The sequence below is a fragment of the Fundulus heteroclitus genome, chromosome 10 (genome assembly GCF_011125445.2).
Source record: "Fundulus heteroclitus isolate FHET01 chromosome 10, MU-UCD_Fhet_4.1, whole genome shotgun sequence".
Lineage (NCBI taxonomy): Eukaryota > Metazoa > Chordata > Actinopteri > Cyprinodontiformes > Fundulidae > Fundulus > Fundulus heteroclitus.
The window spans coordinates 3,377,945-3,522,123 of record NC_046370.1 but is presented as its reverse complement, the minus strand read 5'-3'; the positions used below and the strand labels follow the sequence as shown (position 1 = coordinate 3,522,123).

Sequence of the window (144,179 nt, the reverse complement as noted above, 5' to 3'; positions counted from 1 at the left end):
GTATTCTATGAAATGACAGTACTCAACATAACCAGTAAAAATGAAGCAAAAAGAGAAGAAACGGATGACATTACACTTCCATAATGGCCAGTCGCAGTACTGTAAACAATCATGAAGAATAGTTGGTGTGCTTATGGCAGCTAAATAAGGGTTAGAGATGTAGAAGAAGATGGTATGTTTACCTGTTGCATGGAGAAAGACAAGAAGATGTGAAGTTGGTGTAATACAGCCTGTCTGTAAAGCCATTGGGGAACTTTTATTTAAAGGTTTAAAAAAAAACACTTTGCTTTACTAAATAAAATCTGATGGCTTTACATACTCTGGGTTGTTTTAGGCTGGCCAATGAACTCACCCCTGAAAGTAGGCCAGAAATGTGTGTATGCTGTTTCCAGTCACAGAATAAACAGTAACAACATAGAATTTAACAAAGTTTTGCAGATTGAAACTTCTGGACCATTTGATGTCAGTACTTTTGCAAAAAATATTTACCAAAATAACATCATTTTGTGTAAAACCCTTTTAAAAAGTGCATAATAAAAGAAGTTCAAAATGCTTTTTTTCTCTTGCTTGTTTCTGAGTTAGCTTTACAGACAACACCAAAGTCTGCTAGCATTAGCATGAGTTAGCATACAAGAGTTAGGCCTGTTTTCTAAAGCATACTCATCAAGCTTCCTTTTCACATTTAAATTATTCAGTTGTATAAGTAAAAGATAAAGGACACATGGCTTTAATTTTTCTAGAGAAGTAATAGGGCGGCAGGAGTTAGGGAGTCTTTCATGCAGTTGGCAGATTTCCGGTTTGATCCCCCGCTCCAACAGTCTCAGTCGTTGTGTCCTTGGGCAAGACACCTCACCCAATTTGCCTTCTGGCGGTGTTCAGAGGGCCCGCTGGCACCGATGTCTCATAAGGGTGTAAATGGGTGAATGACTGACTGTGTAAAGCGCTTTAGGGTCGTTGGACTAGTTAAAGCGCTATACAAGTACAAGCCATTTATACAGGGTGGTTTTATAGGGTTTTTTATGTGTTGCAGAAATACTTAAGAATCATACAGCACTGAACCAATCCTAAAATATGGGCTTAGATATGTTCTGTACTTATGAAAGTTTTTTTGTGTTAACAAGTTAAAACTGTAGGTAAATCTATTTTAAAGTGGGACATTTGAGCTTACTGCTTAGATTGGAGCATGCAGTACATCACTGTTACAAGCTATAATGCACCTCTAGAAGAATAAAAAGGGGGGAAAAATGGTGGTCTATGTAAAGTGGAATTGCAATGTTTTGGTCTGAATTCCTGATTATTGCTGCCCAAGAGGTCCTCTTTTGCCCCAGTTCTAAGGTTGTCTGGAAGAAACTAAATTTGGTCAGGTCTATAAATGAAAACAAATTAGCTACTTCACACACCCTGCTGCCCTCCAGGTTGCAGAGCGTTCCACTTCACCCCATTCAGCCATTTTGGTAGTGTGCTGGGCGGGTGGTGTACTGATCCACTGAACACATTCACTTATCCACTTGTAGCTTTGGCATCCTTGCGTTCGACTACAAACGTGTAGCAATAAATAAAAATGGTGTATTTGCAAATTTGGTTAGCTGGAATTTAGTTTATGACTTTGCTTAGTAGCCCGACAGCAAATACTGTTGCATATTTGTTCAACAAACATAATATGAAAAAGAGAAAACTACACAAATTGAAAAATATGAATACAGATGCAGATGTGTACACAGTACCTGGAGAGAATTAATTTAAATTGTCTGCACTACTGGATCCTCCAAGTACACAACAAAATGTATTTGAGGACTAAAAAAGTGGATTTCATGATATGTCATATGTGCACATAGTCATCTGCCAACCAAATAGTCAGTTCAATGCTTGAAAGTCTAACAATATGCATTAAAAGGCACATTTACTAACCTGTGGCACAGAGCAGACCAGACACACACGTTTTCATCACTGTTTGCAATATAAACTGATAAATAAACATATTCCACCTTGTTGACAAAAAGGGCCCACTGCTAATTTAACGTACATCATGAAACATGCAAAATCTCAGAAGTCAATCCAAACATTGAAAATCCTGACAATGTGTGAGCAATAATAAGATTTAAAGGTATGTTTGATTTTCTGTGAGGGAGGTTCTCAGAAGGTATCATTGGTAATTGCACTCACCTGTAGTAAAAAGATATATCAATGTGAGCCTGTTGGAAAAGCAAATAAGTACACAATAAGATCTAAAAGGGAAGTCTTTGATTGAAGGATTGTTTTATTTACCTTTGTCCACTTGTGCATTTTTATTTACTGACTTTCAGGTTCTCAAAGAACTCACCAGCAAACTGTTAGCCCGTCTTTAGACAGTAGACACTAACACTGTACTGTAACGTTTCTGGAAAATAACAACTTTTAGTGATCACTTAAAACTTTTAGACAAAGGATTTATAGTTTGTTTTTATAACTGAACTCATGAAACAATGACAGAGAATACTGCACGCGCGTCTCTAAATCTATTTATAAGGAAACTCAAATTTGATACTTCAAATGTATTTGTGGAATTTGTCTTGACTTTATTTGTGACATGATTGCATGAAATTGCATACTTCTTTCTTTTTTTTTGTTTCTTTGCTAAGAAACTACAGCACAAAAAGAGCTTACTGATTAGTTTAATCAAGTGTTAGTTTACTCACATTGCAATTAGACAAATGGTTGATTTAGTAAATCAACTCCATCAGCTGCCTCTGCACATTTCAGTCCAAGCCCAGATTTGTTTTTTTTGTTTTTTTTTTTGCAACACATTACACAGAGAGAGATTTTTCTCAGATGTGATCATTAAACTAAAATTAAGAATATGTAAAATCCTTTTCTTCAGGCTGCTTAAACAGTTTGAATATATTGTAGTAAAAGTCCTTGAGAGAATCATTTTATGTACTTTACCCACATTTTTAAGCAACATGTCTTCTCCCTCTTATAGTTTTTTTTTTTTCGTTTTTTTTTGTCAATGACTCTGAAGGTGCGATAAGACTGAAAATCCTTTGAAATGGCTTCTGTTGAATCTCTGTCCACAACTGGTGGTCATCAGCTTCCTCTGCACGTCTCATCTGAAGATGGATGTTAATTATACCATCTGTATCTGGTGAGGGATCAAGAGCCACAGGGGGAAACATCAAGAGCAAACAGTGAGAAGGGATGAATCATTAAATATCTCTAGTTATGATATTAAAGAAGCATAAAATAAAATAAAAAAAATCACAATTAACATTTTTTTTAAACTTTTCTTAACATTTTTCTTTAATAATTTAGATGATAAATGAATTAAGTACTATACTGGTATGCTAAATGTTTCTCTGATCTTTACATTCTATCAATGTTTCCGAGTTATCTGAAGTTTCTCTCCCCATTTTGGTTCCTTTTAAATTCGCTCAGCTCCCTCTTGTGCTGTTCAATCTATGTACTGATTATTCTACACTTTTTTTTGGATATACCTTTTCAAACTTTCTGCCTGATGATTGTTGAACACAAACTCATAAGCAAACCAGAGGCAGGTTTGGTCTGTGTATAGAAATGCAACGACTACACACCCGTAACTAGAAACTTGAGGGTGTACAGGCGTACGTTCAGAACCACACACGCATGCAGCCGTCATGTCATCTGTAAAAGATTGCCCTGTGGGATTTCCTCTGTTGGTAAAAAGGATTGAATTGCCTTTGCAGGCTTGATCACAAATCGATAACCCATCCTCACAGCTGCCATTTTAAACTTTGTGTGGGGTCTGTGTGTATTTGTTATCTAGCTAGATGGTTTTCTGCTGCTGTAGGTCTGTTTTATTGCTCATGCCTTTCATTTTGTTCCCTTCAGACTTTTCTACAACCATGTTCATAATTACTTAGGGTATTCACATTATTCTAGTAAATTAACAGAAATGATTTGCCATATTTAGTTTTGTTGCTTTGCCGCTGTCTATCTACTTAATAATCTAATGCACATTTTAGGCCAATGTCACATGTGCAAGTTTTGCATGAAATTCTGTGCGATTCACAGTATTGAGCTAAATTGTCATGTTAAAAGTATAAACTATAGTGTATTCTTCTGGGTTTATTGTGATAGATCAACTCAAAGCTGAGAAATGAGAGGAAAAATATGCCTAAACTCTTTATATAGATAAAAGCATCCCCACAGCATGATGGTGCCACCACCCTATTTCTGTGTGAGGAGAGTTTATTCAGGATGATGTTCAGCATAATTTGTTTAACAGTATTTTTGCTTTCTTTTAACAATGGCATTGCTGTTCCAGTTATTCAACTAACCAGACATGTGGAGGGCATATGTAAGAAAGTTAGAATCAAGGCAGGATTTTGCTACCACTTGCCAATTTTACGCTACTTTGTGTTGGTCTATCTCATAAAATCCTAAAAAAAAAAAAAAGAAGACATTGAGATTTATGAGTATAAGGTGAACAAATGTGAACAAGTTAAAGAAGAGCGATTTTTTTATTTTACCAAGCATTGTATCTAGGATAAATAATACTCAATTTAAGGATTTCAAAAGATACTAAGCACATAAGGATTTTATATTGAAGGACTAATACTCCCTAAGAATGTTGCATTCCACACAGCATTGTTTGACTACCGATGTGTCCTCCTGTGAACTTAATATAAGATTTAATCTAAGGATTTCAGATGATTAGTCATGATATGTTCGAACGTTCACAGGGACATGGTTTAATGTTATAAATCTGACTGTAAAAGTGCCTTTTAAATTATTTTATTTTTTTACATAAATATGTGCTCTTTAATGTTTTATACTCTGAAACACTGCACAAATAAAGAGTTTAACTTTAGAATTGTCTTTGATCAAGGCCACACACGACTCCTGAAACCCCTGACTAAGATCACGCTCACACTGAGCTGCAGAATGGCTATAAACGGCATCATTTCCCTCGAGAGGTTGATATTCTCTTATAACATGACATTTACTGAAGCTTAAACGATATCCAGAATAGTCCTGGTGCCAAACTGTTCTTTATGTACACAGTGCCCAACAAAAAAAAAGGCACGGAATCCATGTCAAGAATAGATTTGTTAGTGCCGCGAGCTGCAGTGCAGGATTCCTCTACGATCTTGTGCAGCTTTTTGAAAAACTCCTGACGGATGGTGGTTCCTTCAGCACCTCTTCCCCTCGTCTGAGACTTGATTGCACTCACAGGCAGCTGCAACACCAGCTACATTTCTGATCTCAGTGGTCTCTTGGCTGCGTTTAATGTTGGCAGGATGTCCAGACCTCAGCCCACTACTTGATCATCAGCACTAAAAATGATTGATGCTGCCTATATCCCCAGGGATTAAGCCTCTTTGACCCGTCTCAGACTGTTATATTTGGGAAAATGGTCTCGTCTTTCACGGCACTTAAAAAAATCTAATCTGACAAGCACTTATCTTTATGTACTTCAGATGAATGATATAGGGTAACTTCTGCGAAAGTTAAGTCTTCAAAAAAATGTGAAGATATAAATCATCTGTACATTTTTTTGTCATATTTGTGATAATGTCCAACCCATTAAGACATGAAGTACAGCAGTCTTCATGCCCAGGGATCACCTGAGGTTGTTACTCCAAATACCTAAATTGCCTTAAGTGGTGACAAAAAAAGGTTAAAATCAATCTTATACCATGAACGTTTTTCAGTATTTACAAGTCATCCGTACCAACAGCAGCCATGACCTGATCATGAGACGACGCAAATATTTTCCAACACACGTTTATCTCTGTAAAAGTGGCTTTTTTCCCACAGAAAAATTACACAGATAGTGTGTCTATGTTTTTTTCTGTCTCCTTTCTGTCCTTTCAACCCACCGTCGGTTGAGGCAGATGGCCACTCATAATAGGCTGGGTTCCTTTCCACTGCTTGCTTAGATTAAAGGCTACCTGTAAATTTAGCAACTTGATGGAATTTGCAAGACTCCTTTTGATATTTTTTTCCTGTTGCTGATATAAATATGTGGCATTAGCAAATTTTCATTATAAATTGTGTTGGACTCAGTTGTATTGGAACTAGGATGCCAGTATATCAACCCTAGCAAAAAAGAGCAAAATACCTTGTGAAAATGCTGGCGGAAGCTATAAGACAGTTTCCCTATCCACAGTGAAATGAGACCTGTTCCCACATGGGGTCGCATGTCACTCAGCCAGGAAGCCATTGCTTTAAAGGTTAGGAAGAAAAACAGTTTGCAGTTTGCAAATGCACTCAGGGCCAAGGACCTTTATTTTTGCAGACATGTCCAGTGGTCAGATGTGGTCAGATTAATCTTCATGATAGTTACTTTTTTAAGGAGAAGGGGGGAGCTAACAAGCCTGAGAAGATCTCAACTGTGAAATGAAAGGCGGCAGCATCTTGTTGGGAGGATGTTTTGCTGCAGAATGGACAGGTGAACTTCACAAATTACATGGTTGAAAAAGAACATCATGTGGGAATATTAAAGTAGCATCTTAAGATATACGGCAAGAAGGTAAAGCTTTGGCATAATGGTCATTCATACTGACAATGGCCCTGTGTTTAAAATTAAATCATAAAGTGGCTTTAGTGTCTGTGCGTGGCCATGTATAGCTATCCTTATGAGGACCAAAACTTGCCAATTGGCATTGTGAGGACATTTTGCAAGGTCCTCTCAGTGCAAATTGGGCTAATGCTTAGCTTTAGGGCTAAGATGTGAGTTGAGTTTAGGTATGCACCTGTGGCCTTAGGTTTAGAGTATAGAAAGCAATAGAAAATAAAGGGCAGTCAATGTGATGTCCTCACAACGATGTGTATACCGTGTATATACAGTATATAAAGTGTGTATGTGTGTTTGTGTTGTTATACTTGCAGCTGAGCGAGAAAATTTTTTGCTCATTTTTCAAGAGAAGTGAGAACTTTGATGTAGCCTTTCTCAGAGCTAGGGCTTAGGTTCATGGTCCGGGCATAGAAAGCAATAGACCGGAGTCATATTATGTAAATTTCAATGCTGCCAATTACAGAAGGAATTTTATCTAAAATTCTGAATATGAAAATATTAATAGTAAACTTTAAAAAATAATTTTTGTCCTAACCTGGCATATAGCAAATAGTAATCCTTTTGGTAATTCTAACCGAACCAGAAAGAGGAAATGTTTAGTCTGTTTTTATGTCAGACCATGATAAAAATGTGATGTGTATTTATTAAACATGTGTGTACACCTCTGGTTTTAACTGGAATTCCAGATGTGAATCTGATCAGTGTGTCTTGTAAAGTGCATTGAGGTGAATGCTTTGAAGTGAAACTATAATAAAACCAAGTAGATTAAAACTAATTTATCATAATAATTGACTAGAATTGATTGGAGCAGAGCAGCCATCCGCCTACATTAAAGAGGAAAACAAGTGAGACATCCTTTTAGTCCAAAGAAAGGATGCAGTGTAGTATCTGAGCATGCCTCTTGAACAATTTTTCTGCATCACCTGTTTCCCCCCTTCCCACTCTGACCATTTTGTAAATGGTTCAGACACCAGAGGCATGACTGAAGCTGAGCGAAAATGTATTTGGCTGTGAAGGTTGTCAATTTGGTTTCAGTACTGAAAAAAAAAAAAAAACATTCATTCATTGTTTTGTTTTTCTTCCTTTCCAACCCTAATCTAACTTTCAGAGTTTGGTCTCCTCATCCGGTTGTTCCCTAAATTGAACCCCACATTGAGTTGGAAACTGCAGACGGCATAATTGCTCGTTCATAAGCTCCTCTTTTGAGCTGCTTGAACTGCTTTTTGTTCAAAAACCTTATTTTTCTTCCCTCAGTAAAGTACCAACACCTTGAAAGATGTTCTTTTTTACACTTTAAAGAAATGCAAGCTGTGTAATACTACAAAATATGCATTGTTTACCAAGGGCTCGTTTAGTGCTGCTGGAAAGAACTATCCATTCATAGATTTTTACTAATTCATACCAAAATACTTCTCTTTGATGGGTTTATAATAATATTTCTTTATCCACCCATCCAGACGCAACATTAACATGGTTGCCTTTGAAATAAAACGCAGTCTTCTATGCTCGGTTAAATAAGCAAATGTGCTTCAAGTTTAGGTTTTCAAGTCCAGGAAGAAAAGACTAAAAAGCTAAAGGGGCCTTTGATACATCCACTTGGTTTTTTATCAGGTTTTGCTCTTTTCAAGACCCAAGTTTTGTTTTGTTTTATTCAACACTTTAGACACATAATGATGGTGGCTGCATTGCTTTTTAAGGTGACTTCAATCAGTCGTCGGCCCGCTGGTCACTCATAAACGCACCGTACATATTCCAGGTCCAGCAATATCCTAAAGCAGCTGTAGGTAAAAAGTGCTTTGTTGGATTTTAGGATCAAGATGACCATTTGCTGTTAGACAAGCTTCTCTGTCCCCTCCCACTCTGCGCCCTCTTCACACTCTAAGCTTGGTGACCCAAGTGTTCAAAGCAGGACTAAGGTTCACTTTTGTAGGTTTTCTTCCAAACAGAGATGGCCAGAGACATTTGTGCTGTGCTGTTTGAGGTGAAAATCTTAGATGCAAGGTACACGAAATATTAAAGATTTACTGATATTCATTTACTGGAAAGCAGGGGTTTTTAAGACAGTCAGAAAACACAAGCCTGTTCTGAAAAAAATACAATCCATCCATCCATCCATTTTCTAACACGCTTATCCCTGTTGGGGTCACAAGGGGTCATGGTGCCTATCTCCAGCTGTCAATGGGTGAGAGGCGGGGTACACCCTGGACAGGTCGCCAGTCTATTGAAGGGCAAATCCACCACCAAAACTTTTTTATTCCGTTACTCTTCCTGTTCAATCGCACTTGCATTTATATAGATTTAAAGATGACAATATCTATAACAAAGCATGAACATTTTTATTATTTTACATAAAGTTAAGGTGACTGTCAGGTCTAAATACCTAAAACATCATACAACACAGGGAAAGAAAGGCACAAAGACAATTAGTTTGGTTTGGCTCACAAGGAGAGTAGAAGGAGACAGTACACTGCAAAAACGGATATAAAAATAAGTATAATGTTCTTACAGTTAGTGTATTTGTCCTTGACTTGAGCAGGTAAAGAAGATTATCTGCCAATGGAATGAGTATTTTGACACCTAAAATAAGATAATTAAATATACTGCACCAGAAATAAGATGATAGAGATGAGTTGTTCCTATTTTTAGGTGAAAAAAATCTCTTTCCATTGGCAAATCATCTTATTTTCCTGCTCAAATCAAGGAAAAATACATATATTTTAAGAAAATATTACTTATTTTTAATTCCGTTTTTGCAGTGTACAGTTATAATCTTCAACCCACTCTGCCGGTCCCAGCGTTCTCCTCTCGATTTTATTAAGTTTGGGGCGTTTCCCTAGTTACAGGACTGAGGCTGTACTGACGGGTGGGGGAAAAGATAGTTTACAGCCTCAGTTGTCAACAAAGATACACAGCTGAGTAATCACGTTCAGTCAGCACATAATCTTGTAGCTGAGTCTTCTTGTTTCAGGAAGGCCTCTTTGACTTTGTGTCTTCTGTTTCTTCACAGGGACATGATTAAGCTATCATGTGAGTAATATGATTATATCAGAAGCTTACATTATTACATCATAACAAGATAAATCTGTTAATGAAGTATAAACATTAATCCCAACAGTGACCTTTGACTCTTCTAGTTCAAAGGTCAGCACTGGTAGCCCTTCGCATGACACAACACCAATGAAGTAGCTCTGTTTCAAAAAGGTTGGTGACCCCTAGTATAGACAATGGATGGATGTATCATAACTAAAAGGTCTGCAGGGACATCATATAAACTTGCCAAATGGGACAACAACACCGTCTGCTCTTTGGTATGCACCAGCAGTCAGTCATTGTATGAATTGCAAAGAATTCAGGATAAACTCCTAAACTCTACTCTACTAAACTCCTGAATGAGTATAACACTTAATTCAACTGTTTGTCTTCAATATCAGCGTCTTGATATTGTTTTTGCCATATTTTCAGCTTGTCTATTTTAGTTCTCAGAATTTTATTGATGATGAAAAGTAACATCTACCAGCTTTCCAGAGAGAGAGAACGTGCTGTGTCTGCAGACAGGGATCATTATTGTCAGACCGAAAATGTTTTATACTGTTTTTAACATTACTTTATGAAATGTGGAAATGTCGAAAATAAATGTAAAAGACGTTCTGGGTAATTCCGAGAGCAATAGCTTCACTGCACTGACACAGAGAATGAGAAAAGCGAAAAGTTTTGTAAAGATGAAAATGTTTTACCACAGAAAAAGTTTGAGAACCACTGACTTAGTGTAAGAATCCTGAGGGGTTTAATTGTATTTCACTGACATAGTTGTCAACACAGGAAAAATGGGATCTCTTTACCTTCCTGGCAGACATCAAGGGCAGATGAGAAGCTTTTCAAGCTTACAAGCTTTACAAAGAATAAAGGCAGTTCTGAAGGCAAACGGGATCCAACTCGGTCCTAGCTGGGTGTAACTAATAAACTGACTGGTGAGGGTATACATTGAAAAGTCCGGCAAAGAGGAAAAAGATTCATAAAAAAAAATAACATGAAAGAACATGATGGATGGATGCTTGTTAAAGTGACTGCAGCAGTTCATACTTTTTTCATGTGAAAAGTGAAATGTAAGGGTTACTGTGTCTGACATGCATTCTAATGCCATACCTTTGGAGTGACAGTGGCTGCACACATCGGAGTAGGATTTAGACAAAGGTCTAAAGGGAATGCTTAAATTTGCTTATAATTGCTGGTCAGTGATTATTATCAGACTTCTCTAGTGAGCTTTGGTCGGGTTTTAGCATTTTAAAGCTGATAAGTTAATGAGCTGCAATTATTGTTAGAAACTGACAGCTCATTTCTACTTTCAGTTGTTAGAAAATTGCTTGGATTCAGGCCATGAACTGTTTTTATTGTCAGAACAAAGACTTGTCTTACATTTAGCCGTAGCTGATTCTTTTGTGACTGCGCGATAAGCTCCAGCCCAAATCCCTAAAGCCTGAATAGAGCCGAGCTGGCGCACAAAATCGATGGATGGATGAATTTGTTGGTCCTTCGTCCACACGTTCCTCTTGACCAATGCACAGGTGAATCAGATGATGTGTTTAGCATTCATGGTTATGTTCTGTTGCCATGTAATTGCTTGTTTCAAGGTGAGTTTTTGCATGCAATGTAAATACAATAAAAATCATTTTTCAATTTGCTACCTTCAGGCATTGTTTTGACAAGTTGCTTTTCACTAATTTGTGTAGTTTGTGTTTAGGTGTGAAAACTGGCAGACGCATGCAGAGCACCTTGCCTCCAGAGGTGTTGCAGGATCTGCTGCCAGCAGGTTTTGGCATAAATCAGCTCCCAAGGTTCCTTAACAACTACCTCGGGGGGAATTATTATAAAATAAATGCACAGATCCTTTCCATAAATGACAAGGAAATGTCTTGCATGTAAGTGTTGGTATGTAGCTCTGCAGGTGAAATCTTTGAAGGAAGGAGAAAATTAAAAAAAAAGATGCGTTGGAAGATGAGAATGAGCTTTCCCTGGACGAGAAATGCAAACACACTTTGTGTGCATCACCGCTTCATCCACCTCGGTATGGACTTTCACCCTCAAACCTCTTTTACCTCATGGTGGGGGAATCATTATTTTCAGCTTCTATTCAATAGTCAAATTAGTTTTTTGACAGCTCATTTATGTTGCCACTTTTGTCTCTCACTTTCAGCTGCGAGCGGGAAGTCTCCGAGTCATCTCATCACCCTGTCATTGACTTTTCTTATCCTTGTAAGTTAAATAGACACACTGAGGGAGTACTGCCGTGACCTTGGTCCATCATCAGTGGCTCACAAGAATCTGCACAGTCAAATATGTTTTTCATTTTCTTCGTTTCCTTTGTAGAATTTTTTCTTCGTCTCGCAGGAATAATGAAAAATGGAAATCAACCTGCAGAGCGCTGAAAACCAGCGGATATCATAGACGGCTGTGTGTTGGCTGCCGTATCCTTTTTAGGTTCCTTTGTGTTTGGAAATCAAGCTGAGTTCTAACACAACTTTAGAACCCGTGGTTCAGTGTGCATGTACATGCTCAGTCTGACGTTTTTTGTTTTAAACTTGAGTCCAGTACAGTCAACAATTACAGGCCCAGCGTGATGGTTTAACAGGCTTACTGACAGTGATACTCAGTGTAGGGGATCTTCTGGGTTCCCGTTGAGGTTCTGTTTATGACTCTGAGGTGAAGTGGTTAGTGGATTTATGTTCTGGGGTGTGAGATGATGGGGTATGAATCAGGAGATGGATATGAGTTCAGACTATTAGCGGTGAATGAGGAAGTCCTGTAGGAAGGAGGTAAGTCCACAGTGGGAGATTGGCAGGTGGAGGTGAATGATGGGTCTGCAATGCTGTGTCTCACTTTTTCTCTTTCCAGGTGAAGCGGCTGGGCGTGGTACTGGTTCCTGGAAAAGGGAGGGCAAACTCTAACTAGAGTCAGAACGAGAAATGCAAAGTCACGTAGAGAACGTAGGTCTCATCACCACGCTTTTTAGCCAACAACCAGGCAGTTAGCTCATGTAACCTGCTCCTCTTTTAGCTCCTCCTGATTTGTCGGCCACACCCGCCAGTCGCACCCTGCAACTGACAGAAGGGGGCAAGGACAGACACAAATCTGCACACAACTCCGTGGATATGACACACCAAACATACTCATTAGGATGATATCAGTCCTCTGTATTGTCCATGATCTCCCATAAATCTAATTGTGTTTCATATTACGCAACAATACATTAAATGAGCTACAATACACTTAATATGGCCACTTTTCTAAACAATAATGTAGAACTGTGATCAACACCAATGAAAAGCAAAACCCAGACACGGATAATTACATATAAATTTCAAGCTACTTTGCACAAAGCATGACTGGCGCAATTATACTATTTGTATCATCACATTTTTTATCATTTCCTCTTTAATCTTAAAAGAGCAATAAGTAAGAAAATGTATTGTATAATCATTCTCATTTGTCTGCCAGAATTGCAGTAACATTCGCTATCAATAATCGGTCCTCTCCATCAACAATGTCAAGTTTTTCTCCTTTCAATCCTAGAGGCACGGTACAGAATGACTTTGGCGCAGAGTGCAGCTCGTGTTTACTTCCTGGTTCCTGAGCCAATCATATGAGAGTTCCCCAAGGTTCCAGACACAGAGTGCAGCATTTGGTATTTTATCTTGGCAAAACAGCAGCAGCCTGCAAACATGGAAGCCAGTAAGAGAAGTGGACCAGAAATAGAACTAAAGACATTTACCCCGTTTACACTACCCTTTTTTAACCGAACCGAGACCAGTCCGAGCTCGGTAACCGAGATAACTCTCGAGTGTAAACGGTAAGCAGACTGAACTGAACCGAGCTAGACATAAAAGGACTGCGCTAAATGCAGACCAGTTCCTGGTGTGGTCTCGGCCTGGTTTTTTCCCGGTTATCTGATAACGAAGAGCGCATGAGCAGACCGCGTCATCCCCTTACAGTCAGCTGACTGTCCGTGGTTTTTCCGGTGTGTTTGGCTGCACGTCCCGATTCACACTCCATTCAGACAAATTTCAGACATTCATAATAATACTAGCTTCCTTACCGTGCCACATGATTTCCAGTGATGATTCTGCTTAGCAGTGTGATGAACCTCAGGGTCTGTTGTTGTTTCCTGCGTCTGTAAATCCTTATTAGACGTTCGTTTGTCTTATCCACGTCCCAAAAGCTGACTCTGTCCAACCATAACATCCTGAATGTTACGGGTGCCGCCATTTTGATTTGCTTTGTCCTGCCTTCAATCCTGGAGAGCAGCAGTACCGCAGATCGTCACTAGGAGGCAAGGAGCAACCAAGGAACCGTGATAGTGTGATGTGTAAACGGTCATCAGAACGAGGCTCGGCTTGGTTAACGGATCCAAGCTCGGACTGGTCTCGTCTCGGATCGGTTTAACAAGGGCAGTGTAAATGGGGTTATTATATACATTTCCTGTGGAAGTAAAAAAATCAGTCACGGGACTGTTGGGTAAATGGCGGGTCTTCGTTAAAGGTATCGCGTAGGTGTTCCGGTTTTAACCACTGGGTGTCATTATTACTTGTTCCTTTAATTACTGAATTTCTGGGAATACTGCCCTTTACTTTTTTTTACAACTTCTGACATTACAACCACAACGTTCAAGGTATTTCAACTGGAATTTTAAGTGGTTCACCAAAACAAAGTAGCACATGTTCATTTGAACGAAATGACACATTGCTTTCCAGTTATTAAAAAAACGGTCCTGTTATTTGGTAAACCTTTGGCCTCAAGTCTTTTACGGTCTCTAACAGCTTTTCTTCCAGCGTTGCCCTGTATTAAGCTCAATCCATATTCCAAGCAGCACTGGCCAGCTTCCCTGTCGCTGCTTAAGAGCAAGCAATGAATTCATTATGTTGTTTTGCTGTCTCTGCCATTCTTACCACCCTCCTTTGTATCCAGATTGTGTTAGTTTACATCATCTGACAGACAACACCCAAGGGTTATAATTAACGTGGCTGCCTTAGGGCTTTGGTATTCAGAGATGTACTTTATGTTGATTCTGGAAGAAAGTCATTATTCTATGAGGCAAACGCAGAGCTGCTGGATGTCCTTAAGGCCTGACAGATCCTGCCTGACTTGCTTTCCTCTTGTAGGAAGGACCGACTGAAGACAGTGCAAATATAGTATTTGAACTTTTCTTTTTGATACAGGGGTTAGAGTTGCGTCATTCAATCCAAGGTGGCTGTGGGCATGTTTTTATTGACACTCTGAGAAAAACATTATATGACTTATTTTCATATTGTAATACGTTTTTATTAGCTTTTCACCGACTTGTCCTGTGTTCCACACAGGCTGCATTGCCTTTTTACAATTGGAATGACATTTTTATGATGGCAGAGATTAATAAGCAATATTGAACCATGTACCAAGCAAAATGATTAAGATTATTGAGCAAGCCCACTCCGATTATTTGTCCAGTTGGTTGACAGGGTGTCGTTAGGAATTAGGTAGGGGCTCATCTCGAGTTTTCGCCTCACTTTTGAAGCATTAGGTTAATTATTTTAACAACTACCTTTCTATCTTCCTGCAGCAAGTAGCTGTGCTGCATTGCTAATTCAATAATAAGAACAATACAGTGTCCTTTGAATCAGAAGCAGTTTTGCTGGACATGATTGTATGCAGAATGAAGGAATTTGATGTATATTTATATTTAACTTAAACAGACATTAAGTTTAAATATACAAGAAGCCTATGCACAAGTCTGTGTATTGGTTATTTTTTTAAATATGTAAAGAAAAAACGAGAAAAGGGAGGTTGTGGTAGTTGAAATATGCTTATTTTGTTTCACAGCAGTGTAGCAGGCTGTGATGTGTTGCTACCGGTACATTTTAGAGGTTCATTGTAAATTTTAGTCTTTACTTTTAGAGCCCTGAGTGGTCAAGCTCCAGCTTATATGACCAGCCTTTAACAACCGTATTCCCCTTGTCGTAGTGTGAGATCCTCCAGCCAAAGGCTGTTAAAGGTTCCACAAACTAATTTCAGGACCAGAGGGGATCAGCCTTTTAAAGCTGAGGCCCCCAGACTGTGGAAGCCGTTGCCTTTATCTTTACGTTGTCTTGACTCTGTTCATTATTTTACAAAGCAGCTGAAGACCCACTTGTTCCCACTGGCTTTTAACTAGTTTTATGCTATGATATTGCATTTATTCTGTTTTTATCTTTTTATTTTGTGCTGTTTTATGGTTGTTTTTATTGGCAAGCACTTTGTAGGTTTTTTTTCCTGTCAAAGGTGCTGTATAAATAAAGTTGACTTACTTACTATGTGTTTATTGTGGTGATGAGAGAGGCAAGTCCAGTTTCTGTTCAGGATGTGTGGGGTCTGCAGAGATTTCAGCTGCCCTTTCCCTGACCTTAGACCTGTACAAGTCCTGGGTGAGTCTCATCTCCATAGACTCGGGCAGGTTAAACTCCAGGTGATTCACACATGGGTCGCTGAGGTACAGTCATTTGTGCACAGACAGAAGAGGAGTGGGGGGAAGAACATTCTGCCTGTGGTAAACGGGTGTTGATTATGAAGTGTGCCTTTAACTTTTTGTTTCAGCCTGCTAAGTTTTATCCCAAAATGTTTTATTTCCTTTTCGCATTGGCCAGAATACGCTTAAAGGTTGGGAGAAGAATCTAAAATATAATGATGTAAAAAAATATATATATTACAATTCATCTTTTATGTAGATATATAAGAAATGTTAGGAGATGGCAGATAAAGAAATGGACACCAGCAAACTGAGAATATAAAGCAAGACCAATTAGGTATAACATAGTTGTTCTCACATCAAGGTGCATTGCCCTGCTGAAATAAGTTATTGCCATCATGGATTCCTAGGAAATGGTGCACGGTCTGTAACAATGATTTGGTGGGTGGTATCCCTTGAAGTAACCTCCACAAGGACAGGATCACAGGTTCCTCTGCAATATGTGACCCAAACCATCATATTTTATCCAGCAGCTCCGCTTCTTCTCATCTGTATCAGCAGCGAAGTGACACGCACACACAGCCATCCATGTAAAAAAGAACGTGATTTATCAGACCAGGCCTGCTTCCTTCATTGCTCTATGGCCAGGTTCTGATCCTCGTATGCCTACTTGAAGACTACACTGACTGGTCTTCACTGACACCATTGCCCCACGGTTTCTTCCTTGCACCGCCTTTGATAGATACTGATCAGTGTTGGTGAAAATTCTCAGTCATCCAGGTCATGATCAATCCAAAAAAAGGTAAAAAAAAAAAAATTACTCCAGACATTTTGAATTGAGAAAGCTTCCTGGATGGGAAGCGAAACATCTTCAGCTTCAGAATAGAAGTCTAGTTGTTTTATTTAACTTTTTTGGAAATGCTGATCAGTACACAAGAGCAACACCTTACAAAGCTGCAGTTTTGGAAACGCACTTATCCAGTCATCTGGCCATAAACACTTCACCTGCCAGTGGACAGCGCCTGGTTAGTGCGTCCTCATTTTATACACGAAATAAATGTAAAAGAAATATATATATATATATATATATATATATATATATATATATATATATATATATATATATATATATATATATATATATATATACACATCTTTGTCCTTATATTTCTGTACGTGTGTTAAATATCATAGGATTGCTCTTCATCTTTGCTTTCTGGTGAAAAGATGGTCAAAAATCTCCATTGTTTTTTCATCGCATTGGTATTGCACACAACAAATAGACGAAGAGTCCCCTCAGCTCGCAGTTATTGAGTCAGCCTATACACCTTCTCTACATATGTTTGCTCTTGCTACAACAGAACAATCCACAATGCATTATACATGACTTGTGACAATCACACAATATAGGAAAAATAATAATTTCCCCCAAGAACTATGCATTTGCATTGTGACTGAGGTTGCACTGCCTGAAGCAAAAGCTATTTTTTTTTATGTTTTTTGTTATGTTGTGTTTGGGTGTTGCTTCACCAAATATTCAGCTGGAGTTTGTTGTAAAGAAACTAAATTTGCCGATTTTACATTGGCAAAACTTTTATTATAAGGACCAATCATTTCGAGAAGACAGTAATTGCAAAATAAAAACCTTATCTGACCTTCAACGGTACTTATAATTATGTAAACAATACAAACTTTATTAAACCAGTCATTCCTGGGGTGGAATGGCTGGCCTCCTTTTTTGTTAAATCATGAATTTTACAAGAAAGGAGAGATAATTGTATCTTCACATGGAGCCTGGCCAGTTACAAATTGAAATTATGTGTCAAAAGATTGTGTCAAAATTTGCCCACAAATCATGGGCGCTTGAAGTTTTTTTCATTTATTTACTTAAAACTTCGACAAAAATTAAAGAATGTAAATGCCTGAGAGCCAAATAAGAACGATGGTGTGCTGGTGATGGTGTTTCCAAGACGAAAAAAAAAAAAAATATGGCAGGTTGTTTATTTGTGGAGGGCAAACGAGGTTGGTTCAACTTAATGAAATAAGAAGATAATCTAGATGTGAGAAGTAAAAAATTAAATTAGTAAAAGATCTAAAAAGTAGATTGCTTTAGAAAAATATTTGTGTGAACGATTCTGTTTAAAAAATTATTTGTGTTTTCTCTTACGGTGTGTCAGTGCAGAGACACAAAAGGAAACGCCAAATGTAATTTATAATCTCTTATATTGATGCCTGCAAGTGGTGGGACACTGGTGTTTGGTATTTGGGACTCTTCTCACCCTCAGGTTCCACTTAAAAGAGCAGTGAAGGGGACACGGTATTTCTGCATGATTAAATCAAACCAGATTCTTTTTACATTTCTATTTCTTAATGAATTATGTTTTGCATTTTTGCCAACATATCCACAAAGGACTACAACAGCATCAGTCTTTTCCATAGCATCTTAGGCTGCCAAATATAGGTGCTGTCAAATTCCTTGGCTTTTCAACACGCTGAACGTCTAGTTAGAAACACTTGCTGCTGCAGCAAAATGGCTTCTTTCCTCACTGGACACGGGTTACTAGTTAGAATCAAATTTATAACCTTTAGTTTGGTGAGTGAGTTCTGAGGAGGAGTTCAGGTTTCAAAACACAGACATCTGTCCTCCGCCACATTCAAGGCTCTCTATAAATGCACTTCCAGCTGACATGCCATTCAGTTTTAGTTTTAAATGCAACATTCTGTTGGCAATTCAATTGTAAAAGTGACATCTTCATTGTCTGATACTGAAATCCCCCGTGGGTGCACCACATACTTTTCCAGGCTGAATTTTTAGCCTCCATTACATATAATATATCCATTATATATAACATTTACAATGATGGAGGAAACACGGAAGGAAAGGACTTAAAGGGGCCACGTCATGCAAAAATTCACTTTTTTACCCCTAAATAGATTTAGTTTTATATATAGAGTCTCTAGGAGGGCAGAAAAGTTTAACCCTCCTGTTATGTTCATGTTTTAGGAACAGCAATACTGTTCCCGGGTCAGTTTGACCCGGTGCATGTTTAATTATCTAAAAGATGTCCTTACAAGCATTGTTAATATTTTATTACTAACTCCATTACTAACTATTCTATCAATATTTAGTGCAATGGTGTTCTTTACCTCTAACAGGTAATGATCCAATTATGATAAATTACTCGTTTTTCAAAAGAAAAAACTGCATGTTCAAACTTTTTTTTAATTTTTCACCACTTTATTACTTTTGAAAGACCAACATATAAAACACAATAGTTTTACACAACATTGAAACATACCATTTAAATTTAGTTTTACATACATGCACTGTTTGTGAACCAGAAATGAACAAAATCGCAATACAACAATACAACAAACAAGCAATTGCAATATGAACAAAGTGTATGTGCGTGTGAGTGTGTGTCTGTCTGTACATCTACACAGCACACGAGTGACATGTCATCACACTGTGCTTTGTGCAAATGAATTTTGCACATTCCGCGCAGGTTATGCTTGTCTTGACATTGTCAGATGGCCTGCAGACCTGGCACCTCTTCCTCTTTCTTTTCCCCTCAGCAGCAACCTATAAACAAGAGGACCATGATTACTTTACTATGGTGTCTTTTTGCTGATCCCAAGACAAACACAACTCACTCTCATACACTTACACACACATGCACACACATTACACCCACACCTACACACACACACAAACACTTACTTACCTAACACATTGGTGTACTTGATGCAGTCCTCTCCTGGATCTCCCTCACCGTGGCTGCAGCGGCTGGGGTCCTTGGCAGGTGCTGCCTCCGTTGGATGTGCGGTGTCACAAGCACCTTCCCCAGCTCCTCGAGAAAGATGCGCCTCTTGTACAGCTTTGACACATTCCAGTCAGGAAATATCTCCGTCCAGATGATAAATGCATTGTAGGCTGATACATCGATCATGTTATAAAAGATGACCAATGGCCAGCGCGCAGTCATCCGTTTGGTGCTGTAGGACCCTGTCACTTTGTCTAAGTTGTCTACCCCCCCTTTGGTGGCATTGTAACCAAGGATCATGCTTGGTTTCTGGTCCTCTCTTGTGCTGATTTCAGCATTTTTGTGCAGAGTGCTCATGAGCACAACATTTTTTGCCTTTTTGGGGCAGTAAGACACTAGGGCTGTGGTGTCTGTGAAGGCAAACATTGAAGATTGAGGAGCCCTGTCCTTGATTACCAGCAGCTCAGCAGGGAGTTCAGCCCTGTTCTTTCGGACAGTTCCGACCATTGTGAGCTTTCTCTTTAGAAGCTCCTGACCAAAGTTGCAGTTTGTGAAAAAATTGTCACAGGTTATGTTCTGTCCCCTGAGACCCTGTGCCATGTTGAGCACGACCCTTGTGCCCTGATTCTTCTCTGGGGCTCCTCCAACCGGCTTTCCAGTGTAAACCTGCATGTTCAATGCATAGCTGGTGTTTGCATCACATGCTGCCCAGATTTTTATCCCATATTTTGCTGGTTTGGAAGGCATGTATTGCCTAAATGGGCAGCGACCTCTGAATGCCACCAGCCTTTCATCCAGTGTGTGTGTGTGTGTGTGTGTGTGTGTGTGTGTGTGTGTGTGTGTGTGTGTGTGTGTGTGTGTGTGTGTGTGTGTGTGTGTGAGATTGGGGTGAAACATGTCTCACGGTTGCAAAGAAAGAAATAGTCTGACATTTCTGACACTCTTTTACCTCCAGTTTGACTGGTGGGTCAAATTGACCCGAACAGTATCTATGTGATATAAACATGCAGGGGGTGGTTGCAAATATGTGAGATGAACCATTTTCATATTATATGTTGATTACACTATTTAAGGCAAGCAGAAGAAGTTTCATACTGAAAAAATATTTTTAACTATTTTTCCTAGATCTTCAAACTTTGAAACGGGTCAATTTGACCCGTAACATAACAGGAGGGTTGCAGTCTGTCCAGGAGCTGCATAGATATCATTCTGTTTTTTTTGGGGGGTTAATATTTATCAAGCCGTTCATTTTTTCTATTCTTTATTACATTATTTGAACAACCGTGTTACAGTATTTGCAGTGGAGCTGCTGTACAAGGTCATATCCTTCCAGCTTACCACTCTCTGGAACCCGCCATTTTTATTTCTCTGAACGATCTTGTATCCCAAGCTGAAGGATGCCGAAGCTCAAGGTGGACAAGTCATCGGTTGTTCATTTTACATCCCCAAGGATACTACAAAAATGGCCAAACGGGGTGAATCGGAATGCTCAGACCTGGAGGGACGCGGGTTATAAAGTGCCTCCTTTAGATTTAAACAGACAGGTGCGTCTGAGAGCAACTCGTTTGGTGCTGAGAACAGGAGTAAAAAGGGGGAATGTGGGGGTAAATTAATGAGGAATTCAGCCCAAAGTATCACAGTTCCAATTTATATAGACCACAACTGAATAGAAAGCATTGATATGTCCCCTTTAAGGAAGGAAAGAAGCAAGGACACAAGGAAGGACAGTGGAGCAAAAGTAATCAAAGGAAGGAGGGTATGTAGGACGAAAAGAACAGAAGGACGAAGGAAAATGAGGAATCAGAGAAGGATGCAATGACAGACAGAAAGAAGTAAGGAAGGGAAGACGGGGAATAACGGGTGGATTAAAGAAGCCCTCAATAGAGGAAAGAAGGACACAAAAAAGGATGGAAGGTCTTAACACTTAGACAAGGGGAGAGGGACTAAAGTTAAAGTAAAAGATTTGTCCAAATTTTTATTTTTTTCACTCAAGTGCATCCAACCCTTACTTTAATCCACGCAGGATCATGGAGCCTGGTGCTTATATCCAGCAGTCATTGGGCTTGAGGCGGGGAACACCATGAACAAGTTGGCCGTCAATCACAGGGCAACACAGAGACAAACAGGACAAATACCAATAAAAACTCAAACGCTATCATCCCCAAGGGAATTAAGCCAGACAAATGAACCAGACATTAACATTTTTAGCTATTGGACGAAGTTGCAAAACCGTAAAGAAAGCCAACGCATGCGGAGGAAGAACATGCAAGTAGAAAGACCCATTTCTGGGATACAAACCCAGGATTTAGTGCAAACCACTGCATTACCATGCCATTTAATACTTACCCAAAATATTGAAACCACATTTGATACTTTTCCTGACTGCATATAAATGCTGTTCCTGGACGGATTAAAACAGACCACGTTCCTTTGTGTCAATATGTTATTTGAGAATTTCTTAAACATTATTCCAAAAGCTGTTTGAGTTGAAGTTTTGAAGCACGATGGATGACACCAGAAATTCTTCTATAAGCTAGTATGGCGTAAATCCTGTGCGATTTGGGCTGGGCTGTTTGGGCTGTCCGTGTGAAAACATGTTGCATTATTCATTTCTTCAGGACAGAAAGGATTTTATTGGGACACAATAATGATTTGACCTCCTCTTTTACCGGTGGAGCCCAGGAGGACTGGAAAGAGAGCTCGTGGCTCGCCAGGAGGGTTGTTCAATTATGAAAAATGCTTGTGAAAATCAGGGGGAGGCAGAGCGGTTGAGTGGGGTTCTTGGTGTGTTTCCTGTCTTCTTGTGTGGCAGTGAACGAGACGCAAGGAAGGAGGGGAAGCTCAGACGAGCGTTTGCCTGGGAAGCAGCCGGGGGGAGATGTGTGGAGATTGGGGCAGATCTTCGAAAGGGAACAAGGAGGCAAGAACAAAGGGCGAGCAACTTCCTGTTAGGAAAAGGATTTCCCGAGGAACGGAACCCGATTGTCGTTGTGAGGTGGAAAAACAGTCTGGCGATCCTCCACTCATTCAGCCGCTCTTAAACCGCGTCCTGATGAGGCTTGATGAGCTGCAGCTGGTGAGCTGCACCTTACAGCTGGACAGGACAACAGAGAACAAGTACCACAAACACACACACACACACACACACACACAGCCTCAGCAGATATGATAACGTGAAGAGGCGAGGACACTGAGATGGAGTGAACAGATTTGTGAAAACATCTGGCAAGTATTAAAAGTATATCATTAATGCTATTTTTGATTTGATTAGAATTGTATGAATTTAGTAAACGAGCAGAAGACAGATGTTTAATCTTTCTGGATGTTCTGATTGGGATGTGTATGTGCATTCCAAGCGGCGTGGATCTGCTTCAACTTTGATCCAAAAATGTTCCCGAATCTACAAGAAATAAATTAGAGAGGGTCTGATGTCTGGGCCCACTGGGCATCATAAATATACCACAAACCCAGTCAAATTCTCTTTTTCTGGATTATTCTGTTCTGTTTTCCTCTTTTAAGGGGGACAAGTTGTTGGTTGGAGTCGATGGAGAAGGCTAGATAGGCGGTGAAATCTAAGAAACAAGGTGCTAGTTGAGACAGAGGAGTACTCTGAGGTGCTGACGAACGAAGAAGATTGAAAGAGGTTCAGGGAACAACACCCTGCTTGTCCAAATGCGAGCGGGACGATGTCTCGCAGAGACACCGAGGGAACCGCAAACCACTTTATTTAACACAATCTCTGCGAGTAAAAGGGGCCCCCAAAGAAAAGAAAATGAAGTGCAGTGATACCAATTATCCAGAACAGGACTGATGAAGAGGGTTTTAAATGACTACAGTATGAAGTATATTGGCCACAGCATGGGGCGGCAGAAAAGAATAGTGGAAGGAAGGTTTAGAAAAGGAGAATAATGGTGAGCAGCAGCAAAGAGGATCAGCCAAGAACACATTAGATTTAGTGTTTGCTTTTAAAGTTCTGAAAAGAATGAAGAAGACGTCGCATTTTGTCCTTGATGACTTGAAGATGATGCTTGTTTGTTTTTTCTCAAAGAAGCGTGTCGTGCCTGACAACAATAGAATATAGACTATTTCTGTACAAACTGAAGGCAGGGAAACAACAGTTATTTGTTTCCTGCATTGTTATATATGTCTATATAGAACTTGAAGTTTAACTTCAGATAATAAAAAAAACACACATAAAAAAAACAGAGAGAGATTTCTTCCAGTGCTCACTGAGAAGTTTTCATTATTATTTTTTCTTTTCAATTAACACAAAGCAAACAGAAAAATAGAAAAAAAAAAGGACATGAGATGAATCCCCCTATTTAAAAAGGGGGACCGGAGGGTGTGTTCCAACTACAGAGGAATCGCACTCTTAAGCCTCCCTGGTAAGGTCTATTCAGGGGTTCTGGAAAGGAGGGTCCGTCGGATAGTCAAATCTCGGATTCAGGAAGAGCAGTGTGGTTTTGGTCCTGGCCGTGGAACACTGGACCAGCTCTATACCCTCAGCATGATTCTGGAGGGGGAATGGGAGTTTGCCCAACCAGTCTACATGTGCTTTGTGGATCTGGAGAAGGCATTCGACCGTGTCCCCCGAGGGATCCTGTGGGGGGTACTCCGGGAGTATGGAGTACCGGACCCTTTAATAAGGGCTGTCAGGTCTCTGTACGACCGGTGTCAGAGTCTGGTCCGCATTGCCGGCAGTAAGTCGGACTCGTTTCCGGTGAGAGTTGGACTCCGCCAAGGTTGCCCTTTGTCACCGATTCTGTTCATAACTTTTATGGACAGAATTTCCAGGCGCAGCCAAGGTGTTGAGGGGATCCGCTTTGGTGGCCTTAGGATTGCGTCTCTGCTATTCGCGGATGACGTGGTCCTATTGGCTTCATCAAGGCGTGATCTACAGCTCTCACTGGAGCGGTTCGCAGCCGAGTGCGAAGCGGCCGGGATGAAAATCAGTGCCTCCAAATCCGAGACCATGGTGATGAGCCGGAAAAGGTTAGAGTGCCTTCTCCGGGTTGGGGAGGATGTGCTGCCCCTAGTGGAGGAGTTCAAGTATCTTGGGGTCTTGTTCACGAATGAGGGGAGGATGGAGCGGGAGATTGATTCCCACCTGAGCTGTGGATCATTGCAGCTCCTCCAGAGTTACTACAGGGGCTATTGACTGCCTCTCTGATTAATTCTCTCCTTGCACAACCAGTAAGTGTAGGTAGACAACTAATTTATGTTGAATTAATGGCATACTCGTTTCATTGTTGAGAAACAGCCTGAGCTGTATTCAGTGTTTAAACCTGGGGATGCTGTTCTGTTGCTTAAACTGCTTTAAACTTATCCGAACCCTTATCTCTATCAGCTGTGTTCTGTTGTTTATATAATGTAGATTTTTCAATCAAAGGATTTGTTTGTATTTTCTCCAGTTAAATTGTTTAAGGTTTTACTATGTTATATTAAAAGTGGAACAACTTTTCAATAAATGTTTTATTAGTATAGCGGCAATTCACAACACATGTCATCTCTCAGCAATTTACAATGTGACTTCTATCGAGTCATACAGAGAGACTGGTCTAAAGGTTATTCTAGCTAAGGAAACCCAACAAATTGCATTGAGTCTTTGCTTTGCTGAAATCACTCCTCCTGAAAGAGTACGTGGCCATAGTGGACATTTCCTCTTCATTAAATCACTGACTTTGAAACAATCCCTCATACTGAGCATGCATGTAGCAACAGCGGAGGGAAAACTCCCCTTTAACCTGCAGCAGAACCAGAACCAGGCTCGGTGTGAACGGCCATCTGACACGATCAACTGGGGACAGAGCAGAGACACAAAAAGAGCACAAGAGCGCTGACTCAGGAGCACTTTCTATGTGAGAGAAAATTAAAAGGGTAATGGCAGCACTAGAGCTGGACGATAATTCAATAACAAGAAATGTCGATCAATAGACGTGTGGCACAATACGAAAATAAAGGTCCACAAAAAGTTTTCCTTTCTTTTGCATGCTAGCCTATCATGTGGGTGATTACCACAATCATTACATCCTTCCAACCAATCACAAACCCAGACCCAGGAACGCTCCATCGCCAAGCTCCGCCACCTTCAAAGAGTTCAGAGAGCACACATTGTTGTTTTTAAAAACTTGCAGTTTGGCAAAAAAGGTTGGTTGAATAAAGCGTTGAGTTTGAATTCAGTGTTTGTATGTTATTTATCTAGAAATAGGTGACTAAGCAACAGCATCGAAATGGCCAGGGTTTCACTTAGAAATGTTTTGAATTTCTTTAATAATTATCGATCTCGATCAATATGATTTCCATTTTATCGATTAGCTTTTTTTCTATATGGTCCAGCCCTATGCAGCACTAGCTCAATTTTCTTTAAATTATTTATCTTGGTTTCCTTGTTTTACACGACAACAAGCTGGCATTTTAACAGGGATGTCTAAACTTTTGACACCACTTTTTATGACATAAAAAAAATAAATCAATCTTGCTAACCCTAATTAGTTTTGTTGCTTACAGAGTAGTTTTATCACCTCCTTTAAGAAAACAGTAAGTGAAGGAAAAAAAAGAACAAAGTATTATATGACTGACTCACTGCAGTGCATAAGGTACTCTGACCTCTCTGATCTATGAGTGAAAGCAGACATAATGGGAACACCTTGAAAGGATGCCAAAAAAAATCTATAGCCAGTAAAATAAGTGTGGAAGTATTAAGAAGTAAGAGTCTTTATTGTCACTATGTCCCCATTTTGGTGAGACACCGGCTCAGAATTCATACAGATTCACACATAACACACAGACACAAAACAAGACATATTGCTCAAGTAGAGTACACAGACAACACTTCCTGAGAAGTGTTGTCGGTCTGTAAATAATCCGTAGCTGTCATGATTTAGGTTTTAGTTTGTTTTGTACTTTTCTGGAATCTGTTCCACTCCCTTCAGCCACCTACCAGCCACCCCTCAGCTCCTGATCAGCTCCTGCTGTAGCAATCAGTTATTATCCGCTGTGTTCACCTGTTCCCCTGCCCACTCATCCCTGCCTCAGTCATCCACTCACTGCCAGAACGTCTCGTCTTGCTTCTTGCGTACTGCCGCCGTGCCTCTGCCAGTTCCTGTGTGTTCAGCCGGCTGGATTTTTCTGCCCTGTTGTGTTCGGCCCACTCTGCTGTATGCTGCCTGTGTCTGCCTAATGTCCCTGTGAGTAGAGTCTCCAGCTCTGCCCGTTTCTGGTGGTTCCTCTGTCTGCATCCTCCTGCTCTGGTTAGCCTCCGCTTTCATCACTGTGTCAGGCCTGTCACTCCTGGTCTGTCTGGTTATGGAGTCATCTGATCAAGTCCGGTTCGGTTCACCTGCCTCGTCTCCCACTATTCATTTCTACAACAAACCTTTTAAGAACTAAACTCTGTCTCAGGTTGACTATCAGGTTCATCAGTACTATTCATAACATTAGCATCTGGTAAGATTTAGATGTTCAGGTCCAAAAAGACAATGCACTTTACAGACGATGTAATTTACTGTGCAATAGAATTAATGGGCCTTTTTTGTACTCTTGTTGCATTAACCGTGTCCAGATGTTGTCTCAAATCCTGTAACAATTCCCTCAACACCAAGGGTGTTCAAAGTAGGGCCCGGAGACCATTAGCGACCCCTGGACCTATTATATGCAGCCCACAATTGCATTTTTATTTTAAATGAGAACAAAATAAATAAAAAAAAAAAAACAAATTAAACTCTTGTTGCATTTGAAAATGTTAGGTACAACACAAAGTATTCATCTTTTAATTTCCATACCTTTTGCGTTCTATTTAACTTTGTGGCAAGTAAATCTGTTAACTCATAACCTAGCAAAATACAGCAAGGGTTTTCAAATAAAACAGTGACACAAATCCTGTGTTTAATGCTGAAATAAACAAAGAAATGTTGATTTATTTATTTTTTTGTTGATTGAGATGGTCGTCCAGTTAGCAAAACAATTTGCAAACTGGATGACGAGTTTTTAATAAGGCATATGTGCAAAGCGCTTTTCAAGGTCTGTACCTACAATGATTTATGCATCACTTTCCTGCAAAAAATCTTACTTATTTGGTTAATAAAAAATAATATATGAACACATTTTATGGAGCAGGTACAAAAAAAATCTCAATACAATTTTTGGGGTAATTACATTTTTTTATTTATGTTTTTTGACCCTTGAACTTTAAACTAGTGTTGAGCCGATGCCATTTTTTGGCCCCGATACCGATACCCGATACCTGGCTGTGCAGTATCGACCGATACCGATACCATACCGATACCATTACTTTGAAATTTATGTGTGTGTGTGTATATATGGAGAACAGCATACTACTTGGATGTAAAATAATTGCTATCATGGCTTTGTCAAGCTGCTACCTTATTAAAGCAGGAAAAAGACTAATACAAAGTGAATCCAGTAGAACTAGTGAGTCTTGGGAGAGAGAAGGCTGCGTTCAAAGTGACATACAAACATCAAAATGGTATCTGTGACCTATTTGTTGGTACTCACCGATACCGATACCTCCATTTTAGTGCGGTATCGGCGCCCTGGCCGATACTGGTATCGGTATCGGTGCAACACTACTTTAAACCTGACAATTTTTAAAGGTTAAAGCCTTTGGTCAGCTTGGCCTTACCTGTCTGACATCCTGCAACATGAACACATCCACCTGCCATAAAACCATAATAAGGGAGATGGAACGAAGCGTTGTACTGAAAAGGGAGGTGTAGATGGAGGGGGAAAGTGTTGTTTTTAAATAAAATTCTTTGGAAAATTTGCATATGCAGCTATATCAACTATATGAAATGGTTTATACAGTGATGTCATAGCACCTTCAAAAAGAAAAAAAAAGAAAAAAAAAAGCTGGCAAAGCATTAGCAAAATCTTGATCTGGATCTGGCAGCTGCTGCAATGCTCTGCAGAAAGGTCCTGCAGTTTAATTTTAGTGGAACAAGTTAGACTTGGCTCATTTTCCCCCCATATTTTCATTCTTGCTGCTAGGAATTCATTCAGTTGCCTCATTCCAACCCGTCTGTTTCTGCCAGCAGTTCACCAAAGCATTTCTGTCCGTCTGTGGTGCTGGCAGATCTAGTTGTGTGCAGACACAGCCTGTGGATGGGTATGTGCAGATGATGGGTTCTGTCACTGTCTGATTTTCCACCATGTGTCCATTCATCACTTTGTACTTACAGTTTGCTTCACTTTGGTGAAAGACATATTAGGGCTGCCATAATAAATGTGTAACACAGAAGTTCATTCTAATAACTAGAGTGGTGTTCTTTTTCTAAGAACTACAGGCAGGTCATGTCACTAATAGATCCATTACATAGCCTCTATACAAACCTGCAATAAAAATAAATTGCTTTATTCTTATAATTTTCCATTCATTCATATCAGGATGAGAGATAATCACCTCTCTCTAATCCTACTACAACTATGCAAAGCTCAAATTATACAGGACTATCCATCTCTACCACCATTTACTCTAATACCTTTAAATCATTTTCAGCGTAATAACTGTGTTCAGTATGGTAGCTAAGGTCTACCTACGTGGAATTTAATCTCAGTACAAATGTAGCCATTTTGAGAACGTCAGTGGAAGAAACAGCCTCATGAAGACCAAGAAACACGGCAGATGGAACGTTGTGGAAAAGCTTGAAGAAGATAAGTTGATAGAGCAACAGTGCATTGTACAAAAGTGGAAAGAGAGGGGCCTTACTGCAATCCCAGCAAAACACGGTCATCAACTTAATCTGGCAGGTCGTGCTTGTTCAGAGGAACAGTTTACAGGCTCATGGTAACTTTGCAGGAACTGCAACGATCTGCAGCTCAGATGGAATAATCTGTTGCTGGAACAACCTCAGTCATATTCAGTTAATTAGAATTTATGAAATGTGTTTATTTCAGCAACTCGATTCATCATTATATATATTGATTAATTACACACAGGCAGTGGTTTTAAAGCTTTGAGTCATGTTAATTATGATAATTGTATGCCGGAGCTAACAAAAACCCAACCTTTAAGATTTGAATATGACATCAGATCAATAAGAAATACTTTAATTCATAAATTTGGGCTTAATAACAAGTATGTTTAAGACCTTCTGAATGGTATCTGACAAACGAGTCTCATCAAAAGGCTTAATCTAATTTATTGAATGTGGCTGTATTAGCCGTGCTATACGCTGGTGTTTTCTCACAGCACATTTGAATATACATTTTAGTTATCATGCTCACTGAATTAAAATTTTATATTATTCAGTATAGTCATTTGCAGGAATTTTGGATTTAGTCTGGTTTTAGTTGACTAAATCTTGCAGCATTTTAGGTAATTTAGTTGAAAGTTTGATCCTACTAGCTCTCATGTTCTGCAAACATTTTAGTCAGTGTAAATAATTGTAGTTCTATCTTTAGTCTTACTTTATCAATGTTTTCATTTATTTTACTTCCAGAAAAGAAAAAGATTGCTGACGAAAGCTCCAACAAAAGTATCACTGCATTTATGAAAGACTTGCAGCTGAACCTGCAGCCAAATGTGGTTCTGTGAAGTACTGGGTGACAGGCTGAATACAGCTGCATCCCACACTTTTCAGATCATTAACATTTGTAAACAATATGGGAAACCATTTATTTTTCTTCAGTGTGATTCCATGTTACTTTGTCTTGGTCTGCCGTATCAAAGTCCAGCAAAATACACCAAAGTTTGTGGTTGTAATGTAGAGGAAAAAATAAAAATATCAACAGCTATTAGTACTTTCACAAGACACCAAGCTTTGCTTTTTAAATGATGTGATTTAGCATAAATCCTTTGAGAACATGAATTATTCGCCTGCAGGTGACAGGAATTTTAATGACACCCAAAGGCTTCTTGCCTACCACCGTTACAGATGTAACTTATCAACTTTTCACATAGAAAGGGCAGATTGTTGTGATTGATTTCATGCCTTCCCCTGAGAAAACCATTTTAATATTGACAGCTCTCTGACCTTCTCAACGGCATTGCACACAAGTTGTACTTGTACTTGATAAATTACTGATACACGTGGATCAATACAGTGACACATTGCATAGCGGTACATTACTGGCACACTTATACTAATATTGATCTAATAAGAGGAAGGAGAATCCGCTGTTAATTTATATATCTCTTAGGAAGGGAAAGGAAGTATTTATGGCTGGGGAGAGATTCAGGGGTTAGCTAAATGCTAGCAGGTAATGTAAAGGATAATTTTCAGACACTGAAAACAATAGAAAATAGTTTTCGGTGTCTGAAAAACTTCCAAGCAAACACTGTTCCAACATTTTATCCCATTGCGCATCTTTGAATCGTCTTTTTATTTGGACTTTACAGGAATAAATTCATATAATTACCCACTAATTACATAATAATTTTATTATAATGCAGCCTTCCACTTGGCTTAAAAGGAGGAATGTTGAGATTCTTTTTGTGTATTGGTTTTACTAATGAGGATATACAAAATCTTTTTAGCTCATCAGCATTAAATTATTATTAGAGTCAGGAATAAAACCATTGTGTTATTCTTGTAATAGTCTCACTAATAATGTCACAACTTTATTTTATTAATAATACGACTTTCATCTGGAGATATTATGATCTTATTCTTGTAATATCCACACAAAAATTGTAGATTAGAAAATAAATTATTGGACATGGAGGAGTACATTTTCACATACAAAAAAAAAAAAAAACTCAGGACCTGGGATCATCTGTTGACCCAAGCTTAGTGTTTCACAACCCCTCCGGGGGTTCCTGACCTCCACTTTGGGAACGACCCAACAAACGGCCACAATCTTTTCATCAGAAATTTGATGAAAACAAGCCAATTCCTGTTATAGCATTCAAACCTGTGTTTATCAAGTTGGACATCAAGCTCAAACAGATCATCATATGGACTGAACAAACTTTGCTTATCTCCACTCCACCACCAGTTTCAGACCCGGGGGGAAATATCCCTATTCTCATACGCCTGCTTATGCATATTGAAGTATAATTCAGCGTGAATTTTTCCTGCCGAGGTCTGAGCGCCAAACTCTTAAAATATTGTATCAATAAAATTCTTCTAAATGCCTTTTCTTTCTGTGTGAGTTTTTCAGATTGAAATAGCAGCAAACACCGACATTAGTCCTTTAAGCTATTACTTTATTTAGGGGTCACCACAGCAAATTATTCCTACATGCACATAGAATAGCCAGAGGTTCTACATCAGATGCCTCTCCTGACACAACCCGGGTCTCCCACACTACAGAAAAAGGCTTAGCCAACAGACAGACTCAGCAACAAAAACACTAACAATTTGGTTAAATAATTCTGCATTTAACTTCACCAGAACCTGCCCAGTATGAGCAACAAGTTGTTATGGTAAACCTCTTTAACGTTTGATCAAAACTGCAACTATATCTATTTCCCACTTCAGTTACACATACACATTAGAGAGGCAGAAGTACTGGCAGTGCGACTCCGAATTTGGTGCCGATAAATAGAAAATGTGACATTTGTCGGAGAAAGGATGTTGTGAAAAATGATGTGAAATGGCCGAGATGCTCATTGTTGACAGAATCTCATTCTGAATATCTGAAATGTTAATTGTTAGAAGAATTGATTTTGGGATCAGGGGGCCAGAGTTTGCTTGTTTGTGCTGCAGCAGAGTTCAGATGAGCTTTCACATCTGTCCAAATGAGGCGGGCAGTTTAAGGAAAAAGCTCTGGTTGATGATACATTTTCATGATTGAGGGTCAATATATGCAACTGTTATTTACAAAACTACATAATCTCAATATTCAAATATTTTTTTCCCCCTCTGGTTTGCAACAACGTGCAAAAAAGTGCTGACCTGTGAAAATGCTCAAATATCACCGCTATCCATCCATTCTATCCATGGGATCTGACAGCAGGTGGGGATGTAACTTCTGGTATGCTGCCTTTTGGTCAACACAGTGGACATTTGTCCTTTTGGCACAAGCCACAGAACATACAGAGACCAAGGTGCAGACGAAACAATAGGCAAGTAGAGAGCCACTGCCTGGGTCCTAAATGCATTTAACTTTGTATATTGGAAATTACAGTAGTGATCTTAATACCCAGGTATCTGTAGCCTAAGAATAGCATTTGAACAGTTATCCTTACAGCTGTCCCTTGGTAGTTAATTGGGAAAATCACGTTTGGTAGTGACAGCTGCCCAACCCTGAAAACAAATTCCTAATGGGAGGAATCAGCGGCAGAGAAATACAAAAATGTCTAGAGAATGCGCCCAAGGCTGGTGTGTGGTATTCAGCTTGGCAGCTTCTGAAGTTAAAAAACAACACTCTAATACGTTCCTCATCACTTTTCCCTTTTATCATTGAAAACTCACCGGTGAGAGGGCGAGAACACAAACTCTGTTCCTAAAGTGTTGTGTAACAGGCTAATCTTCCTCAGATTATGGAGATAACCGTGTCTATCACTAACCTTGCTTTGTGAAAATTGACACTGCTGTGGTTGTGCTTCTGTACCACACCAAGTAGAAAAATAAGATATGTTTTGTGTTAGCATCTTTTTTTTGGTCCTCTATTGATTTCTTCTTGAAAGGTCTCTTCCTGTCTTTGCAGATGTCAGAATTTCCACTTTCTACACTATGCATCTTTTGTTTTGTGCTGTTTTATTGTACAACAAGGGGGAAAGGACCTGCCTCCTGCACCATCACACTCATCACTCACTATCATACTGTCTGTCTTGCTCTACAGCAAAAAATAGACCTCTTTCCTCCCTTTATTTTCCCTTTTAGCCCTTCCATATCTCTCTCTTCCTTTTACGCTGTATTTCACAGGTGTCAGAAAGGCATTTGTGTGCTCTGAATGTGGAGTGGAGGTGATGTTTGGTTGTTTTGAAGCAGACCTGTCTGTCAGTAGTCTGAATACAGACTGAGACCTATTGATTTCTGGTTTATGAGGGATCTGAAGCTCATCTGTATGCCACATGCATTCAGAGGAAAGCTCATACACATCTGTGAGCTAATGCTCAGTGTCAATTGCTTTTCCAAAATTACAGTAGGGTATACGCACAAAGACATGACGTACGTTACAATGGATTGTCAAAAGTGTTGTGTTGCAAATGTTAAAAAAAGAGAGCCACTCTTTTTTGGCATTTTTTTCTAGCATAACATAGAATTCCTCATTATTGATTTATTCATTATACCAAGGCTTCTATTAAATAACACATTGTCACATTGCAATATTTACTTTTGTAATGATTGCCATTTTGTAAGACACATTGGCTCTAAACAGGAGCTGCAGATATTGAGTTTTAACATTTTTAAAGTTCTTGAACGGCACATTACAAAAGAACTTCATAAATGGCTCCCATCTGTCTGCTTCAGGTTTAGATGTGATTATGGTAAAAACCTAAGTTGTCGTGACCTCAAGAGACACAGTTTTCATTTTATTTAGAGATACTGCGTGCATCACCAGCTTTCTACTGTCCTTTGTGAGAGACTGTGCATACATTTTCTTTCACAGGGGGTTACATCCTTTGCACAGAAAATTAACAATACAACATGAAATTTAACAATAAGATTAAAAAAAATTGTACTATCCACTGTACTGTATTGTATTCATCAGGTATTTACAAGCAATGGAAAGCAGTCAGAGCTGTTTTGGATTGTCGAAACAGAGATTTGTTTCAACTGTAGTGCCATGCTAAAACAGGTCTGCCAAATGAATTAACTTCACCCTAATGAAACAGTGGTAGAAAAATGACAAGCAAATCAGAAGAGCAATTAAAGGAGATTTGGAGCAGCTGAGGGAGAGAGACTAATTAACATAAAATGAACTGAGCAGAGGCACAAATAACCAGCGGGGAACGATATACAGAGATCCAGATATAATACTAATGTTCAAAAAACAAAACAGAGGAATAGAAAAAGAAACTATGTTACGGTTATATAAAATTCAACATCAAAACATCAAGACATTTTAGAAGAAAAAAAGTGTTGCACTCAGCTTAGTGAATTAATGAAAGAGGTCACCAACTTGCAGAGTCAATAGCTACAAACCTTTACATCATCTTCAAATTAGTTCAAAAACAGTGTAAGGATAGCTTAAAGGAGCTATATCATACTTTTTAAGCCTTCCTTTGGCATTACGAAGTATTAATTTGTTATGAAATATTAATTGTTTTCTGGTGCTATTTTTCCCAACCCGAAAGAAAGACTCTGACCTTCGCTGCGACGCCACCTCTCCCCATGTGGGTGCCGCCCAGCGGTGGAAGCATTTGAAAGGTGTGCGGGGGGGCATTGGTTAGGAGAGGAGTGGCTAAAGTGTGGTGTTAAAAGAGCAACTTCATCTGAACTTTGAGCAGAAGTAATCACACTCTGCCTCACACCACCACTTGCTGGTCGGGTACTTCCCAGGGTAGGTACTTCCTGGAGGGAAGCTATACGCAGACCTACAATGGCCGCTCAATTTCCAGGACAGGGAGGGGCTGCTCCTCAGGGAGCAGAGTTCATGATGATTACTCGGACATGCACGAATCAAGCAAAACACCCGTGTAGCCATGATTTTGATGAGTGAAGAGCATTATAACATTGTTAATAGCTAAAAAAATATATATATATTTTGCATGATGTAGGCCCTTTAATGGAAATGATCTCCCTGACATCCAAGTCTTGTGTTGCCAAGTGCTACGAAAATCATCAGATGCAGGAAGCTCACCACCACTGGATTCTAGAACGGCGGAGACGCGTTTCATGCAGTGACGTATCATGCGTCTCTGCTGGGAAAAACAATGGAAGAATGTGGGTTTGACAGTTGCAAGGAACTTGACATTGGTGGACTTCACCACATCAGTAGTAATGTTGAGGGAGTTATGGTGTGGGGCAGTATTTCAGGAGTAGGGCGCAGTTGTCGGTGCCAATACAAGGAACACTTTATGCTTAGATTTCATATTCCCAATATTTCACGAAAGATTTTGTGATGACCTCATGATTGCACACCAGGGCACAAAGCAAGCTTCATGTGGATGAGACCTCGCCAGCACAGGGTACCGACTTGAACCTGCCAGAAGACAAAATGATTTGCACCCTGCCATTTAGAAGTGCTTGTCCAACACCAGTGTTTGACCTTACAAATGTGCTTCTGAAAGAATGGTGAAACATGTTTATAACCACACTCCTTTAGCTTGTGAAAGGTCTATGCAGCATATTTGAAGCTTTACAGCTACGAAGGGTGTGCCTACATCATCTCAAACCCCATTGACTAAGGAATAGCATGTCACTGTAGTTCATACGTGTTTCAAGGCAGAGCAAATGCTTTTGGGTTTCTAAAGTTGCTTTTCACATTGTTTCTTCTCTAGCTAGATATACTGGTGTATTGAGAAATGTTCATGTCACTGATCTAAACGTAAAAATGAAGACCTTGTGGAACATCAGGACCTGTCAAAGCTTTGAAGCATGTGTTTTGCTTGTTAGACTCTGCTATATGAATAGTGCACGTGTGTTTGGATCAAAGGTGTGGAATCCACAGTTTACAACAGTGCCAAGACATCATGGCCCATCACCTCTGCCATCACCACCTCCCTGTATCCTCCTTCAATGTATTTAAGGATCAACTAAATGTCTGATAATTAGATTGCAATACTTTATTTGTGAACTCAAGTCGCCAGGTAATAAACAAAGTTTAACAACTGGTGAGCTGGTGTTATGACGTTGGCTTGTGTTTTAACTTGAATAAGGAACGTTTTAGCTATTAAACCTTTTTTTCAGTCAAACATGATCACATTAAGGCTTTGATTAATTATGGCTGCATGTTGGATGGTTGGATTTTTTTTTTTTTTTTTTTTATCAAAACAACGAACATGGTAATATATGGGAGGGGGGAGGTATATATAAGTGTTGCATCTTCTTTCATGAGTTGTGATGAAACTGGAATGAAACTGTGTCCCAAATGGAACCAAACTGTTTTTAAGTTATGCAGAGTTATCTCTTTGACCCGTAGGCATCTGTTGCTGCTGTCAGTCTGAGAGTTATTTCTTTTAAAGTCTTATCTTTTCAGTTTTGACAGTTCTTAAAAAAAAAAAAAACTTGCTAAACTATTCATGTGATATTGGAGGCAGACAGTTTAATTTACAATTTAATTTCTTTTATTCATAAACTCTCTTGTCAAGAGAAAGTACTTTGTGACATAGATATCAACAAAGTTTGAAGAGTAGGATAAACGGAGTCAACAAAATACACAAGCAAGGTATAAAAGGAGTTTTGCTGACTGCTTCCAGGTGCATAATCGTGTCGACTGATATTTTTTTTTTTTTTCAAAATAATGTTTCAACTCATTCTGTAAGCTACATGGCCAGCCTTAGCTTTGGGGAAATAAATGGGAAACACACACTATTAAACTTCCACACCATTGTTTAGGTGCTGTGTACATTTCCTCCAAGGCATGAATTCATAACTGCAAACAAAGGTAGACTTAAAGCACGAGATTACCATGGCTGCTTGAATAATAGGACTGACTGATGAGTTTTGGAAAGAACTCCCTGTGGCCACAATCCAATGCAATATTTTGCTTCTCCTCTCAAAATATAAGTGAGTAAGATGGAAAAATTGTATACCTGCTTTAGTAGACAAAGCCTCCAAATGCTGGTAGATTATTCTCCATGGTTACAGATGATTAATGTGTTAACTAAAAACATTCAATCAAATGAAAACAAGAGCGTAATCGGAGGAAAATTTTGGCATCCAAACTACATGAAAATATTTGTTACGTCTATATTTATTTTATGGTGGATACTTGAACGTATACAAATTAATATTAAATATGCCATCCATCAGCTGGATCTTCTGTAACGTTTTAAGGTTAAAGCTTCGTAGGATGACAGCAGCTATGTGGGGCATGTGAGATAGGCTTGTAAAAATGTTCATTCCCCCTACTCTTTTGCAAATAGTTGTCATATTAGAACCTAAAACGTCAATGCAATGTATTTTGTCAAGGTTTTTTGTGATGGACCGACCGAAAGCAGAACAGTATACGTAGTTTTAAATAGCTTGTATTAATGGAAATCAGAAAAGTTCAGCATGTTATTGTATTCATCTTCTGTTCCTCTGATACCCTTACATACAGTCTAGTGTAACCGACCTCCTGCAAAAGTCACTGACGCCTGTAAGTAATTTAAGCTCAGTAAAAATACAGCCGCGTTTTGAGAGCCTCAGAGGTTCTTCAGAGGACATTAGTGAACAAACAGAACCATGAAGACCAAGGAACACAGCAGACAGGTCAGCAGCGGAGAAGTGTAAAGCAATATTAGTTCATAAACGAGTAGGACAAGCTTTGACTATCTCACAAAACTCTGTTCAATCCATCATCTAAAAACAGGAAGAGCGTGATGCACACCTATGTAGACATGGCCGTCCACCTGGACTGACTGAAAGAAATAATGAGAAAGATGTGAAAATCTATTGACAGGATCATTTGGTTGTGCACTCCACAAATAATCATGCCGTGGGGATACTTTTCTACTGAAGGGACAGGGAAGCTGCATTGCTCAGAGTTAATGGGAAGGTGGATGGAGGTAAACCTGTTAGAGACCACGGAAACCTTGAGACTGGGACAGATGTTCACCTTCCAGCAGACTGGTGGTTCATCACAACAACAAAAAATACTTTAAGCTTTACCGAGATAACCTAAGTAGCTCAAGGAACCTTAATACTTTTACAAGGTACTATTAACTTTCTACACAACTCTTGGTGATCTAGCCTTTGAATTCAAATCAATGCCTTCGGTTCTAATCTGACTCCGTTTGCACAACCTTCCACAAAAACAATGGTACGCTGTACCTTGGATTATTTTTCTTTGCATGCCAAGAACGGTGTTGTTTTGCTGAAAAAGATCCAGGAAGGCACAGCTCAAGGGATTGATGCAGTGATTTATTGATCGAAGCATGACGTTGTTCCATGTGGCGCACCGCTGACCTTACGCTGCTAAGGTCAGCGGTGCGCCACATGGAACAATGAAGTCAGGAGATCAAGGAAATAAACAACATAATAGATAGATAGATAGATAGATAGATAGATAGATAGATAGATAGATAGATAGATAGATAGATAGATAGATAGATAGATAGATAGATAGATAGATAGATTCATTACGCAGACTAAACATTTTTTTAGTGAAGTTTATGGCAAACTGCAGTCTTTCTGGCCTTTAAACATTGATGTTTGGCACTAAAATTAGACTCACTGCGAATACACAAGATTAGTTAATCAGTTAGACAACATTAGTTGATTCAGGGGAAATGGTGGCTATTAAAAAAGAGCACCCCACATGGAGGAAAGTGTTGGGGGAAAATAGAAGAAATTAACATGGTTTAAGTACTTATAGCTGCAGGAAACACGCACCCTTCCTCTCAGGACCCCAGAAACATGCACGTCAGGGTAAAGTAGCCGTTCTGAACTATTTGTCACTTTTCCTGTGTGACAGGTCACCGGCAAAAATCTCTCGTTAGAAAAATAAATCAACATGTTTAATTCTGCTGAAAACAAGGGCATAGAAGATCCTAACATTTCTGTTTAAAATCCGACAATATTTGCTCACTTTGTAAGTCTAACTGAAAATGTAGATTGTGAACCTGCTAGATTTCAAGTTAAATTAGAATAATTTCTTCAAGCTTTATTGCTGTGATCCCTAATATAAATAAACTGTACATCCTTCTAAAGCATTTTCTGATAAAGGTACAGAATACAAATGAATATTATCATTATTATTGTGTGTCTAAAGAGAGCTCTGCTGTAGCCCAGTGTGATTCAGTTACACACACATAAATAAATGAAAGCCCCAAATGAAATGAAAATCTCATATGCTGGGGACGACCGCTGTTAACAAAAGGAAAGGTCTGAAAGAAATCCCTGAGAGTTTTCTAGACAAATGTCCTCTGTGTGCTTTATCTTCTGCCAACATTTTAAGAGTTTTACTGGACTGTTTCCAACCTGGCCTCAGTCAAATCCAAGAAATTATAGAGATCCAGACAATCAGAGTGTGTCTGTTTCCCATTTTGGTCTCATTTCTTTGCAGCAGCAGAACAAAAAAAAAAAAAAAGACAGAGACAGATGAAGATGTGAGTGGAAAGAAAGAAAAGGTGAGGTGGAGGTGTGGGTTGTTCATAAAGTTTCTTTTGTCATAACTATAAAGTCAAAGTTTTTATCTTCCACAATAGTCAGTTTTCCCGGAGTCATCCACAATGCCAAAAAGAAAAGTAGCTTTTGACTGTGATGGATTCCAGATTCAAGTGTTCTGCAATCTTAAACATTAATAATTACTGCAAAAGTATCAATACCTTTGATATTTTTCCTTTTTTTTTAATTCTTTACCCAGAGACTTCGGTATAGTGTTCCAATAAAGCACACTTAAGTTTGTGTTTGCATTGAGACAAAGTTCAAGGGTTCTGAATATATTTGCAAGGTACTCTAGATCCCATCGGGTTAAAAAAAAAAAAAAAAACAAGCATAATTGTATTGAGCTCTGGCCTGATGTCGAATGCAAGCTGTGTCTTCTGGTCCACTCTTCAGGGACGGCATCATGGCCGAATAAACGTGAACAAACAAGGTCTTGCGACTGCTTGACTTTAAAGGCAGGATCCTCAAATCAGTGAACGTTGTTTTTTTTTTGTTTTTTTCTAAGCTATTGAGAAGATCAAAGTAACATCCTGAAGCCTTTGATCAAAACGTGTTGATTAGGTCCCAAAAAAAAAAAAAACCCACGTAGGAACTAAATCCACTGGCATGGATAAGTGCTTGTGTTCCCGAAAATGTGGACAAAAAGCTAATTCTGAAAAAAATGAAATAATGTTTTCAGGATTTGATCATTTTACAGTATTTCTAACAACAAATGATTCTTTGATGTATTATTTATCCACGCAGCTCAGCGGGTTTTACATGAAAATTCATATTTGTCTTTCCCCCAAGGGCAACCTGTTCGCACCACCGCAGGCTAAGAACCTTCACAACTTAGACAGCCTATCCAAATGAGTGATAAGTAAGACATTGTAGAACAAGCTCCTGCCTATGAGGCAAGATTTGTTTATTTTGACTCTTTTCGCTCCGTACTAAATGTCAGCACTGACATGATTTTCTTTCTTTTGTTTTTCCAAAAGTCAGAAACAGACACCTCAGCGGAGTCGGAAAAATAACCCGGTCCGCTGAAGTCGATACGCGTTGAAACCCCAAGACGTATGTTTTAGATTTTTTCAGACATCGCATTTCAAACATTGATGCAGACTAACAGTATCAATGTGATGCAATGAAACTGGAGCCAGGTTGGTGTTGGGTTGTTTTTTTTTTCTCCTATCAGCCTTTCGTTGCGGTGGCGTTAAAAGCCAGCCTGCCGTAAGAAAACACCCACGCTGCCTCACCGCACATTTAACACTGCAGCAGACTCGACTTGACAGCCAGAAGGTTATGAAGAAGAAGACGAAGGGGCTGGCTCGCCCCTCAGGTTGCACGGAACCCAACGGCGAGACGACCGGCCCGTTCAGACCGAAGAACCAACATTACCCTGGTTCTAAAGTCGTTCCGCTGGCGGCTTATCAGGTCCAGGTTTCGTCTTTAAATTCTAGTTTCAACCTTCGGAGCTTCACAAGGCTCCTTCATACATTTGACTCAAAAACACCCCTCTTCCTGTAATCTGAGGTCATTAAATCAAAACCTTTTAGTGGTCCCCCCTCCCCCACCTGCTTCTGAACTCCAAACTGTTGCACCCAGGACGGACTGCAGTGCCCGTCGTCCTACGCCGCTTGGACTCTGCGGATGCTTAAGCAGCGAAACGCATTTTTCAATCCGAGAAGCCGCTGGCTAGATTTTAGCTTTTGGGATTTGCACTTATGATTGTGCTGTGTCTTGGTTTCACTTTTGTATGTCCCTGCAAAGCACTTTGGGACACCCGTCTGTGAGAACGGGCCATATAAATCAACCTTCACTTACTTACAGATAAACCATTTCTTGGGCCTGAAAAACTGCACCTCAGGAGCGCCACATGTGCACCGCCGCCGCAGCATCTACTCGCCACGTTCCCGCTGCTCATAGGAATCCGCATGAGGCACGGAGGTTGGCACAAGAACAAAAAAAACAAAAAAAAAAACAAGGCAAGCTGCGAAATAAATCTCAGATTGGGTGTCAGCGAAACTGAAAGATAAGAGTCGGCGCAGAGGAAGAGAGACTCCGCTGTTTGTGAGGATCGGATGAATGAGCAACAGCCTCAGAGTTGCAGAGAAAGGCGAGGCAGACGTCAGACAAGAGGCGAAGACGGAGAGGATTTCATTCGGCAGCGAGATCACAGCTATCTATTTACAGATTAGCAATGGCTCCGGCTGCGTGTGTAACGTGTACGACAGTAATGCAGGCACCAGTACTAATAATGTCACACAAGTGTTCACTGGCACACACATACAAACACACACACACACACAAATCCTTGCTTGGTTGTATCCCCTGGACAAAAGAGCAACAAATTACCGCACTGCAATTTGCGGTTGATTATTAACTGTAGGTTCTTCTGTGCCATCCGGAGCGCTGCATTTGTACAGAAGGCCTTCATTTCATGACAGCTGAACCATCAATTATATTTGAAAGATTACAGGCGTGAGGATGTTGTTGAAGTAAAAAAAAAAAAAAAAAAACGCGAGGAGGTTTTCTTCAATTTTTCCCTCCTTTTGTTGACGACTGAACCGCTGAGAGATCCGCCGTCCTGGACTACATGAAAAATGCATAAAGCGAAGAACAAAACCGACAAACGGAGAGCAAACGCAATTACGTTTGAACTAAAACGTGGAATGTGTGTGCGGCATCCTGTAAGGATCACAGAGGATGTTGTGCGCCCATGTAAATGGAACAGAGCCGTAAAATGAAAATACAGTTTTAGAAGCAGGAAATGCAGGGCGATGATGTTCTGGTGTGAGCCGGAATATAATGCCCAATGGAAGAATATTGAAGTATGTGTGCTTTCTATCTGTTTTCAAATCTTGGCAGGCACAAGTCAACAAAATTACCCAAAAAGTATTGATAACCCTTGGATGAAAACAACTGTAAAAGCATGGAAAACAACGATTTATCGAAGTGAGGGGGGTGCATATGACTTTGATTTCACACCAACTAAACTTGACTGAAGGTTCAAAGCCCGGACACTAAAGGAGTGACTGCCTTTGGCACAATTGTAAAAGGAAGGACTTTACCTGACTCTGAAACACTCAAAAGGAAATACTCCCTGGACAAACAAGATTTTTATCGATACTTCCATAAAAGCAATTTTTATAATCCACAAATAGATAAGGACGTTTGATTAAAATAATTTCAAAAGCATATAATTTAGAAAATCAGGGCAAAACTATCTCGGTCATCTATAAAAGTCTGTTTAGAGTTAAACTCTTATTATATTAATGCTAAATGGGAAAAGAAGGTGGCATAATTAACACTGAGGAGGAATGGACAGTACTATGGAGATACTAATGGGTATGTAGTAAATCATCAAAATGGCAAGAATTTAGGTGGAAAAACATAAGATTCTTTGTTACACCTGCTCAGAAATATAATTAGGATGGAGAGCTCCCTCAGCTTGCCAATCACTATCGTGCATTTTTTGGAATGTCCTACCTGTCGGGATTACTGGAAAAAGGTGAAAGAAGAGGCTGCATACCCAAAAGCCTTTCCAAAAAGAAATGCAATACGAATTAATATTTTACTGAGAGCAAGCAAAAAGAACATTACCAAAAACTGGATAAAAACTGGACAAACCAACCCTGGGTGCATGGATAAATATAACATATGACATTTACAAAAATTGAACAGGTAACAACTTTTGTTAATCATCAAGTTGCTGCAATTTTAATTCCATACATTTGTGGATTAGGTCCTCAGGTCATTCTTCATGCATTTCTTACGCTGTTATTTTTCTACCCACCCCTCAGCTCCTCTGTCTTCATTAGTTTTAGCTGTTTCTCTCTCCCACCTGATTGGTTTGCTGCTTTTCTTAGTTCCTTTCTGCTTCCTTTGGTTTCATGCTCTCTGTTACCCCGCTTGTTCTCCTTCTTTGTGTTTTTTTTCTCCCCTGCCCTGCTCTCCTAGTACCTGCTATAAGTTGTTTTGACTTCATCATTAAAATCCTGCGTTTTTTCCATTTGCCCTCCCAAACCTGCACATCATCACACTCCCGTAATATCCCTATGATGTATGTTTGGAAATGTACGGTACGTGAGGTGCGCCAACCTTGGATTCAGAACTGTGCATCATGGCCAGAATTCTACACTTTCTGCTCATCTATCCAGTGGTTATTGCCGTATTTATTTATTTTTCCTTCCAGTAAATGTGCTGCTGTTTTCTCTTGGGAGAGAGAAGAGGCTTTCTCCTGGCAGGAGCTCCCAACAAGTCATATCTATACGAGCCATGAGTCTTTTTCTAACTGAACTGTCATGAACTTTAACATTTAACATGCTAACTGAGTTTTGTAGAGTCTGAAATGTTGCTCATGGGTATTTTGCAATTTCTCTTAGTATTGCACGCTCTGACCTCGATGTGATCGTGCTGGGACATCCACTCCAGGGGAAGAGTGAAATCTACCTTGAATGTTTTAAGCTTCTGAAAAATCTTCCTCACTTTAACAAAAAAATAAAATAAAAAATTCCAAGGGCTCATAACAATCCTTCCCAGGCTGATGGCCAGCAGCATTTTCTTTTCAAGATCACTGCTGATGTATTTTAATGCTCTTCAGTTTAGTTTTATATTAAATCAATTCAAGAGTGAAGACAGCTACGAAAATGTTACGGCAAATTTCAGTCAAAAGCAGCCCTAGGTGCACACGCGCTGCTAAATGCTGTTTCTATAAAGGTGATGAGTAGTGAGCCAAGTTATCTGTCTGTACCGCGTTGGCTTGTTACTTAATGCGTTCGTTCCAACAGAAGCATTACATCTGCACTGAGGGTTACATCTATTCCTCTTTGCATGTTGTGCGTAGTGTAGCATTTGTGAAATGACTAATGATGCTGTGCTGTGTGTCAAATAAAAATCACTCCAGGTTACATGTGTCTGATTTTAGAACATGTTAAGGACCGTTTTTGTACGATATGCTGCATATCATACAAAACTGAGAAACAGTTGTTATAAGAAAGCTGGTTCAAAAATGTTTACACCACTCTCTGCATGATTTGTTTTTTCTCTTCACACCTCTGAAGGCGATCCCTCTGTTTGTGATCAGTTCACTCAGGACTGTTGGAGTGGGATCCCCCAGTGGGTCGAGGCAGAAGACCATTCACACTGAGCCTGGTTCTGGTTCTGCTGGAGCTTTTTTCTTCCTGTTAAAGGGGAGTTTTTCTTTCCACTGTCGCTCCATGCTTGCTCAGTATGAGGGATTGCTGCAAAGCCATCAACAATGCAGACGGCTGTCCACTGTGGCTCTACGCTCTTTCAGGAGGAGTGAATGCTGCTTGGAGAGACTTGATGCAACCTGCTGGGTTTCCTTAGAGAGGAAACCTTTTGACCAATCTGTATGATTTGATTGAATTTGACTTTGTAAAGTGCCTTGAGATGACATGTATCGTGAATTGGCGCTATATAAATTGAATTGAATTGAATCTTCTGTACTGTGTTTTTTTTCTTTCCCATAGAAAGTACTCCTTGCTCAGTGTTTCTGAGATTAGCGATGTCTCTTTGCTGGACAGATCCGTACTGTGCCCTTTGTATCTGCTTTTCGTCCTCTCAAATCCCAGTAGGTTGTGGCAGAAGTTACATCGAGCAGGGTTTGCTTTGAGGTTTCTTCCTGTTATTCCTTTCCACTCTACCTGCATGCTTCCTCAAGGTGAGGGATTGCTGAAAGACCATCAGGCTTCTAAATCCAGCGTTTATTGCAAACTGAATTTGATATTTAATTGGTGACACTAGTAGCCAAAAGGCAACGGTGTGAGCTCTGGGGGAGCTGCAGAGATCGACAGCTCGGGTGAAAAAGAATACAGTACATGGACAGGACAGTTAGTGGTTGTGTGCTTCGCAAATCTGGCCTCTATGGAAGGTGAAATCAAGGCCAATTTTGAAAGGAAGCCATAAGAATATGGAGCTAAAGCAGTGACAGCTTGCAATTGTATTGTAAAAGCAAATATTAAAATATCAAACACTAAAAATTCAAACATTGAAAAGTCAGACATTGTTAGAAAGTGAACATAGAAAAAAAGCTGCAGCAAAAAAATACAATATCATCAAAGGTTTTTACTTTCTAACAATGTTTGACTTTTCGATGTTTCATTTTTCAATGTTTGATTTTAGACTGTTTAATTTTTCAGTGCCAAATCTCTTTTTCGATATTATTGCAAGCTGTCACTGGTTTAGCTCCATATGAGAAGAGGTGGTGGGGGAAAAACTGAAAGAATGACCATCAACATGGTGGTGGCAGCTTCATGCTGTAGGGATACTTTTCTTTAGTGGGGACAGGGAAACTGGTCGGGATTATTTAATTCCCCTTTGGGATTAATAAAGTATGTATGAATAGAATTGCATTGATTCGTAGGCAAGATGGCCATCACAATTTTCAGAGAGTTTGCTATAAAAGCAAAAAACAAAACAAAAATAAAGCATAAAGCCATGCATTATTTTCCTTCTACTTCACATTAATGCATAACCTTTTTGCTTCAAATAACATTACATAGAAATAAATTACAGTCGGTGGTTGCAGCATCACAGTGTGAAACAATTTAAAGGGTCTGCATATGCTTTCAAGGCCCCGCCATTGACCACATGTTCTTTCTAATGTATATAACAGTGTCTGGTTAATAATCACATTGACTTTGATTTTTTTTCTGCCCTTGATAAATAGCCGCCCCCCCCCCCCCCTCCCTCCCCCTTTAAACATGTTCAAAACTGAATGACTGAAATTATGCTGCACTGAAAACTAGGAGCCAAGGGGCATTTATGGCACATGTGATGAAATTGTTCACATTTTTATGTGGACTATAATCATGGAGACACCATGTGCAGCTGAGTACACACCGTGGCTGTGAGCACATCATCTTCACAAACCTGTATTTATGCGGCGCATAAAAGCTGTCATCATTTAAGTCACAGCCAGGTAGAGAATCTGATGTCAAATTATAGCACCCGTCATAAGCAGAGTCCAATTGTGAATCCATTTGACTTTATTCAGCTGCCAAAAAAAAAGAGGGGATAAAAAGGAGTGAATATTTTTTTATTTATTTTTTTTTTTACAAAAGAAGAAACCCCTCCAGATGATTTCACCAGCCCGAGAGGGCTCTCCATCTCTCCCGTGGCAAACAGAATTGTTTTCACATTTAGCCCAAAACTGGATGCTGCCGTGGTTTTAGAGATAAATACAGATCAGATGTGGCGCCGGCCCAGAATAGCTTTGTGATGTTCGCGGCGACGGTAATTTAGCCTTTCTGCCGTCGGGATTTGCATTTTTGTCCCCCCGGGGTCAGCGGTTTGGTTAAAAGTCCTGTTCAAACAAAGCTCCTTTTTTTTTTTTTTTTAAAGAAAGAACTATAAATAAATGTGACCCGATTATCTGGGCCCCCCCAATTTCCAAATGCAGAGTGCATTGTGTTGAAAGAACCGGAACCAGGTAGCGAACATGCCTGCGTGCCTTTTCTTGCCCTCTGCCTCTTTGTTGTTCAATCAGCAGTTGTTTATCCACTTCGCACCAGCTCCTCTGCCTCGCCCTGAATGATGGCAGGTGTTAGTAGCATCCTTCTCCTCGTGGCATTTAGCTTTGAGTGGCAGGATAATGAGACAGAGGCGTGAAGCATGGACAAAAATAGCTTGGGGCTGCACTTTTAAAAGATGAAAAACATGCAGGCTGGTGTCTGTTTCACATGCATATTTTAGTTTAAAGCGCTCGGATCAAAGCCTGGTGGGTTGTTTAAGCGCAAACGGTTATACGGATGAAGTGAGCTCGCTTGGTTGCGACGGCGCGGCCCAGACAAATCCGAGCGGCACGGAGCGCAGTCGACGGGGGAAAACACTTGACGTCCCCCCCCGGGGTGGGTGCACAGAGAGATCGTTCATCATGTATGATGTAAGAAATGTCACAGCGCTTGTTTTCAGACGTGTGTTCGTTAACGGTCCAGGTAACTGATTTTTTTTGGGGGATTTTGTTGTTTTATACCATCATCTAGCTGATGAATACATGCTTCGGAATGTGTTCCGGGGGTTTTCTCACTGAAAGGACTGAGGTTTTACAGTTAGGAGCAGAAGTTCACATGTACTGTAATGGAAATAAACTCGCTGACATCGAGTCAGACTAAAATCTTACGATCTTAGAAAAGCTAGGAGTACAAAAAAGTGGCAGAATGAGGAGATGTTTATTCAGAAGTGTTACAATCCAAATTTCCAGGACTGGCCTGTGTTTGGCTCCAGTCATCTTCCCTCTCAACTAGCCAGCCTCTGACCTACATCCCTAGAGCAGGGGTCACCAACACGGGGCCCACGGGCACCAAGTAGCCCCCGAGGACCACATGTGGGGCCCACAAGCCTGTTTAAAAAAAAAAAAAAAAACACAATCCACCTGTGAGCTGCATCTACAACTTTATTTTATGTGGTTACTCTTCCTGTTTATTCACATTTGCATTTATATAGATCTAAAAATGACAATATCTAGAACAAAGCATGAAAAATGTGTTTATTTTATATAAATTTAAGGTGAATTCTGACTCTTCTAGTTCAAAGGGCAGCACTGGTAGCCCTTCGTATGACACAACGCCAATGAAGTAGCTCCCAGTTTCTAAAAGGTTGGTGACCCCTGCCCTAGGGCAATGCTTTTACATTGTATCTCTATATTTGGTGTATTCAATGCAATGTTAGATTTCACCACACACTTATATGTAGCACCTCAAAAGACAAAGCCAAGTGTGAGGAGTGGTTTTTGGCCTATTCTAATGTATAAAAGGCTCACAATGAATTTATGACACACATTTCTACTGTGGTCCAGCTTGGAACATTGAACATTGAACATTGATGCTCCTCGGCCTTCATAAAGTCCGACCTCCATGCAGACGTGTAAAGTGCATAGCCATAGTTGTGCGATAGCAAAACCACATATCCACTTCTTCTGAAACTAATCAGAGCCTTTCACTATCTTTTTCGGCTTCAGTGTCTTTAATGGGTTCCTATGTGTTTTGTTGTGTTTATTTCTGCTTAGTTCTAGCCGCACTTGTTTCCCCCTGTCCAGCATCTGTTAATCATGTTTCTCTCCAGTCAGTCTACTAGGACTTCCCTAGCTCAGGTTCCCCCAACTGCTGCTGCACATTCAGCCATTCACGCTCACCTGTTCATCCATTCAGTAACTGTGCTCCCCTTATTCATCCACACCTTGCTGGATTCTTCTGCAGAAGCCGCTTCCAGGTGCTCACGGTCTCCCTCCCGCTCGCTTTATTGAGTTTTTGTTCCTCGTTTTTGCATTTTTTGTTCTTGGTTTTATTAAGCTACCCCTTTTTACATGATTCTGCCTGCCTCACGCGTTGGCCTTGGGCCCCCCTGCCAACGCACACTACGACACTTGTTCTTAATCATCGGAAAATGTTTGATAGATAAATATAAGCCGTTTGGTGACCTTTTGCGCCGCTCTTCTATTTTGATAATCTAATGCCAAAGCGCCATTGTAACCCTGACGCAGAACAATTTTATTAAGTGCTGCCTTTTATATAAAAGACCGTACGGGATTCATAATCACTGGAGTATGAGAATGTTTGCGTGATGGCAAATTCTTTACATTTGAGAGGTCTCTCTAGAGATTCTCATATAATTGTGTAAAGACTGTGAGGAGCTGCGTTCATTGGCTGGTGCTCGTCTGTTATCAGTCCGCTGGGTGTGAGATGGGTTGGGTGGCTCAGCCGGCAGCTCTCCTCCCTCGCTGCTTTTAAAGATAACAGTGGAGCAACTGCAAATACTTAAAAAAAAAAGAAAACAGCACAGTTTGTCCAGCTCCTCAAGGAGTCACTTTCTTATACAATGACTGACTCAGAAAACGTGTAAGTACAAAACCGCTCTTGGCTTGTTGTGTGATTAACTTCGGTGAATGAGAGGAGTATAAAGGAATGTTTTCCAGAGATAAGACGCTGACAGATGGAGCGAGCGGTGGTCTTAAAAAGAGCAAAAAGAAGCAGAAGAGAGAAAACGCTTGGAGACCAGAGGGACCCAGAGACCCGTTTGCCATGGTTAGTGTGTCAGTGGGTACCGTATATTGTTCAACTCGCCTTAACTATTTACTCTTCGTTGTGCTTCTATTAAAGAAATGTAAAACAGGATTTTCACGGCTGTGGGCGATCACGTTTAATGGTTCAGCTGTACATCATGCCGTCACATTTTGCAGCGGGTCGGTCAAACGGAGGATGTCCGTGCTGAATTATGGTAAACTGTCCTTCCTTTTTCATGTTCTTGGCCAGCTGGACTCTCTGCCAGAGAAGGAACAGCAGGAAATCCAGAAAGCCCTTCATCTCTTCTCTCTGGGCACCAGCCTGCCTAAGACCCTGCAACAGGCCAAGAAACACACCTACCGCTTCTGGGACACACAGCCCGTCCCCAGACTGGGTAAGGAGGGAGTTGTCCTCTGGTGACGGTTACACAGACCACACGCTGCAGACAAATAAAGGACGTCTAACTCTAAACGAGGCGACTCTCTGTAAGATTTCGGCCAGACACCTCTTTAGTCTTTCAGTCAAAGATTTAAGGTCGGGAAAAAGGAAAAATAAAAATGTTATTGCTGCTCAAGGCAGATGAAGGAGGCCGATTTTCTTATTTTGGGTTATATGCTAATGTGCTGTAAGTTAAGCAGTCCCTTGGATGCAGCTGCGGTTGTAGTTTTGTATAATTGGACACATGAGATCTTTAAATGGGGTTCGACCTCAGGAAGTGGAAACGGAAAATGTTTCTCAGGTATCAACATAAACAACTCTCAAATGGGCATTTATGCAACGTACACTTGATTTTAGCTTCTAAAAGCAACGTCGCATTAATACCGTTTTAAACGTCCTTCGAGGACATCGTATAATTGGGCAAATGTTTTTTAATAGATCTCTAAACAAGCGTCCAGAAGAACATCCGACATCTGTAGTGTAGAGTAACCTCTGGCTCCTTTAAGAGAGCAGGATCATTTGGCTCATTCAAAATAATAGGAAAACACTCTAAACTATAACATGCTGAGGTTAGAAAGCTATTTATACTCCTAACAGTTTATATATATATATATATATATATATATATATATATATATTATTCAGCATTGCGTTTAGATAGATAGATAGATAGATAGATAGATAGATATAGTAGATATATTATTTCAACATTGCATGATGTATTTTTTATTTATTTTTTTACAAATGAAATTAAATCTACATAAATAATCCTTAAAAACATGAAATGCACATTTAAAGTGCGTTTCCAGCTTTCTTTATTTCCTGTGTTGTCATCAATCATTAACCCCTGATGTCTCTGTGGATGAGCCTGTTTTACGCGCTGCACTGAACCGAATGCTTAATTTTTACTATGCATATTAACACATCTTGGCTTTAAAACTTCATGTACGTGTGTAGGAGTATGGAGTGAGTATAGATATCAGTTTATTATTTATTAACTTGATTTTTTTATCATTCATTTTAAGTTAAGCAAGGACGGTTTTATAGAAAGAAAAAACTTGTTTTTTTTCTTTCTTTTTGGATCGACGTATAAAAAAATAAACACAGCTTCGCCTCGCGTCTCGAGGAGTTGACGGCTTTTGAGATTTAACTCGAGGAAATAACCAATGACTTAATAACGTGTCGTAACTCATTAGGCACGGAACCACTGAGTTACACACGGAGAGGTGGCTTTGAGTGTCACGACACTTCTTAGATCTCCTGCCGTCTAGGAAATTATTGAAACTACACAGCAACCAAGGCCATAGCACTCATTACCCTCACAAAAAAAAAAAAAAAAAAACTTTCACACTCCTGGAATCACACAGGAAAATTGGGAGGATGTCTGCAATGGAGTCATTAGCAGACGGCGCACTAAGGCACAGGGAAGCCTTGGGGCTCTGTGAGCCACAGCCGACGGGCCTCTGGGAGCTGACGAAACGAGCCGTGGACCGGGTCCAGAAAGGCTGAGAGGGGAACCATCCCAAACAGAGCCAGGGTGACAGGCTGCTGCTGTGTTGCCTCAGAGCTGTAGGGCTGTGGTGCTTTTTTTTTTTCTTTTTTTAATCTTCTCACACGTTTATCCTTCGTTCTCTGCAGCTGAAATTGTTGCTTTTCTTGTCCCTATTTTGTCATCATTTCTAGTTCAAGGATGAAGCTTAATGAATTTTAATTTGCTGTATTTTTGCTTTTACTCAGATGACCATATTACGACTCATGGCCCATTAGAGGAGGCGGATGTTATCCAAAACGAGCCCTACCTGCTTCCCCTGGGTTTCTCATGGGATGCTCTGGACCTGAGCCGCCCTTCCGTGGTAAATCAAGCATCGTGACCACTTGTACACATCAGTGACTTCTAGCCTGTCGGAAAATGTGTGTATCATCATAAGGAAAAAGCTCCTTATGGTGTGTGGGGGGAACGCTGCAGTTCAGGTTCAGATCTATTTGTTTGTTTTAATCAAAAATTTAAATAGAGTGGAGGGAAGAAAATGAAAAGCAGTTAGCCATGGTCTTTTATTTCTTAATCAGGTTTGAGGTCCTGGGAATGCTCAACAAATGTTGGCACACTCTGTCTTTTTCTGGTAGAAAAACCTACCTGTTACAGAGCCTTGCAAAGGTATTCACACCCCTTGAACTTTTTCACATTTTGGCTCATTACCAAAAAGAAAAATTATTATTTAATTTTTTGCAATGTTGTGCATTAACACAAAAGTACTGGAAAAGTGTGAAGTGGATAATGGAATGTTAGTTTGTTTCTTTGTTTTTACAAATAAAAAGTGTGAAGAGGATTTATATTCAGCCCTTTTAGTCAGGGCGTTTTAGAATAATCTTTGACTCCAATAAAAGGTCAAACTTTGTTTCCGAGTTCGAATTGTTGTTAAACTTTGCTTCAGATTTAGATTTAGGCCATTTTAACCTTTAAACGTTGATCGCAGCTCGGACTATATGTTTAGATGTCTCTTTCCAGTCTTTTGCAACATTCAACGTTTTCTTCCAGGATTGTATAAAGTGTCAACTTTGGCTGTTTTTTTTTTCACTTACATTTTTCATTTACATTACCAAGGTGTTGGTTATTTGAACCTGTGATACTTTTTTGTTTGGTTTTGCTGTTCTTTTCTTTTTTTTTTAAAGCAGCATGTTTATATATATTAAAAAATATATTTTTGTTCAGGGCAAAAACACACCAAAAGACATTGTTAGCTTTTTTACAGTTTGTTCACTTTACATCGTTCTACAAGATTCACTCAGATTAAGTGATCCAGCGTGGAAGCAGCATGAATGCATCTGCTGCATTCTGCTGCCTCTGCCAAGCACTGCATCCAAAGTCCAAACGCTCAGGAACGGCTCAGCCTTTTCCTTGTCTCAATGTGGAACCTTGCTTTCTGCCTGAACCTTTCTTATTAATGTCAGACTTGCCTTTGTGACCTTTTGAAGTAAATTATTTGCTCTTGTTTTTCTTTCCCATAAAAGTTTTTTTTGTGCAAATTTATTTCCTATCGCTCCAGATTTCTTAGAGCCGAATGCTTTTCCCAGAGGTTTTTTTTCTGTTCTTTTTAAACCTCTCTCTGCAGGTGTAGAAGCAGACTCCGATGATGTTATCTTGTTCTCTCTTTTTCCTTTACTCTAGTTTGTCACCTTTTCTCCCTTTTGGCAAAAAATAAGAAAAGGTGTTTCATCTCTTTCTCTTCCTTTCTTTCTCATTTACCTTTCTGTTTCTGTGTCTGTTGAACTTGAAATAATCCCAAAATAATATCTTATGACTTTTTTTTTTTTGCATTTATATCAAGCGGAGCACTATAGTGAAAGCAGTAACGCTCCATTTGTGAAAGTAAATCTGTTGGGCTCTCTTTGGCATTAATACAGCAATTCTTAAAGCCAAACTGCCAGACAGGACACCTAAAATAAAATAAAAAAAATAGGATTGTCCTGTATTTAGCTCTACTCCTTTCTATCAATCCTAACAGCTTACCTGTTCCCGGTAAAGAAAAGCACCCACAAAGCATGATGCTGCCACCTCATCTGAACAGATGGTGCATTGGGGATGCACAGTGTTTTTCCGCCACACATGTTTACTTGTAGACGAGATAGTTCAGATCTGGTCCCATCTGACACCAACACCTTCTTCCACCTGATTGCAATATCCTCACACTGCAAAAACTGAACTAAAAATAGGCAAGACTTTCTTAAAATCAGTGTGTTTTTTCCTTGATTTGTTCAGGTAAATATTATCTACCAATGGAATAAGATTTTGCACTTAAAATAAGAACAACTCATCTCCGTCATCTTACTTCAAGTGTAATTTATCTAATTATCTTGTTTTAGGGGTCAAAACACTCATTCCATTGGCAGATCATCTTATTTAACTGCTCGAATCAAGGACAAATACACTCATTTCAAGAAAATTTCACTTATTTTTAGTTGTCTTTTTGTAGTGCAACTTGACTTGCGTCAAACTTAAATGGAGACATTGTTTCATTCAACAGTTTTTTTTTTTTTGTTTTTTTTTTACCACTCTTGGTTAAGATCATCGTTGCATAACTAATACTCATGCTGTTGACAGAATCGCCCACCTGAGCTTTGGATATGTGCAGCTCCTCCAGAGTTGTTATGGGACTCTTGATCATTTATCTTATTACTGTAATGCTCTTCCTAGCAGATTTTATCAGTTGAGATGAACTTAAGGACTCGAATGCAAAAGGGCTGCATATATATGCATACCACACTTCACATTTTTATTGGTAGAACTTTTTACAGCCGTGTGCTGTTTTATGTTGGTCTTTCACATAATATCTCAGCATATCATACTAAAGCTTGTAGTTGTAATGTGACTAAATCTAAAAAAGTCTTTAAAGGGTATGAGGACATTTTAAGGCCCTATAGTTCTGCCTGGAACTTAGAAAGACCAGATAATACAGCTGTTTGCTCTAATGGACTGATTTAAAATCATCACCCATCCAAATAAACAAAAAAAAAAGTGGATTGTGTTTATGTGCTTTTCTTTCATTGCAGTTAACAGAGCTGTGTCATCTGTTAAATGAGAATTACACAGAAGAAGATGACAACACGATGAGATTTGACTTTTCTCCAGAGTATCTACTGTGGTAAGTTGCTGCATTCAAGCATTCCTTAAAGATCGATTTTCAAATATTGACGCGTTTACAGGCTGTTTAATAATCCAGTGGGCATTTTTGCTTCAACATGCTCCCGATTAATGTTCAGATGAAATGATAGATTCTTGCCGTTGTTGTCACAGCCCAGTAAATCCAGCTACTGTGTTTTAAAGAAATCAAACTGCCCATTCTAATCTACATTCTTAGAGATCATTTTTCAACCCTTGGGCCACTAGCATCAAAGCACATAACACTCGCTTTGAATTTAATGTTTGTCATTAGTTTTAAAGGCGCCAGAGCTGATGGTTTGTCCCTGAAGATAAGGAAAATGCATGACATTTTGTATAAATATAAGGAATAAAAAAAGTGTTATCCAGAGACACCCTTAATTGTCACTGATCTCCCCCCTAAGGGCTTTGCAGCCTCCCAACTGGCTGCACCAGTGGAACCTGGGTGTGAGAGTAGACACCACCAAGAAGTTAGTCGGCTTCGTTGCCGCCGTACCTGCTGATGTGCGCATTTACGAGACGTGAGTAGCTCGTAAATTCATGCAGAAGATATGCGTGCTGTATAACCTCATGACCAGCGCTAGCGTGCAGACCATCAAACCCGAGGGTCTGGAATATGTTTTGCAGAAAGAGGAGGTTGGTGCAGGTCAAATTCCTGTGCGTTCACAAGAAACTGCGCCTCAAGCGGATGACGCCCGTTCTGATTCGGGAGCTCAAGCGGCGGGTCAACCAGCAGGGTCTCTGCCAGGCTGTCTACACCGCTGGCACGGTGCTGCCGACACCAATAAGCTCATGCAGGTAGTAGCTGTTGCCTGACTGAGTCACATTGAAGCAAAAGCGAAGCACAAGCATTAGTTTTTAGCATCACACACACACAGAAAAAAAGGATTTTCAACAACACTTTTATCTCCACATACAGGGCTCTGCCAAAGTTTTCATTCCCTTTGGCCTTCTCCACAGTTGATCCCATTACATACACACACTTCAATGTATTCTGTTAAAATCCGCAATGCAATACAGAGCGGTGCATAACTGGGAAGAAATCTGAAAAGTGTGGCATGCATTTGAAATCTCTTCCATTTACTATGATACCCCTAAAGAAAATCCAGTGCGACTGCTTTCAGCCGTTGAAAATAGGTCCGCCTGGTCGTAATTTAATCTTGGTATAAATTCAGCTGCTCTGTGAAAATCTCAGAGCTTTGTTAGAGAACGATGCACAAACTGCATCAAGGAACTGAGGAACACAGCCAACAGATCATTTTGAACATCTAACTGAACTCTATTCAATCCGTCATCTCGGAAATGAAATGAGTACAACTTGCAAACGTACCAGGACATGGAAGCCACCTAAAATGACAGACCGGCTAGTGAGGGAATAAATCAGAGAAGCAGCCAAAAGGTCCATGGTAACTCTGGAGGAGCTCCAGAGACCCACAGCTAAGGTGGAAATCGACAGGAAAACTTGGCCTTTATCGAAAAGTAGCGACAAGAAACCTTTTGCTGAAAGAAAGTAATCTTGAGCAAAACGTGACAGGAGGTGCATAGATCGAATGACACCAAAACTCAATGTGTGATGGTAGACTTAACACCGCTGGAGGTTTATTTTCTAGGCTAAGAACAAACCCATAATCGTACAGTAAGAGCAAAAAAAAAGGTTGTTTTTTTAATCGAAGCACATTCTATGTGTTGGAATGGCGTAGTTAAAGTTCAGACCAAATCAAATTTAGAATTAATGACGGCATTTGAATCTTTCCACTGGGGCCGGCCATCTAATCTGACTGAGTTTGAGCCTTTTAAGGCAGAAACATGGGCAAAATGTTCAGTTCCTGCGTGTTCAAAGCTGGTAGAAACATAACCAAAAAGAGCTGCAGGTCAGATGCTGCAAACCTGCTTCTAAAAGGGATGGATACGCACAAGTGTCATGCCACGTAATCCGAGGTGGTGAAAACTTTTGCAAAGCCATGCATGCCATTTATGATGCACTTATCGTTCAGTTAGGTCACACATGTCCTTGAATACGGTATGTGAAATATATTTGGTACTTTTTTTCACTGAAGCAACATCGGCCTTTGCCATCCCTGCTGTAAACTAATGAATCCTTTCAGCCAGTGGCATCGCCCTTTGAATCCCCGTAAGCTAATGGAGATCAACTTCCCCGGTCTGAAGCAGAACATGGATCTGCGGCGAGCCCAGAAGTTTCACCGATTACCTGAGGTTAGTGCTTGCTGCCATCTAGAGACAAAGCTATATTACTGCCACTGGAGAGACAGAGAAATCCGACTGGAAGCTGTATTTAGGGCATTGATTTAAGCATTAAACGTCTTTTTTTTTTTAACAAGGTGACAAAGATAAAGGGTCTGCGTCCTATGACCAAAGAAGATGCTTCAGGGATCCACTCATTACTGGAGAGAAACCTCTGCAACTTCCACCTCAGCCCCCTCTTATCTCCACAGGAAGTAGAGCACTGGTTCTTACCAAAGGAGAATGTGAATGACACCTACGTGGTTGAGGTCTGACCTCTCTGTATCTCTACCTTCAATTCCTTTGAAGAGAACAAAAAAAAAAAAAAAACTTTTATGTGAAGGATTTAAGCTGCGCTGCAGCGGTTTATAAAAAAAAAAAATGGATTGACCTTCCATTCTTTGCACGCAGGCAGACGATGGCACTCTGAGTGACCTGGTGAGTTTCTATAGCGTCTCCTCCAGAGTGCTAAACCATCCAGTTCACAGCGGCCTGAGAGCGGCTTGTCTCCTTTATGTGGTCTGTACTGCCACGGGGGTGGCTGACCTCATGCAGGACACGCTGGTCCTGGCCAAATCTGTGAGTCTAATCTGAATATAAGCGTCTCTGATTTCACAAACATGTCCACTGCTGTAAAAAAAAAAACCTGAAAATAAAATAACAGCTTTTCTTTTTTTCCCTCGCTAACAGAAGGGCTTTGACGTCTTCTGTGCCCTCGATGTGATGGATAACGTGAGTTTTCTGGAAAAGCTCAAGTTCACCATTAGCAACAAGAGTGTCCATTACTACCTGTACAACTGGACGTGTCCTCTCATGAGCCCAGACAAGGTACTCACTGCTGGGATGTCTCTGGCCGAGTGCCTCTATTGTCTGGCCGTACATGTAAAGGTCTTTTACACCTTTCATTTCTGGTAATAGTATCCAGGGCTGGAATCATCTTGGAACTGGGGTTTTCTTCACAAAGCAGAGCTTTTTAGGCTTAGGGGGATTTGATCAAAATCCCTAATGAGAAAGACGATAAAGGATAATTCAGTTAAAATAGATTTTTTTTTTTTTAAATCAGTGGTTGTTTAACATACAGTGCTTTCCTTCACCTTAAACCTTTTCACGTTTCGCCACGTTCCGACCACCAAGTTCAGTTTGTTATTTCAGGTTTAGCGTGATAAAGCAATACAAAGTATTGCATATTTGCAAAGTGGAAAGAAAATCCTACTTTCTTTTTTTATATATATATAAGATCTGGAATGATCCCAAGCACAGAACCGTGGAGCTTTTTTTTTTAACTGGTGTAAATTTGTTTGCACACAGCTGCCATAGGGTGCCACCAGAGCATTTCATTTGGGCTGAATTCTAACTGTTGTTCAGTCGTTCTTGTGTCATAATCTGGTTGATAATTCAGTTTGAGCCAATATTAAGCATCGGACAAATAGCCTCACATCTCAGTCTAGAATCAGTTGGTATACAGAGGATTCCCTGATCTGCTCTGTGACTGAAAGATTCCCATAAATCCAAACTTCACCAGCATGCCATACAGCTGGTATGAGCTGTTTGTTGATGTTTTGTGCTTTGTTCTTATAACCTGCCTTTTTTTTTTTTCCAGAGAACACTTTTTGATTACAACCTTCGAGATACAGTCTTATAATTAGAATATCATTAAATTGTTGATTTATTTTTCAGTAATTCCATTCAAAAAGTGAAACTTGTATATTATATTCAATCAATACACACCGACTGTTATATTTCAAGTGTTTGTTTCTTTTAATTTCGATGATTAAACTGACAACTAATGAAAACCTCAAATTCAGAATCTTAGGAAATTAGAATATAACAATACAAAAACAGGATATTCAGAAATGTTGGCCAACTGAAAAGCATGAACATGAAAAGTTCAATAATTAGTCTGGGCTCCTTTTCCCTGGATTACTGCAGCAATGTGGTGTGGCATGGAGTCCATCAGTCTGTGGTACTGCTCAGGTGTTCTGATAGTGGCCTTCAGCTCTTCTGCATTGTTAGGTCTGGCGTATCACATCTTCCTCTTCACAATAACTCATAGATTGTCTGTGAAGTTAAGGTCAGGTGAGTTTGCTGGCCAATGAAGAACAGGGATACCGTGGTCCTTAAACCAGGTACTGGTAATTTTAGCACTGTGTTCAGGTGCTTTGTCCAGTTGGAAAATGAAATCTGCATCTTCATAAAGTTGTTCAGCAGCAGGAAGCATGAAGTGCTCTAAAACTTCCTGGGAGACGGCTGTGTTGACCTCTGACCTCAGAAAACACAGCGGACCAACACCAACAGATGACACGGCACCACAAACCATGTCTGACTGTAGAAACTTTCCACTGGACCTCAGGCAACGTGGATTCTGTGCCTCTCCTCTCTTCCTCCAGACTCTGGGTCCTTGATTTCCAAAAGAATTTACTTTTAATCAGAGGACTTAACGTTGGACCACTCAGCAGCAGTCCAGTCCTTTTTGTCTTTAGCCCAGGAGAGACGCTTCTGATGGCGTCTCTTGTTCCAGAGCGGCTTGACACCAGGAATACGACAGCAGAACCAGGTCCTGTAGACGTCTGTCTGGTGGTTCTGGAAGCTCTGACTCCTGCTGCAGTCCAATCTTTGTGAATCTCCTCCACATTTCTGAATGGGTTTTGTTTCACAATCCTCTTCAGGGTGCAGTCATCCCTGTTGCTTTCACACTTTTTTCTACTACATCTTTCCCTTCCCTTCATCTTTCTATAATATGCTTGGACACAGAGCTCTGTGAACAGACAGCCTCTTTAGCAATTATCTTTTGTCTTACCCTCCTTGTCCAAGGTGTCAATGGTCGTGTTTTGGACAAATGTCAAGTCAGCATTCTTCCCTGTGATTGTGCCGTATATAGACCATATATATATATATATATATATATATATATATATATATATATATATATATATATATATATATATATATATATATATATATATATATATATATATATATACATATATATATATATATATATATATGATTAACATCCTAAGAATTGTAAAGATCTGAATCTTAGGTGTTTTTTTTGCCATTTCTCTGACAGTTGCACGGTTTGATTTGGGGTGAATTTGCTGAAAAGCCAACTTCTGGGTCGATAAGAAACTGTATCAAACGTTTTCCTCTTGTGACCCCAAGAAGAGTGGACTTTGCACATTTTGGAAATGGTCTTATACCCTTTCCTTGACTGATAACCAACAGCAATTGCTTCTCTATCATCATTGGTATTTGTGCTGATATCCATCTTTCTTGGCATTGTGGTAACACATGCTGCTCCAGACCTGCTGTCACCGATGGTTGTATCCTGTATCTTGATTTATACCAGTACAGTTAAAGTGCCATTATAAAACCAGAAACGTTTATTTTTCTTCATCATCCTCTTTTTTATATGACTTAGTGGTCCAGCCTTTATTGAGTTTGTGTCTGCAGCAGTGATAGCTTGCAGCCATATATAATTCAGGCTAACAGGTGTTTATTTTACAGGTTGGCCTGGTGTTGCCCAACTAACCTGAAGCATTGAAGATAAAAGAATCTGCACCACCACCAGTGCGTTTAGCATTCATTACCGTGCTAAAAAGGAAAAAGATGAGGAAAAGCCCCCCTTTGCCATATTCTTCCCAACAGCAGAAGTAGTCAAAATGTTATGTTTTTTTACAACGTTTCTTGCCTTAATGACAGTTATTCATTGTGTTCAGTGTTTTCGGGGCGTGCTAATCTAATTTCTGACACAATGGAGTGTTTAATAACACTCCATCCAGCTGGATGGATGCACCATTTAGATGAGTGGTGCCAAACTTGTTGTCATGTGGGCCAAAATTGTCAAGTCAAAAGGACTCATGGGCCAAAAGAAAAGTAAATAAATAAATAAAAACATTTGAGTAAAACAAAAGAAATAAAAACTTACAAAAAAAATTGTATTGTGATCTTTTTTCCACCAGCTCAATTATGAACTAAGAATGGAATAATTACTTAAATAGATAAAGTATTATTGATTTATTTTTTGTGGGAGAGGGACATGTAAATCATTATAGATTTGAATCGTTAAGAGTTTTGCACGTTTTCATTATAAAAAGAAAGGCATCCAGTAAGCAAATTATTTTTGGCTCAATTGAAAAAAAGAATAGAAGGAAATTTACTCTATGCTCAACAGTGAAAAGAGGATTTGGGTCACTCTATCTTTGGAAATATTAGTTGTATTTTGCCAAGTTTAGGAAATCTATTGAAGGCAGATTAGAGCATATGGAAGTCTGCTTTTGAGTAAACATTACCGAACAGTTGAGGTCCAATTTATATGAAATGAAACTAATCAAAAAGGTATGGTTATTAAAATGCAAATACTTTCTGTTGTACCTAACGTTTTTTATTGCAATAATGTTGCCCTAAATAAAAATAAAAAGCCTCAACAACCAGTGCTGGTGGGTCAGATTTGTATTATTCTTGAACTGCATTCTGGGACCAGACAGAGTCAGTCCAATGAGCCTCAAATGGCCATCAGGCCAAAGTAGAGCCTGATGGCCATTTGTACACTCACAATGCAAAACCACCAAGGTTTTGCATTGTGAGTGTACAGGTGCATGTCCTTAAACAGGTGTGTTGGTCAGCACAAACGGTTTTTAATGTTTGTGCAATCAGTCCAAAAACCTAATTAATCACCCCCCCTACCCCATCTAATCCAAGTTTTTCCATGCATGATGTGGTTTTAGAAGGTCCAGCATACATGCAATCAAGTAAAACACATCCTGTCATTGAGAAAGCATGTTAGACCAGAGGAAAACACCTTTCTTCTTTGTTGCCTTCATGCTTCTTTTATTTTACTTCTGACAAAGACAGAAGACACTTTGGGTCTGGGCTTTAAGCAATTAATAATCACAACAACAAAAATTATGCTTATCACTTTGTGATTGTTAGACCGTATGAGCCTACCACAAACCAGAACCCACATGTTGCATTTTGCTTCAGTTTCAGCAGCAGGGTGCGCTACAATATAATGTTATTGGCAGGTCTCGAAGCCAGTAGTGTAAAAAAGCAGATGACAAACTATTTTCATTTTGAAATAAATAGGTAATTTCTGAGAAAAAAAAAGAATCAAAGCTTGGATTTGTATATGTGATGGACAGTAACACACAAAGAAGTGAGAGAAGAACACTTATAACTTGATCAATATACATTTAGCATATTTCAGCAAAAGGTTACAGTAAATGAACTCACTGTAGTAATGTAGCTGAGGCCAAATTAATTCTATATCTTCTCTGGGCTCTTCTAAACCTTTTGGGAAAGAACAAGAAAACACATCAACATAAATAATTATGTAATGTATATGTTATTTGGAATAATAGATTCTACTTTATCTAGAGAAGGGTGTCTTACCTTTAAAATGAAAGGGATAAATAAGTGAAGTTCTGTTATAAGGTTGGAAGCAATTAAAACCTCACCAGCAAATCTTTTGGCATCTTAGTTTAGTATAAATCCAGATATTTCAGTGGCAGAAAGCTCTTGACTATGGTTCAAGGGGGACTTCTGCCATCTTACAACAGCTGAAATGTCTGAAATGTCAGCAGTATCTAATGCAAACGCTGTTTTGTGAAAATTCTTTAGTTTGCATGAATGGTTGTTCACAAAAAAGCCATAATTATTTACAAAGGAAATGAAGGTAGGAGGTGCACCATGTTTGATTTTGATAGGATGTGTAAACATTATAGGTCAGCATGAGTCTCAGATATAATAGCAAAGCAGTGTAAAAAAGAACAAATATTGTACCCGTTTTACACAGGAAGATGTTTGATGGTGCACATCCTGTGTGGATTTGTCTTGGAAGTCAGAGCTCAGTTTAGAACGTCCTAGTTCCAAGTCACAAAAGTCACTGTGATTTGCTCATTTTTGTGGTTGCACCGTAATGATGATATGCAAGCCATTAATCAGAATCAGAAATGCTTTAATAATAATTAGGGAACACGAACACCAATAATAACCTATAATCTAAACTATATTTCACTACGTTGTAGTTTAATGCAGACATGCTCACACGGCTAACTCCCATTACCTTTCTCCTTTACCTTTCTTCTTTGTTGCCTTTCTTTTCCTCCTAATTGTAGAACAGGGTTGCCCAAGTCAAGTCTTCAAGAGCTATTATCCTGCAACTTTTGGATGCGCCTCTTCTCCAACACACCTGATTCACATTGATGGATTCCCTTATCAGGATTTGATGTCAGGCCTGCAAGCCACATTTGATTCAGGTGCGTTCAAGACGTGATGCATCTAAATAGATGCAGGATAATAGCCTTTAAGGGTTGGACGTGTTTGTCAGCCCTGATGAAGGGATTTTAAAACATATTTTATCAAACTATCAGAGTAAGATTTAAATTAAACTGTATTAACTGTCTATAACGTCTCACCAGAGCGTCACTTCCAATATAACCAGAATTAAGAGGATAAATAGCTTAACTAAGAAACAGGCGGCTACATTCAACAGATGAATTAGTTTTTTCAGTATATTTAAGCTTTTTTTGTTCTTGTGTATGACAAAAGTTGAAGCGATACTAAAGGACGGGGCGTTTCCCAGCAGCACGTGAACGCACCGCGCTGTGGTGAGCTTCGACCAATCAGGAAGCAGAAGGCATTTTAAGTTTGAAGAGACCGGACTTGGCTGCAGGGCAGGCAGTCAGTCAGTCGCTTGCAAGCTTTGCCCAAACAACGTGGAGCTGAACGTCTCCCCGTTGATGTCTGCAGTGTCTGCGCGTATAAAGCCGGACTGCCTTCCGAACAAGAAGGCAAGTGTGTTGAGTTATTTTCTTTCTGGTTGGCTTCTCTCTCTGTCTCTCTCTCTCTCTCTCTCTCTCTCACCTAGCGGGACGTTAGCCCAGCGCCTGCAGCGACGTGCTCAGGTTAACGCCAGCAGGAACTTTTTTTTTTTTTTTCAAGCGAAAAAACAGCTGATGTGCGTTCAAACTGCGCTGCGGTTTCCTCTCACGGCTTTTCTCACTGACTTTTTTTTTTTTTTTGTCGGTGCACCGACTGTGTTTCCTGGCCTTTTTTAGCGAGAAAAAGCGCGTGTTGTGCTGGAGTATTTTTTTTTTCTTTTCGCAATAAAAGAGCCGTTGCAGCGCAACTTCTCTGTTGTTGCTGTGGGTGTTATCGAAAGAAAACTGCGCTTCCTGTGAGGATATCAAGTCATTTTAGTGATGTTGAAGGAAATATTCATCACTGACTGTTATGGTTATGGTATATAGTTACCCTATCATTCATAGAATTCAGCAGCAGCAGCAGGTATTGGTGTTAGCTGACACCTTTAACCCCTTCTGGCTGACTTTTTCCTCTTTTTCCCTGTTATTTAGTGGATTGCTGAGGTTACAGTTTAATAGGGCTGATCTGTGAGAGGTGTCCCGCCCTCCTTGGGTCAGCTCAGATCTGCCTCCCTGCAGAGTCACCAGAAAGAGGTCAACATTTGGGACAGGGCTGCACCAAACCCCAGCTGTGAAAACAAAGCGAGGTAAAAGTGTCAGGAAAGTTGAACCAAAAAACCCTTTGTCCCTCAGTTCCGTGGTGGAAATTGTTCCCGTAGTTCACCACAGATTACATTATTTGAGTTTGCTCAGACAGGCTTTGGGATCGGCCCCTCTGTCATTCTGCCCCCCGGCAATGCAAATAGTGTCTGGTTTATTGGGCAATGTGCAGGTTTCTAAGCGAGGGCCTGTAGGACGTTGTGACAGATTGATAACCACCAATTACAAAGCAACAGCTCTGCTGGATCATAGCAATTACAGAAAAATGTATAGGAAATATACAGCCCTGCGTTTCCTTTTCAACAGCTGTAAAGCTATCAGGGGTTTAAAAAAAAAAAAGATATCTGGAAATCTAGTCCATGTTCTCATCTCCCGCTCAGGGGTTCTCCTGCCACTGTTTCACCACACCAGAGAAGAAATGTGGATCAAAACAGAGAAAACACAATTACTCACACTTTAAGTATGAGTAATTGTATTGATCAACTTTCTATAAACCGTCTTCTCTGATGGATGCATGTAGATTAAAGGTGCATAGCATCGTCATTTGACTTTCTCAAATTTATTTGTCAGTAGCTCACTCTGGTTGCATACGCAGTTTTTATGAAATATTATCTCGTCCTGCTGGCGTCTGAAATGTTATTTTGGTGTTTTATGCTTTTTGTTTTTGCTCAATTTCGTGTTTATTTGCGAGATTAACGCAAGTACGTACCACGCAGCAGGGGTTAAAACGAGGAAGCGGCTAACGGCTATTAGCACCTCCCAGGAAAACAATGAAGAATGGTCCAAGATCTAGCTTTTGAGAACGCATTGTGCATAATATTATCTACTACCTTTTTTAAGCAGGGAGTGATTGTACGTATACAGTTGAGTTTCAATCCAACTTTATTTATAAAGCCCTTTAAAAACAAACAGACCAAAATGCTGTATATTATAAAAGCACAAATGCATAGAGATGAAATTAATAAGACGCAAACACATAAGACGGATAAAGCCCAACATTAAACCAACACCCTATTAGGTATTGCAAGCCTTTTTTTTCTTTGAAGATTCTGAGCCCGTCAGGGAGGAAGCCTCCCTAAGCCTGCAGGGACAAGCTTGGGATCAGCTAGAGAAGGCGTAGCCCCTCTGAAGTTCTGCCTGGTTCTCGTCACTGACTGGAGCAGCAGGTCAGCCGATCCAAGAGAACCAGGGAACAAATATGACTGACAACTCAGAGATGCATACAGAGGAATTTTAAAATTAATCCTAAAATGTACAGACAAAAATGTGAGACGTGTGCAGACTTATGCGTGTTCGGTTAAAAGACGTGGGGGTGGAGGACCTACGGACTCCAAAATGCAACGGGTCGCAGTAATGCAGCCGTTGTGTTACAAAGCCATAGATTAGCGCTTCAGAGTGGCCGTCTTCAAAGCACACACCGCCTACTAGTGGCGTGGCAGAGAAATACAGTTTTTAGCATTTCTACTAGTGTTTGAGTACAGAGATGTCAAATAAAATGTTGGCATGTGGACTCCTTAACAGAAATAGAAGAAACTATTCTGTTTTCAAACGTTCAGGGCCTCACTCCTTTACAACCTGAACTATTTGCCCTTTACAACAGCCAGCCAGTTCTCTGCAACAAGTGGGGGAGGGGGCACGGCGTTCCCCTGTGAGGGGAAAAACTCTAGGCTCTCTGGCACTTTCTGTTTGCGTGTCATTCTAAAGAACTTCGGACTGCAGAAAAGGAATGACGGGAATGGGGTTGGGTGGTTTTTTTTTAAAACCGTAACATTTTAACATCTTTGTACACATTTATTCTGGAAACTAGCCGACGTCTACGTGGGACTTATTTAAGCACATTGTGAAAACTAAACGAATGCACACAGGTGACGCAACAGCTGCACAAATAAAAGTATTTGCAAAGGTTTAATAGCTTCACTTTGGTCCAAAGTAATCTTTGGGTGTGTATTTCTACCCTTTGCAGAAAGAATTTCATCATTTTGATGCATTTGAGGCAACTGTAAGTTTAGGAGCAAATGTTACATTTTCCCTTCACAGAACCAACCTCTGTGAGCCGTCGTATCCAGAGGTTATGGTATTTGAAGCTTTCCAAACAGTCGTTTTCCTGCTCCAAGGCATCCCAGCTGCGTGCGTTGCAACAGGTTTCTGGCAGCTCTCCTGACTCTCTGTGTTGTGCGAATTAGCTGGAAGAAATCTGCTGCGTGGGTTTGTAAAACATTCGTATAGAACAGAATATTGTAATATTGTTACAAAGGGGTGAAATTCAAGTGTATCAGCTGCAAGTTAGGTAAAACGTCCACAACAGAAAAACAATACTTTACATTTATTTAGTAAGGCATACTCAGGATAAATGGAATGTGCAAATGTACAGGTGTGGCCTGTAAGGGTTCAAAATAAGACTTACTTATACAACTTTAACTTAATTTTGTTTGTACAGAGTGCATACAGAACGAAATTTCGTTGCTTACAGCTTACGACAGTGTAATGACATTGCAGGTGGAATAAGGCAACATTACAATATAAAGTGCAGCAGTGATCAGATGTAACAATGCAGGAGAAAAACAGTGCAAGAACAGTGTGCAGAATAATGTTCAGCCATTGTTTATGAGCAAAAATAATGGTGCAAAAAGGCATTTGTATGGAAAAGTACGGTGCAGTGCAAAACTGCAGTAAACGTTGAGTTATGTGCTATTCAAATGGATAATAAAAGTTTGGCAACGTTGGTAGTGCCAAAATAATGATGCAAGCATGTACAATATACAATAGTGCGTTAACCCCCCCCCCCCCCCCCCCACCGAAAAATAAACAGCAACAGACCATCTACAAAGAATGCAGTTAACAGGCATGTAAACAATATTTATTTTGGTGGGAGTCTGAACTTTTGTATTCCTGCACTGAGTGCGACGCCACATGTTGTCTTGCTATCGTTGCTGTGATTGTGCACACAATTGGAAGCATGTTTTTCTTGCATTTTCTTCCCATAATGTATAAGCTCCAAACAAAGAGCTTGTTGTTGTTGATGATGAGCAAAGGTTATCTTGTATTAATCGCCCAAACCACTTTTGTCAGTCAGGAGGGGGTTGATGTAGCAGGAATCTTGTTTTTAAACCCAGGCAAGAGTTCCTCCAAATGGTGTATGACTGTGTCCCAGATGAGGGCCGCCGACGCTGCAGAGACATGTTTTCTTCTGCACGGGATTTTTTTTTTTTTTTTCAGCTTATCATAACCAGGAAATAGTCAGGTTTCTGATCCTGGACAACTAATTCTGTTGAAATACGCACATTTACAAAGCATACGAGGCTTTGTGTTACAGTCCTTGTATCGGTAACGGCTGTGCAAAGTCAAGAAGAACTGAAAACAAGAGTGTTGCTCAGAGGTTTTATCTTGCTTCGTCACTTTTTCACAAATATGAGCCACTTTTCATTTTGCAATGTGTGGTCAAACTGCACAGCATTACACTTCTAAGGCTGTGTTATTGTTCTCATCTTCCTGCGTGAGTCACCCCAAGATTTTTCCAAACTAACCCCAGATTGAATACTTCTCCCTCTCTGTGAAGTCATAGCCCTGCAGGAAAAGATCCTCATAAGCGTGTTGTACAACCTCCTGATAATGCTATTTTGGATTTTATGGCGTCTAATTTGTAACTTTTTGATGAGCCGTTATTACCAAGAGCACAATATATGATGTTGCACCAAATGCTATTCATTATCGCACACTCACTACTCTGAAGTAGTATACATACGTTTTTATCCCTGCAGCTCTGGTCTACCTTGGGATGTCCACATCAGAATGAGTGAGGCGTGTCTGTCTTTGTGTGCATGGCTTGCAGCATTATACTACAGGTTGTGCACAGAACGCACGTGTATTTAACAAATCAGAGTACTCCCATGACAGTTTTACATATTTTTCCACTTTTACAATGGCGTTCATCTCAGCTGCTGCAGCACTGTGTCTGTCTGTCATGTGACTTGCTTTGTCATCTACTCTCCGGTGTCCATGGGTGCTCCAGAAGAGTCAACTGCACAGGAGCAGCTTAATCCGCAGTTTTTTTATTTTTTATTTTATGAAGCAGCAACAGTTTCTTCTGAACATTATTATCCATAAATGCTGATGTGAATGTGCACATAAATAATTAATAGCATAAATGATCAATAAGTCATATCAAAACAGAAAGGAGAAAAATGTTATTAGTTGCGTTCAATCAACATTTTCTAATGTGTATTTTGAAGTATCGCACTAGAAAAGGTTGATGGAAACGGCAAAATTCAAAACAGTATATGCGCTAAAGAGGAAATGCATTTGTCTAATTAGTTCTGACGTTGTGAACATTTACCTCACATGACTGATCAGCTATTTCTGCTGCCGCTGTCTTCCTGAAGGGCTCCCATAACAATTGAAAACAGGTCTGGAAGCAGCAATAGGTACGTGTGGACCGACAGCGAGACTCGAGCATTTCTTAGTCTTATCAGTAAATAAAAACAATAAGTTATAGTCATTAAAATCTTGCTCCACCACTGATCTGTGTTCTGTGCTAGTTAGCAACTACTACTTCCTGTTTATAGCAACATAATGTCAACGTTTGCCGTTATGTTGTAAAAAAAAGTGTTGCCTTGCCTGGTTAATTCGCTACAAACCAGTGGATGGAAACATGTCCGAGTCACATTTTCTTTTTTGCGTCATTTTGGGTTCACCAAAATTCCAAAAGTTGCACAAGAATTGGATAGAAAAACAGCTATTGTTAGTATAAACTGCACTGCATGAGCCAGAGTAAGACGTATGCTTTATCGGGACTGGTGGCATAGGGGTTAGAGCAAGGAGATTGAGAGTTGAGTTTGAACTCAGTGTTTGTGTGTTCTGTATCTGAAAATAGGTCGCTAAGGTACACCATAACATGGCCTGGGCTTCCCTTAAAATATGTTTTGAATTTGTTGATAATTATCGATATCAATCAATATGATTTCCATTTTATCCTTTTTTTTTTCTCTATAATCCAACCCTGGTATATCTGTTGTAATGAAAAACGGTTTGAAGCAACTGCACAGCGCCTCCACTTGGTAAGCAGGTGTTTTATGAGAGAAGGTAGTGTTTTCTTGGACTCTACCGTAAAGCTACAAAGTTTTCAATAAATGGCATTGATTTTCTTTCAAATGTAGCATAGTAGCGAAACCCTGCATGAGTATTCGTCAAATCATAACTCGCTCTTTCCTTTTCCGATGTATTTTGGCCGCGTTGTATTTGATGTAAACGTTTAAAATTTGTGAAATCGCTGTGATGTCAGAAACAGTTTTTTGCTGAGTTGAAATAGTCGAATGCTCACCAACAACCTGAAGAAGAAGGACGTCATTCAATCATTGCTACGGAGGCTTTTCCTCCCTCCCAGTGAGGTCTACCCAGAGCATTTCTCAGCTCTGAGCTGTACAGCACTTGGCTCTTATTTAACAGTTATATAAAACCTGTCAGCTGAACTGTAAAAGTTGGCTGCAGTAATTTAGACAATAACCACCCACACATCACCATCCCTCCCTCTTTTTTTTTTTTTTTTTTTTGGGTCCATCTTTTTTCTCGTTTGCTCTCTGTTACAGTTGAACTGGTCCAAGAAGTCCTGCAGTATAAATATTTACATAATGCAGAAGGGAAATGATAGTGGGAGAAAAAAAAATGATGTCCACGGGGAAGAGGATGAGGGGCCACCCTCAAGCTGAGACTCATTTCTAAAGCTTCTTGCATGACACTTCTGTTTTCTGTGGACACAAAGTAGTTCCCATTGCATAAATGCACTCCATGCAATGCAGCATTTGCACTATTTGTTGCATTAGAAATTCAGTTAACACCACCGATGACTAAAAACAAGCAGCAGATTGAAAACAAGTGAATTAAAGGGCAATGCTTTCCATTTGTCTGCTAAGCGTTCGTTGCCTTAATGCATAACCATGTTGGTAACAGATGTTGCCATTAAGCATCAATGAATAATACATGGCTGCGCTAATGTATCATTGGTAAACCATGTGCAGGCATCAGGCTTTCAGTGCAAATTGGAAAAGGGATTAATAAGCAATCTAAACGGAGCACAGTGGGATGACAGTTTCTATTTGAATCCTTATTTTCACATCCTGCAACTTCTGCAGTTGTGTCTACATAAATCTGGTTTCTGCTTTAGTGTTGTTGAAAGAAAATTCAGGTTAAAGAAAACTGTGTTTGGTTCTGGACCTTAAGGCGTGGCCCGGTATGAGACTCGCATGGTACCATGGTAACTACATAAGAACTCTACTGCTGCTAAAGTATATTATACTAATTATTAAAACAATGATAACATTGTATATGTCATTATTTTAATTTTGTGATGCAGACTAAAAGAAAACTTTGAATATGCAATAATTTTGTTTTTGTAAACACTTATGATGTAAAATGTTACATCCTTTTGCAGCTATGCACTTTTTAACATGACACTAGGACTGTGACATACTGATATTGTTTTTTTGGCTGTCTGGTTGCTGACTGTTGCTAATAACAGTAAAATGTGTCTTTTAAAATAAGCATAGGGAAATGTATTGGCCTTTTTTCAGCCAGCTGACCTGCAGAGTTCTCCGCCCCCTTCAAAGAGTTCAGAGAGCACACGTTCTTTTTTTAATAACTTGCAGCTTTGGTTAAAAAAAAAAAAAAAAAAAAAAAAGTGGTTGGAAAGTTGAATTTTAGTAAAGGGTTGAGTTTGAATTTAGTGTTTGTGTGTTCTGTATCTAACAATAGGTCATTAAGCAACAGCATAAAATGGTCTAGGGCTGCACTTTAAATATACGTTTCGAATTTTTTGCTAATTATCGATATCGATCAATATGATTTTATATTTTATCGATTATCTTATTATAGTTTATATATATATATATATATATATATATATATATATATATATATATATACTATATATATATATATATATATCTATATATAGATCATATATAATATATATATATATATATACTATATATATATATATATATATATATACTCGTCCACCTCTAACCACACTGCAGCATTGGGGCCGGTTTTATATATTTAACTAATATACCAGGCATTTAGGCAAAATTGATCTGCTATGAAGTGAAATGTTTGTAATTTGAACCGAAATGTAAAACTTAAGTGTTTAAACCTGTCTGTGATTAAATGGTTAACACACTCCTGTTAATGCTGTATTTCGCCGTTACCATATCCCCCTGCAAGACAGCAGTAACGCTCTCCCCCCCCACCTCGGGTCAGTTGCATTCCAGCTGGCCAGATGGTGTCTGCTCTGCACGGTGGACACCAGAGAGCCAGGAGGGAGAAACCCCACCAGCAGGATTCCCTGGACGAGACATTCCACCCCAATGATTTCCACCGCTCCTTTTTTCTTTTCTTTTTTTTCCCCCCCCCCCCCCTGCGTTCAGTTTTGCTCTTATTTTACAGACAGACGTTCTGGGAACAGAGTTCACATTGAGGCGTTGTTGGCGCGTGGAAAAATCTCATTATGGTTTCTTTGGGATGACAGCTCTGTTGTTACTCAGCAGTGAACTCTGAAAGGAGAGTGACAGTAGAAGAGTAGAAATAGCCCACTTTTTTACAGACGGTGCTCACCGCAGCCAAAAATCTGGTTCCTGTATAAAAGCCCGAACAGAGTTGTTGTCAGAAGTGTGGTAATTGTTGGCCACGTTTGCTTTCATTGGAAAATAGGTTGTTGTCATTCATTTTCTGGCTAGTGAGAGTTTTTGCTTTAACTTGTCAAAATGCATATTCACATCTAACAGAAAGAAAATACAGTAAAGCACCGACATGAACGAGAGTAAATAAGGAGCACAGTACCAGTGCTTTAATAAAGTCTGCTGTCAAAAGCCATTGTTCTTGTACCTTTTACCATTAGGAGTAAGAAAATTAATGCAAATGCAGCTTGAAGGGGGGGAAGCTGTTGATTCTGCATAACGATATGAAACTTAAGAAGATGTTGGTAGAATGGTAGCACACTGGCTCACACTGAATACGGTCTAAATACAATTGCACTGCTGCAAGGAACCCATATTATTAAAAATCAATGTGTACACCCACATCAGCCACGTGCGGTCGAGGGTCCGGTCACAAAGGCCATGCGGCGCTAAACCTGACCCTAGCCTTATGGATTTCGCTCCGCCTAGCTCCACTCACATCCATCTGGGGCAGATCAATAGGAATTGCCTTTTTTGAAGGCTGGGCCTTATCAAAAATTCTTGCATATGATTGGATAAGCCACTTGTCTGTCATCTTTATCGATATGCTATTTCAACCACTCACACCGAAGCTAACCCGTGACGCTGTAAGAGCGACACAGGAAAAAACAAAGCTTTTTTTTTTTTTTTTTTAAATGTGTTTGCAGCTCTAGTGGCACGCGTTTTATTGACAGTTAGCTGACAGGAAGAGGGGGGAAGACAGGCGGCAAAGCGCTGCGGGTCAGAGTCGATCCTGGGCCGACAGCGTCGAGGACTAAAGGCCTCCTAATATGGTTCGCGCTAACCAAAAACAAAACTTGCCAAATCCGGTCGGGAGAAGGGCGAAAACATCGTTCCCACCAACAAAAGCCTTCAGAGCCGTTCTCTGATGTTCTTTTCATGAAACAATATTAGGTAGATTGGACAACACGGAAGAAATAGCAGCATCAATGTTAACACTTGCTTCCTTGACGAGCCGCCATTGCTGTCTGAATCAAAACAGTCTCGCGGTCGCTTCTCCACTACGTCATATCTATGAAACTCCAGCCCTGCGTCCTGATTGGCTGGACAATAAAATTGGTTGGAGAAATCACTCTCTATGGGCGATGTCCCAGATGGATGTGAGTGAAGCTAGGCGGAGCGGCATACAGCTGGCTAGAGTCAGGTTAGTGCGGCGCTGCTAGAAGAAGGAAGTTCGACCGGACGCCGCTGCGGTTACCAGATAAAGCTCCCTTAATGTTACGAGCCAAACGGGAAACGTCAGGCTCTAGACATGATAATGTTCAGGTGAATTTCAAAATAAAATCACCCCACCAACTTCCGCTGACTTGACTACTGTGCACACAATGGCGACACAGAAACAGGAGGAAACGGAGTCGCTTTTGGAGGATGAAACAGGATATTTATGCACACTAACGGGTTTAGCCCCAAAAAAACGAAAACCATGGCTGTTTTCTAATAATTTATGAAAGGACCGTGTGAACTTCTGTTCACATGGTCCGTTTCTGTAGCTGGACTCGCAGCTGGCCGCTGTTTCCCTAGGAGCAGTGTGAGTGGAGGTTTGCGTCGAACCGGATCAGGACCGGAGCCCACACTGTAGTCGGTGTGAGCCCCGGGTTGTGGTTTCAATTGTAGCTCTTTAGCTACATATTTTGGTTCTTGCTTGCATGGAACGTCTGACAGACAGGCATCCAACTTACTGTGTCTGGTGTGTGTGTGTGTGTGTGTGAACGGTATTTGTTTCTGTACATGCATATGATCCCATTGCTAGATAATGCACCATAGATCCCACCCTTCCTTCTCATCCCGCGGGCTACCCTGATTGCAGTCTTGTTGTTCCTCATTCCCTGATGTTTTGTTGCATGTCTGTCAGTTTGCACTGCTGTGTGTGTGTGTGTGTTTGTATGCATCTGTTTGTTTGCTCTCCCCTACGTCACATTTAATGGTTCCTGTGAAAGCGGCGAACGGAAAGCCGGAGGACTGGGGACAAAGAGCCGGCCTGTAAACGGAGGGGAAAGCACACGCTGCTCAGATGTGTTTAACGTCGAAGCTTTACAGAAGGCAGGCAGCGCCCTTTGCCTTTTTGTCTCTGCGGTGACAGACACCCGCTCAGGCCCCCGAGCGGGTCAGCAGGTTTCGGCCGTGTCGGTTACGAAGGCAAAGCCCAAGGCAAGCATGAGTACCCTCAGGGGGTTGTTATGTCAGCGGCCTTTCGGGTGACCGGCTGCAGTCAGCAGGACTTCTGGTAAAAGGGATTTAGGGGGTTTGTGTCTCCGTGAGGGAGAGATGGGGAAGAGGGAGGGAGGGATGGATTACTCTCAGGCCCTGACTTTGCTCCCTCCTCTTCCTCCTCCTCCTCAGAAGTTGACTAAAGGCCTGCTACATCCTGGAAACACATGCTCACCCAAAGCCTTTGCTGTTCAGCGTTATTTTATCTCCTTCCCTCTTCCTCGCTCCTCTGACCTCTGGAGCTCGCTTCGTTCTGATGTACACGCGTGACCGCTTCCTCTGAGCTCCGTGTTTCCTCTCGTGTTTTTTTTTGGTTTTTTTTTTTTATCCATTTCCCCGTGCAGGCTTGTGTTCCTCCTCCTGCTGCTTTTCCTTCCTCTGCCACTTAATCCTCGTCGCTCCTCTCTTCCCTCCTTGTCGTTATGGCTGAAAGGTCGAGTGGAGTCCAGTCGTTTGAAAGAAGAGCTTGTCCCGTAGCAGACAGACCCCCACCCCCCAGTCTGAATCATCCTTCCTCCCTCTCTATTAATGAACGCCCTTTTGTCGTAAGCCTCTGAATTTTCAATTAAAGCGTCGTTCCACCGGTTGGGTGAGGCAGTGCCCCGACCGCCTTTTAGTGCACAAAGATTAGTTTTTAATGAGAAACACGTTGGCCACTCTGCATGTGGCTGATTGCTGTATCAGGGTGGCTTAAAAACCGATGACTCGTTCTTCCTCTCTCCCCTCCCTATGCCTTGTTTGTGTCATTGTGATTTATTAAAGCCAGCGCTTGATGCTCACTCATAAGTTCGGTGGGTGAACGTCGGCCTGTTTTTTTTTCAGCTCAACATGCACCAGTCTTTTTCAGCCCGCTAAATATCGATGTTTTTGTTAAACGTCAACGGTTAGTGGAATAAGATGGATAATATTGGGAAAGGTGATGTCAAATTGCTGTAAAATAGTCTTTTTTTGCTTATATTTAAAAGAAAATAGGAAAATTATTGATTTAAACTCTTTCCCTGTTATGTTAACAGGTGCAGCTAGCATAACAAAACCAGCGGCCTCTCTGTGTATATTCTACAAAAAGGTTGATCCTCACCTTAGCTATGAGATTTCCTTAACGCTGCCAGCTTTTCTAAAAATTTGGCTCCTTCCCTGACAGGCATAGATTGAAAGAATAAAGCAGGCCAATTTAAACCAAAAAAACCCCCCCACCGAGATGTTTTCATTGTTTCCTGGGTAATGATGGACGTGATAAATACGAGGTGTAAAAAGAAAAAAAAAATGCATTCATCTATTGTCTTCTGCTTATCTGAGATTAGGTTGCAGGGGCAGCAGGTCCAGGAGAGAAACCCAGACATTCCTCTCCTCAGCGACATCCTCCAGCTCATTCTGGGAAAGGCCAAAGCGCTCCGGGCCAGACGAGATGTGCAGTCCCCCCAGCAAGTTCAGGGTGTCGCCCAAAGGGAGACGCCTGGGGGGAAGGGGGGGCATCCTGCTCAGATGTCCAGACCACCTCAACTGACTCCTTCTACTGCAGAGAAGCAGCAGCTCTGCAACAGACCGGATCAGCGGCCGCTTTCCTGCAGATGTAGCCTCAGTCCGTCTGTCCTCGTCTTTTTCCGTTCTTCTATCACCGGTGAACAAGACACCAACTTACTTAAACTCCTCCACTTGAGTGGACCCCCCCCCCCCCCGACCCAGAGGGAACAATCCACCTTTTTCTGGTTGAGGGCCATGTAAAAAAATAATTTGAATTTATTGAGATGGGAATATTTTCAATTTAAAAAGATGTATATATAGTTTTCCTTTTTTTTAATTTTTGAAAAAATCAGAAGGCATTTTATAAAGTTAACCAGGTGTCCCGTACGCTTAATTGAACTCATCTGCGTTTCTTTTCATGATTCCTGAAACTAGCTGAAAAGGTCTAAGATCTGGCTAGCCCTAGTAACAAAAATGCATCTATTTTTTTTTGTTTTGTTGGACAGAGACCCGGTTTGCTCTGTGAAGCGAAGTTTCCACTCTCCACCTTCTTCCCTCAGGAGGAAAGTGGGTCAGCTTCTGGCCTTTCATGCAGTTTCCTCTTGTTTTGTCCAGCGCTGCGTCTTAATGGGTCTCTGATGTCTGTGGGAACTTTTAGGTGGATTCCTGAGGGCTAACCGTGGCCCGCGTGTTGTCAACATACAAACCAATAATAAACCCTCACCAAAAGCTATTTCAGGTGTTCGACCATTATGCGGCTTTGTCTATTTTAAACCATGAATGCATTAAAATGCCTACAGTTTCAGGGCTAAATCCCTCAGATATCACTTCAGGATTTTAAGTTGAGTTTGGAAAGATCAAAGAAGACTGGTTAATTATTGCCCACTCAATGGAAGCCTATTTAGAGTAATGGAAGTAGCTTTATTTAAAGGTTAACATACTCCCCTGGCGCCATGGCTGTTGTCTTTTAAATAATAAATTGTGGGAAGCTGAGGTGCTCTGTAGTTGAAGACAAAATGTTTGCCTACAAAGTTCTTTCACGCTTGTTTGAGTTTCTCTTTGTTTCCGGGCTGCAGGTCACTCACCTGGTAAAATAAAGAGGGTTTTGTTTTATTGTTCTACATTTTAAGACATGCAGGCTCTTCCATGCAAATTTGCTGTTTCCTGGGGGGGGGGGGACTGTGGCTGCATTCCTGTTCTGTCATTCTTGTGCGAGCATGCCAGTCCTGCAGGAAAAACAGTTTGTTGGGCAACAGGTCAGTGTTTGCCCTCAGGCGGCTTTCTGCCTGGTCTTTATCTTGACCTGAAATATTCATTTGGTTTGGTCGGTTTCCCTCTTTAGGTATGAATAAGAAGCATTAATGATGGATATTTAACTTTATCTTTTTTTTCTTTTTTTTTAGGTTTCTTTAGGCATTTTAGTTGACATTGCAATTTTGTAATGAGTAAAATATTACTGTAAAGACAGTGGACGGATGGTGTTGCAAATATCCCACTTCTTGTGTTAAACCACTCTGTAACCAGAGATAAAGTTTGAAGAATTTTATCTGGCCTGTGCAGAAAAAGGAAACGACGCTGTTGCTTAATGGTCCGAAGTCGTCTTTTCACAGGGAAGTAAATTTTGGGTATAATTTAGAAACCAATGTCCCAGAGCCTGGACTTAAAGCAATGTGGATTCTGTGCTTCTCCACTCTGCCTCCGGAGTGAAGTTTCCTCAGTTGGGGATGATTTGTGATGTCTGCTGGTTCTGGTCCACACTACCAAAACTGCTTGCAGTAAGCTGACATTTCTCCATCCATCCATCCATCCATCCATCATACCCTAGCAGGGTTGGTTATAGGACAAGAGGCAGGGTACACTTTGGACACTTTGGTCACTCACCAGTCTATCCCATGACTTCTATCAAAACTCCTTTTTTTTTTACATTGTTCTTATGTAACGTTCTAATTCTCTGAGGCACTAAACTTTAGGTTTTTATTAGCTGTAAGCAATAATCATCAAAGTTAACAGAACTTAATTCTCAAAAGATATATCTCAGTAAATCAGAATATTTTCATGTTTTCAGAGTCTACTTGTGTCTCCCGATGCATTTTATAAAGTAATATACATTAACTAAAATCAAGTTTTTAACTTCCTTCACCCTAAAATGGTCCATGACAACGAATCAAATGCACGAGAAAGGATGATGTGCTAATCTTGTGGCAGTAACTTCTCATTGCCAGTCATTATTTGGTCTAACTGATATTTTGTATTCTTTTTTTTTTTTTTTTCAGCTGTCAAGGTTTGTCTGTATTCATTTGTTGAACGTTTTCACAGGAAGCGATAAAGCAAAACGAGACGCTTTGGACTCTTAAATTTTCTTTTTCAAGATACAGATGTTTAGTGCTTACTCATTCATCCTCATGCTGCAGTACGTTTTTTTTTAGTTAGTTTTTTCCTTCTTTTTGTTCTAAATGCAGAATTGCATTGGTGTCAAATATTAACTTGTTCCTCTCGATTACTGCTGTGTTCATTTCAATAGGCAAGACCCTATCTATAGCAGCTGGTGAAACTGCTAAACTAGTGCTGACTAATGCTGGATGCTATAGTAGGAACTTCTTACTTGACTTTTTTTTTTTTTGACTGGTTGGATTTCGTGTCTTGATTCGTCATGTTTGAGCCCTCTCAGTGGTTTTGTCACATCTGCATATGTGACAAACTGCTGCTGGTAAGTTCACGACAATCATTATGCAATTTCAAGTAATTGCTTGTAACCGCCGGACCTTTATTTTAGGGGGTGGGGTGTTTAAAATTTGAATGGGTGTATTAAAAGAGGAAATTCAAACATTATCTGCCTGTTAAAACAAGCTTTCTCGTTGCCTCCGCCTGCCCTGTTCTCTTCATATGTTTTTTTTGTATTGCTGTGTTCATGGGTAACTTCCGTTATTAAACAATCTCTTGTAGTGAAATGCTTTGGTTATGGTCAGGAAGTGACAGATTGGGCCTTTGTTGAGACAGATCTTCCTCTGAGTGACAACTCCCTGTGGAGCAACAGAAAGTCTGATCATCTGTTAGACTTTACCTGCCCACTTCCCAGTCACATGCACATGGATGACATGCATGAATTAATGCGTTCATCATAAAGGCTTTTGTGCATTTTCTCTTCATAACCCCGCATAGAACTTTCTGCAGGCTACCATTTGCTGTATTTCTTCAGAAATAACCTTAAATAGGTAAATTCGGCACCAAAACGCCGTGCAGGGTTTCGTTGCTGTTAATTTCCTAACACAGCAAATATTCTGGATGCGTCCCCATTTGCTGAGAGGAGTGAGATATGACTCACCACTATGTTTTCAGTCCCCTCTTTGTTTCTTAAAATAACCGTGGCAGCTTCCAAACAAAGCACCCTAAACGCTCTGGGTCTAAACAGCCGGACCCAAGCGGACTGTGTAGCACTCCTTTTATAGGTAGACGCCTAGGTGATTATGTAAGTGTGCATAGTCCTGAAATCATCGCCCGAGCTCAGGAGCTCTTGCCTTCATAAGGCAGTCCATCGACGTTGTTTTGGAGTAAGATTCAGTTTACAAGAACCCTTAAGCGTCTAGTAACAGCTGTGTGCAGCGACTGTTTGTGTTGTTTTATAAAGTCGTTTGTTGGCTTGATTCCTGCTTTGCTTATCCAGCTTGTTGTGAGGTCTTTTTTTCCTGAGAGTCTCTAAATGTTAAAGGTTTCAGCCATACTTGGGATTAGTGGTGAAGCTGAAGGGGGGGTTCCTAGTTTTCCTAAGATTGGTGTACTTTTTTTTTTTTTTAATGGACATTCTTGCTTTTGCTGTTGTAAATAGGTGCCATCATACCAACTTGTACAATATATAGCTTTGAAATTGCCAAATTTTCTTTGATCGGTTTTGATAATTCAGAAGTTGTTTGTTTTTTTAACTCCTCTTTAAACTTTTGCTACTTTTCACTTTTTTTCAGTTTGACCATTTTCAGAGGAGCATTGAGTCATTCCTTGAGCTTATGTGTCATTTTCTATTCATGAACTTTATTACTAAGGGAAGATGTGAACATCTAACCCCTTCAACATTTATTGCTTAAGCAGTTTTGGTTTCTTCTTGACTAACGTTCACAGGTACGGAAAGGAGACGTTTGCAAAAGGACGTTTTGCATCGATCGTACATCAGTTCATACCTCCATTACAGATGATTCATACCAATTTGAAAATAAAATTTTAAATCTTTGGATTTCAAAGTTAAATATGGTCTCTACAGTAAGGGAACATGAACATATGAATCCAATGAATAGTCTCTATGTGAAGCAGGTTGCTCATACACTGCAAAAATGGAACTAGAAATAAGTAAAATGTTCTTAAAATCGGTGTGTTTGTCCTTGATTTGAGCAGGTAAATAAGATGATTTGCCAATGGAATAAGATTTTTGCACTTAAAATAGGAACAATTCATCTCTATCATCTTACTATTAAGTGCAGGATGTCTAATTATATTATTTTAGGGGTAAAAATACTCATTCCATTAGCAGATAGTCTTATTTACCTGCCCAAATCAAGGATAAATACACTAACTTTAAGAACATTTTACTTATTTTTAGATCCGTTTTTGCAGTGTAGTTATTGTGGTTTGATCAGGGGTTGTGATCTGTCTTATGTTGTGTCGGCCTAATCAGAACCAGTAGATGGAAATGGATTGTAAGGCCCTGTGATTTTCCATTATGTGGAAAAACCTGAGTAGAATCACAAAATTTGGCAAAAAAGAAATCAAATCCACCAAAAAGGTCAGTCGCAGAATTTGTGAATTTGATCTAATTTGATGAACCTGAGTTTTATAAAATCTGTTATACAATTGAACCACATTAATTAAATAAATCATTTGATTTAATAATTAAAATGCCTAACTACTAAGAGAAACAAACTGATACACAATAGAAATATACATGTGTGTGTGAACTGGAAATGGACACAAAGTGAGCTCTGTAGAGAAGTTTTTATTCTGATGAAGGGGAAGATTAGAAAAAGCTATCTGTCGAACAAAAGCCTGCATTTAACAGCCACTTTAACTCCATTTAAATGTACAGATGAGAGAAACAATAGGCCTTCAGAGGTTAGTCTGTTTTTATGGTAAATATTTGATGCTACATACACGCTATCTGTCATTAATGATTAACTTTTGGGGGGCAAAAATCTTGGTGGGTCAGTATTTATAGACCAGAGAGGGATTGAGGGTCAAAAGGGCAAACTCGAGTTTTGTTCAAGCTTGTCAGCAGAACAGAATAGACTCCTTGAGTCAACCCGTTTATATATATATATATATATTTTTTTTTTACCTTCCCTCTTTCACTTTGAGTCTCTCATTACTAATATTGTCCTGGCCCAGCGCTCTGATTTATGTTTCCCCACGTCCTATAAATGTGAGAACGTATATGTTGGGTAAGGTTTGGCCCTGTAATTTGAGGGAGACCTGGGGGCTTCATTAAACCGGTGTTCCTTCATAGTGGAAGTATATTTCTCTCTCGCTTCTCCTAGACTGTTCTAAGGCATCATAAGCATACTTGAGCTGTGAGAAATGTCTGTGGAAAAGCCCCCGTGTTTGATGTGTGGCGTGGTCAGAAGCGGCACATAATCATTATTGCTGTTGTCAGCTGGCACGCATCTACGTGTGTGTAGTTTTCAGGCCTCTACATCCATGCAATTAGTGGTTTTCTGTCCCGAGATTACTTAATGGAACAGAGTAACTTTAGCTCGACCTTGTGATTTTTCTACCTTTTTTTTTTCACTCAAAGCTGTTAGTTTTTCACAAGGCAATCAATTTAATTGTTGTTTTTACTGTGTTAAAATATGCAGAGAGGGATATTTAACAAATCCAATAATTGCGATGGAGGCAACTTGTCTGTCGTTAAAGTTTCATGCAAAAGTATTTATACTGTTTCAAATTTATTACAGCCACAAACTTTACAGGCTTCAATCTGTATTTTATGTGACTGACCAACACCAAATAGCTTGTAAATGTGAGGTAAAAGGAAAATACATAGGTTTTCTGCATATTGTGTCTTTTTGTACTCTAATTAAAATATGATGAAATAACCTAATTGCATTAAATTATTTAACTTATTGTGAAGGCTTTGAGAACACTGTTGAACAAGCAGCATCATAAAGACAAAGAAGCCAAGCAGAGAGATCAGAGATAAAGTTGTGGAGAATTACACGACTGCAGACATATAAAGAAATGGCTGTCCACCTAAACCAGCAGCCAAGAGCTCCACCATAAATCTAGAGGAATTCAACAGGACAACTGTTTAGTGTTTGTGGCTTTTAGCAGAGGGGGACGAGAAGAGAACACGTTTGAAAGGAAGCTATGAGACGTCTTGTTTACCTTGTTGTTTACCGCAAACATAAGGAAGAAGGTTAACTGAACAGATGTGACAAAACACTTTTTGGCCAGCGTGCAAGATGCTACGTGTGATTGCGGGAGCAGCGTCATGCTATGCAGATGCTTCTGTTCAGCAGGACAAGGTGAGCTGGTCAACTTTGATGGCCGGTTGGAAAGCAGCCAGATAACCGGAAGAATATCTGTTAGAAAAGATTCACCTTTCAGCAGGATAACGCCCCCCAAAACAAACCAGAGCGACAGTTCAAATGTTTAAAGAGTAACTCACCCCAAAATCAAATTTCCTTGCAGATAAACTGGGCCTGAGGGTACTACTTCAATGTTACTGTCCTGTTTATTTTACATTTTTATGTGAACTTGTTTCGTTCTGCTATATTTGTCTTAAATCAATCTTAGTGCTGGCCTTTTAAGGTTGAACGGTGGTTATTGCAGTTGAATTTTCCTATCATTTCAAACGGTGCATGCTTTGGTCACCATAGCCCCGTGTTTGAGTATAAAAGCATCTCAGACACATATGCCTCGTGGCCCAGGTGGCAAGACAGACGCAGTAGTTGGAATCATGAGCCTTGAGAGCATTGATCGATAGTGTTTATTGTTTGTTACTGCTTTGAACTTTAGCCCATGTCTGCAATAATGCTGCTAACATCACTTTACCTCTGAGGAATGGCGCTCATGCCGTCCTCCACAGCACCAGATACGAGCATCGCTCCATCGACCTCCGGCCTTTTCAGATGGAGGATGTTTTCACCCCGCTCATCACCGATCTGTGGCGCTCCGTGTTTCAGCGTTCCCCTTTCCCTCGTCCCGATCGCAGCACTGAGCCCCGCTTAAAACCCGCACCGCTCTTGCACACACTTAGCCGTGTCTCTTGAAAACCGCCCACTTTTGTGGCATTTTTCAAAATGTTTCTGGGGACGGGGTTATGTCTTTTACATCAGGATGAGATACACTTTAAAGTATATCCATGTCACATCTTATGTCACAAAATGGTAATAAAATCTGTATATATCTTTTCTCCAGAATAGTTTGTGAGTTTAATACGTATAACAAGCAAATTTACCCTTTTATACTCATGGTATTTCTCTAACTTTGGATCTGTTTTTAAAGGAGCTGTAAGTAGGATATTTACTGTAAAATCAACCAAAATTATTCTCATCTGTCACCTGGGATGGAAATCTGTAACATTCCCTGTAAACAGTCGGTCCTCTCCGTCTACAATGTCTTAGTCACCTTTTTCTCCTTTAAAACCTAGAGGTACGGTCCGGAACAACTTCGCCTCAGAGTGTAGCCCGTGTTTACTTCCTGGTTCCTCAGCCAATCATATGAGAGTTCCCAGGGTTCCCAAAACAGAGCACAGCATTTGGTATTTTATCTTGATAAATAAGCAGCAGCCTGGTAACCTGGAAGCCAGTAAGAGAAGCAGACCAGACACAGAACAGAATACAACATCGTAGATCTGTCCTGTGGAAGTAAAAAATCACAACAGCAACACACCATTTAAAAACGACATATTAGATTGTTGTGATTGGCAAGCTGAGCCACAAAGTGTCTGTATTACTTATAGCTCCTTTTTAAATGTTGAAACACTGGGGTGTGGGTGAATAGCGCTGGTACAAGTCCCAAATCAGGCAAGCAATAAAATTGGCTTAAAAAGTCTTTTTTTTTATGCGTTTCTCACTTTCTTTTTTCCATTCTCACTCAGTCGGTGGAATAAACGTCAAACGAGAATCTTAATGTTTTTTACATGAACCCTGAGCTTGCACACCATTTTTATGGTGTAAGAGTCAAGTTGCCACAACTGCTTAGTCAATCATCATGAAATTATACAATGATGAACTAATACTGTTTTCCCTCTTTGTTTGCAGCATTGTCATGGTTTTTGGAGTGACCCCACGCTGTCCAGGGAGCGTCCATTAAAGGCTAAAAAAACAGATCAGCCGACCCACTGCCCCAGAATCCCATCGCTCGGACAGATCCGGACTACATAATGGATGCAATAGACACCTTGCAGAGCTCAACCCCAGAGACGAAGGCTGAGCGGATCGCTCGCTACAAGGCAGAAAGGAGGAGGGAGTTGGCAGAGCGCTACGGCAACACGGAGGAATTTACCTCTAAATATGTCCGAAGGGACCGGAAAATCGGCGAGACATCCGAAGCGGCGTCCTCAGGAACTAAGGAGAGAGAAACACATGAGGATAACGGATCAGAGCCAACGTACTCCAGGAGGGGTTTGAGAAATAAGGTTGGAGACACCGGCGATGAGACCACCCAGGAATCAGAGACAAATAGTGACCGTAGAGCAGAGACGAAATCAGAGGCGGTGTCCTCCACGAAGGTGTCCTCTAATTTCAGGTGAGTGCAGAACAAACACACATCTCTGTCGTTTTAATGGTTGAGCAGGGCAGTCAGCGACGGAAATAAAGTTTACGAGAGCCGTGGTAAGCGTCGCTGCAGCTGGCAGAGTCATTTAGCAGATCTGCTACTAAACACACAGCTTTATTTAAACGTTGGTTTGTTAGTTGGAGCCGGCTTGCATGTGCTTAAACTCTTATTGACAAATGCATCAGGCCTTCTTTTGAGGCGCAAAGTAAAACAGTTTTCATGGGAGTGAAGAGACAAGCTGACCCATTAAGGGAACACTTAGTGCTGTGTACTGTTTGAAGTAAACACAAAGAGACGCGCTTCCAAAAATGGCGACGAGTGCAAAGCAGAGGTCCAGCAAGTTTTGATTTCCCGCAATTAGACGCGCACTGCTTAGTTTGAACCTCGCAGTTCATACGGCGTTGGGAAGTTGGGGGTTAAAGAACAAACCTGTATCATCAGGATTACTGTGCAACACTTAAGGTTTGCTCAATGCTTACCTGGAATGTTCCTCTGGGGTTTGCACACACGCGGAGGACGAGCGTGTCCAGTCGTAGGTCCTGGGATGTTTGAGCTGTAATCAAGTGGTGGATTGTGCTGCGTGCACATATCAGAACGTGTCTGTTCCTGAGGAAACTGCCAGAGGGATCAGCGAAGTAGGGAGAAGATTTAAGACGAACATAAAAACAACTTTTTACCCCTAAAGACCCAAACTTTCACACCGTCACCGGACATGGTGACTCCAGCCTCCATAGGGGAGTCTCTGTCACCAGACATGTTGGCCTCATATTTCTCAAGGATGTTACTGAGGGCAGTGTTGCCAAAACTGTGGAGATCTTTCATTTCAAGAGGCCAAGCTCTGGAATCAAAAATCAAAAACTGATCACATGATTTAAGGGATTGATATCCGCATTCAAACTCATGAATCAGAGCTCTCAGTACATCAGTCTTGTCCTTGTCAGCATCAGCATGTGGCCCAGTTGCTTTCCTGTACTTGCCCTCAGTCTCTTTCAGAAAATCGTTGTCCATGATGAACCATGAGTTCATCTTTGCATTCACCAATAGTTAGGTTATCCTGCAGAAACCTGAGGGAGGTGAGGTGTAAAATGTTTCCAATATCGAGAACGTTGGCTAGGAAACAACAAAAAATGCTCTGTGCAGATGCGTTTCAGGTTACTTGTTGCAACTTGAATCTGAATTTCACCGTATTTTTAATAGTCTCGTGTCTCCATGCAGACCATCTGATATTGTGCAACATGTTTTGCACCTTTTTTCTTTAAGTAAAGTCATAGCAAGCTGATAGTGGATTAATTAAAGGACTCACAGTACGGACTGTGCGATCAGCTGATTTGCCGCAGTTCTCCAGGGTGTGGGCGGAGCACAGAATATGCACGCGGGAATCCTTCATGGCCACCATCTAACGTAATTTGGGAACAATCCCCTTGTATGTTTTGTTGACATTGGCTCCGTCCGTCCAACTTTATAGCGCATGAGCACACAAACACACATATGCAATCTGAGCACAGTGATTAACACACATGGACTTACATTACATTACATTAAACCTCATACAATTCTTCAAACTAAAAACATTTCCTGATCGATTAATTCTGGATGTATATCTAAGCGTTACACATTTCTACTGATTTTCTTTTAATGTTAATGTATATTTATCTCATGAGGTATACATTGCGCCTGGTTGTTGTTTAGAATGATTTACGGCCATGCATAAGAATTTTTTTATTTTAATTTTTTTTTTCTTGCATGTTGAGTACAATTTTAGGAGCAAGATAATTGTTAGGTTTAACTGTTCAATTATGCCTTAAGAATAAAGCAGAACATGATTTAAATGCATTATTTCTAGCAGTGCAGTATTGCAGGCATTGATTTGTTTCCAAAAATGATCAGTTTTAGATCAAAGTTTTTTTATCTGGCAAATATTTGACAAATTAGAGCAGAAAGATCCAGAAAATGAACGGCCATGTTTAATTAGGAGTAAGAAGAGGTTGCGTGCACTTTTGTTTGCATTCCTATCGTGTTTTTTCATCATTCCAGGTCTGTGACGTGTTCACTTCATGCCACAAGTCCTGTTGTGTTGTCTTTTGTACAAGCACCTGATGCAAAACAAAGATTATACAACTCTTTGACTGTTTTTGTCAGCTAATAACACAATTTTCAGCTAGTATGGGTTTTATTTAATAAGTGGATTTATTCAAACAATCCTAGCAGACCTTTGGAATTTCATTCTAAGAAATCTAGATGTAGGATTTAGGACTTTTCTGATGTTTGTATTTAGAGATTGGCACAAGTTTAGTGGCTTCATAGTCAACATGTTGGTTAAAAGACTGGTATCAATTAACCGGGAGCCAAGCTGATGCAGTGATAAGGAAAAATGTTTGACAAGATGACAATCTGCAAAAAACAGTCAGTGTCAGAGCTGACGGATGTCATTTGAAAATATACCTTTACAGTTGGTTGGTAAAACTTCTGCTGACTTAATAAAGTAAGACTTTGTTTAGTGCTAAACTAGCTGCCTTAATTGGTTAATTAACAATTATGTTTTTTTTTTTATTGCGATACTACTACTGAGAACATCTCAGCTACTAGAAATATACATCAGGTGTACAAATTGGGTAATGAGCGTGGGACTCCATCCAACTGGCCAAGTATAGTAAGGATATGTAGAGCATGATGGTATAACTTCCTAAAAAATATTGCATACAAGCGGTCCTTTTCAATTGTGATTGTAATATATACAAAAAAAACTATTAAAAATAATAATGTGAACATGCATCAGGGAGATTTTAATAAGGGATTGAATTGTGGGAAAGTGCAGTCTTGTTACAGAATTTTGCAAAAATGCAAGGGTGAGGATCACAAAATGTTTGCAATGTTCTAGTGTTATTTTGCAGAGCCTAAAACTCTGCCTGCATGTGTTATTTGTAGTACCCCATATGTACAGTATAAAACCCTTGCTTCTTTGTTTCCCTGGTTATGTCATACGTGCATCATGAGATTAATTTATTGGAGCAAGGGCAAATTTACTTCAAAGAGCAGCTGTAGTTTAAATCTTTTTTTTTGTGTTCTGTGTTCTCCTCCGTCCTTTGCTCATTCAACCCATTCTTTCTCTGAAGTTAATTTTGGCCTGATGCACGTTATCCCTCCCCCGTAGTTGATGGTCAAAACGTGGGCTGGCTGAATGTCACCTTGCCCTGTGGTTGAAAAGGAGCATATTGCATTGAGCTAACAATCATAAGATTGTTTTTCATTCATAGTTTTAGTCATCTTCAGATACACTAGTTGAAGACTTGGACAGATAAGACCGATAAAGGTGAGTTCAGATACACAAAGCTTCAGAGACCACTCTGAAGAGCCCCTCTGTGGTATTGTTCAAAACCCTCTGTTCCAATAATTTGTTTTGTAAAACGTTAGTGATGATATGAATAGGGCTGTATTGGTTGGCTGGTTATTTTGTTTTATCCTTAGACTTTATGAAAGGTTAAGGTAGTTTTAAAAGCACAAACTTAACAGTTTTATGTTGCACTGTTCCTACAGTTTACCGTATTTTTCAGACTATAAGACACACTTTAAAGCCTTAAATTTTCTCAAAAAACTATGGTGTTCCTTTATATATGATTAACGTTGTGCTTACTGGCCGATTTTTATGTGGCACAGTGCACTCAAAAATCTGTTAAAATGTGTAAGTACGACTTTGATTGGCAACCAAGCCGCTCCGCTTAATGAATATTTGGAGCGTTATGGTACACTGTGTCACTACCTGATAGGACCCCTGAGCTGTCTACAAGACTGCCTGACTGTAATGTCTAAACTAGAACTACATTCATGTAAAGGCCCCCACATACTCGGGTGTACTTCACTCCGCGGAGGTCCGCGTGTACTCGAGGCGGACTCTGCACGCATACAGGTACTACTTGCAGATTTATTTTTTTTACGGGACCAAGGTGCTGCCCCTCCCCCGTCTGTTGCTGCGCAATGCCAGTCCGCTCACTCAGAAAATGCTTCTACATTTTTGCCAGTTATAGCTGTTAGGAAAATCTTCCTGAAGCTCTGCCCATAGTTTCTAAACTAGAGTAGGTGAGCCCGGACTCTACCTGTGCCTTTAGCACAACTAATCAGCCAGTTAATACCAGCTTAGTATAAGTTTGTTAGACTATCAGTCTTACTTAATAAAGTGCAGAGCCGCTAAAAGGGAGATAATACAATGAGTACAAGATTACCACTACATTTAGCGGGTATTGATTTAGCATTTTTGCTTAAGTCTGTGTGAAGATAAAAAGAATAGATGTTAGAAATCCGATTATGGCGGGGTTGTGTGGTGTAGCGATAGAGCGGGTGCCCTGTGTGGCAGCTGGGAGCCTCGGGACGTTTGCTGCGTGTCTTCCCTCCTTCTCTCCCTGCCTGTTTCCTGCCTGATTACTGTCATAATAGCCTCTAGTGTCACAAAATCTAAAAATAATCGAACGGTTAATTAGAACAGAATGCTATTATTATAAATGTAATAATCAATGTGTTGTACTTGCAGCAGCAGAGATATTTACTTTTTTGTTTTAATTTTTGTGTGCGACATCAATAACTTGCAACTATTTATTCATTTCTTTTTTTTCCCCTTTAATCCTACCATGGCAATCTCATTGAGGCCCATGCCTTGCGGGGCCATATATAAAAGCTTTGAACACATATGCTCCTATCATAATGGACAAAATGTCACATTAAAGAGGAGCTCTAACCAGCTTCTCTTATGAAGCTTGGCTCCAGACCCAGTTACGCCGGAGCAGAAGCATATTGACCCAAAGTGACAAGAAACATGATGTCATGCAATTGCTTTCAGCTTCTACTGAATGCTGGCCCTTTTCGTCTATTGCTGTGCTCTGTTTTCAATAGAGTATAATACAGTTTAGATAAAATAAAGACTTTAAATCAGCTGAAGTTAATGGGGCCAATAGTAGTTGGCTCAATAGCCGAGCTTAGGGCCTTGATTTTGATCTTGCAGCTTGCCACTCTGCGTGCAGCACTAACCTTTTGACCCCTGGCAGATGTCCACAATGATTCTCCTTTTGTGTCCCGGGCCCCCCCCCCCCCCCCTCCTCCTCCTGTTACATCACTGCTGCACCCCCCCTCCCACGAGCAGCTGCCGTCCCCATCCATTTTTAACGGCCATTACTTGCAGATAAATTGCTCCCTTCAGATGCGATGGAGGCAGGGCTGTCGCATCGCTGCATGCAGCAAAAACAGGCACACGTGTGTTAATGTGTTGAGTGCATGTCAAGTGAGACAAATTACCTGGATGGCTGCCGTTGTTTGGCGTCTAAATGATCTGGACTCTGTGTGTTTTTCTTTTAAATGAGTCAATTATAAAACTGCTGAAAGGTTTGCTCCATTTTTTTTCTTCACCGTCTTTACTGATACCAGCCAAACGGTTCCGTTGCTGTATAACGTTTGTGAGAAACCTCATTTATGTTTGTCTTTCTCTCACTCTGTTAGGCTGCTGGAAACCGATGACCCACAGGAGCCTACGGGTAAGATGAACCCTCCACTTTCACTGCACTCAGATGCTCTATTGTTCCACACGCTGCTTTCTCATTCAACTGTTGCCTATTAGTCAGTCTGAAAGCAACACTGAGCTCACTGCTGATGTCAGATCAGCTTATTGGCGCTGGCATTTTAACAACCTTCCAGTCAGGAGGGGAGGAACGAACTGTTACCCCTGATGATGGGTGTATTTTGCAATTAGAAATATGAAAGGGTAAATTCTGCCATTTAGCTTCTAACATTCTATCAAACACTCTTTTCTTGTGTCTGAATGAGTGAATATATACTAGTCCTAGCTTGTTTTCCTGTTATTTATAATATACAGTTATGCAGTACATTTGTTTAGTTCTGCATTGTTTACATCGTAATTTTTGAGCCCGCTGCCATGCGGAGATGATTTAGTTGGACCGCTGACAGCCATCGCTTCTAATCATCTGTCTGAGCTCATAGCACGGCTTTGACTCGCTTTAATTCTCCCAACGTGTCCAATTTGTAACCTTGTGATGTCGAACAATGCGGCTCTCTGACTGAAACCCTGTACCAGCAGAAACTAAATTTTAAATGGATTATGCTGTGTTCAGACCAAACGCTTTTTGAGCATCAAGGGCATCATGCAAAGTCTATGGTGGACGCGCCTCAAGGGGCTTTGAGACGTCTAGCATCTTGCGCTGCACGTTTTGAAGCTTTTGCGCGTCTCGTGCTATGCGTTTGGTTTGACGCCCGTTAAGCGTTTCTAGGGCCGCCGACACAAGAGTTGAAAAATCTGAACTTTTGCAGCTGGACGAGGGGCGTCAACCAATCAGAGAGACTCTGAGAGAGACTATGTGATCTAGTGGGGGATTCTCCGGCAGGAAAAAATATTTTTATTATCACTGATAAATGTCCTGAACGATGCCCACTAACCTGAGGCAGATGGACAGACGCTCGTCAGCTGAAACGGGGCGCCTGTAGTCGTCCTGGCGAGAGATGCGGGCACCGATGCCGGTCAGCAGGTTGTCAAACTGGGGTGTGACGTAAATGGTGCTGAAGGCGACCCTCGTCAGCATGCAGCTCCTGCAGCAGGTGGTGAAACTCACCAAACTCAAAACGCCTCTGAGTTATTTGTGAACTGAGACACGGCCCAGATTATATTATATTATATATAAAGCCAGGCCGCTCATGATTTCATACGCAATTTTCCAAAGAGTCCCGCAAAGGAAAAGAACAGGGTAGCTCCTCCCTACAGGAGTCACTATGTCAGAGCGTTGAGGCTCTAGACAACGTGTGTGACTTTTATGAGCACAAGTTGAGGTGTTGGATACCTTTTGGACACTGCAAAGGCGTTTGGTCTGAACGCAGCATTAGAGTAGACTTTGGGTCCATTGCTGATGCGGCATAAACAGGTGGGGGAGGGGCACTTTGTGCTTCCTGCAACCAGTAAAAAAAAAAGTCCACACTGTCTCAGGCATCTTAGCTTAAATCTTGGAGATGCCGGCTGAGGCTTGAAACCAGAATCTGTCTGATGCATTCGTGTGATGCATTTGACGTTTTTAACCCTCCTATCGTCCTTGGGGTCAATTTGACCCCATTCAATGTTTATCATTCAAAAAATAGTAGTTAACTTTTTTTTTTTTGCTTCATATTTCATGACTTTTCCTAATTTGATGGGGACAACTGGTAAAGCATAAAACTTTTGTGATGTTATTTTTTGAATGTGCTGAACACATATTACACGCATTGGTTGTCCTCTGGGGTCAATTTGACCCCAAGCTGTTTTAGCTGCTAAAACTTGTCAGTGACCTAACATGACCACACCTGCAGGCACAGAGTTGATACATTTTAGTTGATACATTTGAACTGAGACATCTGGGGATCTGTGTGACCTTCTGAACTCACACCTGCCAAAGTAGAACTGATTTTTCCCGCCTTGTGAAGGGCGGGTTATGCCTACAACGCCATTGGTAGTTCATGCCAAATCAGGGAGGAGCAAACATAAGCTTGCACTACAGTCCTCTATCCAAATCATTCCTCACTGTGCTCTGAGTATACTGCAATCTGCACACTCTCTCTTTGAAAATGTCTTCTGGAAAAAGGCTTACTGTCAAAGAGGTTTTGGAGCTGCTCTTTGACAGTGAAAGTGACTTAGAGGAGACTGTCTCTGAGACTGAGGATTGTGTTGAGGAGGACCCTGATTTTGAGGAATTCTCATCTGATGAGAATGAGAGTGTTGACCCTCCTGTTGTCCCTCAACCACCAGCAGACACAATTTCTTCCAAAAATGGAAAAATAATTTGGTCCCTTTCCCCACTGAAACAGCAGGGTAGACATAGCGCAAGTAATATAATCAAAATGGTTCCAGGACCCACCAGATATGCAGTCAGCCATGTTGATGACATCAAGTCATCATTCGAGCTCTTCATAACGCCATCAATCAAAAATATTGTGCTTGGGATGACAAATTTAGAGGGAAAGCGTGTTTATGGGGACAGTTGGAAAGACTTGGATATAGTTGACTTGGAAGCCTACATTGGCTTGCTAATTTTGGCAGGAGTTTATAAGTCAAAAGGTGAAGCAACAGCAAGTCTTTGGAATGCTGAGACTGGAAGGGCAATATTTCCAGCCACCATGTCTCTGAAGGCATTCCACATTTTGTCTCGTGTCATACGCTTTGATGACAAACAAACAAGGCAGGGCCGTCGAGAACGTGACAAACTTGCTGCGGTAAGGGATGTGTGGGACAAGTGGGTGCAGCGTTTACCCCTGCTTTATAATCCAGGCGCTCACGTGACTGTCGATGAGTGCCTGGTTGCGTTTCGTGGGCGCTGCCCATTCAGACAGTATATGCCTAGCAAACCTGCTAAATATGGCATCAAAATATGGGCAGCATGTGATGCACAGTCCAGCTTTGCCTGGAACATGCAGGTGTACATGGGCAAATCTCCTGGCGAAGCACCAGAAAAAAATCAGGGCACAAGGGTTGTGCTTGATATGGCTGAAGGACTGCATGGGCATAATATTACATGTGATAATTTTTTCACGTCTTACGCCCTGGGTGAGGAACTGCTCAAAAGGCAGGTTACGATGTTGGGGACGGTGAGAAAGAACAAGCCAGAGCTTCCCTCTGAACTCCTTGCTGTCAAGAGCAGGAAGGTAACATCTTCCATGTTTGCCTTCACTGAGAAAGCAACTCTGGTCTCCTACTGTCCCAAGAAAGGGAAAAATGTCCTGCTGCTCAGCACCATGCATAAAGATGCTGCCCTGAGCAGCAGAGAAGACAAAAAGCCACAAATGGTGCTGGACTACAATGAAACAAAGGGAGGGGTGGACAATCTAGACAAGGTCACAGCCACATACAGCTGTCGACGCATGACTTCCCGTTGGCCCCTTGTCATCTTCTTCCACATCATTGATGTGAGTGCATATAATGCGTTCGTAATTTGGTGTGAGATAAACAAAGGCTGGAATAGGGGAAAACTCAGCCGAAGGAGGCTTTTCCTGGAGGAGCTTGGCAATGCACTGGTCAGGCCTCAAATTGAGAGAAGACAGAGCCTTCCAAGAGCATCACCAGTTGCTGCAGCTATTGTGAGGGACATACAGAGGGAGAAAAACACCCCAACTCCTCCAGTGGCACAAACTGCAGGCAAGAAACGTGGCAGGTGTCAGGTCTGTCCCACCCGAAACGACTGCAAGACCAGCATGACCTGTTCAAAATGCGAAAAGTATGTCTGCAAGGAGCATGCACACACACTCTGCACATCCTGTGTACAGTAGTGCAGACTAAAAGCTTGGCTACTGTGGCATGAACTGTTCCACGTTTTAGCTACTGACATTATCACACTGTTCAAAATGGGTGGATTTTCAAATTGTTTCTCTCTAAAAACTGTTCCATGTTCTAACTACTACATGACATGTTCTCATTATCCATTTTCTGTCACACAAATGAAAAAAAAACAAAAAAAAACACAAAAAACCCCCCAGAAAAAACAACCCAAAAAATCATAAAAAAACAAAAACAAACAAAAAAAAACTCTATAACTCTGCCACTGCCGGTCCCAAGCCCGGATAACAAAAGAGGAGGGGTGAGTAAGATCCTACAGTAACTAGCAACAAATATATTACAACAAAATAGATAAAAATAAGTAAATAAATATGTTTATGAGAGGAAAGGGGGAGTCACCAACATTAATCAATATGGTTCATTTGGTGAGAGTCATGAATGTGCTCAAAACCTGTAAATTTGAGAAGATTTGTATAAAAAAATCAAAATAAACTCATTTTCATTTAAAGGTTTGGCCTGATGGTGGCGCTAGAGGTAAGGTCAACTCACTGATTTTGAAGGGGTTATTTATGTATTCAACAAATAAACAAAGTGCCTGTCACAAAAACTTGGTCAACAATATTCTGTAAATCATTTTCTGGAGGTAAATATCCCTGGGGTCAAATTGACCCCAAGGACCAAATTTGTTACTATATTTGAGGACGATAGGAGGGTTAAAATCAAAGCATTGGAAAGAAATAAAATGTTTGAATTTGGGCTGAAATTCTGATATTTAAGTTGTGCTTGGAACTGTTCTCAAACATTGTGGGTAAATGATGTAACAGACAATTAAGGTGTTTTTTTTCATTGTCTGTATATTTATATTGATGAAGGAACTAATTGGCATTACAGTCAAACTTTTGACCTGGCAGTTTCCTATGGTCACTCGTGTTACCCCGTTTATTCTGCCGGTTCAGTGTTGAATTCCTATCCAGGCCCAATACTGCTAAACTATAACCAGAAAAGCTTTTGTAGCCCTCATAGTTTGTAACTATTGTTAGTTCTGACTTTTGTTGATGTCGGGAGGACGTCACCTCTGCTCCTTGTCTTATTAAACTGATTTAAAGTGCTGCCCTGTTCTCAGAGCTTTATATTTGCTTATATTTTCTGCTCCAGATCAAAGGTCCTTCCAATAATCTCTCCAGAGCTCTAAGAGGGCCGTCTTGAAGGACAGATGCAAACACTTACCGAACAGTCTGTTAATCTTAGTGGGAGTTTTTTCCATTTCTTTCGTTTTCTCCTCTCTCTCCCCCTCCAGCTTTGGCCTTGAATCACTGATGATCTAAAAGAAAAATACTGGACTGAAGTCAAAACTATGAGTGCAGTTTGAGTGGAGTCACCAGTCTGCAATGCTTAATGTTTCCTCAATTGAAGTAAATCATGCTAAGCCCTAAACAGCAGGGGAACTTGGAAACATAAATCATAACGTGGAGGCTTTTCTTTTTCTTTTATTTGAAACACTCCATTTTTCAGACACAGGGCATTATTTTGGTTAAAAAAAAGAGATTGTCAAAGAAGTGGGAGAAGATTTAAAGACAGAGAGTGGATGGAATTGTGTCAAATTAGGAAATTGATGTAGTGTTTGAATATTGTTAAATTTAATGGATTCCTGATGTTCGTATTATATGATGATAATCTCAGTACTGGATTTCATCAAGTAGCTCACATGAGACCTAATTCTACTTTCCCCCTGTACAGATGTTTGAACACAAAGCAAATGTGTTCCTTTGCATGGAAAAATCTGCTATTGTTATTTTTATAAAGGCGTGCTGAGCCCTCGGTGACTCTAGAAACCAAACATGAGGCCATTTTTCCATTTAACCCCCCTGAACTGAAGACGCTGAAGTTAACTATGTTGCCGACGTTATCTCTTGTGTGAACAATATATCCACAAACATTTCTCTGTGCAGATCATTCTGTGCACAGTGCAGCCTTTTAATGGCAGACCAGTTTGAAAAGGCTATGTGAATATGTTAGAGCGTTCATGCTTTTAAATATTTATGAGCTACTTGGCACACATGTCTTTTAGATATTTTTCTTGCATCTGGCCTCCACTAATAATCATCAACCAGAATTTAAAAATCATCTCAACCTTTTACACTAACTTATCTCGCGTTACACCAGCAGGGTGGCGTTGCTTTAGCATTCTAATTCTCATTGTACTCAACATAAACTTAGTGTGTCTTTGTTTTATCTTTTTTAGCTGATGAGGAGTCTGCAGATTCAGCAAGAGAACGGTCTTATTTTAAGGTAAGTGTCCAACCAGCCATCCATAGTCTGACTCCCAGTCCATCACAGGGCAAACAACTATGCATGCACGCACTCACGCCTACGGGCACTTTGGAGTAACCAACTCCCCTAACAGTCAGGTGATTGGGCTGAGGGAGGAAGCCGGAGTACCCTAAAGGCCCGTTTACACTACACTTTTTTAACCAAGCCGAGACCAGTCCGAGCTCGGTAACCGAGATAACTCTTGTGTGTAAACGGTCAGCAGACTAAACTGGACCGCGCTAACTGCAGACCAGTTCCTTAGCAGGTCTCGGCCTGGTTTTTTTTCTGGCCCGGTTTTCTGATAAAGAGCGCATGAGCAGACCGCGTCATCCCCTTACAGTCAGCTGACTGTCCGCGGGTTTTCCGGCGTGTCTGGCTGCACGTCCCGATTCACACTCCATTCAGACAAATTTCAGACATTCATAATAATACTAGCTTCCTTACCGTGCCACACGGTTTCCAGAGATGATTCTGCTTAGCAGTGTGATAAACCTCAGCGTCTGTTGTTGTTTCCTGCATCTGTAAATCCTTATTAGACGTTCGTTTGTCTCATCCACTTCCCAAAAAGCCAACTTTCTCAAGTAAATTCACCAATGGTTGCCTTCTTCCCCTGACTCTCCGCAAACACCGAAATATCACAATATTAAGCATAACGAAAGTTACTGCTGTAACTACGGTTCTATGAATCCCGGATGACCGCCAGAGGCGGTGCTTTAAGCACTGAATGATCATTCTTGCGCATGCGCAGGTCGAGTACTAATGACAACAAAGTCACCTGTGACCTGCCGGGGACCCACGTGACTCTATATAGTCACGTGGCACCCGGCGTTCAATCCCTCAATCTTCTCGTGAAAAGCAGAGATTCCGAGGGACCAAGCACTCTGGCGGTCATCCGGGATTCATAGAACCGTAGTTACAGCAGTAACTTTCGTTCTATTTCATCCCTACTGACCGCCAGAGGCGGTGCTTTAAGCACTGGATGACTTATGTCAACAAGGTCACGAGGAATCAGCAATATTCACCTAACGTGTTGTAGATGTATGCTGCTCCAGAATTCTTTGAAGGGGATGAGGCGCAGCCACATTCACCCTGTAAAACCGAGTAAAGGTACTCTGTGATTTCCAGGAGGCCGCACGGCATATAACATCCAACGGCACCCCAGTCATGGCAGCAAACGATGTCGACATGCCCCTTGTAGAGTGGCACTTCACTCCTGTCGGCAGAGGCTGGTCCTGCAAGGCATAAGCCTTGGAGATCAAATCCACAACCCAGTGTGCCAGTCGCTGCTTAGAAAGTGCCTGACCTTTCCGTGAGCCGGCGTAGCAAACAAAAAGGCTATTTGTCTTTCGAAAGGATGCCGTGACATTGATATATGCCTCAAGGGCACGAACAGGGCACAGTGGTTCGGAGGGGCATCCCGTATCAAACCGAGCAAGATGGAGTGGCTGGTTACCGTCCGCCCCCAGTGACACCTTAGGAATGAACGCTGCGTCAGGCCACAGTGTGACACCTGACCCATCAGGATTCCACCGGCAGCAGGGCTCGGCCACCGAGAGAGCCTGCAATTCACCCACACGCTTTGCTGAAACCATCGCCAAAAGGAACGCTGTCTTCAGTGAGAGCCATTTGAGGTCTGCTGATGCCAGGGGCTCAAATGGGTGGGATCGAAGAGCTTCAAGCACCAGAGAAAGGTCCCATGCCGGTGCCACAGGGCGGTTGGGTGGATGCAAACGCCGAGCACCTCTCATAAACAGCACAACGTCCTTGTCTCGGCCCACTGTGCAACCATTCAGCCCGACATGCCGACAGGAAATGGCAGCTACATATACTTTTAAGGTAGATGGAGACCGCCCCTGATCCAGCAATTCCTGCAGGAAGGTCAGTATGTCAGAGACTGAACACTGCACCGGGTCCTGCCCTTTATTACGGCACCAGGTTGCAAAGAGAGCCCACTTGTTATCATAGACAGCTCGTGTGGATGGCGCCCATGCATTAGCCATTGTATGCCCTACTGACCCAGTGTATCTCGAGAAAGTGGACCCCGGCCTTGCAGGGGCCAAATCCAGAGCTGGAGCCGGTCTGGTTTGGGGTGCAAAATCTGACCCCCCAGCTGGGAGAGGAGATCCGTTCTGCAGGGGAGACGCATTGGCGAGCCGGAGCTGAGCTCGTGCAGTAGAGGAAACCAAGTCCTCGCTGGCCAGAAGGGTGCTACCAGCAGAACCCTGTGCCCTTCCTGGCGTACCCTTAGGAGAGTCTGAAAAAGCAGACTGAACGGTGGAAAGGCGTAAAGGAGGGTCCGGGGCCAGTCGTGTGCCAGCGCATCGTGGCCCAGAGGGCTGCTGTCGTCCAAGGAGAACCACAGGGGGCAGTGAAATGCGTCCCTTGAGGCAAAGAGGTCCACGTCCGCCCTGCCGAAGACCTTCCAGATGTCCTTCACTACCTCTTGGTGAAGCTTCCACTCTCCTGGAAGCGGCTTCTGGCGGGATAGAAAATCTGCTGGCACATTCTCTGGCCCGGGGATGTAGGCTGCTCTGAGGCTGGCCAAGTATGGAGCTGCCCAGGTTAGCAGCTGTTGAGTCAAACAACAGTTTCCTTGACCTGGTACCCCCTTGGTGGTTGATGTGAAAAACCACAGCAGTGTTGTCTGACCTCACTAGCACATGCTTTCCCTGCAAGCCTGGGAGAAAGCTCTGAAGAGCCAGAAGTACAGCCTGCAATTCCAGGACATTGATGTGTTCCCTGCACTGCCGCTGGGACCATGTCCCTTGTGCCATTTGGCCCCGCCAGGTTGCACCCCAGCCCGTGGAGGATGCATCCGTAAACACAACTTCCCGACGACACGGGAGGGAGCCGAGCGGAACCCCTGTCGTCATAAACGCCCTGACCCTCCACTGGGACAGAGACTGAAGACACTGAGGCCCCACCCGAAGTCGTCTGAGACGATGAGTGTTCCGTGTGGAGTCCAGACCGAAGCTGTTCAACCACATCTGGAGGGGCCGCAATGACAGCAGTCCCAAGGGCACTACGGCGGATGCGGCTGTGAGCATGCCCAAAAGGCGAAGATACCGCACAAGAGGTGGTGCCATGCCACGCCTGAATTCCGGAAGGATGCTCAATACGCTGTTCACCCGCTGGGGTGACGGGCAAGCGGTCATCGACACAGAATCCATGGCAATGCCCAGGAAGACAGTCTGCTGTGAGGGAGTCAGACTGCTTTTCTCCATGTTTACCTGCAAGCCCAAACATCCCACATGATGGAGCACTAACCGGGTATCTCGGACTGCCTGGTTCCGTGTCGCGGCACAAATGAGCCAGTCGTCCAGGTAAGGGAGGATTCTTATTCCTTGTGCCTGCAGAGGAGAGAGGGCCGCTGCGACACATCGGGTGAACACCCTGGGAGACAGCGAAAGTCCGAACGGGAGGACCTTGAACTGGAAGTGCCTCCCCTGAAAGGCAAAACGAAGAAACCGCCAATGTGGCGGAGCGATTGGAACATGAAAATAGGCATCCTTGAGATCTATTGAAGTGAACCAATCGCCCGGGGAAATTGCCTGCAACACTTCCCTGATGGTCAGCATATGAAAAGGCATGACCTTCAGGTACGCATTCAGGCCTCTGAGGTCCAAGACTGGACGCAGGCCCCCCGTCTTCTTCTGAACCAGAAAATATATTGAATAAAAGCCCCCTGGATCCCGCAGGGGGTCCACAGGCACTATAGCGCCCTTGGCCAGCAAGGTGCAGATTTCCTGGTTTAGTGCCTGTGCCTTCACCGGGTCGCGGATCACAGTCATCCTGACCCGGCCAGGGACGGGTGGCCTGCGGCGGAATTGAACACGGTACCCCCTGGACAGTGTGGACAACACCCACAAATCTGGGGTGTGGGCAGCCCAGAAGCCGAGCTGTCCTGGGGTAAAACAACCGACCGCAGGCCCTAAGGCGTCATCTGCGGGCCCCCCGGCCCCTTGAAGGCTTGGGAGGACGCCGACCAGACTGCGTGGCTCGAAAGGAATGAGATGGCCTTGCCCCAGCTTGGCCTTGAGCCTGGTTTCCGTGACCTGGGGCAGGCCTTTGGACCGATGTCTGGGCTGGTACCAGCCCCTGTGGCTCAAGGGAAAGAGATGGACGTGAAGGCCTCCGCGAAGGACCCGCAGCTGCCAAAGTGCGGACAGGTTGGCGATCACGTCTTTGAAGGCCTGCCAGCTGCTGCCTTGTTCTAGAGGCCTGAGCTGTACGGTCCAATGCCTCCAGTGCTGCAGAGCCAAAAAGTTCCCCCGGAACGACAGGCAGGGCCCGAAGGGTTCTCCTACAAGGATCAGTAAGAGGCGACTGCGCCAACCAGACCTGGCGGCGAGCATGAACTAGCGTGGACAGTGTGCGTCCAAGCTCTCTAGTCATGAGAGCAAAGGCCTGCAGAGATGCATCAACCAGGCCTTGCGTGGCGTGGTCCAGTGGAACAGACTCCAGTGAGGAAGACAGGGCCAACATAAGATGGGAGAGAGAGTTCCCAATCCGGCCCATGCGGGCCCCAGAGTCATAGGCCTTGCAGAGAAGGTCGTCAGTAATGCGACACTGAGGGCGCGGACAACGCGCATTGGGCCGCAACACCTCATCAGGTGGGACAATAAGAGAGGCAATGCCAGGTTCCACCGCTGGCATCTGCCCCAAGCCAACCCTGGGTGCCTCCTGCATAGCTGCCAGGACCCTGCCATCTGTTGTCAGACGTGAAAGCGCCTTGGTGTCTGACCAGCAAGCATGCAGCTCCCGTATATACTCCCCAGAGGGAGGAACCACAAAGGCAGTCTCTGATCTACTGCGCTTAAAGAAGGCGCTGGAAGCTGCAGGCTGGGTCTGAGGAACATCAATATTTAAACGGGCAAGTGCCGTTCGGATGGCGGCTGTCACAGACTCCCCCGCATCCTCCTGGGAGGCAATGGAATCAGACCCGGAGGCCCCGGAGCCCAGCTCCTGGAGGTCCTCACAGAAGTGGGTGCCAGAGGCCGCCACAGAAATAGCATCATCATCATCCATGACTGACACTTCATCCTGCTGGGGAGGGAGAGCTGCGCTGCCATCACCCCCAGCCTGAAAGGACTGGAGAAGGGCCTTCATTTCGGCCAGCTCCGAGGTGAGATGATCCACTCTTGTGGACAATCTCCCTGCATCAGTCTGTCTGGCTCGTTTTGGCGGCACCAAAGGTGCAGCCACAGTTGGCCGTTTGCACATCGCCTTTCCTGGCGGCAACAGACTATGCGGCGCAGCGCCCGCCCAGTCGGTAGGCTGCTGCAGCGCAGCCAACCGACTCAGTCTGACCGACCGGGGCATGACGGAGCAGTTAGGGCAGGCGTTATCCGACAGCGCCTCCCGGAGATGTTCCACACCAAGACAGGAGGGACACAAATCATGCCCGTCGTCGGGCTGAAGCGGAGCCAGACAGGTCGAGCAACACAAATTTTCCAGCATCATAATGCTAAAGGCGTGATCAGCCCGCCACCAACAAGAAGTCACCACGAGCAGGAAACGCCACCGGCGACTCTGTTGTAGGAAAACTCCCTTAGAGGTTTCGAACACAGCGTGAGCAGAAACGCCACCAGCGAGTCCGCTTGTTAACTAAGGATGAACTCAACACGAGCAGAAAACGCCACTGGTGAGTCAAATAAAATAACTTATAGTGGACTCAACGCGAGCAGAAAACGCTACTGGTGAGTCAGATAAACAAACTTATAGTAAACTCAACGCGAGCAGAAAACGCTACTGGTGAGTCAGATAAACAAACTTATAGTGAACTCAACGCGAGCAGAAAACGCTACTGGTGAGTCAGATAAACAAACTTATAGTAAACTCAACGCGAGCAGAAAACGCTACTGGTGAGTCAGATAAACAAACTTATAGTGAACTCAACGCGAGCAGAAAACGCTACAGGTGAGTCAGATAAACAAACTTATAGTGAACTCAACGCGAGCAGAAAACGCTACTGCTGAGTCAGATAAACAAACTTATAGTGAACTCAACGCGAGCAGAAAACGCTACTGGTGAGTCAAATAAACAAACTTATAGTGAACTCAAAGCGAGCAGAAAACGCTACTGGTGAGTCAGATAAACAAACTTATAGAGAACTCAACGCGAGCAGCAACGCTACTGGTGAGTAAAAAGAACCACAAAATTACCGTGGTAACTCAGCGCGAGCAGTAAACTACTGCTGAGAAAAGAACAAAACTTACCAGTTCATGTCGCGGCGACCGCAAATCTGGTAAAGTGAAAGCAGCTTGTGCAGCCCCTGGAGGGCGAAACTTACCCGCAGCTCCGACCAAACCCGGTCACGGGGCTACCAGCAACAAGCAGCTAGATTTAGCACGTGCTAAACACAGAAGCAGTCAGCTTCACACGACCATACCTGCGCGCGAGAAGAACGAAGGGATTGAACGCCGGGTGCCACGTGACTATATAGAGTCACGTGGGTCCCCGGCAGGTCACAGGTGACTTTGTTGTCATTAGTACTCGACCTGCGCATGCGCAAGAATGATCATTCAGTGCTTAAAGCACCGCCTCTGGCGGTCAGTAGGGATGAAATAGAACTTCCTGAATGTTACGGGCGCCGCTGTTTTGTTTTGCTGGATCCGCCTTCAATCTCAGAGAGCGGTAGTACCGCAGATCGCCACTAGGAGGCGAGGAGCAACCAAGGAACCGAGATAAGCTTTGTGTGTATACGGGTCGGCTTGTCTTGGGTAACTGATCCAAGCTCGGACTGGTCTCGGCATGGCTCTGTTTTTAGGTGTAGTGTAAATGGGCCTTAAGTCAGCCCACATCTGCACGGGTAGATCAGCTGATTATTCCGCCCTGGATTACAAAGCTGGATATGAAATAAATATAACAAATATACGTAGTTTGATAATAAAGTAATCATTTTAGTGCAAACTTTTCAGAGAAAAAAACAGTGACTAGATTAAACACAGCTTAAGTCACTTTTTCACCTCATTCAATGTGTGTGCCTCTGATTACTATGTTTTTGGTTCAATTTGATGTACATAGCGTGAAATAAACCATATGTTAACATTACTTAATGAAATAATGTATGAATTTTTATACATTGCCTGAATCCAATGACATTTTAATGACCGCGACAGCTCACATCTTTCTAAGCTGTCTTTTATTGCCAGCATTTAACTACAAAAATCTCCAAAGCCATCGAGCTGATGTTATAAATTCAAGTTTGAGAAAAAAAAAAACTGAACTCACAGATTTGTAGGTGATGTCACAGCCTGTGTCTCTGTGTAGTTCTTTCCATTTCACTTGCTGCTTTACTCCTAGACTTTTCCAGAGCAGCTGTTGCACACTTCAACTCTTCTCTGGAAGTTTAGCTCCATTAATAACCAACTGAGCCATTTCTTAGCACACCGAACGCTCTTGCACCTGGTTGCAAACCTGGCCAAATTCATGACTTCAGCTCTGTGGAGATTTTAAAGCATTTGTGGGAAGTGTGTTTTTTTTTTTTTTTTCTGCTAAAAGATGATCTATGGAACAAAATCTGAAAATGTCCCAAATCCTAGGGGAGATCTGCATGTGAGCTTAAAAATGAACTGTGAACACATATCTGGTTTTCCCAGGCTGCTTAGGTTTCAGAAGTGGTTTGGTTTCATGATGTTTGATGTAAATAGCTGTTCTAATTTGGCATTTGCAGACCAGCAGCAGATCTAGACTTGGCCAAGTAAACCCAGATGGTGGCAAGTTGCTCCAACAAACAAACTTTGTGGGAAAACAGGTTCCCGTAGTACTATCAATGCTCCATCCATGCTTTTTTCAAACAGTCTCTGTTATTGTGAAGCGTCTCATTTGATGGGTATCTGTGTTGAAAGTTGCCATTTGTCTGTCTTCACTTCCTCTGGTCGTTTATGTCTCCTCCACGTTTCCACCAGTCAACGATTAAATCAGAGTAGACGGCATCGGCGAGGTTCCCATTCATCAGCTTTTTATGGAGAGACAAACAAATTTGCATAGACTTCTGGAAGTAAGAATTAACCCCCCCCCTGTAATTAGATTCTCCTCACCTTTTTCAGTTATTAAATCTGTTTTGGAGAGGACCGTAAACCCTGCCGGGCGGAAAACAACTCCCCCTCTCAAGGATCAGTGGGCAGCATTTAGTTAGTAAGAGGCTTCTCTAATTTGGGGTATTTACACAATTTTAGGTATTTTCTTCACAGCTGGAGACCCACTTATCCCCACCAGGTCCCACCAGGGGTTTGCTAAAGTGTTTACTCGCACAGCTGCAAGCATCACTCTCGGTGTGTGAAAAAGACTCGCTGGTAGACCCAGAAAGACAGAACAACTACAGACCCTGTCTGTTTAATGAGCGGATGGAACCCTTTTTAAAAGAATTATGCTGATCATTTTTAAATGGTTGAAAAGAAGTCTTCTGCACAGAAAATGCTACAAAATTTGACTTTGATAAAATAATCTGATATGATTAGTAAAAACCGGCTACGAAACACACATTTACACATTTTAATCTAATTGCAAATCTAAAAAAAAAACACTATCCTCATTCCATTCTAATGTGGAATAGAAGCCTAAAGTGTCAGCTTGAAAACCAGCGACCTAACACTTTAAATTGAATCTATTTAAAATATTTAAATAATAAATAAAAAGAAACACAACCAACCCTAACATGGGGTTGGTTGATCCCATGTTATCTCAAAGAAAGAAGAAAAGAAAAAAAAAATTAATAATACATTTTACTTGACGCAACCTTGATTATGCCATTAAATGACTTAATTAATGAATATATACCAAAAAGCCATTGGTATAACAAGAGTATTAAGAACAATACAGCAGAACTGGAATAGCCAAAGCTCTGGTTTTTCATCTTACTTCCTGACAGATATAACATGGCTTCCCAGGTGTGCCATCATTTATTTTTTTGCTCAGGATGCACTGCCTTGTCTATTTACGACGGCTGTTTTAAAATGGCTCAGGTTACACAAAATAGACAATTTTATCTTCGTCTGAAGACGACTGTATATTTTTATGCAAGTTTTCTAACGTCCAACAGTAGAGAAGCCAAAATAGACATACTCTCTGTACTCGCTGATAACTGAATGGTTTCTGATACGTCCTGCAGGCTGCAAATCACCAGGTTTCCTCTCCAGGAACTTCAGGTGAATTTATTGTATTGCAGTAACTTCTAAGATAGACACCAAGCTAAAATTTCAAACTGGATACTGATTCTGGGAATCCCATTTTCGATTTAGTTGTAGCCTGGACAAAAACACAAAACTATCCCATCCATAGCTTTTGATTTACACTTATAAAACATAACAAATTTTTAATTTGCATAAAATTCTTTAGAGAAAAAAGGAAAAACTGAAGTTATATTTATATATTAAGTGGAAAACTCTTGGGTTCCCTCTCCTTAATGTCACGTGTTAAACTGTTTATATGGTCATATAACCCCTATTTTGCCAATATCACTATCGCCATGTTTTAACAGCGACCTTCAGGGAATATTTATTAAAAATGACAACAAACCCAGTTTCCATTTCATGTCTGGAGAAGAGACATGAAACAACCAAAATTGCACTAGTGTTAGGTAGAGAGGGACACAGTGTAAACACAGTGTAAGCACCAGTTTGTCTCCTTATTTATAGGTTTTCTTATGGTTTGAACCATTTTGATGATCACTTTGATTCCTAAAATGTTTAAACTGTCTCAGTAATATTTGACCTTTATGGGGAAACTCCTGCAGAAAACATTTCTGTCCCTTTTTACAAAATGATATCCAGTGGTTTAAAAAGGTTAACGCTGGGTGCACTTTGGCTTTGGTTAGATCAGAATCAACATTTGGCCACAATGAACACTGTTTTGTGTAGAGGGGGAAAAAAGAAGTGAGGAATCAGTCAGTCAGGGACAGAGGGAACATTTCATTGGCAAAGGGAACAACAGATTCCATGAAAAGGCTGGAAGTTCCTCAAGGAAACATCTCACTGCTTGTTTTAGATGAGGGGAAAAAGAGCAACTCCAAGCATTCCTCAAACACACCTCAGAGCTCACACTGATCCCAAAAAGTGCAAAGTTTAGGTATTGGTAATGGTTCCTGGACTCAGATTTAATCAGAAATCTGTAGTTCAACTGACGTTTATATAAATTACATTCTCTAATACAAGAGTCTTGTCTGACGTGCTCCTCCTCAAAAAAGGGGAAAGAGAACAAAATAAAAAGGAGTTAATCGTCACTTCCACAGCAGCCTCACTCTCTAACTTTGCAGAGGTGAGATGAACTGCAGCATACATCAGGATTACAACCTGCTATTATATAACCATAACATCTGTATTTTTTCCCCCTTTGATACGTATTCCTTGGTGTTTGTGGTAGGGTTTTATTTGCACCTCAAAACATAAATGCTGGGCAACATAAACAGCTTAAAACCCCAAAATACACGTCTGACTTACCAGAGACAGCCTGAAAGCTGAAATCTGGGATTTAAAATCGTTTACAGTGGAAACGAACCAAAAATATGGACTCTAAAGAAGTTTACCTGAGATGGCTGAAATATAATGCTTATCACCTTGCACCCTCCCCTCACAAAGCTCCACTCTATAGGTTCAGAAATGTATATATCTGATATATAAATGTCCACCTGGGTCCTATGTTTATCCTAACAGACGTACTGGAAACAGAAGAGAGATATAACGGCAGCAGAAAACTTAAGTGGTTACTGGAAAAGATCCCGGAAGTGAAAATGCAGCCTACGTCTTGCACAAACATGTTATAACTGGAGATGTACCTATCAGGTGTTTTCAGGTTTGTTTGTTTTTCTTGCAAGTCCAGGCTGCAAAATCATTTTTTTCCCCTCTAAGGACTATATGGTAAGAATTTTTTTTTTTTTTTTTTTTTGTCTCAGGACATTCTTCATTGTCTCGCCGGGAGATGTTAATTGCCGTTAGCTGCTTCCTTGTTTTAAACCCTGCTGCACATGTTCCGTTAAAATCGTAAATAAACACGAAAAGCTTTATTTACTAACAGATTGCGCAAAAACAAAGCATAAAACACCAAAATAATAGCTAATACACCAACATGACATGATAATCTTTCATAAAAACTGCGTATGCAACCAGAGTGAGCTACTGATGTATAAACAATCGAGATTTTTATTTAATTTATTTTTTTCTTGCCAATGCACCCCTTGGGTCTGCATGTACCTTTGCACTACATCCATCCTGAAAAGGGAAATTCTTTGGTAAAAGCATGAAATGATGAATATATGGTAGGGTTAGGGAAATACTTTAAAGACAAAACTTAAGGCCACTTTAATGTATTAATTTATTTTTATAGGTTTGTGAAGACTTTTCTTAGATTTATACTCAAACTAGCTCATTGTGTAAAACCACTAGCAACAAACATTTTATTTGTTTCCCCTGTTTACAAAGGCAGGGCATTCCATCTTGTATTTAGTTGTGCTCTGAATTTAGGTCAACTCTCGGACAAGGTGATTGAGAAAAAAAAAAATGTTTTTAACAATAATGTCTGTAGTTTGTTTTTACAAAATGAAGGGGAGAGGGAAAAAAATATATTTATTTGGTATAATAAACTCACAAATTTCATTTTTAAGCCATATCGCTCAGTCCTACTTGCAGAAATCAGGTCTGGGGTTTGAATCCCAGCCTAGAGTCTCTATGCATGGAGTTCTCCCGATGCGTACGCTGGTAATCTGGCTTCCTCCCAGACTCAAAATTGCCCTTAGGTAGGTGTGTGTGTGTGTGTGTGTGTGATGGTTTGCCCTGCTTGTATTTCCCTCTCTCTCAACCCTGCAAGGACAAATGGGTTTTGATGATGGATGGAACATTTTTTTTTTACAGTTGAATGCTCTAAGACCTGTCCCTTAGGATAAGTGCTTATGATTTTGTTGTGTCAATAATTTGTTCTTCACAAGTTCCCATGCCGCTGTTGAGCAACACGTTGCTGTAATTTGACCCCAGGGCAACTCTGCATGGAGAATTGCAAGGGTTAACTACCAGTCTTAAAAGCAGGGGAGGAGCCTTATTTATTCACTCACTTCCTATTTCAGGATATTCGTTACAGCTGCTGTAGGACCTTGATTTCTTCCCACAGTTTGGCCTAATCGTTACTCTCCCTCTCCTGTGCCTTTGGTAGGAAGCAGAGAGGACTGAGGATGGTAGCAGCGCCCGGCGCCGTGATGAAGGATCACAGCATCAGCTAATCAGCAGTGACAGAGGGGAACCTTCGACCAGGTGAGCGCTTCTCAGTCAGTGCAGCAGTGGGTGGACGATTTCATTTGATTTGATCAAACCTAATGAAATTTGTGAGCTGTAGGACAGACATCACTAGTAATAGAAACGACTTGGAAAGAAGTGCCTCCCACGTAACTCATGGAGAGCACACTGAATGGAGAGCAGAGGTTATTACAGATCTATTGAACGGCTTCTAAATGTCACGAACAACAAAAAGGATAAACTAGGCAGGTAAACCTGCAGAACTAGCCTGTGTGAGTCTATAAATACACACACAGTGCTTTGTACCAAACCAGGCTGAATGTCGGATTAATAGTCTGACTGTAAACAGCATTGTGCAGTATGTAACCCGAGTTTTATGAGCAGGCTAAAAATGAAACCGAGTTGATTGATTGATTGCACAAAGTTTGAATCCTAATTCACGCTGTTCAGCTTCCCGCCCAATCAGGAAACATTTGACTTCATGTTACTGTCTCCTCTTGGACTTTGTCACGGGTCCTTTTTAGGAAACCTTAGTTACACACGGGAAGATTTTCCACAGATTAAAAATAAAAAAGCTTTCAATGAGAACATAATATTGACATTTAATAGTCCTTGTTCTAGAAATGCGAAGCTTGAGATGACTACAAGGAAATGTAAGTTTATTTGTTGTTTTTGCAGCACTTGTGGGCTTTATTTAAAATATTCAGACAGGATACGGGCAGAGAGGGAAGGAGGCGACGACATGCAGCAATGTCCCGAGGTCAGGATTTGAACTAGCCTCCGTAAATAGGGCAACTGCTCGACCACTAAGTCCCACAAAGCCTCAGCATTACCATTTACAGCTCAAAAAAACTGTATTAGTAGATAAATAGAAGCTTGTGGGCCAGCTCCAATGCTTTATGTCAAAGTTTCCTTCAGGAAAGTCCTGAACTCTTAATTGCCATAGATGATTAGTGTATAATGGAGTTAAAGAAACGCTGTATGGAGTGCGTGTATAAATGTGGCTCTTAGTGTAAAGCACATTGAGTGGTCAATACAACAACAAGGGCTCTTCCCTTACCATTAACCGATTTGTCTTTTATGATTATGCTGAATCAGTGCCCCTATCAGATTAGATACAGAGACTCTTTAGAAACAGGATGTTGGTCTCATTGTCTGTCTGTATAGTTGTTTTCCCAGACTGATCTGCCTCTTTATCAGACATCAATTATTTAAAACGCCCGAATGTCTCTAAATGACGTAAAAAAAAAAAAAAAATCTTCTGAATGCAACAGAGAAGCACCGGTCAGACATTTGTGGCAGATCTCCAGTTATGATAAACTCCTACTTGCTAGTGCTAATTTGAGCTCTTCCTGATATGAGAACTATAATTAACATTCAGAACATTTTTTTCTATTCTTTCTGCTCTAAAGGCTTGTTAGTTGTATGTATGTATGTATTGGGAGGAGACGACATTACCTTGTGTGTCTCTGTAAAATAGTTTCACTGTTTTAAAGGGGACATGTCATGCTTTTCAGTTCTTCCTTTTCACATTGAGATCATTCAGTTGGGATGTGTATAAAGTGGAACTGCAATGCTTTGGTCGGAGTTCCCCACTTTCCACCTTTTTCTCCCTGTTCTTAGGCGCGTCTGAGAGCAAATCGTTTTGGTGCTGTCACTTTTAATCTAAAGGATTGCATTAATGCCCCGCCCCCCCCTCCAGGTCAGTGTGTAGCGTGCTGGGGGACGGTATAATGAACACCCAAAAATGATAACTCATCCACTTGTAGCTTCGGCATCCTTCCCCTGGGACTACAAAATGGCTGCAAGAAATAAAAGTGTCCGATTTGCGAACTTGGTAAGCTGGAAGTCCACGGCCTTGTTTAGTAGCACCACTCCAAATACTGTCACATAATTATTCAAAAGAAATAAACAGCTTTAAAAAAAATATGACCCAAAAGGAATATCTACGTAGTACCTGAACACACTACATTCATATTTTCTGCATTCCTAGGGACTCCAGGTACACAACAAAAGGTATTTTAAGGGCTAAAAAAGTGGATTTTGCGTGATATGTCCCCTTTAAAATAACATAATAATTACAAATTAGACTTTTGAACTTTAATGGATGTATGGTTAACCGTAAAACTCACTCTCTGTATTTATTCTCTAGAACAGAGTTCTTCAGCCCCGGTCCTCAGGACCCACTATCCTGCATGTTTTTAGGCGTTTCGATGCCTCCACACACCTGAGCTAATTAAGTGTGTGATTAACAGGCCTCTGCAGCGACACATCTAAAACATGTGGGACAGTGGGTTCTGAGGACTAGAGAACATAGACCCATATCTGACCTCAGTGATTTGAAAAAGGCTGCCAACATTTCCAAATCCAAAACGTTGATGAAGACTGAAAAACTGAAATTAATAAAGACAGCAACTTAAAAGCTGTGTGACTGAACAGTCAGCACGTCTCTAAAACATTTCTTTTCCAGAAACCTCTTACACCTTTTGTGCTTCTGACTTCATCTTTAAACAGCTCGCTGCTACTTAAAATGGTTACCTTTAGTCGTCTACCTTCAGTAGCAACGTTCACACTGAAGGGTGTTGACGTTAGCACAACCTTCTAGCATTCAGGTATGATGCTTTCACTGACTAGAGAAGGACTGGAGTTTTTTGAACAGCAAATCAAGTTAAGAAATCATCTATTTCTGGTCACACAGAATCACTCAAATTCAGATATTCTATTCATGTTTTCCACACATTCTTTAAATGGCTTCTGCTAAGGTCTCCCTCTTGATTTTGGCTGCACATTTTTAAGACCTTTTAGAGATAATGCTTCTTATTAAAGACAAATGTTTGCCTCTTTAATGTCATGTAGATGTGTAGAATTTAGATTATAACAATTACCGTACTTGGACCTGTTAGGGTGTGACCCGCCCACCCGCTGACTGCTGGAGCTGGCCACCAGCCCCCCATGATCCTGCACAGATAAGCGGCTATAGATGATGGAAGGACAATTACTTATCTAGACCAATAAAATGATAATCAGCACAGCCAAGTTTGCCATTGCCCTAGACTCAGCAGTTCATAGCTCTGGATTCTTGCCCACTTCAGGCAGCACAAGTCTTTTCCCTCATTTTCAGAGGAATTCCCTTATTGTTGGGTTGTATTTTTGGTAAAAAGCACAAATTTATATGCTATAGTTTCTTAAAGTCTTACAATTTTACATTTGTGTAGCATCCAGTCTAAACTTGAACTAGATCAGATATCTCCAACAATTTCTATACAAATTAGCATTTTATTATGCTTTATTAGGCGTGTAAATGGGATTGAAACGTTTTCAGAAAGAACTGAATGAAAGTCCAGCTGATTTAAGCCCGTTTGCTGTTGCGATGACCCGCATATCTGACAATTTGCACAGGGATTTAAATAGATATTTGAATTAATGCCCATTTTTTTTTATGTGTGGATCTTCTCAGCTGTGTGCATTTTTATTATTTCAGCCTCTCTAATGCTGATAAAGGAAAGGCAATGGAAGAGTCCACAGAGGAACTTTCCTGGAAGGAGCAGCAGGAATATGTTGCCACTACCGAGGAGAAGCAGGTTAGCTTTAATATGAAGCTCAATGTATTGTGCAGTTGAAAAGCTAAAACATACTATTTTCATACATGTAACAGTAAAGCAGTCTCTTGTGTATGGGTGGACTGTATTTGTCTTGCCTAAAATAAAATAAAAAGACCACATGCAAGCCAATTCCTAAACTGTTACACACCTTCAGGTTTGGCTGGGCTTTTTTTTTTTTTTTTTTCAGGCCTGTTGCAGTTTAGTAGCTTTTTTTTCTTTTTTGCTTTTGAAGTCAATTTGCAGTTTATAGTTCATGTTCTTAAAGTTAAGCTGCGCCATAGATGCTCACTCATTCTTTTCCATAAGCAGACATGATGTTCTTGCTTTGCTCAAATCTTAACCTGATTCCCACATGTGACGAAAATAACTGGCCACAGTTCTACTTACACACAAAAGCTCTCAGCCACGTTCTGCACTCTGGCATTTATTAAAGAAGACCACCAGGTTAGCTTTACACTGTCACACCCAGCCTGGCCTCGCAATCTGCTTCTCCCCCTTCATCGGCACGCCCTCCCAACCTTTGGCCCGTCAGTACAATGCGTGGGGATTGTTCCAGCTGCCGTTGGTTCTCCTAAGCAAAAACACACTGAGCTCACACTCTTTATACATTACTTGTGTTTTTATAGGAAGACAAAAAAATGGTGTTGCAGTTTTAAATTCCTGATCACAGCTTTAAAGTGTTTAGATATTTTTAGATGGCTCAGCCTTGCAGCTTTATTATACACATCTGTCTCCAATTATACTGTAAAATGTTTTCTATTTTTTCATAAGGGGGGGAAAAAATATTTTCTTTTTTTCAGATGTATTAAAGATTCGAAAACAGATTCTCGTTATCCCTCTACTAAAAAAATATTCTGATCTTGGATTTTTTTTTATTTTAAGTTAGAGGTCATTCACAATTATCAGCATTTTTTACACTACTTTTGGGATTTTACAAAAAGGAATACATCTTGATGTTCATGCATTTTTAAAAAGCAGATTACACATCCCAACTAAACATTTTAATATTTTAATATATGTTACATGTTTTTGATTGAGCTTTATATGAATACTTTAGACAAAGGGATTAATATTATGCCTAATATAATCATCCCTGTTCCAGGAAATATTTTTGACATCTGTAGACTTGTATAAAACGTCCCATTGCATTAAACGCACCGGTCACCTAGCAACGGCTGTTTTTGGGAAGTCGGCGTGCATGCTCACTCGTTTTCTAAGGGAACTCTATGGGACATCAAGCTGTTTTGTCTTGTTAAAATTGACCAAAATAACATGACACAATTACTCTCCTCTTGATTTTAGTTGGGACTTTTTGCAACATACAGGAAGACACTTAAACACAGGGGTACATGTTCTGAAAGCTGGCCACTGGCAATAGCCCTGAATTTTTAAATTCTGTCAACCACTTATATCAAATATTGCAACTGTATCACTAAAAAGCACCTAATCAATGCAGTCAATTGTATTTGCAATGTATCTGAATTTGCTAGTCTTTATTTCAGGATTGGGTTAATTTGCCAAGTTGGTTCATAGCAGAAGTTTGACTCCGGCTCCGCTTTGATCTCTATGAAGATGTTTTAGTACAAATATATAAAAAAAGAAATTCTACAAAAGTGGAAGACTGGATTGGATTGGTGCACATATGAATGGTAATGATCTGGGAAGGTAACAGTCTAAACAGGATGTGAGAGGTCTGCAGAGATGTTAGCCGACTCAAGAACTGCGAACCAGAAGGAAATGAAACCGTTATTGGATTTATTTCTTAGATTTTACAAAACTACACAAGAATAAACTAGGAGGCTGCACACAACAGCATGAATTAATATGGGAAGCTCTAAATGAACATTAATGAACATGTAAAAATAATACAAACACAAAAGAATGAAAAACCCAAACAGCTGGGGATTTTAAAAGGGGAAGGGTTAAATTCACACAAATGATTCCTGATCCATCAGTCCCTCTGTGGTCTAGCAGGCAACATCTGCGTCTTTAATACAGGGGACCCGAGTTTGTATCCCGGTTATGTCAGGAAGGGCATCTGGCTCAAAAATTCTGTGTGCCCCCTGGATAAGGGAGCAGCCGAATCGACTCAACATTTATCAAAAAATGCTAAAAGGAAACAAACGTGACGCTGAAGTATGTAGTAAAGAACTAGCTTGTTTACAGGAACTGAATGGAGGTAGGAAAGGATCAAATGGCAACGTGTGAGTAAGAAATAGGGCAAAGGGAGGCCTGACTCAGAGCTGCAATTGTTGAATATACAGTTAGAAGACTTGTTGAAACTCATCACTTTAAAGGGTTATTGTCCTGAGGCAAAACCATCGCAGGTTATACTAAAAGTTCAGTCGCGTCTCTTTTTTTCTTTCCCTGCTGCAGCCTGTGAGTTCCCTCTCAGACAGAGCTTCTCCCCCCAGCAACAGCAGCGATGCCTCCCCCCCTCTCAGTCCCCTCGGACAGCCCGCACCCTCCCTGCAGCGCCAAGACTCCGGGCCCCAGGGCATCAAGGGAATCCTGAAGAAAAGCCGCTCCACCAGCGTGGAGTCGGACCACAGCGAGGGCAGCGCGCCTGGGCACCTGCCTCCTCGGCAGAGCAGCGTCTCCGTGAGCCACCCTGAGAGCGAGGAGGAGGGGGACGAAGAGGAGAAGGAGGAGGATTATGAGGTGGAAGACGAGGAGGAGGAGGAGATGGGAGACGAGGAGGAGATGGAAGAAGAGGTCAACAGAGACGGCTATAAAGCGGACTCATCGCCCGATGATATCCCAGATGGCAGCAGCCGCAGAGACGAGAAGAACAGCGGCAGCAGCGGCGGCAGCAGCAGCAGCAGAGAGAGCTTCGAGGAGATGCGCAGTTTCTCGCCCGACGAGAGCCTGGAGACCACCTCCACGGTGTCGGAGGACGTCGACGAGCTGGAGAGCAGCTTGGATCAAAGTCAAGGGTCAGCGCTGAAGCAGAGGTCAGGATATACGCAAACAAGCACGCGGTGAAACACGTTCAAACTCACACCTAAATATTTCAAACTAAATGTTAGAGCTAATCGTCTAGAGCAGGGATATAATTGTCAGTGGGATTTTACCCTGAAATCTTTTCATTACCTTTTTTATTTTTCATTTGACGAAAAACAAAATTCAATAAGACACGAGCAAAAACGTCTCGATTTATTTAGAAAATATCTTCTGCCTCTGAAGTCTGTAGAGGTGTCGGTGGCAGCATCATGCTGAGGATGACGTTTTGCAGAGGTACAGGGAGCTTTGTCAGTCTATCCTGAGTTTGACATGAGTTAAATTAGCAGAACAAACCAAATATATATTAACACGAGCAGATCTTCTGAGCCGCATATGTTGCTGTTTAATGCCGTCATCTCACAGTTGGCAAACGTTCTGCATCCTGCGTAGTCAGAAACCACAGATGTTTAAATGTGTGTCTGTAACATGTTGAATTCAACTTTAACATTAAACTGTAATAAAAATCGGGTTGACATCTTTTTTTCTCAGGATGGCTGTGTTGTCTGGTGCCGACGGCGAAAAGAAAGACAGGCTAAGGAAGCCAAAGCCGTCGGACCTGATCCAAACGCCGCTGTCGGATCGCTTTAACAAGCTCCACGACGCTGAAAACGCCTGGAAGAAAAAGGTTTGTTCCACCTAGATGCTTCGTCAACCTTGGAATAAGCTTTCTTCTAACTGCAGTTGTGCAAGAATCAATTATAATATGACGTCATGAACTATGTGGTATAGTGAGATTGGTGCTCTTTGGGCATATTTTGGCATAAATTGGACAAATGTGACTTAATATTGTCAAGCCTACATTGAGGCAGCTTCTAAGACTCCAGAAGCCAAAGTAGAGATTGTTGTCGACCCACATGTGATGCATTCCTGACTAATCAACAAAGTTGCTGACGTACTGTTAATAGTGTTGTTCCTCCACAGTCTGGAAGAGCAGGACATCTGATATCCCTTTATGGTCTGGATAAGTGGAAAAAATGTGTTTCCAGACTATTTAATATCCAACTGTCTCACTATTCTGTCTGTTCGTCCTTACTTTCTTCCTTTTATTCTTCCTGCCTTCATTCTTTCCTTCCTTGTTATGCCTTCTCTTTCCTTCATTTCTTTCTTGGTTCCTTCTGTTCTTGTGTCCTTTTTGTTCTTTTTTTGTATTCTTTGTTTTCTCTTATCCGTTTCTTTTTTCCCTCATTGTGTTTTTCCTTTCTTCTGTTCCTCCTTTGTTGTTTTTCCTTGGAAAAGTCTGGAATTCTGGTCTTAGTGAAGAAATGAGGTCCCACCGATATATGGAAAGTCTTTGAGGGTCACAGCAGCTTGGTAAAGCACAGAATACAACATTTTCTTCCTCTGACATCTGCAGTCATATTTTGTGCGTTTGGCGGTATGATTTTAATCAATCAGTTTTATTTGGGTGCTTTGAATTAGTCTTGTCTTTGATGTGACAAAGCAGAAGCACATACTTCTCATTGTCTTACCCAGACTTTGATGATGAAAGCCATATTTATTGCATCGCATCGGTTTTACGATGGCACCGAGCGAACTAATAGTTTCTTTAGGAGTTGGGAGAAGTGGCAGTAATGAGCGAACCCAGCCAAGGACTGCAGCCTCTGCTTGGCTAAGTGCGGGAGTTCAGGAAGACTTGGCCGTGGACGCGTCTTTCCCTCCGCTGAATCAGCAGATTTCCTCCCGCTGCTGCCAGGGGAGCGTTCGTTTCAGAGCTCTGGGCTTGTAGCAGGTTTAATAGCGGAGATCCAGGGCTCAGCTTACCTCCCGACGCGAACAGAAACCCAGAGCTTCCATCCACTTGTAAAAACAAAAGCCCACACCAAGACCAAACACCTGAAACCCTCCAACATAATGCTGCCTTCTTTCTTCTTCTCCCTTTTCTCTCCTGTTCTCAAGGTTAGTTAAATAAATTTCTTCACAAGCCAGCTTTTGTGTTCATCTTAGAATTTCATTTCTCAGCAATATTCATATAAACGTTGAGGTGAAAAGGTTTTGCGCTACTGATCGTGGTTTAGTTGTGCATGTTTTCTTTTTGTGCAACTTGCACACCCTTCTCGGTGAAATTAAAACCTCCTGTACAGGAGAGTTTTTGGTGGGAAGGCCAACGAGGCGCTGCGTAATCTCCGTTCCAGACGTGGAGCTCACATAGATTCAACGTGGACGCAGTGAAACAGCCAGCTGTGTGTTTGTGTAGAGCATCAGCGATCCTCTTCTGGCATTTCTGGGCTGAGCTCGTGCCTCATCCAGAGATGAGCTAACCTTAGATCCACTCCAAGTCTGGAAAAAGCTGCACAACAGAATTAGGCCCTATTCCCCTGTAACCTACTGAATTATAATGTCATATTTTATTTGTGTGGTCTGTCTTGATTATCGTACATCAGCGAAAAAGCTCTGTGGGGATTTTGTGAAGTTTCCATTAATGGTGCAAAAACTGCATCTTCAATTCTTGGATGCAGGAGCGAGGGCTAAGCAGTTGTCCAGGAGGTCTTTGGATTTCTTCCTTTTATTTCTGTCTCAGATTATTGCCTGTACCTAAGTCTGCTGTTCAGATCAGAAACACTAGCTCGTGGGACCGATCCTGCGGTACCACCGATGCCATCCCTGCTCCAGCTCACACGTGTGGCGTTTTCTTTCTCTTTCGAGGGAAGGGCTTTGTTGTGAAGTTCTGGTGTTTGTCCTTTTTATCAGTTGGATCAGATGTTTGTGCTCTTTGGTTGCAGCGTGAAAGGAAGGAGAATGAAACGCGTACGGTCGAGGCTGTGAATAGGTCCAGATGTTTCCTGTTTGACCTGCAAAGCCTTTCTGTACACCCTGGTGTTGTAAAGCGATCCCTGGCTGTAAATTTGATTTAAAAGGAGGCCCGTTGTGTCATAAGGAATAAATTGGTTGTTTTATGTTTCGATGATTGATGATGACATCTTATTTTCTTGCAGAAAAGTCAGCAAGCGTGAAAAAAGCTGCTGATTTGGAACTGAGGCCCTGGTTTCTTCTTAAGATAACATTTCAAACACGTTATGTGAAGATGTCCCAATTTTTTACCTCTGACTCAACAAATCCTAGTTTAGTGTTTCTTCACCCACTCAGGAACTTTATTGCAGTCACATTGAGTTAGAAGCACTGGTGTCTGTGCTGAAAATGAGAGATTTACCAGTCACACTGCAAAAAGAACTAAAAATGAGAACAATTTTCTTGACATGAATGTATTTGCCCTTGATTTGAGCAGGTAAATAAGATTATTTGCCAATGGAACAAGTATTTTACCCCTAAAATAAGATCATTAGACATACTGCACTTGGAATAGGATGGAGATGAATTGTTTCTATTTTAAGTGCTACAATCTTATTCCATTGGCAAATTGTCCTATTTACCTGCTCAAATTAAGTAAAAATACTTTCATGTCAAGAAAAAAAATCTTATTTTTAGCTCTGTTTTTACAGTGCAGAGCCTTTGTGGCTGACTATATATCATAAAAAGAGATGCATACAGCACTGAACATTTTTTGTTCTGGTCTTTCTGCCATAAATGGTGATTAATTTTTTAATTAACATCTTGTATTACTAGCATTTCAGCCTTTGTGTGTATTCCCTCAAGAGTTTAGCCCTATTTGCATGGGACCTCAGGTATTAAATAAGTTACCCCCCTACGTCAGCTTTTTATGTACCGCGTTGGCACAGGATGGCATGGGATTTCAGCAATTTCCCTCTGGGATTATCAAAGTACTTCTGATTCTGATAACCAAAGCCTGAGATTTGCTGCAATTCACTGACGTCTGCTGCTTATTGCGCATGTGAGCCGCTGTATAATAGAAGCAGTGCCACCAGAAAAAGTTGCGGTGGGTGGAAATTCATCACTAAATGCAGACGTTTATATAGTATAGACACAGGCTCTGTATTACTGTGTGGCGGGTTGCTTACTGGGCCTGGGACCCAGGGTTTTCTAAAGATTTACATGCAGCCTCCATTCTTCACCAAAGGTAAATAAAAATGCGGCCCCAGAGGCAAACTAAAATTTGCCTATCCACGTATCTGATCCCGCCCACTTCTGTCTAAATCACAGAGATGCCTATTTGCATTGGATTAGTATTATCACAGGACGTCGGAGTTCATCAAAATATAGTAGGTAATTTGCGGGGGAATTTTTGCTTTACAAATTACTGATGTGGCGCAATCGCACGGGATTAAAAACACAGACGATCTGTCATTTTTACAAATCACATGCGGTCCCTAGCTAAAACTAATCCCATGCAAATAGGCCTTTAGATGCTTAGCTTTTACCCGAGTTATTCAAAAGCATGTCATGCAGTTTCCATGACAGGCAAGTTAAGAGTTTGCTAAAGTAAAATGGAGCACCTTGCTGCTGCCTGTTCCCCCTTTCTGTTATCTGCTGAAAAAATTGCTCTCCCTTTTGCAGCATAAATGAACTAGAGGCATCTTGCAGAAAATAGTCTCTTAAAATAGATTTTTAAGTCTCTGTGCTTCCTCTGACTCTCCAAAACCCTGTTGTTACCACAACCTTAATGCGTTCACTGATCTTAAAAAAAAATATTAAAAAAAATTCTGATAAATCAGACTTTGCTTGGCCGATATTAACTCTTTGTTTCTAAGAACCTGATTCTTAATTTGAGCTTTTCTTTTTGTCTAAGGACTATAACACATCAAAACTAAAAACAAAAGTGTACTGCACCTTCTTTGATTGAGGTAATAGTTTTGAATGCAACATAAAATTAAGGAATTACAGTATTCTCACCCTTAATCGATCAAAGTACACATCTGTAATCTTTATCGGATTTTTGATCATGTCAAAATAGGGATTTAAATACTGTATATACTAATGTTTGGCACATGCATTGATCAATAATGTCAGAATTTGTTAGCTTTGATGCATTTTAAAAAAGGGGGGATAAAAAAAATCATGTTTCAGCATTTCTTCTTTAAAGAAATCTATCTGTAAATGTTCTTTTATGTCATTCTTACTAGATCTGCAGCCTAGTTTTATACCCTCTATGTCAAAATTTCTTTAATTTGTGCACACTGTGATTTGTTATCCTCGCATCTCCACATGCATATAAACATCCCCACCCCACCCACTTTATACTAAGCAAATGACCCAGGCTTCCTGTAGCCTTCCATGTAAATTCTTGAAACCGTGATCTGCATCTTCCCCATTCTCCGCTTGTAATTTTCCTTTTTCTTTCCCCTCTTTCTTTATTTCCTACTCTGGTATTGTTCTCTTAGTTCCTCCTGTCCTCTATGGCGCCTGTCTACAGCTACAGACTCTGCTCCTTTCTTTGACTTTAGCACCTGCCTGTCTACCTTTCCTCTTTTCTCCAGGTGAGTGTGTGCCTCTTTAGCCTGGACTTGTTTTTTTTTTATATTTTCTTTTCATTCAGCATGTGTCCCAGACGAGCCGCCTCCCTGTTTGCTTCCCACAGTGAGCTGAAGTAATTGTATGTTGCTGCTCCACAGGTGGTAGATATCTGATGCTTGCACTGTAGAGCACAGCTGGGTTAGAGGGGCCCCACCATCTCTGGGGTCCTGTCAGGCTAAGGTATTTCCCCCTCTTTGACTGAATCCAGAGACAGGTTTTTATCTCTAAGAGCACTCAAAGCATGTTTAGGTAGTCGTGTATTTATGGTACAGTAGTATGATTGGATGGGATTAAAAAGCTGTGTTATTAAGAGTCTTATGTGGTGCTTTAGGCATTCCAAGTTTTAAGGAACAGGATTTACTAATTTTTCAACATTAACTTGTTTCATGTTGTTTCAAACATGACATCATACCTTTTAATTTCTTCATAATCTTTTGAAAGCAACAGCATTCAGGCAGTAGCTCCTAATATGCATAATTTTAATGACCAGCTGAGAGAAAAGGGGACAAAGAGGACTACTATATGCGTGCACTTTGGCATTTGTGCAGGACCCGACAGTAAATCAAGTGAATTGTTACATTTCATTGGATTTTAACTTCTAACTGATGTTGATGTTTAATCAGTCTCAGGATGGAAGCTTCATCTCCTTCTCAACACACTAAAGCGTAGTTTTGTTTCCATTTTGCCCGTCACCGACGCACATGTGTTAGTGGGACCGACTTTGTCAGAACGGCATCACGAAAACGTACCATAAAAGCTCCAGGGTACTCATTAAGGCTCAGATGTTCAGTCTCCGTCTTTTCAATAAAATACGGCACATGCCTGAAAGGGGGGGGCTTTACTCGCCCGTGTCCCCCTCCACTTCTCTTTTTACACGCAAAGTAAACGATGACCTCATTTTGACGTTCAGCTCCAGTGTTTTTGCAAGGCTCTGGCTCAGTAGGTGGACTTGTTTTAACCATCGAAGCGCTTGGGTGAGAGGCTAAACCCCAGGCTTACATGGCCGCTCCGCTTTCCCTTAGTGTTGGAGAGGGTTTGGAAGAGAGGCAGGATAGTAAATGGTAAGCAGCGGTGCATCAGGTCGTCTCTGTGTTCACGCTGCTTTGATCTCTCTTATCATTCTGATGTTTGACCACCAGGAAAACATACTTGTCTTTTACTTTCTGTTTGCTTCATTCTTCTGTTACGGTCCTTGACAGGGAGTATTTTTATATTAAACACGCAATAAAGGGAAAAAAAATCTGTTCTGCAAGCTGTTGAAAGATACAAAAAACGACGGCTTCCTGCAAATGTCAGCTTTAATAAATGTCTGGTTTGTTCTTTGACAGAACGGCAGGAAAAAAAAAAAACTCGTGGCTGTTGTCACTTTTTTTTTTTTTTTTTGTCGGGAAATCACCAGCTCTGCATAAATACTACGTCGCTGAAAAGAATCCAATGCACTTCCTTTTTCCTTTTGAATCGCTCTGTCAAACAATAACGACGAGTCTCGGTGTGATGATTAGAAGAATGTAAGGCTCAGCGGCACATTTGTTTTCCCATGCCGGAGTGCTTCTCCCTGCTGCTTCTCAGGCCGACATGTTTTTCCCCTTTTTGAAAGTTGCAGACATCTGCAAGTGCTTAAAATGACTCTGCAGAGCGTGAAGATGACGACAGTCAGGAGATCCCACAGATCATCATTCAGCCACAAAGAAAAAGCGTCCGCTGGGACTCGGACGCGCCGTTTAGCTGCAGGAACCCTGAACATTTGTTTGTCTTTGACTTTAATTTCAAGTAGTTAAAGTTGTGTTCCAGCCGCCCTGATGTCAACAAATGCTACATGTTTCACATTAAGCTGTTAAAAAAAAAAAAAAAAAAGCAGGATTACTTGTTAGCTGATGAACACTTGACGAGCCACTTCTTTAAGGGAGCATTTTTCTTCTTGGAATGGCGTTCTGTCATTGCAGCGTCGGGTCTGCTTCTGCTGAAGAAGTCAGCAGTCATAGTGAATTACTCGCTCCAAGTCGCTCATCATTCATGAGAAAAGGAGTGTGTGGTAGAAATTCTTCTTGTATAAACATAAAGGGTTTTTTTTATATTTACTGTAGCGGCTCTGCTGGGTGTTAGGGGAGCCTAATAAAGAGCTGTCACTTTTGAAGCACTGACTTCAGGTGCTTCGCTGACAGGAGAGTACATCACAGAAGCACACGATGAGTGCCGGAGAACGCAAAACCACTTAAGTTGTTCTTGCAGATATAGTTTGCATGTTTAAGTCTTGTGTGTTTGTATAACTGCATTCGCTTGCAAAAGTACTCTCTCCACATTTTGTCACGTTGCAACCACAAACTTTAAATCGTTTTACTTGGATTTGTGTGCCACAGCAATGCGAGGTTTTTGGCACAATTGGCATAAAGAATAAAGAACAAAATATACATTTGAAAACTGTGGTTTTATTGTATTCATCCTCCTGTGCGCCTAAATAAAGTCCAGCGCTGCCAGCTGTCCTCGGGAGTCTCCCTAATAAGGAAAAGAAGTCCATGTGTGTGTCATTTAATCTTAACCATGAATGCAGTTGTTTTGTGAAGGTCCCAGAGGTATGAAGAGCAAAGATCAAAGCAGATGAGTCAGGATTAAAGTTAGGGTGGAAGTTTAATGCAGAATATCTGGATCCCTGAAAATCTCACCATGCACGCTTCAATCCATTATCCAGAAAACTGTGTTGGCACAACAGTAAACCTAGCAAGACATAACTATCCACCTTAACATACAGACAGACAGAGAGAGAGCCGCATTAATCACCACAGCAGTCAGATGGCCATCGGGAACTCTGGAGCTGCAGAGTTCAGCCATTCAGGAGGGAGGGGCGGTCGACATGACAGCTATTAGTCATGCATGCCACTGTCCTGTATGGAAGAGTTTCAAAATAAAAGGCTATGGCTGAAAGTAAGCCATAAGAAGTTTACTGTTCGCCCCCAACCATGTAGGGCGACACAGATAAGGTGTTAAATGAGCCAAATAAGATGTAGACGCAACGACTAGCAGGACATGGTGGTGGCTGCATTATGCTGTGGTGCCGCTTTCTTTTAGCAGTACCATAATATAAGTCGCATCGTTCAGAAAATGTGTCATAAAGAGGTAAAAAAAAAAATTATATAAGACTATACGCATTTATTTAGACATTTTTTTTCCACACAATCCAGGAACAAAAACTGACATTTAATCTGGTAAGACAATTTATTAAATTACAAAAATGCATCCTCAACCAGCTGAATAACGAGGAATGTACCTGGGAGGATGAATGGGGGGAAATAGCAGCTCCAACCAGCAAGGTTTAATCCAACACATTTCAGAGTAACGGCCCGTTACGCTGAAAGTTGTTAAAATTACGCTGAAATTAGACCGTGAGCGTAACGGTGCTACGTGCTAAGCTAACAGTACGACGCAGATATTTCAGAGCAACATAAAGCTCACGTTCATCAGTGAAGCTGTAACCCGCCGGGACCACAGAGCCCGAGCAAACTATAAAAAAAAAAAAAAGTGTGATTTATAGTCCGAACAATACGGTAATAAGGAAGCTGGTCAGAGTTGATGGGACAATAGGTAGAGTTAAAACAGGGAGACATAGTGAATAAAAATCTGTTAAAGGCTGCAGAGACTTGAGACTGCAGCATAAATTCATCTTCCAGCAGGACAATAATGCTAAACATAGTCTGCACCAGAATAGTTTAGATCTTAACGTATTCAAAGTCTAGAGCTGAGTCACATAAAGAATCTGTGCCATGAATGCTGCTGTTCACAGACCCGCTCCCTGTGATCAGCCTGAAGTTGACTTATTTCAAATTGGATAATGAGAGAAAACTTTTAGTTATTTTTTAAATATTTTTTTAGTACTGCAGCTCTAGTTACTGCAGTAGGTAATTCTAAAACGTATCTGCAGAGAGAGGAAGGCCGCATACACGCACCCCACTTTTAGGTTTTTATTTGGCTAAACAAAATTAAGACGTCCATGTTTCATCCGTTGTGTTTGACTTTACAATTATAATCTTCTTTTTGTTGATGACGTGCATAAAATTAAAAAAATAAAGTCTTTGTGGTTGGAACCTGACAAAATATGAAAAGTTTTAAGGTAGACGACACGTTGAAGGCACTGTACATTATATATGAACGCTTCTTGTTTTTGTTATTTTACTTTCACCGCAGTCAGTGTGTGTCACGCAGCACTGTTCCTGCTCCGTCATGGTTACCTCGTGTCCTCGTACATCCGTCTGTTGATGTTGTGAAATAAGAAACGCATTGCATGAAGAGTTATCGGAGCTGCGTTCTGGCAGGAATCTTTACCGAGTCGTATCTGAATCCCAACAGAAGTCCAATGTGGATCTGGAGCCCAAAATGTCACTGGCAGACAGGATGAAGGTCCTCAAGGACAAGGAGGAGCAGTGGAAGAACAGAGGCAAAGGAGCAGCCAACGACTCGGTTCAGTTCACGGTGGCCGGACGGATGGCCAGGAAAGGTAGCAGAACCACAAAACAGATGAGATGAATGAAAGTCTCTCTCCAGCCTGAGCAAGCATCTTGTTCAGCTGTGTCTTTGCAAAAAACTTTCTGAAAGTGCACATAAAATCTAGCAGAAAAAAAAAAGAGAAATAACCGTCATGTCGCGCTGCACCAGGTCTCGTGTCCACGGACGAGTCGCCAGTCATCTCTCTGAAGAAGTCCAGCGCCACGCCCGTGAAACCACATGAAGGTATTGTTTGGGATTCAACCTAAGATTGTCTCTGAGCTGTTCTTGGTGCTTTAAAGAGAAACCCGCCGGCTGATTCAGACAGAGGTCATTTTAGAAACTCCGGCTTTGTTCGAGTGTGCAGAAAGCTGCCACTGACTAAATCTTTCTGTCCGCTGGGCAGAAATCTCCAGTAGGAGTGACGTCAAAGTGGAGGGAGATAAACGCCTCGACAAGTTGGAGTCGTTCCTTGACAAACTCCACAGTAAAGGTACGACCTCTGCTTTTATCCACGTCAAATATTTGTCATCGTTGAGATAAATGCACTATTTCCACACGTTTTTTCGTATGTTGTTACGGTGGTTCCCCCCCCCACGCTGTGACCATTAGCATCATGTGTGTCAGGGGCTGGCTGCATATCTTAATGGCACCTAAAGCATCTATTCATTAAGCTAGAATTAGTTAGTATGAAATGTGCACACAACAATATTGATGACTATAACGTGCAGCCCTGGTTTGTGTATATTACCATTTACTCTTACTTTAAACTACCCTGAGTTGTGAATGTTGCAGAGACACCAGCATTAGAGCTCTGCAAATGTTTGTAAAATATATATATATATTTTTCTAAAAACATAAATCCTATGCTTAACGCTTCCTTCGTTTCCATTCGTCCTGTTCCCTGACCTTCTTCCTGGGCGCCGGGGCATTAGGGGGCAGCAAAGCCAAGCCGTCCACCATCGAGGTGACGGCAGAGACGGAGAAAGAGGTGATGACCCTGGACGACGAGGAGACGTTTGGCAACTTCTACAAATCCGTCTCCCCTACAACTCTCCTGGAGTCCAGTGTGGTTTTGACTGAAGAGGACCTGAGTGAGATCCAGCCCGACACACCAAAGTGAGTTTAAAATGATCCTGAATGTCTTTACTCTGGCAGTGATTATGGGTCATTTTGGTAATAACACGACAAATGTTGTACACGATATTTACCTTTTCTTTTTTTTTTTCTTTTTTATTGCTGTATTTTTCACTGTGTTCCCTGGTTCTCACGTACATGACCTACAGCCTAGAGGTGTGGGGAAATGCATACAAGGCTAATCTTCATCCCATTTGTATTGTTCAAAAAAGAGCTTTCAATTCAATTGAATTTTATTTATATAGCGCCAATTCATGAAACATGTCATCTCAAGGCACTTTCCAACGTCAAATTAAATTAGATTATACATATTGGGTCAGATTATACAGGATTGTGAATAGAAAAGCTTTAACAGTTGGGGATTTGGTTGAATTTAAAACCGTACAATTTATGTATAATTTAAAGAAGTTTGTGGATGTGAAGCCTGCTCACATCCAGGGATTGTTTCAAAGAAGAGATTTTGTTTATAATTTTAGAGGTAGTAGCATGTTTAAAATACTAAAGGTTGGAACAAATGTGACGCACCATTGTATTTCTGTTGTTGAGGTGAACACATGGAATAAAATAATTAAAAGACTGTTCAATGCTTGTTCAGTTTAAAAAAAACATGTTAAAAGAAAGAATTATAAGATCCTATGTTGGAAAAGAAGCTGATTGTTGAAACATTTATGAAAATATGTTGTTACCTACTTTGGATTACAATTCTTGTGAAAATTATTGTACTAATAATTTTTATGTGTACCTTTATGTATTCTATAGAGAATTGTCAGCTAGCTCAAATGCTAATTTTGTCTAAGATGTCATAGGAATCGGTGAAATAAGCTTTGGCTTCTGCCCATTCCCTTTCAGACATTGACACAGAAAATTAAATAAATCAAAATCAAAAAAGATCTCTGAAAAAATAAATTGAGACTTGGACCCTGTGACAGGGTTTTTCATCCCATTGTTTAGTTATATAAATAATACCATACCGCCTTTTCCACTGGTCGTATTTCTATTAACACAGTTTTACTATTCAGCAGCTTTGGAAAGCAGGATTATATTAGATTCTTTATAGCTATCAGCAGAGTTTATTACTTATTTGTCCCACTTTGCCTTCAGGCTAACCTCGGCGGTAGCGGAGCACAAGCGAGCGGTGCGACCAGCCAGAAGGAATCAGGGCTCCAGGAATCCCCTGCGGGCTCTGGCCGCCCGTAACGACATCCGGCAGGTTTACACCGAGCAGAGGCTTAATGTGGCGTCAGTGGAGACCAAGAGGATCCAGGTGGAGAGAAGTAAGACTGCTCACATTTCGCTAAAGTAAATAAGGTGTTTACCTAAAGCAATCTGGCAAATAAACCAGATTACAACACACAAGGAAGAGGCTTTTGATTATTTATTGTTTTTCACATTTACCTTTCTCTTAAATCAGTTTGTGAACTAAATAAATCAACATAATTCAGCCAATCTTTCAAAAAAGCAGATTAAGAGTGCCTTGCAAAAGTATTCACACCCTTTCAACGCCTTTGCATTTTGTAAAGCCAAAAGCATTTAAAGGCCAAAACATTAATAAAAAATTAAAAAAAATAGCCAAACAGTGATTTATTTTTTTTCCTGCTCTAAAAAAATATGATTTTAAATAAACCAATTAGGCTATCTGTGTTGAGGTAATATTAATAAATGAATTCCAACCTGATTTTAATGCTCCAAAGTCTGCATTTGAGTAAAACTCATTGGATAGCTGTATTCCTTTTTTTTTAGGAAATTTAAAAGCATGTGAAATGTAGGGTTATTAAAAGACAAATGTTTTCTGTTGTACATAACCTTCAATTTTAAGTTACTTGTCTGTAATAATTTTGCTATAATTAAGAATAAATCTTTACTAGCCACCAGTGCTGGTCACCAAACTCTTAGTTTGGGTGGTGGGGGGGCACAAGGCCCTCAAATGGCCCCCGGGCTGCACTTTGACACGCCTGTCTTAGAAGTTTATTAGAGGATATTAGAACAACCACCATGAAGACCAAGGAGGGCAGCAGACTGATCAGTGCAGAGGTCATGGAGAAGTTTAATTCAGGGTGATTTATAAATCAGTAACCCTAGCTGAGGTCTGAGCTCTGTTCAATCCATCATCTTCCTACCATCCTACCAATGCAACGCTGTCCTGCACTACCAGACAGCGAAAGGAGAGCATAGTTCCCTGAAAAACAGCCCAGTCCCCTACGGTAACTCTGGAGCAGCTGCAGTCATCCACAGCTCAGGAGGGAGAATCTGCTGACAGCACGACGATGAACCACACACACACCACTAAGCACAAAACAGTGACCCAGGAGCTTCAGTATAAACACAAACCACACTTTCAGTTTATTTTAAGAATTAAAAATGTATCCTTTTCCTTTCTCTTCACAATTCTGCACCTGCATTGGTCTTAGCACTTGCTGCTGGACATGTTTCTGCTGCATCACAGGCTCGTTTGGCTGTTTCTGCACTCGGTTCCTGTTTGTGGATACACTTCAGACTACTCTAGCCTCAGTCACCTTTTCATAGTTTTCATTTTAGGAAGTGGGCATGATTACAACACACGTCTCGTAGCGCTCACAGAAAGTAATATCAACTCATCTCTAACACGCTCTACTCAAGCTATGTTGATCCCTGTTACATCAGCACGTTGGTCTGAAGCGTGCGTGTTCGACCAACAGAGCAACAGTTCAGCGTGTCGTTGGTAAATGTTGTTAATCGTATCGTTTTTTTGTTTTGTTTTTGTTTTTTCTCACTCAGTGGCAAAGCATTCCAACTTGGCCGACGTGGCCTTGGCCGGCCTCGCCAGCAAGGAGAACTTTCGCAAGGTCAGCCTGCGCAGTGTGAAGTCCACAGAGGTGGTGACCAACAACAGCGCGGTGCCTTTTCACAAACTCATGCTTATTCGCATCAAAGGTGAGAAAACGCAAGAGAACCGGCTGTCTGTGAGACCGGGGAACGAAAAGTGAACTTAGAAAAAGTTAGTGGTTTATGTTGGACTAGTATTTCTCTCATCCTGGATAAAGAACAACGATAAATTACTTTAATTCTATTCTATTTAGGTTCTGTTCTAGTTACGGTTTTATTCAGGGTCCTCGTGGAAAACGGGAGATAAGTCTTGGATTTGATATCAGTATTTTCTTGGACTGGTTAAGTATGGAAAATTAGATTTAATGTAAGGAAAAATATTTGTATTTCTAGACTTTTTTTAATTTCTGTCCTCCCATCTTTGTGTCCTTCCTTCTTTCCTTGCTTGTGTCCTTCCTTCTTTCCTTGCTTTTCCATTATAAACAGCAACGTCTCCTTCCTCGAATCCTGACCATTTCCCTTCCTTGCTTTCATCCTGTCTTTTGTACTTTATGTCCTTATTGTCCTTCGTTCTTTCCTTCCAGTGTCAAGCATCACCTAATTTTAACCCTGTCTCCGTTTAAATATTTGCCATAAATGTATATATGTCAAGATTTCCACAGACGACTGAGAACACAGGAAGTTGTATTTGGGAAAAAAAAACTGTAATTTTACATGAAAAACGCTCAGAGACCCTGATTATGGAACTAAAAGCCTTCATTGTTCGCAGGTCGAAGGCACATCCAGGTGCGCCTGGTGGAGCCGACGGCTCAATCACTGAACAGCGGGGACTGCTTCCTCCTCATAACCCCAAAGCACTGTTTTATGTGGAGCGGAGAATTTGCCAACGTCATTGAGAAAGCCAAGGTACTAAAGCCCACACACGGAACAAAAAAAGCTTCTTCGCAAACTTGTATTGGCGTGTTTAGACAGGTAACCGTACACCTGATGAATCATCTTTATGACAGAAAACAAGGTCCTGCTGTGGGAAACCTGTTAGACCATTGAACAAACATTAGTGCAAACAAATCTTGTATTGTTGTTCTTAGATTTTAATGCTACTGGATGCCATTTTATTTATTTTTGATATATTTTTGCATTTTTAGGTCATATGTAAATCATATGCTAAAGTTATGTCAGCATAAGCACATGCACTGAATGAAAACAGTCTGACTGCAGCCAGTCTGACTATTTAATCGCATGCTTCAGCTGCAGACGAGCTGCAGAGGACAATGCAGCAGAGCCAGTCCGCTCGCTCTTGTAAAAGTAGAATGTAGCAAAAGATTAGTGTTATCAGGTTTGCCATTGCACAGCATAATATAACAGACACTGTGCAGACTTTAGAATATAGATATGTTGTTGTAACTGAATCTGCTGGTTAAGCTACTGCAAAGTCTAGGATGCTCTAATCCCAGGTTTGCGGCTTTTGGACAAAACGCATCTAGAATGGCTGCTGATAAGACTCTGCCTTTTATCTTTTATGGGGCGCTGCACGTCAGCGCGCATGCATTGCACAATATGACATGCCTAGAACTGATAGCAGACTGTCTGGCGCTAATCTAGGACACGAGTTCACTGGATCCATCTTACAAAGAGCCCTTAAAAGATGCCAGTGTTCTTATCTGGTAGATCCTCTGTCTTGGCGCATGTATAATGTTTGGAATATGCTTTTCTGCGGCCAGGCGTCAGAGATGGCCTCTTTTGTTCAGACCAAACGGGACCTTGGCTGTAAGGCTCCCCAGGTATCGGTGCTGGAGGAAGGCATCAACACTGAAAACAGATGGGCCAAAGAGTTCTGGAACCTGCTCGGAGGAAAGAGCAAATACAGAGGTAGAAAAAGCAACTCTTTACATTTTTGATAAAGAGGAACACCTACACACCTTTTGTTGGACTTGGAAGTGTCTGGCCTGCGTCTGAATGCGCACACTGATTCTGGCTGCGTCTGTGTGGGGGGGGTGTTACAGGGGCAGGGGACCCGGAGGAGGATGAGCTGTACGAGAGCGGGGTGGTGGACTCCAACGGCGTGTACAGACTCCAGGGAGACAAGCTGGTACCGCACGAAGATGCTTGGGCGTCCATCCCCAGTGTGTCTTTGCTGGACTCAAAAGAGGTGACTGTGTTCAAATGGAGCCGAACGTGTGAGGGATCTGGAAAACAAACTGTGGTCAATGTTAGAGATGCACCGATCCGTCCTCCACGGATCTGAGTCAGCAGATTTTCCCTGGATTGGTTAAAAACCTGCAGGTCAAATACTGAATAATCAGTTATTTGGGTGTATTTTTTTAATTCATTTTGTTATCATTCATTAAATGAATCGAAAACTAATTAACATTTAAGGGCTATACAGTTGAGGCCAGATATTTACATACACTCATTAAAAAGAAGTGTATTTTTCTCACGTTCTGACATAAAACTTTCCTGTTTTAGGTCATTATCTTTACATTAGGTCACTTCTACCTCCTAGATGCCAGAATATTGAGAGATGTTTATATATTATGTCGTTATATATTATGTTTATATATTACATCCCCAATTCAAGAAGTTTATTTATCTACCTAGGTTACACAGCAATTTGGACACAGCAAATATCAAACAGGAATTTAGTAATTGGAAGGACATTTGATGTTTTCTTGACAATTAATCTATCAGAAGTGTCCAATGACATGATATCGCCCAATTTTTTTAAGGCACAGTAAGCTTTTGTGTTTGTGAACTTCTGGTTTGAAATAAAAAAAAAAAACTATAAAATATGGTGCCCCATATATGGAGGCTATTAGACGTGCCGTCCAGGGTTTGATTCCCAACCTCTGGACTTTTGCTTTAGCCCTTCCCCTTTGTTCTGTCTATTCTATCTATTTACTATTAATAAAGGACACAAACGCTCTATATCAATCGTCTGAAATGTAACCAATAGAAATAAGGTATTCCTGACTTAACTAAATTAAAAAACTTTACGATTTTTCTTTCATGTACTGTATATACATGCAGTTTCTCTTCAGATGCATCAATCAGCAGCATAAATGTGTTGTTTTTTTTTAAGTATAACAATTAAATAAAGGTAAAAGACATGCTCTGATGCAAAAAATATGCACAGTGTTGTTTCCTCTTTATTTTCTGTTAGGTTAAAAATGACTTCCTCCCTCAAAGAACCCGCCACACAGTTCTATCCCCTTTTTGGCAATATCTTGATTAATCAGACTCAGTTAAAATCAGAAACGGTAGAAAGCTCATACGTTGGCCTCAGACAGGAGGAGCCAGATCGGTGCATCTCAACACCCGATGTGAATGTTATCAGTTTAATCAGCTTGAATTGGTGTTTTTCTAGCTCCATTTAACTTTCCCAATCCTCGTTCCTTCTGCTTAAACCACACGGCAGGTTTTAGTCTTCGACTTTGGCAGTGAAGTGTACGTATGGCACGGGAAAGACGTGCCCTTGGGTGACAGAAAAGTAGCTGTCAAACTGGGCAAACAGCTCTACAGCGGCAGCTACGACTACAGCAGCTGCCGAGTCAACCCTCTGGATGCGTCCTGCACAAACAAGGATGTGCCACCGTGAGTACGAGTTAATACCGCAACACACGATTCATGTCAGTGGGACAGGTTTACGCTTTAGCATTTTCTTCTTCCACCTCGCCTTTAAGGTGTGCGTAAATGGAAAGAAACGGCTGCAGTGTTATTTCTTGTGTTTTTGTAGCCTCTAGTGGTTTAGCCGCTGCAGTACAGCGGCGTGTGTGCGTAAGCGTGTTTGTGTGCGACCTGCAGGAAAGGGGAGGGACGACCGAGCTGGACTCTGTTCGGCCGGCTGTCGGAGCACAACGAGACGTCCCTGTTCAGGGAGAAGTTCCTCGACTGGGCCGAGAGGAAGAAGGAGGAAGCAGCTCAGGCAGAGGAAATCAAGGTAGACGAGACCGGAGCGTGTCTGTTTTCTGGGTCAGACCCATCGCAGTGAAAGCATGTTTTTTTTTTTTTCCTTCAGCCTGTTCAATTGTAGACGTAAGGACACGTTTTGGTGAATGAATTGACTTTGCTACAGTAAAATGTAGCAAAAACAGGCATTAATCATTTAGCACGACATACACTACACTGCAGAGAAAGCATGAGCAAGTTTCTACCTTGTTTTCTTAATTTGGTAAAATGAATGTTCATTTTGTTACATTACAACTACAGACTTCAATATCAAAGTAAAAGTCTCTTTATTTGTCTCTAGTCTGCCTTGGACAGGGGCGTTACTCTGCACAGACACAGTGCACTCTTTGTAAACACAGATACATTAATAAAATCATATTATAAACAGCACAATTAAGTAAAAACTACTTCACTGACTAGGTTTCATTGGGAATTGTAAGTTAAACATAATATAATATGCAATTCACTGAGTGTAACAGACCAAAGCACTTCCCACCCATCCATCCGTTGTCTCTACTGGCTTCTCCTTGCAAGGCGGCGCCTGGTGCCCATCCCCAGCAGTCATTGGGCGAGAGATGGTGTCCATCCTGGACAGGTAGCCAGTCCATCACAGGGCAACATAGAGACATAAGAGACACGCTGCCAGGCACACACTCACACCTAAGGGCAATTTGGAGAGGCCAAGTAACCCAACAGTCGTGTTTTTGGACTGTTGGATGAGGACGGAGAACCCACGCATTCACAGAAAATACAAACTCCATCATCCTGACACCCCCAAATAAATCCAGTGCGACCAAATACCATGACGGGTAATTAGGGTCAGTAGGGTCTACCAGTCTAATTTAATCTGTTCACGCAACACTTTTTTTAGTCATGCAATCCACAAACCGGGTATTTATGGAAGAGGGGCAATAAAAAAGTGTAGCTCTGAAAGAAAACTATAAGAAGTCATGTTTTCAGTTTGTCGCAAGCCTTTTAGGGGACACAGCTGACGTGTGGAAAGGCGAGGCAAATTTATTTATATAGCACAATTCAGTACAGAGACAATGCAAAGTGCTTTACATGATTAAAATATAGGAAAATGAAAACAGAATGAAAACAAGTAGGGATAGAATATGGAAACAAAAAAGAACATTAAAAACAGTAAAACAGTTTAACTAGAACAGTCAAAGGCAATTTTAAACAAATGTGTTTTTAGTGTTGATTTCAAAGAACTCAGGCTTTCCGCACTTTTAAGGTTTTCTGGAAGTTTGTTGAAAGACGTGCTGTGGTCAGATAGCTAAGTGGCAGAGAATTGAGAATGTGAAACATGGGGGGTGTCAGCCTTATGCTGGGGAGATGCTTTTCTTCAGCCTTAGCCGGGAAGCTGTAAATTGGAGATGGATGGAGCCAAACGAAGGCTAAAACTGGAGGGAAACCTGCCAGGGGTAAAAGGCCAGACTGGAGAGGAGGTTCACCTTCCACCAATATCACAATCTTAGAGCATTTTCATGTTCCAATGGTCCAGTCAAAGTCCAAACCTAGATTCATTAGCAGGGGTCCTCGAGGTCTGGTGTTCTGCAACTTTTGTGTGTCCCGGGTCCAACACACCTAGCTCGACCCCGTGTGTCGAGCCCGGAGTGTGCCTTTGGAGATTTAAGAACATGGCAAAAAAAAAAAAAAAACTGGAAATTCTTCCCTTCTTAGAGCTTTGCCCGAGCGCTTTTTAAAATGTCTAGCAACGAAAACCAAGCTGGCGGTTTCACAAATGCTCCCGTTCGCTCAGAGCCCGGAGCACGCCGCCCCGCGCTCCCCGCTGGACTTGGAGCTGCAGCCCTGCGACGCCAAAGCCCTGCTGGGCAACGAGGCCGAGCCGGTGAAGACGGTCCTGGAGGGGGTGGACGTGCAGCGAGGCTACGGCCCGGTGAGGACGGAGGACGGGAGACAGGCCGAGCTGGCCACCGTGGCCGTGGAGGCGTGGCACATCAAGGAGCACGGCGAGGAGGAGCTGCCCGAAGGGAGCGTGGGCCAGCTCCACGAGGGAGACGCCTACATCATCCGCTGGAAATACTCCATCACCACACTGGGTGAGTCCTCATGTCCCCGCTGAGCAGTTTTAGGGAGAGCCGGGCGTCTGATCCATTATTTCGGTCTCTCTCGCTGTGCGTCAGTCGGGAAGCGGCAGAAACCCGGGGAACTGAGCGCGGCGGCTCCCGGCAGAGAGAGGGTCGCTTGTTTCTTCTGGCAAGGCCGTCACTCCAGCGCCAGTGAGAAAGGGACGTCAGCGCTGATGACGGTGGAGCTGGGCAGCCACCGGGGGTCACAGGTGGGCTCAGGTCATCACAAAAGCCGCCGCTTCAGCCGACCGCGCGTCCTCTGACCCGTCGCTTTCTGATTGGCCTGTGCAGGTGCTGGTGACTCAGGGGAAAGAGCCGCCGTGCTTCCTGCAGCTCTTCCAGGGGGGCTTGGTCATCCATAAGGGCGGCAGAGACGACAGTTCCAGCAGCGCAGGTAGGAACGGATGCTGTCGCCGTGGTAACGGGGTAGTTTCCAGGTCTGGATGAGGAAGCAAAACTAAAACCACATGTGGAAGATTTCTATTTCTAGACTTTGATCCCACTGTCTGAATGTTGGGCCCTTCCTTTTTTCCTTGTATGCTTCCTTTCTTCTTTTTCATTCCTTCATTTTTTCCTCATTTCTTCTGTCCTTCCTTTTTTCTTTATTCTCAGTGTTCTCCCTCCATCCTTCTTGTCCTGCTTTCTTTCTTTCCTTCTCTCTGCCTTCCTTCCTTCTTAGCATGTCTCTTTCCTTCATCCTTTCTTCCTCCTTCTTGTCCTTCGCTCTTCTTCTTTCTTCCTTCTTTTTGTCTCAATTTGTATCCTCCCTTCTTTTCCTTTTTTGCACAAATCCCTCCTCGTTTGTTTCCATCTTTCCTTCTTCACATACTTCCTTCCTTCCTTCCATATGTCCTTTCTTGTTTCCTTCCTGCATTCTGCGGGTCCTCCCTTCCTTTACTTTTTTCTTTATTCCCATAGTGGTGCACTTCTTTCCCTCCCTTTCTTTCATCTTTCCTTTCTTCTTACCTCATCTCCTTGCCTTCCTTCTTTCTCCTGTCCATCCTTGCTTCCTTTCCTACGTGTTTCCTTCTTTTCTTTCCTTGTGTTTTATCTCTACCTCCATTCTCTGGTTCTCTGCAGGTTTCATAAGTAAAGCCTGCCCACCGTGGTTCATTGAACTTTTTACACATTTTGTTTTTTAAGAAATGTGATCTTTGGTGTTGAATCTTTGCATGAAAAACGTGAAGGAAAGCCTTTTCCACGCAGCCAGAGCCTGACAGAGCGCTCTGCCTCACATCTCTGCTCGTCGTCTCCAGGTGGCTGGAGGTTGTTCTGCGTCCGCGGCGAGGCCGAGGTGGAGGCCTCCCTGATGGAGGTGGCGTGCGAGCGTGCCAGTCTGCGCTCCCGCTCCAGCCTGGTGCTGCTCAACGCGCAGAAGGATCTTCTCTACCTGTGGCACGGATGCAAAGCACACGCAGATGCCAAGCAGGTGGCCAAAAGAGCAGTGGACAAACTCCAGCAGAGGTGAGACCCGGGCTCTCATGTCCTGCAGACCTCTGCGCCTGCTGCATGTACTCACTGCTCTTCATCTTCTCTAGGTGTCCCTCAGAGCTGGGACTAAACGGCAGCAGCAAGTTGAAGGTGGAGGAGGTGGAGGAAGGCTCTGAGCCTGCAGAGGTTCTGAAGGCTTTAGGCCCGCAAGACAAGAAGGCTTACGACTGTATGCTGCAAGGTAGGGCCGGCCGGGTTACTGAAAGGCATTTAGCACCTTGTGAAGTGAAGGCGTTCATCAGTGAGGGTGTGTTTGTTGTCAAGATCCTGGAAAGTACAACTACACGCCGCGGCTCTTCAGGCTGAGCGCCAGCTCCGGGATGTTCGGCTGGGAGGAGCTGCTGTATCCCGCCAGGGTGATGGAGAGAGTCATGGCCATGCCCTTCCTGCAGGAGAACCTCTACTCTGCACAGCAGCCAGGTAGCGCTCAGCCAGGCCCACCGCCATCTGTGTTTCTCTTTTAAAACCATATAAACATACATCCTTCATCAAGGCCAAGCCACTCTGCAAAAAGGGAGCTAAAGGTGAATAAAATGTTCTTGAAATCAGTGTATTTTTCTTTGATTTGAGCAGGTAAATAAGATTATCTGCCAATTAAATATGATCTTTGCACTTGAAATAGAAACAATTCATCTCCATCATCTTATTTCGAGTGCAGGATATCTAATTATCTTATTTAAGGGGTACAAATACTAATTCCATCGGCAAACAGTCTTATTTAGCTGCTCAAATTAAGGAAAAATACACTAATTTCAAGAAAATTGTACTGACTTTTAGTTCCCTTTTTGCAGTGCAGTACAATTTTCTTGAAATGAGTGTATTTTTCCTTGATTTGAGCAGCTAAATAAGACAATTTGCCAATGTAATGAGTAGTTTTACCCCTAAAATAAGATCATTAGATATACTGCAGAATATAATATAATGGAGATTAATTGTTCTTATTTTGAGTGCAAAAATCCTATTCCATTGGCAAATGGTCTTATTTAGCTGCTTAAATCAAGGAAAAATACACTCATTTCAAGAACATTTTACTCACTTTGAGTTCCCTTTTTGCAGTGTAGCAATTGTGTGAACTTGGAGTAGTTAGACTAACAAGTCACATAAATGCCATTAAACCTGGGAGCTCTGTATTTTTACTCCCTAGTTATTTCTAATCTGAGGTGCACTTCACAGCAGCTGTCATTAAGCTGCTTCTACTTCTGCTGGACTCCATCTCATGTTCCTCATGTCCTCTCTTCGTCAGCCCTGTTTCTTCTGGACAACCGCATGGAGGTGTACCTGTGGCAGGGCTGGCAGCCTGACGACACTCAGTGCACCGGATCTGCTAAGATGCGCTGGGACAGTGAGAGGAAGTGCGCCATGGAGACGGTGCTGCAGTACTGCAAAGGTTAAAGCCGGCACGCATGCATTCTGGCCCCGTGACTAGCGTGTGCTCTTGGTTTTCAGGTTTTCCCGTCAGCCGCTGTTCATTTCACTGAAAGCGTTGAAGTTAGGCGCCGTATTATGTCTGCTTGGTGTTCCAGGACTTTGAGCTTTAGAGGCTTCATTCGTCCCTTAATGAGGAAATTCTGTGTATCATTATCAACAATTCCTAGTGAAAACAAAATTGAGACTTTACGGTAAGGTCAAATATATGAAAAAAGAAAAACTATAGTTATGGAAAAAAACCAGCAGGTGCAAAATGTCACATTAAGAATTGTTGTCTAAATGCCAAAAAGAGGCCCACAGATTTTACTTTCACAAGTGGAGCCTTACTGCTTTCACCATAGTGCTCCGCTTGGTTTATATATGCAGGACGCTTTATTAGATTTTATTCTGGGACTATTTAAGGTACAATGGACCCAAAAACAGAAAGGTAGAAGAGAAAAAAAGTGCTAAAAGAAAGAAGATGAAGAAAATAGAGGGAAAAAGGAGAGAACAGAGAAAGCTCACTGAGGTTTGTAGGCCTGCAGATCTCGTTTTATACATTGTTAGATCGTCTTACACAGTTACACATTTTTTAACTTAGCTATTTTTAATTACTGTACAGTATTTACAGTCTCTGATGTCTAAAATTTCATGTTTTACCTTGTGTGAATCTGTGTGTGTCTGTAACCATTGAACACACCAACCAGTTGTGTTTACTACAAGTTACTGGACAGAAATACATCCGACTTCATCTTCCTTTCAACACAAAGTTAATGAACGAGGTTGTGCTGATCGGGAACGATGGCGGCGCATGTCCTCCTCCGCAGACGCTCCCAACATTCAGTTGTCTCTCTTTTTCCTGTCTTTCGTCCAATAGCAGGCAAGCATCATATTAGCAGGTGTGAAGAAGGCGGGCGACGTGCAGCATGTGGACAGAGGCACAAATGTCTCCGCTCTGCTGCAGCTCTCAGCGTCTAAACCTCCCAGAACTGCAGTCATAAAGCTGCTGAAAATGATGTCATATTTAACCCTTAAAGGGGCGGTACAACCACAGCTAAGACACTGTTAACATAACAGCAAATACCGATACAAGAGAGTAAATGGTCCCTTTGCTGCTGCTACACCTGAATTTCCCCACAGAGACACTGAGGCGTATTTCTACTCTTTTTTAGTTTTCCTTGCATTGATCCATCCATCCATCCATCTTCTTACTCGCTTTATCCATCATGGGGTTGCGAAGGGTGCTGGTGCCTATCTCCAGGGGCAGGGTACACCCTGGACAGGTCGGCAGTCTGTCGCAATAACTGGAACAATTTTGGGATTTTTTTTATTTCTTTAAAATTTTGATGCCCACTTCCCAATTATCCAGGACTCTGCTTCCCTATTGCATCCCCATAAAGATGCTGGCGTATGTTTTTTTTATTTTAACGGAACAAAATGTGTAGAGATACACGGGAAGAAAAGTCATCTATTTGTTGGGGAGCGCTTTATTTTGTCAGATTTTCTTGAAGCTCTTGTTTGATTCCGGCTGTTAAAAACCCCAAAAATCCCATCAAAGTAGCTATTTTCTTAAATCACTGTCTTGCTGGTTTACAGAAAAGAATCCTCGGCGCCCCCCTCTGGCCTACCTGGTCCTGGCGGGCTATGAGCCCCTCACGTTCACAAACATCTTCCCGTACTGGGAGAAGAACGCCAGCATCACGTCTAAGGTGACTAACTCTGCTTCCTCGTCCTAGTGGTCCTTTCTTTCTCAATGCTTCGTCCTGAATGTGTTCCTATGTGAAATCCAGAGCGGAAGTTCCAAGAGCAAAGTGATCCTGGTGAAAGACGCGCTGTCCAAGCTGAGCAAGGAGCAGTACTCCATCGAGGAGCTGACCAGGAAGCCTCTGCCGGAGGGAGTGGATCCGCTCCGCCTGGAGGACTACCTGTCAGACCAGGACTTCAAGGTAGCGCTCTCTGACCGCAGTTAACATTCAAGTAAAGCCAGACGGAGACTATGTACTGACAGCCACGCCTCCTCTTTGTTCTCCTGCAGACGCTTTTTGAGATGAGTCGAGTCGAGTTCAACGCCATGCCAAACTGGAAGCAGAAGAACCTGAAGAAGAGCAAAGGTTTATTTTAAAAAGGCTCCACGCAGATTCACCGCCGTTCTTCTTCTTGACTTTCTCGCTCCTCTCCGCAGCTTTTATCACATTTTTTTATTTGACCTACAGAAAAGAGATCCTCATTTGTAAAGACTAGAAAATGTAAATGTACAATCCTGTTTTTAATGTTTATCTGGTTTTATTAACTGTGCCGTATTATTTTGTTGTTTTTTATGCTGTCTCTGAAACATTTTAACCGACGATTATGTGCAATTAATCTTTTACCTTCACACTATTATAAATATGTGAGATACTGTTGATGTTTACTCAGATATGTTAATTGTTGTTTGTGGTTTAAAACCGTTTTTTTGTTGTTGTTTTTTTCATTTAAACTGAGAGCGGGCTCCGTCACCAGGGACACATCTGCTCATTAAAAAGTGCAGATTTGAATTGAATTGTCAAAACAACCCATTTTGATTGGTTCAAACCAACAATTTCACTTAGATAACGACGTATTTTCTTATTTTATCACATCCACAGGAAACCAATCAAAACACAGCGCAAGTATTATTTGGTACTGAATATTAATCCTTTAGCTGGGCCCTTCTCGGCCTCATTCTGGTTGTTTGGGACCAAATCTAAGCTGTCTATATTTACCAGTTAGTTTTTTTTTTTTTCTTCCTCCTGAGTCTGTGCATTTAGGTTTGGATCATTCCTGAACTTTAAAAGCATTATGTGTGTTACTGGATGTCTTCTGAGAGAATGTGAGTGTGAAACTGCTGCATAAACTGCCTGTATTAGAAAACTGTGTTGATATGCCACTCGTAAAAACTATCATTGTTTTTTTTTGTTTTTTTTTTTGTGGTAATCTGCATCTTGGTTGTGATCAGTATGATCTGTATTATTGATTGGGTCAGGTTTGGGAGTTAGATGATCAGTATTCCTTTTAAAGTAAAAAAATATATAAGAATAAAAGTGTTGATTGACTGTTTTTATTCGAATATTTGAATGTAAATAACCAGAACTAGATCAAGGTATCATAATTCAACTACATGCTGAAACAAAAAAAACTACATAATCAAACAACAGGCCTACAAACCTTTGCCCCATTTCTTTGCATTTTTGCTTTTTTTGTTGCATCAACACTTTTCAGATCATCAGAGAGAACCTCCATAAGTAAAATCTGATTTTATCTGGCTTTGCCACGGTTGCTATCAAGACTTTTTGATGACTGTAAAAAGTGAAAAAGAAAGAAGTGATATTTCTTGAAACAAGTGTATTTGACCCTAATTTGACCAAGTAAATACGATTATCTGCCAATGGAATGAGTATTTTGTCCCCTAAAATCAGATAATTAGATATAAAGCACTTGAAATAAGATGATGAATTTGAGTTGTTCTTATTTTAAGTGTAAGAATCTTAATCCCATGGCAGATCATTTAAACGCGTCTGCTTAAATCAACGATAAATAAACAAATTTCAAGAACATTTCGCAAAGTTTTAGTTCCCTTTTTGCAGTGAAGCAACAAGTCTGTTACATCCCTGTGGAGGGATTTTAGTTGGCTCAGGAGTTTGGAGGTATTCAGAGGTGGACCGGCTGGCTTGTTTTGGACTCTTATCCTGCAGAACCCAAGTGAGTAGGCGCTGTCAGCCCCTTCACCGTGCCAGTTCTCCTCTCTCTCCACACTTACAGCCTGTCTGGAGGAGAAAACGGGGCGCAGCAACATTTTCTCCAACTTAAAAGCTCAGAAACTGAAGAGATTCCAATTGGTGCCTCACATCCGATTCAACAACAGAAAATTCTCAGCATTTCTCTATGCAGTACCTTCACCAATCTTTGTGTCATCTTTGATCCACTGCTCACATTTGAAAGCAATATTAAGCACATATGCAAAATTTCATTTTTCCACCTCCTAATATTTCTCCAGCCTTCACTCTCCCTCTCTGATACAGAACGGCTCGTCCATGTCTTTGTCTCCTCCAGACTTGACTTTTGCAACGCACTTCTCTGGGAATCCTGGAAAGAACCTAAAGAAACTGCAGTACGTTCAGAACTGCGCTGCCAGGATCCTGATGAGAGCACAAAAACACGAGTATTACCCCCATTCTCCGTTCTCTTCACTGGCCTCCCCTCTCTTTTTTTTTTTTTTTTTTTTTTTTTTTACAGATCCCCTCTCTGCCCATCTACAAAATCTCTCTGCTTACCGTCCAGTGCCTGCATGGTATCTTTATTCAATAGACCTTCTCACCCTTTGCTGTCCCTCCCACACCATGGGACATCAGGCCTTTTCCTGGGGAACAATCAGCCTCCACATCTGAGGGTTCTGCAGACGCTGTCACATTTTAAAACAAGCCTTCAAACGTTAATGTTTTTAATGGTCTCCTTATTAAATGCTTTGTTTTCCTTTTAGTTCTCTTGCACATAATTGCCTCAAAACTTTTACTTGTGTGTTTGAACTGCATTTTAATGTCTTTGTTCATATTTTATTACCTGTTTTTTTTTTGTTGTTGTTGTTGTTTCTATTGACTGCAGCACTTTGAGATTTTTTTGGAAATGTAAAGTGCATTACAAATAAAACCTATTATTAGCTTAAGGTCCCAGACTGATGGGTGGACATCTTCCTTCTGGACTGCCTGCTTGAAACCACCAACCATGTTTCCCAGTTATAGCAAGTTGTCCTGAACCAGCAGCGCAGTCCCGGGTCATCACACCGCCTTCACCACGGTCGGTGTAATAAGGGTTTCCCTTTTGATAACTTTGATATAGGAACACTGAAACAAAACAGAAAAAAAAAAGATTTTTGTTCTATTAATTAAATTCAATTTTATTTATATTGCGCCAATTCATGGTACATATCATCTCAAGGCACTTACCAAAGTCAAATTCTATCAAATTATACAGATTGGTCAGATTGTTTCCTATATAAGGGAACCCAGTTGATTGTATCAAAGTCTTGAAAAGCAGGATTCGTTGCTTACCTTTATACAAAACTGAACTAGTTCAAATTAATTTATACGATTCAATACAATACGGCTTCATTTATAAAGCACTTTAAAAACAAATGTTGACCAAAGTGCTGTACGCTGATTAAAAACTAATAAAATAGAGAAATACTCCTGCCCGCTCTAGCAAGCAAAAATGCAGTAAAACTATTGCTAATTAATGAAACTAATAAAAAATGGTTAAATTAAAATATATAATGAAAGATAAAAACCTACTTCTCAAACTGAGTTAAAAGTCAAGGAGAAATCAGGCTGTTTTTAAATCTTCCCTTAAAACACGTGTCGTGATTTGCAGTGGCAGCTTATTGCACAGTTTGGGGGCAGTGACTGGAAACGCTCATCTCTCATCTTCCTCTTTGGCTTCAGGACAAGCACCAGTAACCGATCTGCCGACCTGAGGGAACATACCTTTGATTCAGATATAGAAGGGTGAGACGATGCAAACAACTTTAAAATCAACTAGGAAACAGACTGGAAGCCAATGTAGAGAGGCCAAAACAGGAGTGATATGTTCTCGTTTCTTTGTATCAGTTAAAAGGCGTGCAGCAGCGATTGAAGCTGAAGTCCATTTTTAATGATTAATGATAGATATCCAGGCAATTATGTCTTAAAATGTCTCATCCCAAAATTTTAATGTCTGTTGGCAGTCCATCACAGCGCAACACGGAGACATTCAGGACAAACAACCATGCACACGCGTACCTAAGGTCACTTTAGAGCTGGGGTCACCAACATGGCAAAAAAAAAAAGAAGCAAAATCCACCAGTGAGCTGCATCTCAAACTTTATTTTATTCCGTTACTGTTCCTGTTTATTCACATTTGCATTTATATTGATTTAAAAATGACATTATCTATAACAAAGCATGAAAAATGTGTCTATTTTACATAACTTCAAGGTGAACTCTGACTATTCTAGTTCAAAAGTCAGTACTGGTAGCCCTTTGTATGACACAACATTAATAAAGTAAGTTTCAGTTTTAAAAAGGTTGGTGACCCCTG

The 144,179-nt window shown here is 41.2% G+C and overlaps 2 protein-coding genes across 2 annotated transcripts; both read left to right on the top strand.

Moving 5' to 3' along the window:
• The first annotated feature begins 49,202 nt into the window (after positions 1–49,202).
• Positions 49,203–61,575, top strand: LOC105939408 (glycylpeptide N-tetradecanoyltransferase 1). Its single transcript, XM_012881546.3, has 12 exons — positions 49,203–49,772; positions 49,850–49,958; positions 50,187–50,331; positions 52,113–52,228; positions 54,924–55,015; positions 55,437–55,553; positions 55,660–55,830; positions 57,138–57,246; positions 57,372–57,542; positions 57,685–57,852; positions 57,964–58,101; positions 60,781–61,575. Exons 1-12 carry the CDS (start codon positions 49,753–49,755, stop codon positions 60,802–60,804), a joined length of 1,380 nt encoding a protein of 459 aa, XP_012737000.2. The 5' UTR covers positions 49,203–49,752; the 3' UTR covers positions 60,805–61,575.
• Positions 61,576–64,679: 3,104 nt separating this feature from the next.
• svild (supervillin d) lies at positions 64,680–141,167 on the top strand. The gene is made up of 29 exons (XM_036141802.1): positions 64,680–64,783; positions 84,436–84,922; positions 90,434–90,468; positions 96,481–96,527; positions 108,690–108,787; positions 112,251–112,350; positions 114,748–115,325; positions 115,864–115,999; positions 125,080–125,227; positions 125,386–125,460; positions 125,621–125,707; positions 126,150–126,333; positions 127,453–127,625; positions 129,106–129,261; positions 129,923–130,059; positions 130,875–131,022; positions 131,157–131,302; positions 132,569–132,744; positions 132,955–133,090; positions 134,864–135,164; positions 135,249–135,403; positions 135,486–135,588; positions 136,451–136,658; positions 136,733–136,866; positions 136,950–137,105; positions 137,929–138,072; positions 139,689–139,801; positions 139,883–140,038; positions 140,128–141,167. Exons 2-29 carry the CDS (start codon positions 84,558–84,560, stop codon positions 140,212–140,214), a joined length of 4,482 nt encoding a protein of 1,493 aa, XP_035997695.1. The 5' UTR covers positions 64,680–64,783; positions 84,436–84,557; the 3' UTR covers positions 140,215–141,167.
• The last annotated feature ends 3,012 nt before the right edge of the window (positions 141,168–144,179 follow it).

Coding starts and splice junctions, on each gene's coding strand:
- LOC105939408 (XM_012881546.3), top strand. CDS start 49,753: ATGACTGACTCAGAAAACGT. Junction 55,554..55,659: donor GATGTGCGCATTTACGAGAC/GTGAGTAGCTCG, acceptor TATGTTTTGCAG/AAAGAGGAGGTTGGTGCAGG. Junction 57,247..57,371: donor AGTTTCACCGATTACCTGAG/GTTAGTGCTTGC, acceptor TTTTTTAACAAG/GTGACAAAGATAAAGGGTCT.
- svild (XM_036141802.1), top strand. CDS start 84,558: ATGGATGCAATAGACACCTTGCAGAGCTCAACCCCAGAGACGAAGGCT. Junction 125,708..126,149: donor TGACAAACTCCACAGTAAAG/GTACGACCTCTG, acceptor CCGGGGCATTAG/GGGGCAGCAAAGCCAAGCCG. Junction 138,073..139,688: donor GGTGCTGCAGTACTGCAAAG/GTTAAAGCCGGC, acceptor GCTGGTTTACAG/AAAAGAATCCTCGGCGCCCC.